This window comes from Mauremys mutica, chromosome 12 (genome assembly GCF_020497125.1).
Source record: "Mauremys mutica isolate MM-2020 ecotype Southern chromosome 12, ASM2049712v1, whole genome shotgun sequence".
Taxonomy (NCBI): Eukaryota; Metazoa; Chordata; order Testudines; family Geoemydidae; genus Mauremys; species Mauremys mutica.
In genome coordinates, this window is record NC_059083.1 from 34,072,332 (window position 1) to 34,214,580 (window position 142,249).

Below are 142,249 nucleotides of genomic sequence, written 5' to 3' on the forward strand. Positions count from 1 at the left end.
CAGCCTGGGGAACAGTGTTTCACAACGGAAGGGCTGGGAGCCCCATTGCTGAGACCTTTCCAAACACACTGGAGACGGCTCTGGAGAAGCCCCTGCCCAGTCTGAGAGTGAGGTGCTATTGGGAGCTGTTTGCAAATGAAATCCCCCTTTGGAGATGTTCTCTCCCCCTCTTTCTGCCTCTCCCCAGACAGACAGGGGAAGACACCGAGGAACCCTAATGCCACTCACTTGCTCTAGGTGATGGTATGATGGATGGCGGATGTTCAGGGTCAGCAGATGTCCCTCGCCCTCCTCCTCACTCCCCAAGCCCAAGGCAGGCTGGAGAGGGTGGTGACCTGAGGAGTTACCCTGCCCAGCCAGCAGGCAGGGTGATGACACAAGGGCGATCGACTGGCTGTGAAAACAAGAGTCTGTCTTATTGCCAGGGGATGGAGAAACTCAGCCAGCAGCAGGGGGTGCAAAACAAGAGCATCTCCTGTTTGTCACAGTGCATTAAACTGTCTCGTCGTACACAAAGAAGAGACACTGTGATCTAGAAAATTAGATGAGATGCTTCAGTCTGAGCTAAGTAGTTGCTGCTCTTAACAATTTCAAAAGAATAAAATACCAATCAAATAGAATATTATGTCATAATCTGATATGGCTCAATGTGATAGGACACCTCCTATTCTGCACTGCTACTAGTGACACTCTTTGGTGGATCCCCATCATCCACCCAGAGCAAGGTAGGTGGGAGAGGATTGTTATTCATACTTGACAGAAGGAAAAACTAAGGCTGAGAAAGGAGCAGTGACTTGTCTTAGCTGATGCAGCCAGTCAGTAGCAGAGTTGCTCTCAAATGATCTACAGACCAACAATTGTTCATAGTAATTATTCCGCAAGTATTTTAGAAGAATTTGAATGTTAGAGAGGCTCATGAACTGCCCCGAGACAATGAATGCAGAGCAGCATCAACATGGGTCAAACATATCACTGGTTGTGACTTATTTGCTTGGTCACAAAAGAGAGCAACAAAGACCAGCGTTTCCTCCCTGTCAATAGCCCCCTTCTCAGCCAATCAAGGTTGAGACTTTGAGGGGTGGAGGCTAAGAGTTCTCATCAAATAGCCCAAAGAATGGTAGAGGTTACCACCGAGAGGATCACTCTTGGAGCACTATTCCAGTTTCACCTCTCTGTGAGGGCCTCCCATAACCCCCTCTCCCCCCAGTGCACACACAGAGCTCCTGGTGGTGGGAGGAGAGCAGAGGAAAAGGACAAAGGAAGCAAGAAGAGAAAGGTAGGAGGGACAGAGGAAAAGGGAAAACAGAAAGGAGAAACCCCAATGTCCCCCGAAATTCTAAGGGACAAAGTCATAGGTCAGAAATAAAATGTTGCCCCCACAATCTAGTGTTTTCTTTTCCTAAAAATCAGCCAGCACCTGATGGATCAGACTGAACAGGTTCCAAACCTCTCCGAGGCTCTTACCTTCTATACAGCCCCTTAGAGAGAGAATCATGAATTGCTCAGAGACAATGAATGTAGAAAAGCATCAAGAGCAATCAAACACATGTTTGGTTATGGTTTATTTCCTTGGTCTTAAAAGCGAGTAACAAGGACCTGAGTCTCCTCCCTCACAATAGCCCCATGCTCGCCCAATCAGCACTGAGACTCTGAGAATCAGAAAGTTGAGAGTTCTCACCAGATGTCCCAGGTCACCACTGGAGGGAGTCACTCTTAGAGCACTATTCCAGCCACATGTCTTTGGGAGGGCCTCCCGCAATGAGAGTTGGATTGGAACCCCCCCTCCCTCCGCCCCCCACTCCACATGCACAGAAGAGGTCCTGGTGGTGAAAGGAGAGCAGGGGGAAAGGACAAAGATGCAAGAGAAGAAGAGAAAGGAGGAAGAGACAGGAAAAGGGAAAACAAAAAGGAGAAACTCCAATGTCCCCAATGATTCTAAGGGACAAAGTCCTAGGTTGGAAATAAAATGCTGCCCCCACAAACTAGTGTTTTCCTTTCCTAAAAATCAGCCGGTACCTGATGGATCAGACTGAACAGGTTCCAAACCTCTCGGAGGCTCTTACCTTCTATACAGGGACGTCTGTTTTCTAGCAAAATCAAGAAAAGAAAAGGAGAAAACTCCAAAGAGGGTACCTCCTTGCGCTCACGTACATGAAAGTTAATTCTCTCTCAGTCCTCAAGGAGAGACCTCGAGAAGGAGACATGCTGCAGCAAAGCCACAGGGATCTCCAAGGTTGCCCCTGTGCTGCACCCCAGTCCTGCCTGGCTGATGTCAAGATCTCTCTGTGAGATCATCGCCTCCCCACCACCTTTGTCCAATAGGCTGAGGTCCTGCCAAAGGCCCTTGTGATGTCACTGCCAATCCCACCCCTCCCCTGCAGTGCTGATGTCCTGCCCCTGTCCAGCCAGTGGTGAGCTGGAGCCGGTTCTCACCGGTTCCCAGGAACCAGTTGTTAAGTTTAGAAGCCTTTTTAGAACCGGTTGTTCCAGGACAACCAGTTCTAAAAAAGCTTTTAAACTTAACAAAAGCTCTGGCAGCTGTCCACCTCGCCCCTGTCCCAGCTCACGTCCCTCTCCTCCCCTGAACGCTCCGCCCTCCTTCTCCTCCCCCTCCCCTGCTTCCCACGAATCAAATGTTCGCGGGAAGCCTGAAACAAGCAGCAGGCAGGTAAGCTGGGGCGGAGAGGGGTGAGGAGGGCTCCAGAGAGGCACGGCGCGTGCGGCCCGGTCCAGCTCCACCTGAGCAGCTCCCCCTGTCCCTGGCCTGGCCCCATCTGAGCACCCCAGCTCGGTCCCAGCCAAGCACCCCTGGTTCGGGCTGGTCCCGGCCGAGCGTCTCCGACCCGTCCCAGCTCGGGCCCTGTCGCACCGGTCCCGGCCGAGCGGCTCCGGCCCAGCCCAACCCGAGGAGTTGGGACCCACGGTGCCAGTCCCAGTCCCGGCCGAACGGCCCCGGCCCCAGGCAGTGCAGTAAGGGGGCAGGGAGCAGGGAGGGGGTGTTGGAAAAGGGCAAGGGATTTTGGTGGGTTGTGGGGGGGCCAAGGGGCTAGATTAATGAGATTAATTCTCTGCTAGATTAATGAGCCCTTTAATACCTGATATTTTCTCTCCATGAAGTCACTTAAATACTTCAGTGACGTCACCTCCCGATCTTTTTGATAATCTAAACAGGCTGAGCTCTTTCAATAGCTTACTAGCAGGCATTTTACTCCAGCCCTCAAAACGTTTCATTGCTTTTTGCTGCCCCATCTCCAATATTTCAAAATCTTTTTCAAAGGTGGACGCCAAAACTGGATGCAGTATTCCAGGATCAGTCTTACTGATGGTGTGTCACCTCCCTGTTCTACTCACTGCTCTTTTCATACATCTAATGATGGTATTTGCCCTGGTCACCACAGCATCACACTGGTTGCTCATGTTGAATGGCTTGCCCAGCATGGCCCCTAAATCCTCTTCACAGTTAGTGCTTTCCTGGATACACGTCCCCATTCTGTAGGTGCAACCTGCATCCTTTGCTGCTAGGTATAGGACCTTTCATTTGGTTCTTTTCAAACTTGTTTTCTTTGAATGGGTCCAGCTTATCAAGGGATCCTATTGCTCTGTGTCACTGCCCTGTCCTCAGCATTAATTACCACTCTGCTAGTATTTTATCACCCACCAATGTTAGCAGCAGCGATTTTATATTGCGTTGCAGTTCATTGATATTTATTTTCAAGAATTAGTCCTTGAGAGACTCTTCATATCCCGAGTGCCCAGAACCTGCTCCGCACAGCCCAGCGAGAAAAGGCCGCCCAGCCCAGCTGTTCCATAGGGGCTAAGCACAGAACACACTTAGGAGCTTGTGTTATCCATAGGTTCTGAACAACATGTGGGGGGTCATCAGCTTACAAAGACACTCTAGACCGGTAGCGTAGACAGGCCCCAAATGTATCTAAGTTTCCCGCCTTGGTTGTCCTCCAGGTTTCAGCTCCATACAGTAAGACTGATTTCACGTTGGAGTTGAACAGTCGAATCTTTATTGCCAAAGACAGCTCTCTGGAGCTCCAGATGTTCTTGAGCTGTAAGAAGGCTGCTCTTGCCTTACCAATCCTTACTTTGATGTCTGCGTCTGTGCCACCCTGCTGGTCGATGATGCTACCTAGGTAGGTGAAGGACTGCACTTCTTCCAGGGGGCTTCCATTCAGTGTGACTGGGTAGTTGCTGATGGAATTGATCCTAAGGATCTTGGTCTTGTCCTTGTGGATGTTGAGGCCAACCTGTGATGACGTGGCTGCCACTACGTTGGTCTTCTCTTGCATCTGCTGTTTACTGTGCGAAAGGAGTGCAAGGTCGTCGGCAAAGTCCAGGTCATCAAGCTGGGTCCACAATGACCATTGGATTCCATTCCTACGCTTGTAAGTGGATGTCTTCATAATCCAATCGATGACGAGAAGAAAGAGAAGTGGTGACAACAAGCATCCTTGTCTGACTCCGGTTCGCACCTGGAAGCTGTTTGTGAGCTGCCCTCCATGGATCACTCTACAGTGTATGCCGTCGTATGAATTCTTGATCAGGTTGACCACCTTTGCTGGGATGCCATAGTGCCGAAGGAGCTTCCAGAGGGTCTCTCGATCCACGCTATCGAATGCTTTCTCATAGTCAACAAAGTTGATGTACAACGAGGAGTTCCACTCCATAGACTGCTCGACTATGATGCGGAGCGTTGCTATCTGGTCCGTGCATGATCTGTTCTGCCGGAAACCTGCCTGTTCATCTCGTAGCTGTGGATCGACGGCATCCTTCATTCTCTCTAAGAGGACTCGGTTGAAGACCTTCCCTGGCACCGACAGGAGTGTGATTCCTCTATAGTTGGCACAGTTGCTGAGGTCTCCTTTCTTGGGGATTTTGATGAGATATCCCTCTTTCCAGTCAGCCGGAATCACTTCTTCTTCCCATATTTTCTCAAAGAGGGGGTACAGCATTTCCACTGAGGCATCCAGGTCTGCTTTCAGGGCCTCTGCTGGGATATCGTCAGGTCCAGCCGCCTTCCTGTTCTTCATCATGGTGATGGCTTTTCTGATCTCGTCTCTGGTTGGTTTATCGCAATTGATTGGGAGGTCCTCGTTGGCTGGGTCGATGTCTGGTAGATTTGGTGGTGCTGGTCTGTTCAGGAGTTCCTCAAAGTGCTCCGCCCATCTGTTCATCTGTAGTTCTATTCCTGTTATAGACTTTCCCTGCTTGTCTTTAACGGGACGTTCTGGCTTGCTGAATTTTCCAGACAGTCGCTTAGTAGTATCGTACAGCTGTTTCATGTTACCGCTGTATGCTGCCTGCTCTGCTTCTGCTGCCAGTCCATCCACATAATCTCTCTTGTCCTTCCTAATATTCCTCTTCACTGCTCTGTGGGCTTCAGCATACTCTTTTTGAGCTTTGGCCTTTGCTGCTCTAGTCCTGCTGTTGTTGACTGCTGTCTTCTTCTTCTTTCTGTCTTCTATCTTTGTCAAGTACTCTGCTGTGATCCACTCTTTCTGCTGGTGTTTCTTAATTCCAAGCACTTCCTGGCATGCTGACCTAAGTGTGTCTCTCACTTTCTGCCATCTGTTGAGTACACTGTCTTCCTCTTCCTCAGACCGATCCTGTAGTACTGAAAACTTATTCTTCAGCGTCAATCCAAAATCTTCCTTGGTCTTATGGTCCTTCAGAAGGTTGACGTTGTACTTCGCTCTTCTGTCTGATGCATCTATCCAGTTCTTCTTCAGCTTCAGCTTCAATCTGGCCACCACTAAGTGATGGTCGGACGCCACGTCTGCTCCAGATCCGCTGGCCAGACACCATCAGTAACATCCACCTCTTGGAGAGGACCCATCAACTCCCAGCAGAGGAAGAAATTAGAAGGAGAAGGTGGGGCTGGATAGGACATACACTACGCAAGCAGCCAACCAACATCACCAGACAGGCACTGCAGTGGAACCCCCAAGGCAAGCGGAAAAGAGGCCGCCCAAGAAATACCTGGCGACGCGACCTTCATGTTGATAGCAAAAAAATGGGCTATACCTGGAACCAGCTAGAGCGAATGGCCCAGGATAGAAGACTATGGAGATCTGTTGTTGGCGGCCCATACCCCGGTTGGGGTGACGGGCATGAATGAATGAATGATGATTCCCGCTTTGCAAAATAGGAGAGAGAAAAAACAGAACCTTGATTAGCTTCATGTTATAGTTGTGGAAACTGAGGCACACAGAAGCAAAGAGATTAGCTCATGGTCAAAAAGCCAAGAATAGAAAATGGCAGATCTGCTGATAGTCAGTCCTGGGCCCTAGCCATGTTTGTCCTGGCCTCTCTGCTTCAGCTCCAGTAACAACCCGAGTAGAGGTTTTCTTCTTCTCCATGTTCTTTAACTTCACGTCACTGCAGAAGAAAGATTTTTTCTTACCGCCTGGCTCTAATGCATGGAGATGTCTTTCCAGAAGACGTGCTCTGGCTCAGGCACGTCATAGGTTTTCTGGAGGAAGCACTCGGTGACGTTCTAGGGCCTGTGTTATACACACGTTCTAGGGCCGCGCCGTCCCTCCCCGCTGCTCCTTCTACCAGCTCTGCAGATGCCCTTCCCCCAATCCCCAGGCATACGCCCAGGTGGCGGCAATCCCCCCACCTGCCACTACATCATCTCCTCTGACCACTGCATCCGCTCAGGAGGCGGTGGAGAAGGGCCTGGCGGTGGGGGCGTGTTCGGCCCCCTGGAGCCGTTGAAAGACCTGGGTGTCCAGTTAGTCCTGACCTCTGTCCCTCCCTTCCTGCCCAATGCTTCCCTGCTGCCTGCCCTTTCTACCCTGGGGCGACCAATCTCTGTTATCAGCCCTCTTCCATTGGGCTGCAAAGACCCCACCCTCCGTCACGTCCTCTTGTTCTGCTGGCAGGTGCAACTTCAACTGCCGCCAACAGCATGTGATGGAGAGGCGCTCGAGGGGTTCTGCCTCGTCTCCTACAATGGAGCCCACTACCGGGTGCATTATTCCATGGGGGAGGCTTTGTACTACCTCTGCTGGGAGATGGGACACGTCCGGAGGGACTGTCCCTTGGTCCAGCACGGAGGGTGTAAAGAAACCATGTTCCAGGGGAGTCAGAATGGTCTCATGATTATGGCACTGGACTAAGAATCAGGAGACCTGGGTTCTGTTTCTGCCTTGCTGGGGAAGTCAGAAATTCTTAGTGCACAGACTGTAGATTAAAATAGGGTTGACTTCTTCAGGGACAAGAAACTGTCCAGAGCTGTGGCATTTGAGGCCCTTTCAATTATCCTGTGCTGGTTCCATCAGGCAGTTTGTGTTTCCACTCCTTGGTCTGAGTCTCTCTTAGATCTCCAAGGAGACCTTTGAGTGCTCTGGGTAACGTTCTCTGGTTTCATTGGAAAGACAGCAGAGAACCCAGGGAGTTACAGCAGGTTCTGGTCACCCTGCTGTCTCTGTCACATGCTTTGCAGGAGTTCATACAGGATCTCATACCAGGCAAATGTCCTGCTTGGATTGGACTTAACTTTACAAGCCCTGCCATGAAGTGGACCTGAGCTGATGGCTCCAGGTTAAATAAAAAACTTTGCATCTTTCCCCATGTTAAATACATCTGAAGTGTTCTTAAACATTGGCCAAGCTGATTGTTTATCATGATCTGTATTTATTATGGCTGCACAATAAAGCCTCTAATCAGCTCTAACAAGTGCCCCTGTGAACTAATGGATGACATAGTGCAGCAATGACTTCTATTGTATTTATGCAAGTTTTCAGTTGCAGAAGTTTGGGCTGTATTTATTTATGTCTGAAAAATACCAAAAGTTAGATTCTGACTGTGTGGAAACATCAACTATTATAGAAACCACATTATAACATTTACTTTGCTTACTATGTATGGGATTATAATTAAAATGTCATAGGAAAGATCCAAATGAGAACTCCAGCCTGTGTTCTTGCACACAGGTTGTTAATCCCTGGGAATTGCGGGGAGAGATTTAATTGGACTCTATCCAGTACCACAGACACGATACCAGTTTGTACTGACAGCTACAGATGATTTTTCAAAAGAGGTAGAATTTCCATTTAGAACTATGACAGCACATGAGGGGGAGAAGAAGACATGTAACATTATATACCAACATGGCTGTGCAGAGCAGATACCGGCAGATCTAGGTTCTGAATTGAACAATGAGGTAACAGTTTACATCTGGTGTTATTTCCACTCTATGGTCAATTACACACTCATGGCCATGTGACACGGGCTTTTAGTAGCTACAGACTGAGCCCTTTGGAAGCTGGCACCCTGGTCACTGAGAACACCCAGGCTACCTGCAGGGCCGTCCCTAGACGTTGTGATGCCCTAAGCAGCTGCCCCCCCCATAGGAGGGGGACCCAAGGCCTCCATACAAGAGGTGTCCCCAGGCCTCTGCGGGGGGCGTGCCCAATGTCTGTGGGGCAGAAGCAAGCTTGGGGGGCAGAGAGGAAACCACCCCCCCGGCATGAGCCAGTGGAGTGGAGAAGATTGGGGCTGGGTCGCTCCACTTCCCACTGCCTGGTGATTGCAGGACAGGCCCAACCCTGCACTCATGGGGTGACAGGAAGTGGATTGACCTGGCCCCCAACCCCTCCTCTCTGCTCCCCTGACTCCCAGACTTGGGGGGCTGGGGAGAACCACCCCCAAGCACTCACTGGCGGTGCAGCTGGGAGCTGGCGGAGCGGAGCAGGCTGGGGCTGGGTCACTCCACTTCCTGCCGCTTGCTGAGTGCAGGACAGGTGTGATGTTATTGATATAATCTGGGACCATATAGAACACGGTTTGCAACCAAGGTCCTGTAGTGGCACCAAATCTTATGTAAAGGGGGGCATGTAAGGTGTCTAAGACCAGGTTATGGGTTGCTGGTTATGATTATGGTGTCTATATGTATGTATCATTTTGTAGTTGAAGTTATAAGTATTAGCTCTGTACTATCTGTATTTCAAATCTGTGCTGTGTTTCTGGTGGTGGTAGCTCTGCCTAGCCTGCTTAATGGCCTATTAAGGACCATCAGCTACACAATTGACCCATGGAGAGAAGGCAGATACCCCTTGTAACTCAGCAAAGTATGCGGGGACTTGCCCAAGTGACTCCAGACTTCATTTTGCTGTAAAGCCTATAAAAGGCTGATGCCTCATCTCCATCTGATCTTCAATCCTGCTTCTTACCTCTGGAGGAACTTTGCTACAAACTGAAGCTCTGCACAAAGGACTGATCCCTCAGTGGGGGATGTTCTCCAGAGACTTGACTTGAACCTGCAGTTTACTCCATCACTGCTACAAGCCTGAACTAAGAACTTTGCCATTACTGGATGTAATTGATTCCATTTAACCAATTCTAGCTCTCATCTCTACCTTTTTCCCTTTATGAATAAACCTTTAGATTTTAGATTCTAAAGGATTGGCAACAGTGTGATTTGTGGGTAAGATCTGATGTGTATATTGACCTGGGCCTGGGGCTTGATTCTTTGGAATCGAGAGAACCAGTTTTCTTTTACTGGGGTGTTGGTTTTCATAACCATTCATCCCCATAACGAGTCGCACTGGTGGTGATACTGGGAGACTGGAGTGTCTAAGGAAATTGCGTGTGTGACTTGTGGTTAGCCAGTGGGGTGAAACCAAAGTCCTTTTTGTCTGGCTGGTTTGGTTTGCCTTAGAGGTGGAAAAACCCCAGCCTAGGGCTGTAACTGCCCTATTTAAGCAATTGGTCCTGAACTGGCACTCTCAGTTGGGTCCCGCCAGAACCACATTGTCACAACAGGCCTGACCGCTGCTGCAGTGCCCTGGATGTAGCTCGGGGGATGGGGTGGAGTGAAGGTGGGGCTGGGGTGGAGCAGGGGTGGGAAGAGGCAGGGTGGGGTCAGGGGCTTTGTGGAAGAGGTGCGGTGGGGACAGAGTGGGGGTAGGGGCAGCTTTCCTGGTTGGCTCAGCTGGCTAGGAGATCAGGCTGGCTTCTGGAGCAGCACGCAGCTGCGTAGGTGTGACAAAATGGGGGATTTTCGTATATTTTCATGGTTTTCCAATGGTTTGCATGCAGAGGGAGTGGGACTCAGTGCCCCTGGGTGTTACTGGTTTAACGAGGTGAGGGGAGAGGAAGTTTGTCATTGCAGAGGACCACCGGAGAGGGAACTTGGGACCCCAGCCAATGGCCTGCAGGAGGGACACCCCAGAGACTGGTGACCTGACGACGCAGCCGGTTCTGGCCAGTGGTAGGACAATGGGCTGTGAAGAGAGGACTCCATGAGCTAACCAGCCGGTTCCAGCCAGAGGAGGGCGGAGAGGAGAGGAGGCCAGATGACCCTGTTTACCTGGAAAGAAGACAATGGACAGAGGCAGGGCCTGGGGCTGGTGATATCAGATGCCCAGCTGGGAAGCAGAGGGGCTCCAGGCTGGAGAGGGGGAGCAAGCAGAGTCCACCTGGATGCAGGGGAGACTGGGATGTGCTGTGCTGTGCTGAGGGAGGCCAGGCCTGAGGATCAGAGAGTTTCCTGTGCTGTGTTCAATGCTCAATAAACCCTCCTGTTTTATGTTGGCTGAGAGTCACTCTGGTCTAGAGAACAGGGTTGCAGCATAGCCTTTGGGGGGTGGAGGCCCTGGGGGGTCCAGAGCAAGTGGACTCCCCAAGGGGGCCCCCAGCAGAGACAGACATGCTAAGGCTCAGAGAGGTGCAGCTCCAGGACGTGGAGGGGCCAACCCTGAGAGTGGACCCCCGGGAAAAGGGCTGTCTCATTGGAAGGGGCACCCCCCCACACACACACGGACCGCACAGGGCCATGAGTGGGCACGATCTGTAGGTCCGTGACAGTCGGGCACCAGGAAATTTGGGGCAATTTGGTGCCCTACGCAGCTGAATAGTTTGCATATGGGTAAGGACGGCCCTGGCCACTGGGTGTAGTTAGAGTAGAAGGGACTGAGTAGTTTGGGTTTGGAAGGGCGGAGGGGATCATTTGCACCTGTACGGAGCCTGATGTGGTCACTAGCTCAGCGCTGAGAAGAAAGCTGCAGTATAAAAGGCTGAACCAGGGAGCTGGAAGGGGGCTCCTCGTAACTGCTGCTATGTTGTGATGCACCATAAAAAATCATAAAGACGCTTGGTGGAGGTGCCCTGGCAGACTGCCTGCTGCTTAATTCACAGAGAGGTCTGCCAGCCAGGGGTTGCAGGAACTGATGGGGGATTGTAGAAGAGATTTCTATCTATAGGAAGAGAGCATTTGTGTTTTGTTAATTGATGTGAGGAAAAAGAAAGGAAGGGTCACATCTTGATTAACAATTATATGTAGCTAGAAAGTTAAGTCACATGAATTAATGCTGACAGAAGTTCAAAGACTATTATATAATCATGTGTGAGTTAAGTTAAATATATTGCTTAATTCTATCATTTTTAACCTATTAATTTTCAAAGATGTACTGCAGGAGGTGGGTGTATGTGCCCTGCCTTCCAGGGAGAACCAGTCAAGACAATAAAGGGGGTGAGGGGGAAACAGAGAGAGCAGCTGCACATGTGTGGAGTTGTGATGTTTATAACACATGTACGTTGTAACTGAACAACCCAGTCTGAGAATTTAATACTTTATTTTAAGATAAATATTTTGCATTTCTTGTATTCTCCAGTTGAAATACAAATGACGTTATTTAGAGAAGTTAAACTTCAATATAGATTAGAGGGAAGAATCAAAAAATAAATGTAATGTAAATAATTCCATTTCTAAAAATGTTTACATGCTTATTTTTGAAGTACTGTTTAAATGTACATTAAAATATTCTTGTATTTACACCTTGTTACAATATTTTCTAAATAATCTTTTTTCTTTCATATTTTACATTGAGATCTCACTGTAGAAAATTCTGACAGGAGTGAATGATCCCATCCCCCACCACCTGCTACCCCTGGGGCAGGGGATGGGGAAGGTGGAGGCTGGGGGTTCCCAGGTGTCCGGTTTTCGACTGGAACCTCCAGTTGAAAAGGGAAACTGGCAGCATCCGGTCAACACAGAAAGTCCAGTTGCTGCAGTAACTGGCCCCTACCACTGGGAGCGGGAAGAGCAGCAGGGCTGGGAGGGGCCAGTCTGTGCCGTGGGGTCACTGTCAGGGACAGAGATTCCCTCTGGCCTGAGCTGGGACTGGGCAGATTATCAGGGGAGCCGCGTTTGTACCCCAAATGTTGGTACCAGGATTGAAATAAGGGCGGAGCTTCCCGGAGAAGGTGCCAGTGAAAGTGTAGAGATGGCACCTGTCAGTCACATTGTAAAATGAGACCTTGCCCGCCTCGTAGTCCAGGAAAATCCCCACCTGGCTGGGCCTGACCCTCACGGGAATGGCAGTCGGGGGGGAGGTGCCGGCCTTGTATCTCCCATCCCACAGCACCATGGCCCAGTATCCATCCTCAGGTGTGAGTGTGACTGGCCCCTTCCTGCTCACAGATTCCCTACAAACCCCCAGATCCCATCTCGTCTTGTCTCCCACCTCCACCTCCCAGTAATGCTTCCCGCCCGCGAACCCCTCAGTGCCCAGGACACAGGGACAAGGATCAAATCTCTCAGGGTTGTTGGGCAGATCCTGGCATTTGTCTCCGAGTCTCACACGTTTCCGATCCTCAGACAGGACGAGTCTGGGATTTGCCGTGTCTGGATCCAGAGTCACGTCCACTGGGGAGAGAGTCACAGAGTCAGGGCCGGGGGCAGGGGCTGGTCACTGGGATCAAAGGGAAATTAACCTGCAGCCCCGTTAATCACTGTGGGGGGAGGGGTTGTTGCCTGAGGGGAGTCAGGGCCCCTCTGCCTGTGAGGAGACAATGAGGGGAAAGGGCAGGAGGAGCGGGGGAGGGATGAGAAGGTGTCAGGGGAGGTGGGGGAGGGGAGGTGACAGGCTGATGCTGGGAGAGGAAAGGGGAGGGGGAGGTGACAGGAGGGGGGGAGGGAGGGACATAGGGGTGGGGCAGGCACAAGGGCTATGGGGTGATATGGGAAGGGAGGGGCACCAGGATGATAGGGGTGTGAAGGGAAGGGTGGGTTCCAGGGGGCCTCAGGGGGTGAGGGGAGGGGTGGGCACCAGAGCAGAAGAAGGGGAAGGACCCCAGGGGGCACAGGGAAGCACAGGAAGGGGCAGGCAGCAGGGGGCAGAGGGGTGTGAGGGAATGGGGAAGCTCCAGTGGGGCAAGGGAAATCAAGGGGCTGGTGAGCTGCCAGGGGGTGAGATGATGAGGAGTGGGGAGGTGGAACCATGGGGGGGAGGAAATGAACAGGCATTGGTGCCAAAGGGGCAGAATGGGGGGTGAGGGAGCAGGTGAGCAGAAAGGGGGCAGAGAGGGGTGTGGAGAAGGGCAGGCCCTATGGGGGCAGAGGCGTGTGAAGGGAGATGTGGGCACCAGGGGGGCAGGGACTAGGAGAGGGTGAGGGGAGGGGAAGGGCTGAGACCAGGGGTCCCAAAGGGGGGCGAGGGAAGGGACTTGCACCAGGCAGGCAGAGGAGGCAAAGGAAACAGCAGGCACCAGGGAAGCAGATGGGGCCAGGGTAGAGCTGGGACTTGGGGCAGAGGAGGAGCTGGCACCAGGGGACTGGAGGGGTGGTGAGGGATGCAGGTGTCACAGAGCCAGATGGGGAGAGGAGGGGCGGGGTGAGAAATAAGGAGAAGGTGGCATGGGTGATGGTGGGAGAGGGGCGAAAGGAGAGCAGGGTCAGTGGGGCAGAGGGTGGAGAGGGGATGGGCACCAGGAAGGAAGGGGACAAGGGGAGGGTCAGGTGTTGGGGGGCAGGAGGAGGGAAGGGGCAGGCAGCAGAAGGGTGCGGGGTGAAGGGAAATGGCAGGTGCCAGGGAATTTAGGGGGTTGAGCAGAAGGTCAGGCACAGGGAGGGCAGAGGAGGGGAGGGAGAAGCACCAGGGGGCAGATAGGGGTGAGAGGCAGGGCAGGTGGTTAGAGGGAGGAGTGAGGAGAAAGGATTGGGGAGAGGCAGGTGCCAGGGGGGCAGAGTGGGGTTAGAAGAGGGGTGGGCACAGGGGGACGAGGGTAGGGGTGGGTGCCAGGGGTCAGAGACGGTGAGAAGAGGGGCAGGTGTCAGGACAGCAGAGGAGGGTGGGGGGTGCGATGGCAGTTGTAGGCACCAGGGAAGCAGATGGGGGTGAGGGGAGGGCTGGGAGACATGGCAGCAGAGGAGGGAAAGGGGAGAGGTGGATGCCAGGACATAGCGGGGGTGTGAAGTGATGGGAGGGCTCCAGGGTGCAGAGGATGTTTGGGGGAGAGGGGCAGATGCCAGGAGGGCAGGGGGAGAAGGGATGGGCTGTCCCAGCGGGGCAGAGATGGGTGGAGGGCAGGGGCATGTGCCAGGGAGGCAAAGTGGGAGGAGAGGGGCAGGGGCCCAGGGGAGCAGAAAGGGAGTGAGAAGAGAGGGAGGGATGTTGGTGAGGGGTCAGAATAGACGCAGGGTCCAGAGTCCCTCACAGGGGTGGGGGAAGGGTAAGGGAGGGGTGGGAGCCAGAGAGGGGGGAGGGAGAGGCAGGCCCCAGGGAATCTCTGTTGCTGTCGGGCCATGTGTGGTTGGTTTCTCGCTCAGAGCAGGTCGGTGCTGTCCCCACACACACTGGGGGTGCAGCCCTGCCCCAGGGGGAGCAGCTGGGACTCTCCATGCTGGCAGGCCCTATGGGCCCCACCTTCCAGCCAGGAAAACCTCACAGCCCCTTCCCCTTGCCAGGCCGAGCCCCACCCCCACGGGGGCAGTTGTCTGGATTGGGCTCACTTGGGGGGCATTACAGTGGAAGATTCGGGGGGGGGGGTATAAATGGGCTGTTGCTAATGAGGCCAGAGCAGTGAGGAGGGGAGGGGGCATTTCCCCACTTACTGCTCCCTCCATCTGGGAGAAACTGCACCGGGACCAGTCCCAGTTCACACCTGCACAGTGTGTCTGCACTAGGGTTTTGCACCGGTGCAGCTACATCAGTGCAAGGAAACCCCGGCAGACATGGCTGAGACACTGCTGTGCCAGGGGCCGTAACCCCTCCCCTCACTGGGGTTATGGATCAATAATCCATCCCTCCAAGGTAGGGGCCTGACCCACTGGGCTGCAGAGTCATTCTCACTCCCATGCTCTGGCCCAGTGCCCATGGCAGTGTTTAGACACAGGGGGACGTCATCAGACACCTGGAGCCCAGCGGTTCGAGCTCTCATGGCATCACATAGGGGGATTGAACCTGGGGCTCCCAGCTGAGGGCCCAGCCCCTGGGCTAAAGGCTACATGGGAAGAGGCAGCACCTTTTTCTCTGAACTGAAACTAGTCAGCAAACCCGACACGGATTCACGAATAGTTTCTCTTGACCCGTAATGTAATTTTGCAGCAAATAAACTATTTGTCCAAAACATTTCACCCAGCTCCACTGAAAACCTTTCTGAGCAACTTAGGAGCCCCAATCCCAGTGACCTGCAAGGAGAGACTGTCAACATCCCCAGAAACGCAGTTACAGGAAGGCCAGGCTCAGGACATCAGTGATGAAACACTCCACAGCTGCTGTTTAATTTGCCCTTTGCAGACAAATGCCCCCTGGGCCCCTGATCTCACCCCACAAATCGGGCTGAAAATGGAGACTTGGCTCCAGTCTGAACTCTCTGCCCAGAGCCATTTGTCCCATGGATGATGCTAGCGGCACAGACCCTCTGTAGCTGCACCTGGGCATCTCCCAGAGCGGATAACAGTCACAGAGACCGTCTCAGAGCCCCAGGGGCTCAGGTGTTTCCATCTAACGACTGTGCCAGCCACCCCACTCACTCCCATTAACCAACCCTGGGACAGACATGCTGGGAACTTTCACACCCAGACTCTGGAGACACTTTGGGTCCTTCTACACAGCCTGCAGAAGCGAGTCTCGGAACAGGGTGGCTAGATTCAGGCTTACGGGATTCCCTCTTTGGAATTAAAAAGAGCCGCATAGACTTTCAGGCTCAGGCCGGAGCTCAGGCTCTGAAGCACAGGGTGGAGCCAGGTCTGTCCCTCACAGTGCAAGAAGGGACATTGTCTGTGTCCACATCCCCTTCACCCCCTTCCTGGGATGGGGAACAGCATCCCCAGGGCCCCTCCCTTCACCCCCAGGGCAGGGGAGTGAGAGCCCTCGGCCTCCTGGGCAGTGGGGCCTCCCAGCACAGGTTCCTGGGTGAGCATGAAAGAGTCTCCACCCTGAAAGCTCTGCGCACCCGGAAAATACAAAGATGTGCCTGTGGATCAGGATCTGGGATGGTGCTCTCCCCAGGAGTGATGGAAGCTCCCTAAAAGTAGAGGGGTCACCCACTCGTGCCAGCCCTTCTCCCTGAGCTCCTGTCCCTGCACCCCTGAACCCTCGCTCTCACACTGCCCCTTCTTCCTGAGCCCCTGCCTTCACACCACCTCTTCCCCCCAACACTCTGGTCGTTCCTCTCGGCCCCCTCCCCCCTCATCACTCATCCTTACAGCTGGTAAAAAGTGGGAGGGAATAGCCCTCCCATTGGTAAAAGTGACTGGCCATGGCCCCCTGGCCCCCCTCTTCCAATGCCCCTTACTCACCCCTCAGCCCCAGGGGGAGAGGAGCCTTGGGGCAGTCAGTCAGTTCAGTGCTGGGGGTACAAGTGGGGTTTACACCCCAGCTGCTGGAGCTCTGTGTATTGAGGGTACCAGGACATCACAGCAGCCATGTGAGCCCCACACTGTCCTGTCAACATGGCTCAGCCCTGACATCTGCCGGAGCCTCTCCCTGGGGAGGAATCGCCCCGGTGTCCATTCAGGTCTTGGCTTCCCTGCGGAGGTGGCCGGTGAGGTTGCCTTTAAAGTGAGTTATGATGTGAGCTCCTGTTCGCTGGGAACCAGACTCTCAGTGTGGGCTGAGATCAGTGAAAGGCCCCAGCTGCAGGACTGGCTCCAGGGTTTTTGCTGCCACAAGCAGCCAAAAAAAAAAAAAGCTGCGATCCTGATCTGTGGCACTTCCACTGCGACTCTACCACCGCCGCTTCTTCCGCGGCAATTCGGCGGCAGGTCCTTCCCACAAAGAGGGAGTGAGGGACTCGCTGCCGAATTGCCGGACATGCCGCCCCCTTTCATGCGCTGCCCCAAGCACCAGCTTGGTACGCTGGTGGCTGGAGCCAGCCCTGCCCAGCTGCCCTCACTGCCCACCTGAGCCAACCCAGCGCCGCCAGCCATTCAGTGCAATAACAGCGATGCAAAGCCAGTGACCCCAGCAGGCAGGGCGAGGGCCTTTCCAAGGAGCAATGGGCACAATCTGCAGCTAGGGAGGTTGAGGCTGGAGATGAGGAAACACTTTCTAATTCTCAGGGCAGTGAAGCTCTGGACCCGGCTCCAGGGGAGGTTGTGGTATCCCTGTCACTGGAGGTTTGTAAGAACAGGTTGGACAAATCCCTGCCAGGGATGCTCTAGGCCCTGCTCCAGCATGGGGCGGGGGCTGGACTAGGTGACCTCTCGAGGTCCCTTCCAGCCCTGCATTGCTCTGGTTTCAGGTTACAGCAGTTCCTGGGGCTGGGCCCTGGGGGCTCTAAGCCTGGTGAGTGGCACGTGACAGAGCTAACACTGTTAGTGACCATGGCAGCTGGCAGCTCAGGGTCCCTGCCAGGGGCCTGGGCTGGCATGTGGCTGCCTGTACCTGGCTCAGCAGGGTGTTATTGGGCCGTGTGGACAGGACCTAGAGTTGGCACCTGTCCATAGGGTTGTCAGGCATCCGGTTTTTGATTGGAACGCCTGGTCGAAAAGGGACCCTGGCGGCTCCGGTTGGCACCACTGACTGGGACATTAAAAGTCTGGTCAGTGGCGCAGCGGGGGCCTGGGGCTAAGGCAGGACCCCTGCCTCCCTAGGTCCGTGCAGCTCCTGGAAGTGGCCACCGATTTACTTCCCTGGAGTTTGAAACTTTTCTAGCAGAAAGGAACATTTTACACAGAAGGTCACCTCTATATTACCCTCAAGCCAATGGGGAAATCGAACAGTTTAACAGACGTTTGAAAGAGAGTTTGCAAACGGCTGATCTGGAAGGGCAATTGTGGATACCCTTCACTATCGATTTCTTGCCAGCATTCCGGGCTACCCGACATGCCACAACGCAAAGATCACCCGCAGAGTTACTACATGGGAAACAGATGAATACTAAACTGAACATTGCTGGATTGTTAAAGGCACGACCTGAGGCCCCTACCAAGGATGATGTGAGAAAAAGCAGTTGAACGGAATCAAGCAAAGTATCAGGTTTTCCCAGACAAGCGACGGGGTGCTAAGGAACTAAAGTTTGAGTGCGGTTCCTTTGTTAGAATACGAAAACCTGGAATTTTACGCAAAGGGGACCATAAATTCACAGCTTCTCTTAAAATCATAGAGAAGAAGGGATCTTACACCTATCGACTTTCTGATGGGCAGGTATGGGATGCTTATCTTGCACCTGCCTATGCACCAAGAGATTATGCCAACACCCAGTGTGCATTGGATGACTTCACCGTAGAACCAACACAACAAGACATTGCACTGGAACCGGGGCTCGAGAGATGGCCTATCAGACCCAGACGACCATCTGTCTGGACTAGAGACTACGTTATGTAGTATCTACAGTGTTTTCAATGTAATATTTCTGCCAACAGTATAGTGTCTTGTTTCATATTTGTTCCTGTGTTTAGAACAACAATGTTTATTTGTTCTAACCACATTCTTAAGAGAGGAGGGAATGTCGTGTTTAGATGTTTGCAATTATTAGAACTGGGAGCACTGGCTGTGGGGAGTCTGAAAGGGCAGGAAACAGGAGATGGGGGGAGGAGTTGAGGACGCTGAGTGAGAGCTACCGAGGGTGCAGCAGCAGCTTGGTAAAGAGGTTTCCACTTTAAAACTAAAGTCCTGTTGAAGTTTGTTAGTACTTTGCCTGGTCACTACAACACCGTGGTAAGAGCTGCCGGAACCCTGAACCCCCTCCCACATCTCCAACCCCCTGCCCCAGCCCGGAGCCCCCTCTTTTGCCCCAAACCCCTCATCCCTGGCCCCACCCCAGAGCCCGCACCCCAAGCTGGAGATCAACCCCCCCCTTCCACACTCCAAACCCCTGTCCCAGCCCAGTGAAAATGACTGAGGGTCGGGGAGAGCAAGCGATGGAGGGAGGGGGGATGGAGTGGGCCTCAGGGAAGAGGAAGGGCAGGGACAGGGCCTCAGGGCAGGGGCAGGGCAGGGATGTTTGGTTTTGGGAGATTAGAAAGTTGGCAACCCGACCTGTCCAGGTTTTCCCAGGATTGTCCCTTTGTTCATGCCACTCTCCTGGGAAATCTGTGAGTCTTTCCAGGACATGACAAGTCTCAGGTGTGTCAGTGGCTGTAGCGGGGGAGCTGTGGGGTGGTGGTACCTATGCAAGGGGAGCTCTGGATGCAGAGTGTCTGGGAGCTGCAGAGACGGGGCAGCTTGGAGCAGTGAGTGAGATCAGGAGCTCAGGGCCAGCAGGGGCCAGTCACCACTGTGCAGGTACCAGCTGTGGGGATCACCGCTGGGGGCAGCGGGGTAGATCTGGTGCCATGTCCTGCTGGGTGAGGTTGGTATTTGGGGCAGTCCAGGAGCAGGAGCCTCTGGGGGCTGGTGCCCTCTCCCGGGATTCGGAGAGGGAGACAGTGCCCGGGTGAGGGAACAGGGGGTGTACATGAAGCAGGCAGATTTCCTGTTTTGTTGCACCTCAGAGGTGGTGACCCTAACAGGACCCCCAGCGGTGTTTGTGTAACTGCCCTGGGTACCCCGCTCCCTCCCAGCTCTGTGTGGTAGGATACCCTGAGTGCATGGACCCCTGGGCCAGTGGTGCTGCAATGTGTGCGCATGGCCCGTGGGCTCTCTGATCCCTGCTGGAGCTGCCCAGACTCTCCCAGCATGCACCAGAGCACACACACGGTCAGGCTGCAGGCTGGGTACAAACACACACACTCCTCAGCCACGGCTGTGAGGCAGAAAAGTTGCTGCGGGGGCACAATTTGTTGCAACTGGGTCAGGGGAGCATCACAACCTGGTTATAAAAACCTATCTGCCCTTGCAGTGGGGAAAGTGCCTTCCTCACCCCAGATCCAGGGGGACACTGAACAGCTTCTGTCTGGTCCTGTTATGCTAGAAGGAAATTGTGGGCTAAAGCCCAGTCTGAGCATAGAAACCCTGCTGCTGGGAAGAGAGAGTCGAGCAGTTCAGTGTAAATGATGGACGGATAAGAATGTCCATCCTGCAGATCCCAGGTACTGCCCTGCAAAGGTGACACCAGGGGGCAGCATTTCATCACCAATCAGCCCTTTTCCAAAGGGGGCACGTCCCTGCTCTGCAATAAACCTGGGTTTTGTCTGCCCCTTTCCATCCACCCCCCAGTGACATTGCTGTTTCCAGCCTATTGAATGTCATAGGAAAATGCTCTGTGCAGGGAAAGGAGCAGAGAGCTCCCGGGGGGAGGTGGGTCTCACCATGGATAAAACACCAGTGGTATGTACAGTACCTGCGTAGAGCTGGGCGCGTCTCCACCCTGCAACCAAACACAGACAGAGGGGTGAGAATGCCCCTGAACACCAACACACTGAGCAGGAGACAATGTCACACAGGGTGATACTGGGGGGGAATGGAACTTACTGAGCTCAGCCTGGAGTTTATCTAAAAATAAAACAAAGAGAAATGAGTCAATATCACATAAAGTGAGCAGAAGTCCCCAGTCCTGATATTTGGGGCTTTGCCTTATATAGGCGCCTATTACCTGCCCCTATCCTGATTTTTCACACTTAGTATCTGGTCACCCTAATATCACATTATCTTGCAGAAGAGAAGTGAGTTAAAAAGACTTTAAAGCAAGGAAGTTAAAATCCTTAGATTCAGCCTGGAGGCTACATCAGCAACCGGAGCCTGGCACCTCCTGAGCAGCAAAGGAATTAGCAAGGGGAGAAATATTGTAACCCCACTGGGCCAGGTGCAGGCGGTTGTTAGAGCCAAGCAGGGATCCCTCAGCAAGTGGAAAATATTAACCCTGTGAAGACTGCAGAAAGGATCATACAGTACATCGGGTGAATTGCATGATGGGAATTTAGAGGCTAAAATGGAATTAACAGAGTGAACGTCCAGAGATATAAAACAAATACCAGGGAATTATTTCAGTCCATCAGTATCAGGAAGCCTGTGAGAGAATGGATGGGTCCCCTGGATCAGCAGGGAGGAAAGGGAGCAATCTGGGAGGGTAAGGACAATGCTGAGAGACTGACTGGTTTCTTTGCATCAGTTTCCACCACAGAGAATGTTGGGGAGAGACCTGCCCTGGAGCTGCTCTGTTCAGGAAATGAATATCAGGGATCGAGGTGTGAAGAGGAGATATTGGAACAACTGATAAGTTAAAGAGCCAGCAGCCACCAAGAGCAGCGTAGATCCCTGCTAGGTGGCAAACGCCCAAGAGTTCTGAAATTACATCAGACGATATGGCTGAGCTGCTAACAATAATATGCATCTCTCATTAAAATCAGCTACACTTCCAGAGATTCAGAGGACTGGGAATGTTGTACCCAGCTTTAAAAATTTGGCCGAAGTAATTCTGAGAATTACAGTCCAATGAGCCTTACCTCAGTGCCTGGCAAATTGGCTGAAACAAGAACTAAACCAGAATTCTAAATCAGCTGTATGAGAATGATGGGAAAAATTCCAACCAGCACAGCTGGAAAAGTAAACTGTGGGTATGTCCACAGTTAAACCTCTACAGCAGTGCAGCTGCACCACTGCTGCTGGGGGGCTTCAGCATAGACCAGGGGTAGGCAACCTATGGCACACGCGCCAAAGGTGGCCCCTGAGATGATTTTCAGTGGCACTCTCACTGCCCGGGTCCTGGCCTCCAGTCTGGGGGGCTCTGCATTTTAATTTAATTTTAAATGAATCTTCTTAAATATTTTTAAAAACCTTATTTACCTTACATACAACAATAGTTTAGTTACATATTATAGACTTCTAGAAAGAGACCTTCTAAAAACATTAAAATAGCACACGAAACCTTAAATTAGAGTGAATAAATTAAGACTTGGCACAGCTCCTTCTGAAAGGTTGCCGACCCCTGGCATAGACACTACCTATGCTGAGGGGAGGGATTCTCCCATTGTCATAGGTAACCCACCTCCCCGTAATCCACCTTGCATCGACCTAGCACTGTCTACACCAGGGGTTAGCTTGGTAAATATAAACTGCATCTCTCAGGGGTGTGGATTCACACTCCAGAAGAACGTAGCTATACCAGTATAAATTCCTAGAGTAGACTAGGTTTGTGTGTCACTAATCGATTAAATGTCAGTGAGTTTGTCAGTCCAGTATGGTACAAAGGAGAACCCAATAGCATAACTGATGTGGCCTTTCAAAAAGTTTTTTAAAAAGTTCCTTACAAAAAGTTGTTAAGGAAACAAAGGCTGTCTACACTACCACTTATGGCTCCAAAACTTAAGTCACTCAGAAGTGTGAATATTCCACCCCCTGAGCGACATAATTTACACCGGCAGAAGCGTTAGAGTGCACAGCGCTATGTCGGTGGGAGAAACTCTCCTGCCCACATAGCTACCACCGCCCACTGGATGTGAATCATTATGCCGATGGGAGAACTCTCTCCCGTCGGCACAGAGTGACTCCACTAGAGATCTTACAGTGACCCGGCCGCACTGGTACAGCTGTGGCATTAGAAGCTCAGTAGTGCAGACATAGCCTAAGTCATCATGGGGTGAGGGGTAAAGTATTGTCTGGAACAGAAACCAGCTAAATGACAGAAAACAAAGAGCAGGAATAAATGGTCAATTTTTCATATGGAAAAAGGTTAGCAGTGGGGAGCCTCAAAGTTGGGTATTAGGACGGGTGTTTAGTCTATTTCAGTGGTGCTCAAAGACCCCAAAGTGGGTTGCAACCCTCTTTTAATGGAGTCGCTGGGGGTGGCTTAGACTTGCTGAGGCCTGGGCCCGAAGCCTGAGTCTCACCACCTGGGGCTGAAGCTGAAGCCCGAGGGCACGGGGATTCAGGTTACAGGCCCCCTGTCTGGGATGGAAGCACTTGGGATTCAGCTTTGGCCCTGGCCTCCCCACCCAGAGAGCGGGACTTGGGCAGGCTCAAGCTTCGGTCTCCCATTCTGGGGTCGTGTAGTAATTTTTGTTGTCCGAAGGGGGTCGCGGTGCAATGAAGTTTGAGAGCCCCGGTCTATTTATCAGTGACTTGGAACAAAGGAAAAGCCCGAAAGTGGCAAAATTCGCAGCTAACACACAATGATTTAGGTTACCAAAGAAGTCTGAGTTATTTCAGAGGCACCAAGCTTGGATAACCTGATGGCTGATGAAATTCAGTGTTGATCACTGTGAGGTAACGCACATTACAAGGATAATCAGACCTGCGCATGCAGGTTATTGGCTTTAAAATACTCAGGAAAAAGACCTGGGCATCACTGTGGACCCCTCTGTGAAGAGCTTTGCTCAATGTGATCTAAACTCTCAGGGTGAGATTCTGTGCTCAGAACCTGCAGCCCAGGGGCACTTGAGGGCTCAGGCAGCTTTAAGCGCTGCCCCGTATCCTCCTGACGCTGGGTGCTCTGGATGCCAAAGCAGCCCCCGCTGTAGCTCAGGGCTTGTCTGCAGGGCAAAGTAACACCAGTGTAAGCAGAGTCAGGATGAGCTCTACCCTGACATCTGGTGGTGAACTATGGGAGTGTGGAAAAGAATTTCAGGGGCTGATCTTGTTTGCATAGGCACACCCATCCTGCCTAGCATGAGCCCATGGCAGCCCAAAATGGTCACTTTGACAGTTGTGGGATCCCCAATTTCTCTGTTATTGGGGCAGGAGGAATAAGGTGTTGTTACTCTGATTATGTGAATGAAGGACTATGAAACTGTTTCATGACAGAGGGTCTCACCATCAAATAAGTAGCACCTGTTAGGCAAGGGACATGGGTTCCAAAACCCAGTGAATTGAGAGAGGTTGGGGAATTGATATGGGTGTTCTGATAGGACCTGGAACCCTAATTGTGTTTCTTCTCTCAAATGCTGAATAGCAGAGCTCATTTTGATTCTATTAAGAGTTTAGCTAGCAACTGCTGAGCTGAATTTGCTTTGGGCTAATGGTGTACCAACACAGGGACTCCCCTACTACAAGCTGAAATGACAATATGATTGGAGTGGTCTGTGGAACAGTGAGCTGAGTGGTTTGTAGGGATGGCTGACGCGGCTCACGGCTCAGCTGGAGGAGCAGAGTGACTGGTGGAGTGGAGCCGTTTGTGGTGAGGGCTGCAGCAGAACTCTATGGAGAGGTGGGACAGTCAGCCTCAGACCATGTAAGGTGCCCCTTAATACCCTGTGTGCCCCCTCCATTTCCACCCAGGCTTGGGGGGTAAAATTCTGCAGATAAACTTTTGAACTCTGGGGTGGCACTGACCAGGGACAGAGATTTTTGGGTTGCTGGACTTTGGGGTGATTGGACTTAAGATCCTAAGTGGAAATGGACATTGCCAAAACTTACTTGGTGGGTCTTTTGCTCATGGTTTATGTTATGAATCCTGTTTGTGGTGTTTCCCTAACATGATGCTGCGTTGTTTCCCTCCTTTATTAAAAGGATTTTGCTACACTCAGACTCCATGCTTGCAAGAGGGGAAGTATTGTCTCTTAAATGCACCCAGGGGGATGGTTTGTAATTGTCCCAGGTCACTGGGTGGGGGCTCGAGCCGGTTTCGTATTGTGTTATTGAAATGGAACCCCTGGATATTGAACCCGGCCCTTGTTGCTGCCAACTCAGAGGGGCAGAAGGATTATACCAGTATAAAATAAGCTGGGCATTTAAACCACTCATGTTATACCAGCATAATGCTCCATATGATACACTTATTCCATAATAAGAGTGAGTTTTTCTGGCTTAGCTTGTGCCTTTAGTTACAGCAGTCTGTCCCTGGGCGCATATGGGCAGCAGCACAGCCCAGGATCTCTGCAGCACCGTGCGCTGTGGCCCTGCCCCGACACCCCCCTCTTGTTCCCAGCCCCATCTTCCCTACACCCCTACAGCAGGGCTTGTAAGTGGGTCCTCAGAGGGCAGCCTGCAGCTGTTCTCTGCACTGCTTGCACTGGAGGAATCCTCCCCTAGCTGGATCCAAGCCTTCTGGAGCCCAGTTATGCTGTTTTGGTCCTTTTACTGACCATAAAGGGGTTGAAGTGTGGGTGAAAATCTCACCCTCCATTTATTAAAATGTGTCCAGCCTTTCTGGGTTTGAAGATAGCATTGAATAAGTGACCTGGGTGTAAGCAAGCAAGCTGGGTGCACCAGCCCAGTGAGATCTGTCTGAGTCTGCAGGAAGTGCTGTCTGCTGCTCATACTTATCAAGTGGGGCTGGGATGCTGACATTAAAGCCTGGTGGGTGACAATGTAATTGTCACCATTTGCAATTATTTCACTGGTGATCATTTTAACAGAAACATCCAACTTCTGTGCTTCTCCCTCACAGCTGGATGCAAGGACTGATACTGAGGAGGGAGGGAGGCAGTGGGGCAATGGCAGATACTTGGGCAGAAGGCAGTGGGGCAGCTACCTGTCATCAAAGGTTGCTGGGGTGAGGAACAGTGAATTCAATTCGTCCATCCAAATACAGAGCGACCACTTTTATGCTAAACCAGGAAGGGAGAGAGGAGATACATTTCCCTTTCCCTCCCCTTCCCCAATACAAAATGCCTCCTGGATACGAGAGCAAACACATGCACATAAACACACAGCACATGGTCACTGAGGGTGAAATCCTGCCCCTTCCCTCTTTACATGGCTGTGGAAGGGGCGATCCCAAGTGAGAGATCCTGTTAAATACTGGACAAGTCTTATAGTCTCCAGCAGGGGTGAAAGTAACTTACAGGACTTACCGGTACTGCTGGAGTCCTGAGGGGGGCGTGGCCTCATCCGGAAGGGTCGTGGCCTCAAGATTTCAAGGCCCTGGGGCACCAGCTGTGGCTGGGAGACCCAAGGCCTTCAAATCAACCAGGGACTCCCAGCTGCAGAGGTGGCTGGGAGCCCCCCAGGGCTCAGGGGCAAATTAAAGGGCCCGGGGCTCTGGCCACCAGGGGGTACCCCGAGCTTTGCGGGGCTGGGGCAGGGATTTAAAGGGCCCAGAGCTCCTGCCGCTGAGGGAAGCCCCAAGCCCCTTAAATCCTGGCCCCAGCCCAGCCACCAGAGCCACGGCCGGGATTCAAAGGGCTCTGGGCTGCCCACAGCCGCGAGGAGCTTTGAGCCCTTTAAATCCCAGCTGAGGACCGGCTTGCTTTCACCTCTGGTCTTCAGCAATTAGCCTGGCCCATGTGGGCTCCTAGACAGAGCTGCTCAGCCCCTTCCCCTTCACAGCTCATCTGTGTCAGTGAGACACAGAGAGAGAAAAGGGCGAGAGTTTGGATTTCATTCCATCACATGAACATAAGAACATAAGAACGGCCGTACCGCGTCAGACCAAAGGTCCATCTAGCCCAGTATCTGTCTACCAACAGTGGCCAATGCCAGGTGTCGCAGAGGGAGTGAACCTAACAGGCAATGATCAAGTGATCTCTCTCCTGCCATCCATCTCCAGCCTCTGACGAACAGAGGCTAGGGACACTATTCTTACCCATCCTAGCTAATAGCCATTTATGGATTTAGCCACCATGAATTTATCCAGTCCCCTTTTAAACATTGTTATAGTCCTAGCCTTCACAACCTCCTCAGGTAAGGAGTTCCACAAGTTGACTGTGCGCTGTGTGAAGAAGAACTTCCTTTTATTTGTTTTAAACCTGCTGCCTATTAATTTCATTTGGTGACCCCTAGTTCTTGTATTATGGGAATAAGTAAATAACTTTCCTTTATTCACTTATTCAACATCACTCATGATTTTATATACCTCTATCATATCCCCCCTTAGTCTTCTCTTTTCCAAGCTGAAGAGTCCTAGCCTCTTTAATCTTTCCTCGTATGGGACCCTCTCTAAACCCCTAATCATTTCAGTTGCCCTTTTCTGAACCTTTTCTAGTGCTAGAATATCTTTTTTGAGGTGAGGAGACCACATCTGTACACAGTATTTGAGATGTGGGCATACCATGGATTTATATAAGGGCAATAATATATTCTCAGTCTTATTTTCTATCCCCTTTTTAATGATTCCTAACATCCTGTTTGCTTTTTTGACCGCCTCTGCACACTGCGTGGACATCTTCAGAGAACTATCCACGATGACTCCAAGATCTTTTTCCTGACTCGTTGTAGCTAAATTAGCCCCCATCATGTTGTATGTATAGTTGGGGTTATTTTTTCCAATGTGCATTACTTTACATTTATCCACATTAAATTTCATTTGCCATTTTGTTGTCCAATCACTTAGTTTTGTGAGATCTTTTTGAAGTTCTTCACAATCTGCTTTGGTCTTAACTATCTTGAGCAGTTTAGTATCATCTGCAAACTTTGCCACCTCACTGTTTACCCCTTTCTCCAGATCATTTATGAATAAATTGAATAGGATTGGTCCTAGGACTGACCCTTGGGGAACACCACTAGTTACCCCTCTCCATTCTGAGAATTTACCATTAATTCCTACCCTTTGTTCCCTGTCCTTTAACCAGTTCTCAATCCATGAAAGGACCTTCCCTTTTATCCCATGACAGCTTAATTTACGTAAGAGCCTTTGGTGAGGGAACTTGTCAAAGGCTTTCTGGAAATCTATGTACACTATGTCCACCGGATCCCGCTTGTCCACATGTTTGTTGACCCCTTCAAAGAACTCTAATAGATTAGTAAAACACGATTTCCCTTTACAGAAACCATGTTGACTATTGCTCAACAGTTTGTGTTGTTCTATGTGTCTGACAATTTTATTTTTAACTATTGTTTCGACTAATTTGCCCGGTACCGATGTTAGACTTACCGATCTATAATTGCCGGGATCACCTCTAGAGCCCTTTTTAAATATTGGCGTTACATTCGCTAACTTCCAGTCATTGGGTACCGATGCCGATTTAAAGGACAGGTTACAAACCTTAGTTAATAGTTCCACAACTTCTCATAGGAGTTCTTTCAGAACTCTTGGGTGAATGCCATCTGGTCCCGGTGACTTGTTAATGTTGAGTTTATCAATTAATTTCAAAACCTCCTCTAGTGACACTTCAATCTGTGACAGTTCCTCAGATTTGTCACCTACAAAAGCCAGCTCAGGTTTGGGAATCTCCCTAACATCCTCAGCCGTGAAGACTGAAGCAAAGAATCCATTTAGTTTCTCCGCAATGACTTTATCGTCTTTAAGCGCTCCTTTTGTATTTCAATCGTCAAGGGGCCCCACTGGTTGTTTAGCAGGCTTCCTGCTTCTGATGTACTTAAAAAACATTTTGTTATTACCTTTGGAGTTTTTGGCTAGCTGTTCTTCAAACTCCTCTTTCGCTTTTCTTATTACACTCTTGCACTTAAGTTGGCAGTGTTTGTGCTCCTTTCTATTTGCCTCACTAGGATTTGACTTCCACATTTTAAAGGAAGTGTTTTTATCTCTCACTGCTTCTTTTACATGGTTGTTAAGCCACAGTGGCTCTTTTTTAGTTCTTTTACTGTTTTTCTTAATTTGGGGTATACATTGAATTTGGGCCTCTATTATGGTGTCTTTAAGAAGGGCCCACGCAACTTGCAGGGATTTCACTTTAGTCACTGTACCTTTTAACTTTTGTCTAACTAACCCCCCCATTTTTGTATAGTTCCCCCTTTTGAAATTAAATGACACAGTGTTGGGCAGTTGAGGTGTTCTTCCCCTCACAGGGATGTTGAATGCTATTGTATTATGGTCACTATTTCCAAGTGGTCCTGCTATAGTTACCTCTTGGACCAGCTCCTGTGCTCCACTCAGGATTAAATCTAGAGTTGCCTCTCCCCTTGTGGGTTCCCGTACCAGCTGCTCCATGAAGCAGTCATTTAAAGTATTGAGAAATTTTATCTCTGCATTTCGTCCTGAAGTGAAATGTTCCCAGTCAATATGGGGATAATTGAAATCCCCCACTATTATTGGGTTCTTAATTTTGATAGCCTCTCTAAATTCCCTTAGCATTTCATCATCACTATTACTGTCCTGGTCAGGTGCTCGATAATAGATCCCTAATGTTATATTTTTATTAGAGCATGAAATTTCTATCCATTTATGGTGAAGTTCCTATTACTGTTTAATGCAGCTCCGCTGTAGTTATGAGACAGAGAAACAAAGAGCCGGACAAATGGGTCACACAGATAGGTCTGTCTGTGGAGACCTCTGCCCTCTGTGTCCCTGCTGCCTGGGACTGGACTGCAACAATGAGTGGTTCAGCCTGTCCCCACAGGCTGTGGCCTCTATGGGTCGTAGCAGCCGACCCTGCTGCTTGAGTCCTAGACCCACTCACATCAGATATGGCTGTTGTGGGAAGAAAGGTCTCTGTTTATTGAGTTCCCTGTCTGCTGTCCTCTGTGCCCATCCCTTGAATGGCCCCAGCTCCCGACTGTGGGGATGGGGGAGGGAAGAGAACGATGGGAATGGGACTTTGACCTGGGCTGGATAAGGAACAGGGTCTTGCTGGCTCCATCCTAGGCCAGATCCTGATCTTGTGGATGGTGTCTGCCCTTGGTCCTAGGAATAACAGGGAAGAGCTCCCCCTAGGGGGGATAGTGGTAGATAGTGGGTTTCCCAGCAAAGAATGGGTTGTCCCAGCAAAGCTGGATGCTCAGGTCACTATCACTGCTGAGCACAGCCTGAGCTAGAGCATCTTGTGCCCAGTGTGAGTAGCGTTTCAGACCAGCTGTGCAAATCCTGAGTGTGTTTGTGTTATTACAGAATCCTAGCCACAGCTCACCAGCGTAGCTAGTGCGGAGAATTCTCTGAAAGGCCCAGGGAACAAGACAGTCACAGTTAATTGTTCTGATTGTTTAGTGTTTGGAAATGCGCCCAGCATAGCTCTCTCCGGGCACATACACAAACTTTACATACAACTTAAAATTAGTTAATCCCTGTATCCTAAACATTACTCAACCCATATAACGTATCTGTTAAAGCAGGGCTGGGGATCCTTTTTCTATCAGGGGCCACTGACCCACAGAAAAAAATAGTCGGGGGCCACACAGCCCCACAGGCAGGGGGCAGAGCGCAGAGGCTCAGGGCTTCCCCTAGGCTCTGGAGTGGTGCAAGAAATGAGGGGTTCAGAGTGTGGGATGGGGCTCCAGGTTGGGGAGGGGGTTGAGGTGTGGGAGGACGTGAAGGTTCTGTCTGGCACTGTGGGATTGGGATGGGAGGTTTTGGGTGCAGGAGAGGGCTCCAGGCTGGGGCAAAGGGGTTTGGAGTGCAGGAGGCAGCTGAGGGCTGGGCAGGGAGTTGGGGTGTAGGCTCCAGCTGGAGATCTGGGCCCTGGGGTGGGGTCACGGATGGGACAGGGGGTTGGGGTGCAGGAGAAGGTTCCGGGTGCAGGCTCCAGGATGGAGTTTGGATGTCGGAGGGGGATCTTTGTTCATTTATTTATAAATGGACACAAATCTGACATCAGGAATTATAACATTAAAAAACCAATAGGAGAACACTTCGATCTCTCTGGTCACTCAATAACAGACCTAAAAGTGGCAATTCTACAACAAAAAAACCTTCAGAAACAGACTCCAAAGAGAAACTGCAGAACTGGAATTAATTTGCAAACTGGACACCATCAGATTAGGCCTGAATAAAGACTGAGAGTGGATGGGTCATTACAAAACCTAATTTCCCCCAACTGTTACTCACACCTTCTTGTCAACTGTTTGAAATGGGCCACTCTCATTACCACCACAAAAGTGATTTTTCCTCTCTTGGAATCCTACTGTTAATTGAATTGTCTCATTAGATTGACACCCCCACCTGGTAAGGCAACTCCCATCTTTTCATGTGCTGTGTATTTATACCTGCTCCTGTATTTTCACTCCATGCATCTGATGAAATGGGTTCTAGTCCACGAAAGCTTATGCTCAAATACATTTGTTAGTCTCTAAGATGCCACAAAGACTCCTCATTTTTTTTTAATCTCTGTCTCTCTCTCACCAAGTTCCCACCTCTTGTTACTTAACCTTTTGCTCTGTGCTACCTACAGCAGTAGTAACAGGCCAGGAGAATGAGAACAGCCAGGAGAGCCAGGATCACACTCAGAGCCACCATCCAGGGATTGACTCGTGGGAAAAACAGCTCTGCAAGAAAAAGTGCCATTGACTTAGGAGCAAACGCGCAGAATGAAGACAGGACACTGTGACAGTGATGACTCTGTGACTAGTTAAAAGAATCTCACAGGGGAATATGGCTGCTTTGCGCTTTATTATTAAACCAGTGAGAGCCCACTGAACATGGTTAATTACTGGGAGGGGGTATGTTGTGGGTAGGGTGCAGCTCCATTATGCTGCTCCTATCCCCCACTGACATACATTCAGGCATTCCCTAAGTTGCTCTAAGTGATCACCAAGCTGCAGCCAGTGCAGAGTAGCCCTTAGAATCAGAGAGTTGTGACCAGCTTCCTGACACCCCCGACTCTCCTCAGCCATATGAAAGAATCTGGCCCAAAATATGTTAATGCAGGATTTTAATAAAAACAAAAGTTGAGCCTGGAGATTCAGAGTCATAATTCCTCCAGAGTCCCCTTCCCTGGGCTAGGAGCAATGGCTGACTAGAGGGTTCTTGCTAAGTTATTAGTGCGGTGTATTGAAAACTGTAAAAATTACAAGCTGACACTTGAAATCCTGAGGGGATTCCTGGTCCTACTTGCAGGCTAGGGGGCTCTGTAGGGAGCGTACATCTGGGTCCTCTGCAGTCAGTCTGCAAAGAGCCAGCCTAGAGCAGGGTGGGTTCAGTTCTGCCTTAGGGAGCAGCCTGCTTTGTCTCTCTCTGTATTTGGCTGTGGCATGTTAGAGTTCTGGGTCCTTAGAAATAAAGCAGTGTGACATTGTAGCCTTTCAGGAACAGTTTTTATGTTTTGTTTCTAACTCTCCGTGTGTGCTGTGTACATAACAATCAGGTAATACTGGACATATCATAGACTAACCAGCAGTCTAGCACTATGAGACCTCAGACAAATAGTGCTTTACAAATACAACATTCTTACTATTATAGTTACAAATACAACGTTCTTACTATTATAGTGATGAAATATTCATTCTGCATATTCTGGCCCTGAACTTTTATTGCTGGTATTTTCAGATGTAATCTAAGTAGGAAAGCTCAGGCCATATTCAGGGCTCTCTTGTGCTAGTCAGGAAAAGTGACTTTATTACCCAGATTTTCATAAATATTTAGCACCCAAAACTCTCACTGAGAACAAAGGAGAATTCCCTCCCCCACCCCCACAGAGAATTGTGATGTTCACAGCGTGTGCGTGCACACACACACACACACACACACACACACACACACACACAGAGTGAGATATAAGCATAAATAGTCCTGCTGGAAGGCTGCAGTGCATCATGACTTTATCTCTTAAAATCCAGAATCTGAATACACAAGAACCCCAGAACAGAGAGGCAGGTGTCTCCCGAAGGCAGCAGGCACAACTCACCCACCTTGTTCTACGGTGGCTCATCTATAGGTACAGTTAGTGCGTGGCCGGCTGGGGTGTAAATCCACTGTGCACTGGCCTGCTGTGCACTAACTGGCTGTGTGCACCCTGCTGAACTGCACTAAAAGTTCCCTGACGCACTTTGATCTGTTCCCATTTTAAAGTGGGGTAGATCAAAGCACAGCATGGAATTTTTAGTGCATGTTGCAGGGTCCAGCCCAAGCTCAGACATCTATACCACAATTTAACAGGCCCTTAGTCTGAGGCCCTTAGCCTGAGCCAGCTGGCCTGGGTCACCAGAGGGTTTTGAATTGCAGTGTAGACATACCCAAGGAGAATTGAGGTTATTCAGAACTTTACAAGACGTGCTCAGCACATGGAAGGTTCAGGCCAATAAACAGGAGACACAATGATAAATACTCTCTGCTCATGTCTGCAGCATCTCAGTCTATCCATGTGCGGCTGGGACGGGCACTGACCTGCTATGGAAATCTCTGACTCTCTCTCCTGGTTGAGCCGGGGGTTCCTGACACAGCAGGACACTTTCTGGTTGGACTCTTCAGTTAGAACAATGGCAATCTCTGCTTGAAACAGGCCATTGGCCTCTGGGGATATTTTTTCAGAGGCTGATGGTAAGACCTGCCCCTGAGGATCTCTCCACAGAGCCTCGGGCTGTGGGTACCATCCGGCTGATCGACACACCACCCGAATCCCTCCGTCCTGATGTCCCTCCACAGAGATGGCAGGAGCAGAGCCCAAACCTACAGAAGAAATAAATGAACTTGTGATAATCCTACAGTGCCCAGTAATGAGTCAAATGTTTTATTACTCTGTTATCAAAAGCCATTTCCTATTAAACTGAGAACTGAATGTGAGTCCACAAGTGCAGCTGGTCAGTTAATCTGGTCAGATTCCAATTTGATAGAATTAATCTTAATGTCAGGGCTGTTCTATGCACAAACTTGCTCCAGTTTTGTTAAAGTGTTTTTTTTTTAAACCAGTGTGAACCCCTGTGTGGACACTCTTAAATCAAGAAGGAATCAACTCAAGCTACATTAATATAAGCCATTTCCAAATCATTTAAGAGTCTCCATATTAGGGCCGGCTCTAGGTTTTTTGCCGCCCCAAGCAAAAAAAATTTTGGCTGCCCGCCCCCAGACATGAGCCCCCCCAGCCCACCAGTGCCCCCCACTCACACCCCCTGTTGCCCCAGCACTGGGCTCCCCCCCAAATGTGGGATCCGCTACCAGCACACTGCAGCCGAGCCCTGGCCCAGCTGTGACTCTGTCCCCATGCGGGTGAAGCTGCTGGGCGGCGCGGAGCGGGAGTACTTCCAGGTGGCAGCGCGGCTACGGGGTGGCGCAAAGAACACAGCCCCCTCCCTGGGCTTCGCAGCACTGCTGGTGGCCAAGGTGGATCCGTTCGCGCTCACCGCCCTCACCCCCGACATGCTGGCGGCCGAGGACCTGGAGAGCCCCCTGGACCTGCTGCTCTTCAGCCTCATGGTGCCCTGGCCCAGCCCCGGCAGGAGGGAAGGCGAGGATCTCCGGCTGCGCGGCTACCTGCTCAGCACCGACGAACCCAGCCGGCCGCTCACCTCCTCACACACTCCAGGAGCCCCTCGCCACCATCGCAGCCCGGGCTCGGCTCCAGGAGACCCCGTTTCCCTCCCTCCCTGGCTCCTCACACACACTGAGTAGGGCTGCCCAGAGGGGCAAAGCAATTTTGGGGGCCCCTTCCATTAAAAAAGTTGCAATACTATAGTAACATGTATTTGGAAATGTAAAAAATAACTAGTGAAAATTAATTTGTAATAATTTGAAAATACACCAAATACATTATTTAAAAACATTAAATGCTTTACTGGTCTGTAAACATTTGCAATTACATAATGGGCTGTTGCTGGGTGATGGTGATGGTTGGTGCCAATGGGCTGTCACTGCCTGGAGGTGGTGCTGCTGTTGCCCAGGGCTGGGTGGGGAGCTGGGCTCTGGGGGGTGCCCGGCTCACAGGGGCTGGGCTCAGGACTGTGAGGAGATGGGGTCAGAGGTTGTCTGGCTCAGAGGGGCTTGCCTCAGAGCTGGGGGTCTGGGGTGGGGGGGATGGGGTTGGAGGGTGCCCAGCTCAAAGGGGCTGGGCTTGGAGATGAGGGTCAGGGCTGTGGGGGGTGGGGTCGGGGGGTGTCCAGATCAGATGGACTGGGCTCAGAGCTGGGGGTCAGGGCTGTGGGGGGAATGGGGTCAGGGGGGTGTCCAGCTCAGAGGAGCTGGGCTCAGAGCTGGGGGTCAGGGCTGTGGGGAGAATGGGGTCAGGGGGTGTCTGGATCAGAGGGGTTGGGCTTGGAGCTGGGGGTCAGGGCTGTGGGGGGAATAGGGTCAGGGGGGTGTCTGGATCAGAGGGGCTGGGCTCGGAGCTGGGGGTCAGGGCTGTGAGGGGGATGGGGCTGGGGGGGTGCCCACGTCAGAGGGGCTGGGCTTGGAGCTGGGGGTCAGGGCTGGGCCTGGGGGGTAATGGGGTTGGGAGGTGCCTGACAACCACCTCCCTGAGACCCCCCCAATCCAACCCCCCCTTCCCTGGCCCCTGACTGCCCCACCCACAGAACCTGTGCCCGCTCCGTGCCCCCTGAGTGTCCCCGGGACTCCCTGCCCCTTAGCCAACTCCGTGGCCCCAGCTGCTTACCCCCGGCTCACTGCGCGCCTCGAGAAGCGGCCCTGCACAGCGCTGCAGCCGCCTGGCTCTGGAGGGGACTGAGCTCTTCCCCGCTCAGAGCCGCGTGGTAAGGGGGGTGAGGGGGGTGTCCGGATCAGAGGGGCTGGGCTCGGAGCTGGGGGTCAGGGCTGTGGGGGGACTAGGGTCAGGGGGGTGTCCGGATCAGAGGGGCTGGGCTCAGAGCTGGGGGTCAGGGCTGGGCCTGGGGGGTAATGGGGTCAGGGGGTGCCTGACAACCACCTCCCTGAGACCCCCCCCATCCAACCCCTCCTTCCCTGGCCCCTGACCGCCCCCCCCCCACAGAACCCGTGCCCCCTCCCTGCCCCCTGAGTGTCTCCGGGACTCCCTGCCCCTTAGCCAACCCCCCGGCCCCGGCTGCTTACCCCCGGCTCACCGCGCCCCTCGAGAAGCGGCCCTGCACAGCGCTGCAGCTGCCTGGCTTCGGAGGGGGCTGAGCTCTTCCCCGCTCTGAGCCGCGTGGTAAGGGGAGGAGCCGCTCGGCCCGGAGCTCACAGCCCCTCCCCCTGACCACGCGGCTCTGAGCGGGGAAGAGCTCAGCCCTCCCGGAGCCAGGCGGCTGCAGCGCTGTTTAGGACCCGGGCGCGAACAAGTGGAGGAGGAGTGGCCCGTCTTCTGCAGCCAGGCGGGTCCACGCTACCGGTAAGGGGCCCCCCCTCTCCCCCAAGCGGAGCCGGTAGCGCGGCCCTGCCCCGGCTGCAGGAGACGGGCTGCTCCTCGGCTCGCAGCGGCGGGATGAGCTGGGGCCCCAGCCTTATGCCACCCCCTACATTTTGCTGCCCTAGGCACCAGCTTGTTTAGCTGGTGCCTAGAGCTGCCCCTGCTTGTACCCTTCCAGAGCACAGAAGCTGGCAGCAGAAAACTGGACTTCACTGAGAGCCAGGAAACACACCCACACTCACACCCACAAAATACAGACATTAGATACCAAAGAAATGCAGGGTTAAGGTATTGCCTTCTGCCCCAGATCACACTTTTACTGATGAGCTAAACTGAAATAAAATGATCTTAATCTGAATGATCTTAATCCGGCTGGTGGGAGCAGAGAGCAGGCGGCCGGCAGGAGTAGTGGGCAGGTGGGAGCAGGGAGCAGTTGGCCAACAGAAGCAGTGGGCAGGTGGTCCGCAGAGGTGGCCAATGGGAGCAGTAAGCAGGCGGACGGTGGGACCAGCAGGCAGGCGGCTGGTGGGGACGGCTGGTAGGAGCAGCAGCCAGGTGGCCCGCGGATGCATTTCCCCCACCACCGCTCTGCTCATGGCAAGAGCAGCATGCACAAAGATGTACCTATGAACTCTGAGTCTGTGCTGACCAGGCACAACAACTGTGAGTGGTGGTTAAATGAGGGGCACACTACAAGAACTTGGTTGTTGGATTCAAGAACCTGAAGCAAAGGACACTGCCCAGCACACTCTGCGGAGAGTGACTTGCTGATGCTTTTGAGTTAATGAATATCGCTTGTGCTGCTCTCTCAGATTAATGCTAGGTTACTTTTATTAAAGAAACTATTTCTATCTCAGACTTTGTGCTTGCGAGAGGGGAAGAATTGCCTCTTAGAAGCGCCAAGAGGGTAGAGTGAAATTTTCCCACATTACTGGGTGGGGGCTCAAGCCGGTTTTGTTTATATTGTCGAAAAGGAACCCCCTGGATATTGAACCCAGCCCTTCTTGCTGCCTACTCCAGCTGGCAGAAGGGCTACATTATAATGATGCTTTTTGATTGTCACGGTAACTTTTGTCAACAAAAGTTGGCAGTGTAGACAAGGCCTATTTCGAGGTGGGTGGGTTTTTTGTTTTGATTTTGTTTTTCCTTTTTGAGATAATTCAGAAGGTGCTGAAACTATATTTGAAAAGAAAATAAATTATACCTGCAAACACTCGCTGGGAGGGGTGATGGGGATGGAAGAGAAGATGGGAACAGCCGGGACCGGGCTGGGGCGGGGCGGGGCGGGGGGGGAGCGGGACCCGCCGGGACCGGGCTGGGGCGGGGTGGGGCGGGGGGGGGAGCGGGACCCGCCGGGACCGGGCTGGGCCGGGGGGGGGCGGGGCGGGGCGGGGGGGGGGGGGAGCGGGACCCGCCGGGGCCGGGCCAGGCCGGGCCGGGGGGGGCAGAGCGGGACCCGCCGGGGCCGGGCCCGGCCGGGCCGGGGCGGGGGGGGAGAGCGGGACCCGCCGGGGCCGGGCTGGGCTGGGCTGGGCCGGGGCGGGACCCGCAGGGGCCCCCAAGAAAAGAGCGGAGGCTCCCGCCTCCGCCCCTCTCCTGGAGCCTCGGCGCATCAAGCGCCAAGTCTCCTGCCGAGCCCCTGAGCCCCGCCCCGATCCGAGCCCTGTGGGGAGCGGGCGGGGCAGCTGCCTCCGCTCGGCGTGGAGCTCACAGCCCCGCCCCCTCACCACGCGGCTCTGAGCGGGACGAAGCTCAGGCCCCGCTGGAGACGCGCTCGGGTAAGAGGTCGGGCCGGGCCGCGGGGGGGAGCGGGACCCGCCCGGGCCGGGCCGGGCTGGGGCGGGGGGGAGCGGGACCCGCCGGGGCTGGGCCGGGGCGGGGGGGGAGCGGGACCCGCCCGGGCCGGGCCGGGCCGGGCCGGGCCGGGGCGGGGGCGGGGGGGGAGCGGGACCCACCGGGGCCGGGCCAGGGCGGGGGGGGGGAGCGGGACCCGCCGGGGCCGGGCCCGGGCCGGGGCGGGGGGGGAGGGGAAGCGGGACCCGCCGGCCCCGGGCCGGGCAGGGGGGGGAAGCGGGACCCGCCGGGGCCGGGCCCGGGCCAGGGCGGGGGGGGGGAGCGGGACCGGCCGGCGCCGGGGCCGGGGCGGGGGGGGAAGCGGGACCCGCCGCCGCCGAAGCGCAGCCCGGTCTTCGGCGGCGGGGGCCCCGTCGGTTCCGGGACCCACAGCCTAAGTGCCCCGAAGGCCCGCGGCGGGGACCCCCCCCCACCGCGGGTCTTCGGGGCACTTTGGCGGCGTGTCCCAGAACGGAAGGGGCCCCCCACCGCTTAAGACCCCGGGCCCCCGGAATCCTCTGGGCGGCCCTGCTGCAAACCTAGGTGAGAACTACAAGCACGTAAATGGCCACTAGCTCCTACAACAAACATTTCTCTTTCTGTTAAAAAAAACAAACAACACAACTAGAAAATTCACTGACAAAACTTTGGCTAGCACAGAGTTCAGGCTGCCTGGTGATACTATCTCCTGCCCTTCCATATCACAGTGGCAGCTCTGAGACCCTGTTCCCACTACTCTCTCCACTGGTCAGTACAGCTACACTGAACACAGGGAATGCAGCTGCACTGCAGGCAGATACATGCTGCAATTCAAATCAGTGGAGCACAGCACAAACAGTGGCACCTTCCTGTAATCCTTCCTCATGTCCATTCACTGACAAAAAAACTTAGGGTAGGTCTATACTATTGCGGTAAGTCGACTTTAGGTACGCAACTCCAGCTACATGAATAATATTTATTATTATTCAGTCTCCCACTGACTTACCTTTTCTCTTCTCATAGAGGGTAGAGTACATGAGTTGACTGGAGAGTGATCTGCGGTCAATTTGGCGTTTTCACTAGACCCGCTAAATCGACTGCCGATGCATCAATCTCCACTCTGTTGATCCTGGCTGTAGTATAGATGTAGCCTTAGTTACCTCCAGGCAACCTTTACTCTGTACTATCTCATGCACTTCCAGAACGCTGAGTTCAGCAATACTCAGACCTCTAAAATGAGGAAATCCATTGGGAAGGTAAACACCCAAACAACCTTAACTCTGTGCCTTTGGAGCTCATAATAACCACTGGGAATTGGTTGCATGCACTAAAGCTGCATCCACTATGTTCGGTGTAGCTGTAATGACCAGTGGAGGGATTATTTAGAGTTTACTGGCAGAGCTGTCACAGTGACATCAGGAGAGGTGCAGGTGTATCTTGAGGGATCAATCATGACTCATTTCAGAACTGAGCAGTGAGGGCTCTGTCAGTAGCAGGGCTCAGACTCATTGCTGTGGGGATTGTCAGCAGCCTGGTGTCAGATATGCCAGTGATCACCAGCTCTTGGTGAGGGGTAAGTGAAGGCAATGTCCCAGAAGAAATCCACACCCACAGGGCAAGGGTGACAAGGCGATAACATTTTGCAAGTTGGGGGTGGTTTGTGTGGAGTAGGCTCAGTGTTTGAATGTAGACCCAGGTGTTCACTACACCTGGCCTAAACCTCATGTCATCGTTACAGAACTAGCTGCACCTCTGTCCCCTCGCTGGTCTCTCTGACAGCAACTTCAGGGGTCAGGCCTCCTGCCTCTACCAGTCCTGGGGGCAGGGAATTCCTCAGTTCTCCCACTCTTAGACCAGGCTCTGGACTACAGGGCCCTGTGTATCAACCACTGTAACCCTGAAGGGGCCAGACATGAGCGGAGATCAGTCCCAGCTGATGGCATCAGTTTGGGGAGGATCAGCCATTGTTTCCCCTTGTGTGCACAAAATAATTGTAATAACCACAACATGTTAATGTCACTTGACTGTTTAAGGGAGTTAGTGTGTCTCATTAACCCCTTGCTCCAATGCCCTCAAATTTGGGCCACTAGCCCCACCCCAGAGACCAATGAATTACAGCAATTTTCAAGACAATCTGAGTATGGGTTTTGGAGAACTTACAAAAAATTGATATTAAACAGCAAACTAGAATCAACCTTATCCAGAGCAGTGCTGCTGACCCACGATAATGAAAAAAATTGTGTAATCTCACAATGAACCTTCTGACTCCACTTATTACCCTGTTGAAGACGTTAAACATCAGAACAAGTTACTGACCTGCCACCTGCAGTTCTAATAAAGCTTCTTCATAAGACATGTTGGATTTAAAAAAACACGTATACTGTCCATCATCGGAGGGCCGGATATCATGTATTCTCAGGGAAACTCTCCCATTGGTGATGTCGTCTTTCAAGAGCTCAGTTCTTCCTCGATATTCCGGCATCTGCTGTCCATACTGATCCTGCCCATAACGGTACAGGTGCACGATTGCAGAGAACTGGGATCGGAACCATCTCACCTCCATGTTCTCAGCGCTTATCCTGGGGGAGAGGTGGCAGGACAGGACGGCCTCCCCATCTAGGGAGGCAGCGATTGGATGGTTAGGTCCAGTCACTGTGAATTGTGCTGTGAAATGTACAATGAAAAAAGGAAATTAAATTGGCGAGGGGCTGAGGTTTGGCATTAATTCAGCAGTAAGACACACAGTAAGAGAGCACCCTGCGTTAGAAGTGAAAGACCATTTAAAGACAAAAGCTTGACAGAGCATAAACCAATAAAAGGTCTGAACATGTTACACTTGTCCCAAAAAATTCTCATCTGGCACATGGGACTCTCTGGTAGGTTCCAAAGTCTTTCCAAACCTTTCTCTAAGGGTTTGTCCTCTTGGTTAACAGGTCCTGTCACTTTGCAGCCCAAGATCTCGGGCCTCTGGTCCTTCAAATCCAGCTTTTATACCAAACATCTTTGTTCTCTTGGGGTTCTGGGACTTGGTCTAACCCAGTTTATGCAACTCTCCCGAGGAGTGGTACTTCTCTGGAGCTGTTACCTGTCCCTCAAATAATTACCCGTCATCGTTTCCAAATTCTGAAGGAGATGGGGTAACCCTCCCCTATAGCATAGATTACAATCCCGAACCCACAAAGATACATATAACATGTATAGATACCATTGATAAAGGGGTACACAAATAAACAGAACATGCATAAAGTGAATTCGATAGTCCCCAAAATGCTGCACGTGGCTGCAATATCTGTCACACAGAGTTCACATGTGAGTGTCATACACTGTCCCTATTATCTCTGAATAAAGCTCTAACTTCTCATAGGCACCCTGGGGCCTGGGTCTCTGATACACCAAGGCCTTTTCATGCTGCTTCAGGACAGGGGCCTCCTCATCTGCAGGAGGGGTGGTGTAAAGGCTGTCAAGGTGTAAAGATATGAAAACAGACCATCGCTATGCAGGCAATGGCTTTAAAGGTAAAGTCAGGGGTCAGATAATGGAGAGAGGGAGGAGGCAGTTAGAAAAGTGCAGAAAACAAAGAATTGGTCACAATGAAACTGCACAGGATGTGGGGGGCTCGGTGCAGAGACTCAACATCAGGAGAGACCGAGAGAGCTGGTTAAATTAACAGGATGGAAACCACAGCGGGGGGAACCAAAATGCCCAGGTAGCTGTGGAGCCAGCCCTGGGGTGGGTGGGACAATGCAAGGGATTCACTGAGGGCACAGACGGAAGAAGCCAGCAAATATCATCACATCCTCACTGTGAGATGAGGTCTAGCTCTGAGCCCTAGTCAGAGGTGCCTAGTGCAGCATGAATGACTTGTGGGTTGTTACGTCTAAACTGGAGAGTCTAGGATTCAGGACTCCTTTGTGGCTGAAGAGTCTGATATGTGACGTATATGATCGGTCAGTGCAGCGTATAGGAACTGGGTAGTGTCCTTTTAAATAGTTTGCGAGCCCTGTAGTGGTGCTCACTGTGTTCTGTGTTTTAGAAGCTGCCAGAAATCAGCCAGAGCAGTAGGATGGATGTATTGTCTAGGCCTGACATGATGGTGTATGATAGTAACCATGGTCACTGGGGACCCAGGTGTAGCCTGTGAGTTCTCCATGTTGCTGGTTGTGGGCAGGTTGAGCAGACGTGGTTTACAAGACAAGGCAGTGATGCGAGGTGGATGGTGATGACCAGCAATAGCAACAGCAGCAAACCCAGCAAGGAGGCCGGAGCTCCTACCTGACACCAGCCTGGGAACCTGTAGAGCGAGGCAGAGAGCGACGTAGCCGGGCAGAGCAGAGCTCACTGTGCAGCCAGGGGAGAACAAGGGAACCTTCCCCGTCATCGTAGCTGGGTCTGGGGAACAGGAGAAATAACAAACCAGACAGTGAGTGAGTGGGATGCAGTGATAGTGCCAGGTTGTCTGACTTTCATAGCCCTGGTCCATTGGTCAGTTATGTTTACATTGGCCCACCTCCCAATATAGATTAGATCATCTAGTCTGATCTGTGCCACAGGCCAAACACTCTCACCCATTTACCCCTGTACTGAGCCCAAACTTGTGTTTGATTGAAGCATCTTCCAGAAAGTCACCAAGTCTTTATCTGAAGACAGCAAGAGATGGACAATTCACCACTTCCCTGGGTAGTTTGTTCCAGTGATTAATCACCCTCATGGTTACAATTCTGTGCCTTATTTCTAATTAGAATTTGTCCAGTTTTAACTTCCAGCCATTGGTTCTTTTTATGCCTTTCTCCACTGTATTAAAGAGCCCTTTAGTACCCTGTGTTTTCTCCATGAAGATGTGACAGGTGGGGAATTTTACTGAAATATTTTTATGAACTATCGGTAGGACTCTGTACCGATCCCCTGGGCATCACTGCTGCTTCGGGGGAAAGAATTGCTTCTCTCGCTGGGACATGGCCGAACAGGCTAGATGTAGAGCCACCCGGACTGTCTGGGCTGGAATCAACCCATATCAATGGAGGATCTTGGAAAGACAGTGGGAAGCCTCAACGATTAAGCATCAACTCCTACACCAAGTTTCTTCCCCCCACCTCTCTGCAGGGAAGAGGAGCCATAGCCCAGAGCTGGAGCCAGGGCCGGCTCTAGGCACCAGCGCTCCAAGCATATGCTTGGGGCAGCACTTTCCAAGGGGCGGCACTCCAGCCCCCTCCCCCCCCCCTTTTTTTTTTTTTTTTGCTTGGGGCACAAAAAGCCAGGAGCCGGCCCTGAACCAAGATGTTCAGCTGAACCTTTCAGGCTGAGCTGGAGCTGACACTGCAGTTCTGAATTCAGTCGCTAGATGGCGCCCATGGCAGCCTGTGTTGCCCAGGCTGGGCTGCAGTTCAGGCTGCCCTGAGCATCATCCCTGGAGCTGAGCCCGGGCTGCGGCAGCGAGAGGGGCTCAGCTCCGGGGGACGATGCTCGGGCTCCCCAGCGGCAGGGCAGCCTGAACTGCAGCCCAGCCTGTGGGTAAGGAGCAGGGGAGGGAGGGAAGCAGGGCCCAGGATGCAGGGAGGGGGGAGGGTCCTGCTGCCGCTGCTGCTCTGAGTTTCCCCAGGGCGGCGCGGTGTTTCCCCACCCGAGTGGGCTGTGCAGGGCGCCCGCCGGGCTGTGCAGGGGGTGCAGATCCCAGCTCGCGCTGACAGGGCGAGTGGCTGGGCAGCCCGAGCTGCCGGGGAGCTGCCACCTCCTGCCCCCGGACCCAGCCCGCCGTGCACCTCCCCCGCCTCAGTCCTGCACTGCCTGCCCTAGGTGGGGAGAGGCAAAGCCCGGCTCCGAGCAGGGCAGCGGATACTGCCCCACCAGGGGACTCCCCTGGCTTGGGCACCTGAGGTCAGCGTCCGTCCTCTTAGCTCTGCCTGCACGGGGCTGGGGAAGCAGCTGTCAGCGCCTGCCCCTCTCAGCCCTTGCACCCCCCATCCCACTCCCAGCCCCTCCACTTGTACCTCCCCCCATCACTCCTTCGCTGCACCCCTTCCTCTTGTACTCTCTCTTTCCCTGTACCTCTCCCCTTGTACCTTCCCCCCAGCCCTCTTCTCCTGCAACCCTCCCGATACCCTCTCTCCTCCACCCTCCTCTGTGAGTACATCACACGCCACTTCTCTGCCAGTGTAGAGCCCCCAGCACCCCCACACCTGCTCCTCTGCCTGAACCCTCTTTACTAGATCCCCATCTGTCATAAACAGACAGTTATGGGTTAATGCCTCTTTTACCTGCAAAGGGTTAAGAAGTTCACCTAGCCTAGCTCACACTTGACCAGAGGAACCAATGGGGGAACAAGATGTTTCAAAAGGAAGGAGGGTTTTTTCCTTTGTTTAGTTTTCAGTTTCAGCGGGAGTGAAAAAGATCAAGGAACCAGCCTCTTATCAGAGTAGTAAGTTTTAGAAAGGGATAAATAGGTTTATGTTTATTTCTTTGTAACCTGTCTTGTGCAATTAGAGGTAGAATCAAACTGGTATTTGGGTATTTTCATTGGTGTACTAAGTTTTTGCCCAGGGGAACATCCTCTGTTTTGAATCTGTTGCCTGTGAGAGTACCTGGTATGCTAATCTCTCCCAGGGGGTTTTCTTTTACCTTTCTTTTCTTTAATTAAAAGCCTTTTTCTTAAAACCTGATTGATTTTTTCCCTGTTTTTAGATCCAAGTGGGTTGGATCTGGATCCACCAGGAGTTGGTGGGAAAAAGGAAGGAGGATGGTTAATTTCTCCTTGTTTTAAGATCCAAGGGGTTTGGATCTGTGTTCACCAGGAAATTGGTGAAGTTTCTCAAGGCTACCCAAGGAAGGGAGTGCTTGTGAATGGTGGCAGCCAGACCAGATCTAAGCTGGTAATTGAGCTTAGAGCTCCTCATGCAGGTCCCCCACATCTGTACCCTAAAGTTCAGAGTGGGGAAGGAACCTTGACACCATTCCTTTCCGGGTACAAGGTTTGAGGGTTAGTCCCTATGCCTTCCATGTGCATGTGGAGCACTAAAGATGGGGTTGCAGGGGACGAGGGGATGAGATTTATAGTAAAGTGAAATAAAAATAGGAGAAACGGTTTGATCCCCACTGCAAGTGTAAACGGGGATTGCCGTGGTGAATGAGGAGGTCACGTTTTTTGGGGGGGGGGCAGGGCTGGGGCAGCAGGGTGTGCAGGTGTGTGGGGGGGGAGAAAGAACCAAGGGCTGGGGTAGCAGGGGGGGAGAGGTAGGGGGCAGCCAAAATCTTTTTTGCTTGGGGCAGCAAAAAACCTAGAGCCGGCCCTGGCTGGAGCACAAAGGGAGAAGGTGTCAGGTGTCTGTGTTAAAGGGCTGGGCTGACAGAGACACAGGAACTCACTTGGGACTGAGAGACAAAAAGGGACAGGGAGAGAGTGAGCCAAGCTGGGCCCTCCAGCAGCACGGCTCGGCAGAGCCCCAGCTCAGGCCAGGCTGAACCCTCTCTTAAACTTTGCTTCCCTGTACTGACCTAAGGACTTTCAGACTCTATAGACCAGGGGACTAACACATTGTTATTTGGTGTGGAAAAGGCTGCCTGGTGTCACTGCAGATACTCACTGAGAACATTGAGCCCTGAAGGGGTAGAACAAGTCTCCTGCGGGAGTCTGGCTTGGTTAGATTTGCTGCAGGGAGCCATGGAGAAAGCCAGGGATCGCTGGTGCTCAAAGGCCCAGTTTCTGAGTCACTGAAGCCATGGCCTTGCCTCTGTGGAATTGTGTGGGTCGTGGGGTCCAGCACAATCAAGGGGTCACTCCTGAGGGGCTGGCTGAAGGCCAAGGCACAGACCAGACCTTGTGAATCCATGACAGAAACTCACCTCTCACTCTTCTCTTTGCTAAACTGAACAGATCGATCTCCTTCCGTCTCCTTCTGTGAGGTGTTTGCTCCAGCCCCCAAGTCATCTTTGTGACCCTTTTCTGCAGTGTCGGTGATATTTTGGGTGCAATCCAGTCCTGCCCTCCTGAGTGTTGCTGCTCAGAGCCCCCGGAAACCTGCCCACATCACACAGGCACCTGCCTGGGAGCAGTTCAGAGCTGAGCTCTTTTGGAAACGTGGTCCTAGGCCCCTATGGCCGCTGGCGCCTGTAAGAGGCTGTGTGGCTGTGGGGGGCTTCCGACGAGGGCTGACTTCACTCTGGGCTCACACCACATAGCACTGATGGAAGCTCTGGCTGGGTCTGGGCTGTGGCAGGGTGAAGTGGCTGTAACCTGCCTCAGGCCAGGACAGCAGCAGGTGCCAGCACAGCCCAAAGAGCAGCCGCACTGGGGAGAAAGTAGGTGAGCGCTGGGCTGACAGATGCATTTGGTGGCGGCTGCTGAGACCCTGCCAGTGAGAGGTAAAGCTCCCCCCTCCCTGCCAGAAACCCCCCTGAGGGAAACAGCTGCTTCATCCCGTCCTCCCTTGGGGTGAGTCTCCTCCCCCCGGGAATGCAAAGGGCCTTGAGGGCACAGGCAGGTGCAATTCACACTCGGAGGGGAAGATTTTCACAAATGCAGGAGAGTTAGGATCAATGGGGCTTGTGCTCCTGAATCCCTTAGGAGCTTTAGAAATTCTCCCCCTCTCTGCATCAGCTGCACCCAATCTGGCGCCAGGTGTTTCCCTTCCATCTTTCACCCTCTCACTCTGGAAGCTCACAGTGGTGAGCTGATGATGAAAACACCTGCACACTCCCAACAGCGCCCCACAGGAAAATTACAACTGACAATCGGTTCCTACGACTGTCAGTAAATAGAGGAGAACAGCAAACAAACATGAACCTGGCAGTGGAGAAGTGACTGAGCAGGTCTCTGAATCTGTGTGAGCATCTCTACAGCCACAGCTGAGTTTCCCATGGGAAAGTGACACTTTATCCCCCAAATCCCAGGAGCGAGGCCCTTTGATAGCTGCAGCTCCTCTGACTAATCAGCGCCAGGATCCAGGAAATACCAAGGATGCAGTTCAGCTGGGGTTGCAGTGAGTGAACCCCCTACCTGCGGAGTCCTTTGGAGTTGTTTCTGAGCCGTTCCAATCTCCCAGCTTCACTAGCCCCCAGAGCCATTCTCTCTAGGCAGAGCTCCTGCTCCCAGTGACTGCACCACTTTCCCAGGCTGTAACATCCATCCTGCTGGAGGCCTCAGGGAGCAACAGGGATTAACTCCAGCCTGCCCCTGAGCTTTTCATTAAGTTAATACATTTTATATTTCATGGAAGCACTGTCCTCTCTTGGCACATCCACCAGCTTCAAAACGGAAAGAGGTTGGAATGTGACTGTCACTGGCTCCTCCTCAGGATGGTTCTGGCACAAAGATCAAACTCATCTGACACACCCACAACATTAGTGTGAGGGCAGCTTTGGTGCCAGCAGCCTCAGCTCTCAACTTCGACTGGTGACACAGTCAGTTCTGCAGGCTGTTTTCTTGTGCTCCAGGAGTCACTGTAATTACCTCAGCCCTGTGTAAAGAATGGGACCAAAGTCTGCTTCAGCAGCTGCTAGACTCAGTGGCCAGGTTAATTTACTCTAGTGCCCTGGAATATTCCTCATTCCCAGCCCCACCCTACAAATACATGCAGGACTCGTGGCTGAAAATACTCATCGATGCAAAATTAACCCATGACTATTTGGGGGACAGGGTTTGTTGCTATACTCTCCAGGTGGCCCAGCCCCACCCTTTGGGCCTCAACTCCTGCAATGTTGTTCAGACAGCCTGGCTCAGACACTCCTCTCCTGGGCCCCAGCTGCTCTGCTCTTCTCCAAGACGCAGGTGCCAGCAAGGCAGGGAAACAAAAAAGCAAGTTGGTGCCTGGCTGCATGCAACAAACCTGCTGAATTCTCTGGGATCTTGGAAAAATGCTAAATTCCATCACCAGGGAATGTTGGGATGTTCGGGGTAAAAATGTCCCTGGATGGTGAGCTGAGCTGTGAGAAGTGAGCAAACATTAATCAAATATCACAATAGCCAGTAACAATAAATGCTGATAGGAAGAGCTGCAAACAAAGCTGGAGCTACCCCATTGGGTGCCCTAAGCAGGAATAGTGTGTGTGTGGGGGGGGGGGGTGGCCCTGCCCACCCCTGAGAATTCTAACTGCATTATTTCCACAAATCATGGACCCTGAGCTGCTCGGGGCCCTAAGCTACTGCTTAGTCTGCTTATGCCTAGTGCCAGCTCTGGTGGGTGACAGGCCGACTGAATCAATCCCAACAAACAGGCTCCTGGTTTAATTCCAGGACTGTGTTAAGATCATGCCTGGTAAACATGAGAAGTGTGGGATGGGAAATCAATGGACCACAATGGGTGTGTCTGAAATTAGGCCAAGCTGGTGAACATAATACTGAGAGGATGGGCTATTCCACTCACCGCTCTCCCTTGGCGACCTCTAAAAGAGAATCTGGGGGGGGGGGGCGGGGGAATTAACTGCTGGCTGCCTGGGAGCCAGGTGAGCCAGAAAGAGCGAGCTTCACCGTCATGGCTGCCACCCCCACCATCTCTTGGGACTTCAGAATCCACCATTACATGATTGGGCCTTCATAGTCCTGATCCAGATGGATGCGCTGACCAGACTGAGCCAGGGAGGGACCCAGGTGGCATCACCACCTCCACCAACTCTGGCTAAATCCCAGACACCACCTGGGATAAGAGACTTTATCACATACACACACCCCGTGTGTCCATTTCCTTCCCTGCCTACCTTTCTCTGTCCTATCCCTCTCTTTTTGCCTTCTGTATATTTTGCAACTCAGCTTTAAGCCTGTGGCCAGAAAGAGGCAGCTACAAGCAATGCCCTAAGCAGCCCACTGCTGGTAAAAGTTTGCTCTGTCCTGACAGTGGCTGATCAGACCTTGTGCTGTGATTCTCCAGCAGCGAGGCTACAAGTCAAAGTCAGGGCTTGGCTACACTGGAGAGTTGCAGTGCTGGTGGTGGGTTTACTGCGCTGCAACTTACACACCGTCCACACTTGCAAGACACATACAGGGCTGCATCTCCCTGGCTGCAGCGCTGGCTGTACTCCTGCTCTCCCTCGGGTATAACTATTGCAGCGCTGGTGATGCAGTGCTGCTCCGCCAGTGTGGCCACCAAAAGTGCTGTTATTGGCCTCCAGAGGTATTTGGAGGTATCCCAGAATGCCTGTTCAGCCACTCTGCTCATCAGTTCGAACTCTACTGCCCCGGCCTCAGGTGACCCGCCCTTTAAATGCCCCGGGAATTTTAAAAATCCCCTTCCTGTTCGCTCAGCCAGGTGTGGAGTGCAATCAATGAATCTTTACAGGTGACCATGCCTCCACACGCCAAACGAGCCCCAGCATGGAGCAATGGCGAGTTGCTGGACCTCATCAATGTTTGTGGGGAGGAAGCTGTGCAGTCCCAGCTGCGCTCCAGCCATAAGAATTACAATACCTTTGGCCAGGTATCAAAGGCCATGCTGGAAAGGGGCCATGACCGGGACGCGCTGCAGTGCAGGGTTAAAGTGAAGGAGCTGCGGAGTGCCTATTGCAAAGCCCGCGAGGGAAACCGCCGCTCCGGCGCTGCCCCCACGACCTGCTGTTTTTACAAGGAGCTGGACACGATACTTGGGGGTGACCCCACTGCCAATCCGACGACCACAATGGACACTTCAGAGCGCGGGGAGGGTGGAAAGTGAGGGTACTGGGGTGGGGGGAGACACACCGGAGTCCCAGGAGGCATGCAGCCAGGAGCTCTTCTCAAGCCAGGAGGAAGGTAGACAGTTGCAGCAGCCGGTACTTGGTGAAGGAGAAGCAGAGGAGCGGGTTACCAGTAAGCGGCTTTTATTTTCAGGATGGAAATGTTTCGGGAGAGGAGTGGGGGTTAGGGCTGCATGCATGCATGCCTAGGTGTGGAATAGCCCATTGATGTGGTCTATCATGTCGCAGTAATCAGCCTCAGTAATCTCCTCAAAAGTTTCAGCCAGAGCATGGGCAATGCGCTTGCGCAAGTTTATAGGGAAAGCCACTGTGGTCCTTGTCCGTCAGGCTAACACGTCCGCGCCACTGTGCCGCGAGGGGTGGGGGGGGGACCATTGCTGCACACAGGCAAGCTGCATAGGGGCCAGGGCATAATCCGCATTGCTGTAGAAGACCCTCCCGCTCTTCCCAGGTGACCCACAGCAGAGAGAGATCTTCCAGAATTAACTCCTGTGGAAAATGTTGGGAGACTGTTCAGTGCAGATCCCCCCTGTAGCTGTTTGCTGTCCCCAACGCACAGAAACCCCTGCACAGTCCTGAAGCAATCAGTCCCCCTTACTCACCATTTTGTGGCTCCTGTGGGTTATGTGCGCTCTGTTTGGTATGGGAAAAGTATGCTAAAGTGAAGACTGTAAACTCCTTCAGTGTGTGGGAATTACTGTCTGGATGAGATTATAAACAATGCTCCCCCTGTTAACTGTTCCCATTTTTGCCTTTCGAAAAGTGTCCTTGACTACTGGACTGCCCGTATCATCGACTGCTCAGAGGCTACAAAACCTCAGGAAGAAGCCGCAAAAAAGCAAAGAAGACATGCTGAAAGCAGTTATGGATCAGTCTGCAAGAGAGAGTAAGAAAGAGCAGGACTGGAGGAAAAAACTGCAGGACTAGAGGGAAAGGGAAAGCAGGATCCGCCAGAGAAACGCAGCGGCTAAGAAAAAAAGCACAAAGCAGCTGATAAGCATCCTGGCATGCCAAGCGGACTCTATCCAGTCACTCATAGCCATGCAGGCAGAGCACTACCGTGCCGCCCCACCCGCCCCCGTCCCGAAGCTCTTTCCCTTGTGCCCCAATGTCAGCTCAAAACCCCCTTCCCCAGCATCCATGTTCTTACCAGCACCCGCTACCCCCAACATCTGTACATTCACCAACCAGCCCTGAGAACTACGACCCTTACCCTCTGCACTCAACCCACATCACCATGCAGTATAGGCATCCTGAAGTGCAGCACTCACTGCACAGCACTCCAGACAGGACATATTCAAACCTGTGACTGTACAGTCCACCACCCCATCCCCTGCCCTTTTAGGTTCCCAAAATGTTGTGTGTCTGTCAATAAAGTTATTTTCTTTTCAATAAATGAATTCTTGGCTTTGAAAACAGTCTTTATTATTGCAAGTATCAGAGGGGTAGCTGTGTTAGTCTGGATCTGTAAAAGCAGCAAAGAATCCTGTGGCACCTTATAGACTAACAGACGTTTTGCAGCATGAGCTTTCGTGGGTGAATACCTACTTCTTCAGATGCATCCGAAGAAGTGGGTATTCACCCACGAAAGCTCATGCTGCAAAACGTCTGTTAGTCAATAAGGTGCCACAGGATTCTTTGCTGCTTTTATTATTGCAGAAATTGAAAGATACCGTAGCCCAGGAAGAAATAGGCACTGCAAATCATTTTAGGAAAAACAGATTCCTACTAACATTGTAACCACTGCACTTCACTCCCGTGCAAGGCAACAAACATTACTGTTGGCTTTCAGCCTCAAATTCCTCCCTCAAGGCATCCCTAATCCTTGTAGCCCTGTGCTGGGCCTCTCTAGTAGCCCTGCTCTCTGGCTGTGCAAATTCAGCCTCCAGGACTTGAACCTCGGCAGTCCATGCCTGACTGAATGTTTCACCCTTCCCTTCACAAATATTATGGAGGGTACAGAACGCGGGTATAACCGCAGGGACGCTGCTTTCCCCCAAGTCTAGCTTCCCATACAGATATCGCCAGCGCCCTTTTAAACGGCCAAAAGCACACTCCACAGTCATTCAGCACCAGCTCAGCCTGTAGTTGAACCGGTCCTTGCTCCTGTCAAGCTTCCCTGTATACGGTTTCATGAGCCAAGGCATTAACGGGTAAGCGGGGTCTCCAAGGATCACAATGGGCATTTTGACATCCCCTACTGTGATCTTCCGCTCTGCGAAAAAAGTCCCGACCTGCATCTTCCTGAACAGGCCACTGTTCTGAAAGATACATGCATCATGCACCTTTCCAGGCCAGCCTGCATTAATGTCAATGAAACGCCCATGGTGATTCACAAGCGCCTGGAGAACCATAGAGAAATACCCCTTCTGATTAACGTACTCGGATGCTAGGTGGGATGGTGCCACAATAGGAATATGCATCCCATTTCTCGCCCCTCCACAGTTAGGGAAATTTGTGCAAAGCCATCCACAATGTCCTGCATGTTCCCCACAGTCATGGTTCTTCTTAGCAGGATGCGATTAATGGCCCTGCAAACTTGCATCAACACGATTCCAACGGTCGACTTTCACACTCCAAACTGGTTCCTGACCAATTGGTAGCTGTCTGGAGTTGCCAGCTTCCAGATTGCAATAGCCACCCTGTCATAAGCAGATAGTTAAGGGTTAAGGTTCTGTTCTGCCTGTAAAGGGTTAACAAGCTGTACCTGGTGAACACCTGACCAGAGGACCAATCAGGGGGCAAGACAATTTCAAACCCCTGTGTTCTCTGTTTGTTTCTTTGTCTCTTTTTGGAACTAAGAGAGTCCAGTCACATTCCTCAAGTATTCCAAGGTTTTGCAGTATTTGTCTTTATTTAGTCAAATTGGTGGTCTCTCTTTGGAGCTAAGAGAGTCCGGACATTCATCAAGTTCTCCAAGGGTTTTGGAGTATTTTCCTGTATTCAGTCTAATTGGAGTCTCTCTTTGGCACTAAGAGAGTCCAGTCACATTCTCAAGTTTTCCAAGGTTTACTTCAATAGTTTCTTCTATTCAAGCTAGTGAGTATTAGAAAAGCAACTTGTATTCTTATTGGTATTTTTGTGTGTGCAATTGTGTGGTTTGTTATAGAAATTCTTTACTTTTGTACTGTATTGCTTTTACTGAGAAAGAAAGAAAGGAGGGAGGATTTCCTCCAAAGATATAAGGTTCAGACCCTGTGAATGTCCATCTTGGCATCACAGAGATAGTGTATTTCTTTTTATTCTTTATTAAATCTATTTCTGTTAAGGACTTGATTGATCTTTCCTTGGGTGAATTCTCAGGGAAAGGGGAGGAGGAAGGCATCCCTCTGTATTTTAAATCATGGTATCTCCCCTAGGAGAAGGGAAGGGGGAGGAAGCGGGCTGTTTCTCCCTCTGTGATTTGAATTTGTGTTCCCCAGGGAGAGTCTTGGAGGGAGGGGGGAACAGAGGTGTCCCAGTCCACGTATATTGACTGGGTGGTGGCAGCCAGAAGGATATCTACCCTAAGATTTTAGGGTGGGGGAATATATGCAGGTCCTCATCTTGGAACCCCCCAGCTCCAAGTGAGGGTGAGATCCATGACACACCCGCTTCTCCACTGGCAGGGCAGCTCTCAATCTCGTGTCCTTGCGCCGCAGGGTGGGGGTGAGCTCAGCACACAGTCCCATGAAAGTGGCTTTTCTCATCCGAAAGTTCTGCAGCCACTGCTCATCATCCCAGACTTCCATGACGATGTGATCCCACCACTCAGTGCTTGTTTCCCGAGCCCAAAAGCGGCGTTCCATGGTGCTGAGCATTTCCGTGAATGCCACAAGCAATTTAGTGTCATACGCATCAGGCGCCTCGATATCATCATCATCGGACTCCTCACTGTCACTTTGGAGCTAAAGAAATAGCTCAACTGCCAAACGTGATGCGCTGGCGAGACTCATCAGCATATTCCTCAGCAGCTCGAGCTCCATTTCCCACAGAAATCACGCTGCACAGAAACCACTGGGGAGAGTCACAATGGCGCCAAATGTGGACTGAAAAACAGTGACTGCTGGGACGTGAAGCGATGCATCATGGGGCGTTGGGACAGGAAGCGGAATGACCCGCACCCTTCCATCCCCTTCCCACAACCCACAGCGCCAAAATGGGACGAGGTGCTCTGTGGGATAGCTGCCCATAATGCACCACTCCCAACAGCGCTGCAAATGCGGCCACACTGCAGCGCTGGTAGCTGTCAGTGTGGCCACATTCCAGCGCTTTCCCTATGAATACAGCTGTAACTCCCAGCTGTACGAAGACAGCTGTAACTCCCAGCGCTGCACATCTGCAAGTGTAGCCAAGCCCTCAGACTCACAGACAGAAAGTGCATTTCCTCTCTTTGCTGTTTTTTTTTCTCCCCTCGTGGGCTTGTCTTGTTTGGTCGTCTAGGAAATGGGATTGGACTTTCACAGAAGTAATGGCAGCTCCCGCCCATCTCAACTAACTTCTTCCCTTTTACTCAAAAGAACAGCTATTACCATTTGTAATTTTCTCTCCTTTGATATTCACCCCTTCTTGTCAACTTCTGAGGGTATGTCTACACTACAAGAGTAGTTCGATTTAACTTAGGTCGAATTTGTGGATTCGACCTTATGAATTCAAATTTGTGTATCCACACTAAGGACACTAATTCGACTTTGTGAGTCCACACTAACGGGGCAAGCGTCGACATTGGAAGCGGTGCATTCTGGGCAGCTATCCCACAGTTCCCGCAGTCCCCGCTTCCCATTGGAATGCTGGGTAGAGCTCCCAATGCCTGCTGGGGGAAAAATGTGTCGAGGGTGATTTTGGGTAACTGTCGTCATTCAACCGTCACTCCCGCACTCTCTCCCTGAAAGCGCCGGTGGGAAATCTGTTACCGCACTTTTCTGGTCAGTGACAGCGCGGACGCCACAGCACTGCGAGCATGGAGCCCACTGCGATCATCGCTGCACTTATGGCCGTTGTCAACTCCTCGCACCTTATCGTCCACCTCTTCCACAGTCAGCTGCTGAGAAATCGGGCGAGGAGGCTCCGGCAGCGCGGTGAGGACATGAAGTGTCAGAGTGGCACAGACCTCTCACAAAGCACGGGATCCCACGCCGTGGAGATCATGGTGGCAATGGGTCACGTTCATGCTCTGGAACGGCGATTCTGGGCCCGGGAAACAAGCACGGACTGGTGGGACCGCATAGTGCTGCAGGTCTGGGATGAATCACAGTGGCTGCGAAACTTCAGGATGCGTAAGGGCACTTTCCTTGAACTGTGTGACTTGCTGGCCCCTGCCCTGAAGCGCCAGGACACCCGGATGCGAGCAGCCCTGACTGTGCAGAAGCGAGTGGCCATAGCCCTCTGGAAACTTGCTACACCAGACAGCTACCGGTCAGTAGCGAACCACTTTGGCGTGGGCAAATCTACCGTGGGGGTTGCTGTGATGTAAGTAGCCCACGCAATCGTTGACCTACTGCTCTCAAAGGTAGTGACCCTGGGAAACGTCCAGGTTGTCATAGATGGCTTCGCCGCGATGGGATTCCCAAACTGCGGTGGGGCTATAGATGGCACTCACATCCCTATCCTGGGACCGGCCCACCAGGCCAGCCAGTATATTAACCGAAAGGGCTACTTTTCAATGGTGCTGCAAGCACTGGTGGACCATAGGGGACGTTTTACCAACATCTACATCAGGTGGCCGGGCAAGGTTCATGACGCGTGTGTTTTCAGGAACTCTGGTCTGTTTAGACGCCTGCAGGAAGGTAGTTTCTTCCCGGACCACAAAATAAGTGTTGGGGATGTGGAGATACCTACAGTGATCCTCGGGGACCCAGCCTACCCGCTAATGCTCTGGCTCATGAAGCCCTATACAGGCGCCCTGGACAGTGACAAGGAGCTCTTCAACTACCGGCTGAGCAAGTGCAGAATGGTGGTGGAGTGTGCTTTCGGACGTCTCAAGGGGAGATGGAGGAGCTTACTGACTCGCTCGGATCTCAGCGAAACCAATATCCCCATTGTTATTGCAGCTTGCTGTGTGCTCCACAATCTCTGTGAGAGCAAGGGGGAGACCTTTATGGCAGGATGGGAGGTTGAGGCAAATCGCCTGGCTGCTGATTACACTCAGCCAGACACCCGTGCGATTAGAAGAGCCCAGCGGGAAGCGCTGTGCATCCGGGAGGCTTTGAAAGCTAGGTTCCTCAGAGAGCAGGGTAACCTATGACTGTCCAGTCTCTTTACAGAGAAGCTGAACCTGCCCTTGTTTCAGTTACTATTCACTTTTTTCAGCGGTTACATACCCCGTTCACCAGGTTTCCCCCCTTCCAACAGACGTTTAAAAATAAAGTTATTGGAACATTTTTAATTAACAAAGTTTTCTTTACTAACAAATTCGCATTAAAGGATTCAAACAGGGATGCAGACTGTGGTGGGTACGGTGTGCAGTGATGTACAGACCGCTTCTACACTCGAGGACTGACAGGCTCCTGCTCCTACAGCGGTCTCTGGGGGGAGGACGGTTACAGGAGGGTGTGCAGGAAGGGGTGGGTTTGCAGGAAGGGGTGAGGGATGTGTGGGAAGGGTGAGTAGGTGTAGGGGGATGATGGCTCTGGCTGGGGCTCAGGGCGTCGGAGAGGTTCATGGCTAGGGTGGAAGGGCATGGTAAGGGCAGCCTGCCTTGCCATTTGTGGATGTCAGGCGCTCGGAGCCTGGGGCTGCATACACCTCCCAGACTGACCTGGGGCAGCAGACACCTCCCAGAGTGACCTGGGTGCCTAGTGACTGCACTCTGTGTGTGACCTGCTGTTGATCCTGCCCCCATGTCTGTACCCTGGTAATGGTGGCTGTCCTATGCAATTAACAAACCCCTATCTCCCCTTCACACAAAGTCTTCTGCAAAGAAACATGACGGAAACAGTAATGAACAGCAAACTATTTTTAATACTCAACTACACAGTTGGGGGATGAAACTGGGATTTGGGATTGGGTGAGCCAGGAAGGGAAGCAATTCTCATACTTTAGGGAATGAGAGCTGTTTGGTACATGAGCGCTCTGCTGGGGTGGAGTGACAGTTTTCACGGCCCCTAGCGCCCCTCCTTCTTGTGATTTTGGGTGAGGGGGGGACAGGACTTTGTGGCGGGGGAGGGCGGTTGCAGATACAGTTCAGGGGGGCTCTCTGCTCCTGCCTGCGGTCCTGCAGAACATCCACAAGGCGCCGGAGCGTATCCGTTTGCTCCCTCATTAGTCCAAGCAGCGTTTGAGTCGCCTGCTGGTCTTTCTGCCACCACCTGTCCTCCCGTTCGCTGTGTGAGCGCTGCTGCTGAGAGAGGGTCTCCCTCCACTGGCTCTGCTGGGCCGCCTCGGCTCTGGAGCAGGCCATCAGTTCAGCGAACATCTCGTCCCGAGTCTTTTTCTTTCGCCGCCTAATGTGCGCCAGCCTCTGTGAGGGGGATGCCGGGGCAGTTCGGGAAAGAGCCGCAGCTGTGTGATGGGAAAAAGGAAGTGATTTCCTTGCAAAGATACATGTTTGCGAACAGTGAACACAGTCTAGTCTGTTTCTGTGAACAAGACCATACAGGGCACCTATCTCATGTGCTCTCAGGACAAGTTCGAATTTTCAACATTCGCTTTCATTGCCTGGGGTCTTGCACTGGAGATCAGACAAGTGGGGCAGGACAGCAGAATCCGTGTAGCAGCCAGGCCTGGTAAGCCGTAAACTTTAGGCTGCTTAACAGTTAATGGATAGCAGTGCCCTCCTGCTGCAGGCAATCTGGAAAGCATAAAGTTTGACCCTGTTCCAGCCCCTCGCGGCTGTCCCCGGGAAAGATCCCTGTATGCTTTTCCTCTGCAGCCTCCACCACGTGGCTGTTAAACGACGGTCATTGTTATGCAAAGGAAAAGTCAAGCATTCACAATAGTAACATTACAGTAATTCCCCTAATTAGATGCAGCAGTCGCCGAGCGAGATCACCCTGAGGCGGGTCACTAGGAGAGACAGAGAGCGCATGCTGCGTGAATCCCTGCACAGACCAGGGCCCTATGCTGCCATGCTGGTCGAGGCAATGATCCCACTTTACCTCAGGAAGGCCTGGCGCGGAAGAGTGTGTTTCCACAGAGCACCCAATAAGGCACCTCTCCCCAGGAACCTCCTGAGGAGGCTTTTCGAGTACCTCTATGAGAGCTTCGTGGAACTGTCCCAAGAGGATTTCTGTTCGATCCCTATATGTATTGACCTTCTTTTCATATAGTTTTTATTCCTGTTTTTAAAAAAATAAATGTTTACATGTTTATAGAACTTACCGACTGATCCTTCCCCTGATTCGGAGTCCGGGTTAACGGCCGGGGAGGGTTGGTAGGGGATCTCTGTGAGGCTGATGAAGAGATCCTGGCTGTCGGGGAAAGCGGTATTGTAAGCGCTGTCGCCTGCCTCGTCCTCCACAAACCCTTCCTCATCTTCCCCATCGACGAACATCGCCGAGAAACTGCCCGTCGACACTATCCCATCCTCAGAGTCCACGGTCACTGGTGGGGCAGTGGTGGCAGACCCACCGAGAATGGCATGCAGTGCCTCGTAGAAGCGGCATGTCTGGGGCTGGGCTCCGGAGCGTCCGTTTGCCGCTTTGATTTTTTGGTAGCCTTGTCTCAGGTCCTTGATTTTCACGCGGCACTGCATTGCATCCCGGCTGTATCCTCTGAGTGCCATGACTTTGGAGACCTTCTCGTAGGTCTTTGCATTCCGTTTTTTGGAGCGCAGCTCCGAAAGCACAGACTCATCGCCCCACACAGCGATCAGATCCAAGACTTCCCGGTCAGTCCATGCTGGGGCCCTCTTTCTACTCTGAGATTGCATGGACTCCTCTTCTGGAGAGCTCTGCATCGCTGCCAGTGCTGCTGAGCTCGCCCCGATGTCCAACCAGGAATTGAGATTCAAACTGGCCAGACAGGAAAAGGAATTCAAATTTTCCCGGGGCTTTTCCTGTATGGCTGATCAGAACATCTGAGCTCGGACTGCTGTCCAGAGCGTCAACACAGTGGTGCACTGTGGGATAGCTCCCGGAGCTACTAAGTTTGATTTGCATCCACACCTAGCCTAATTCGACATAGCCATGTCGAATTTAGCGCTACTCCCCTCATCGGGGTGGAGTACCGAATTCGAACTAAAGAGCCCTCTAGATCGAACTAATTAGCATCCTGGTGTGGACGGTTGCACAGTTAAATCGAATTAACGCTGCTAAATTCGACATAAACTCCTAGTGTAGACCAGGCCTGAGAATAGGCCACTTCCACCTTAATTGAATTGGCTTCTTTAGCGCTGTCCCCTCACTTGGTAAGGCAACTCCCATCTTTTCATGTGCTGTAAACTGCTTACTCTATTTTTCACTCCATGCATCTGAGAAGTAGGTTTTAGCCCACAAAAGCTTATGCCCAAATACATTTGTTAGTCTCTAAAGGTGCCACAAGGACTCCTTGGTGCTTTTGCTGATACAGACTAACACGGCCACCACTCTGAAACCATAAAGACTGCCATACAGGGGGTGCTCCCTTCTAAAATCTCTCTGCAGCTAACGGAAACAAGGCATGTTATTAAAATGAGAGCTTGACTCAATACTTTAAATTTCAGATGTTTTAACTGTTTGTCCTTCTTTTCTGTATCTTTTATTAAAGGTTAAAAGGATTGTAACTTTAGCGCCCTCGTGGCCAAGATGGAGTCTGCTCTGCAGGCAGCTCTGGCCAAGAGACAGCGCGCGCAGGAAGGCAGCAGGAGAAATCCCTTCCACCCCAGGGGCACCTGTTCCAAACCCCCCAGAGTGAACACACACCCACAGGAAAAGTACAATGGACATAACAAAGGGTGATATTTATTTACAGAGGGAGAGGAGAAAAACAACAAGGGGAAATATAGGGGGAGCAGTAAAACAGGGCTGCATTCAAACCAAGGCCCCACGGGCCCAGTGGTAGCACAGTCTGGAAGGGCAGACGCTGAGCAATGTGTCTGCACACGGAGTTCAGGAGGCCTGAACAAAGTTCCAGTCCGGTGGTGAGTCTTGGGTGCTCCTGGTCGTCTTCGGCGCCAGTGAACTCTCCCCAGCAAACCCCTCCGGTGCCCTCTTCTGCTGCTCTCTGCAAAGCCACACAGAGCGACCCCCTCCCCACTTAACTATCTAGCAGCCTCCCCCCCGCACTTCTTCCCAGTGCAGAGTCACAAGCCCCAGTACTCACAGCCCCACGCAGCTCTGGCCTGTCCTTCTCGGGGGATTCCCCCCAGCACAGTGCTTCTCCTGGCTCCTGTCCTGGGCTGTCCCCGATCGGGCCTGTCCTCCTCAGGCAGGTTCCCTCTGCTTCCTTCTGCAGGGCCAGCTGTGCTGCTCCCCTCTCTCTCCCTGGAGCTCCAGTGCCGCCCCCTGGAGTTTCCCTCCTTTTTCTTCCTCTCCCCCTCCCCCCGGGAAAAAGATTTAAAGGGGCCGTGCTCTCTAAACCCGAAAGGGGTTACAGGATGTTTCATGGTGTGTTTGCCATGGGACTCAGCAGCCTGAGGTCTCTGAAAACCAAACCCCAAACCTTGTTTAAAAGTGCTTAATATTAGAAAGTGACAGGGTCATGTTAACACCTTTGGTTCTTTGGACCCATTGATTCCAGCCACATTAATACAACATATAATATACCATATCATCATAAGCTCCATGGGGCCTTGACTCAGATGCCTGGTGCAGTTCTCTCTTTTCAGAGCTGCTGTTTTAGGCTGTCTGCAGACTCAGGCAGTCATTGCCTGTTCCCATTTTCCAAGTCATCTCTGCAACCATAAAGATAGAAACTTAGGCTGAGGTTTCACAGCCACCTAGGGGATGGTATGATGACATTGCCTACAGTGCCATATGCCCCATCTGTGACTGTAGCAAATATCTCCAATGGCCATAGATGGGATATGAGATGGGGAGGGCTCTGAGTTGCTACAGAGAATTCTTTCCCAGGTGTCTGATTGGTGGGTCTTGCTGACATGCTCAGAGTCAAAGTGATCACCATTTTGGGGGTCAGGAAGGAATGTTAGGACAGATTGGCAGAGACCCTGTTTGTTTGTTTGTTTTTGTCTTCCTCTGCACATTGGGGCACGGGTCACTTTCTGATTTAAACTAGAGTAAATAGTGGATTCTCTATTGTTTAAAGTCTTTAAGTCATGACTTGAGAACTTCAGTAACTCAGCCAGAGGCTAGGGGTCTATTACAGGAGTGGGTGGGTGAGGTTCTGCGACCTTCAATGTGCAGGAAGTCAGACTAGATGATCATGATGACCCCTTCTGCCCTTGAAGTCTATATGAATTGGGTGCCCAATTCCCATTAATTTCAAATGGGAACTGGGCATCCAAATGTTTTATGGGGTTTTGAAAATCCCCCCTGTGATTTCTGAAGATGCAGATGGAGATTCTGGAGCCCAATATCTGCAGCAAGAGGTGAATTCTGCAGCCTAAGAACAGAGGAATACGCTGGGCCCAGCTGTAATAAGGAAAATAATGTTTATTGAACACCCACCTGCCCAGGCTTCCCACCACACTAGAGACAAACCCCTACAAAGTTTTGGTTGTGAGGAGTGTGACAAGGGCAGGCAGCTGGCAGAAGCTCAGCAGCAGCCCAAGATCAGCAGAGAAAACCCTCTTCACAGTGTCAGTTTCCTTCATAAGTTTCCTGGTACAAGTAAAATAAAACAACTTAGCAGAGTCTGTGGCCACGTTCACTTCATGCACAGACTGAGACCCCAAGGGCAGGGGCCCCTCTAGAGATCTGAATCAGTCACTCTGTGTCCAGTGGATGTTTCACCTCTGTGCTGAGATGCCAAACAGCATCTGCATCAGTGCCGATTGTGATGGTGGATGGGGTGATGTGGGCTCCAGTTCCCTATGAAATAAATGAAGACCCAACAGCTCACTTCACCCAAATCACCAGACATTGTCCTTGTATCATTGTCCTGTGCTATTACTGACCAACTGTACCAGTGTCCCAGCAGTGAAAATAACAGAACACCACTGGCCATCATGTACAGCCCCTAGCTAAGACCTCTCCAGCACATCATCAACGATCTACAACCTATCCTGGAAAATGATCCCTCACCCCCACAGACCTTGGGAGGCAGGCCAGTCCTCTCTTACAGACAGCTCCCCAACCTGAAGCAAATACTCACCAGCAACTACACACCACACCACAGAAACACTAACCCAGGAACCAATCCCTGTAACAATCCTCGTTGCCTACTCTGTCCCATATCTAGTCTAGCAATTCCATCATAGGACCCAACCACATGAGCCACCTCATCAGGGACTCATTTACCTGCACATCTACTAATGCGATATATTCCATCATGTGACAGCAATGCCTCTCTGCCAGGTACATTGGCCAAACCGGACAGTCTCTACATAAAAGAATAAAGTGGACACAAATTGAACATCAGGAACGGTAACATACAAAAGCCAGTAGGAGAACATTTCAATCTCCCTGGACATTCTATAACAGATTTAAAAGTAGCCATACTTGAACAAAAAAAACCTTGAAAAACAGACTTCAAAGAGAAACTGAAGAACTAAAATTCATTTGCAAATTTAACACCATTAATTTGGGCTTGAATAGCGACTGGGAGTGGCTGGCTCACTACAAAAGCAACTTTCCCGCTCTTGGTATTGACACCTCCACATCAATTATTGGGAGTGGATGACATCCATCCTGATTGAAATGGCCCTGTCAACACTGGTTCTCCACTTGTGAAGTAACTCCCTTCTCTTCATGTGTCAATATAGTAATGCCTGCATCTGTAATTTTCACTCCACACATCTGAAGAAGTGGGTTTTTTACCCATGGAAGCTTATGCTCAAATAAATCTGTTAGTCTTCAAGGTGCCACCGGACTCCTCTTTTTTTGTGTGGATACAGACTAACACGGCTACCCCCGATACCTGATTCAGTGTATAGCTTTTTAAATGCCTTTTGAAGATTCTGCAGCTCATTCTAGTGCTAGTTGGAGTATAAGGCCTCTGCAGTGTGTATTAGAGAGATTAGCGTTACACTTTTCTCTGAGCAAAGCTTGTACTCCACTATGTCTTCCAGAGAAGTCTGCAGCTCCACCAAATGCACAAGCAGCCATCTGTTTGGGGTTCAATTGACAAGCATTTAACTCTTCTAAGTTGTGTGGTGTCAGAGATGCAGCCAACATAGGCGGCGAGTTATATGGGCCCGTGGTTCCCATGCTCCACCAATACTTCACCAATACTCCAGATCCATCAATGTTTGGGCCCCAGGCCCCATGCTTTGGGGGTCCCAGTGCCATGGGTCAGCAACGTGGGGCGCTCTCACTTCAGGGGCAGCTCGGAGTCGCTGTGTGCTGAGGGGAGGCCCCAGCACTGACCTGACTCACAGCCCATTGGCCGGGAACCCCAGCCAATGGGAGCTGCAGTGGGCGGTGCCAGGGCTGCCTGGCCGCGCTGACACAGCAGGGAGTGGGAGTGAGCCACAGGCAGAGTGAGCAGCAGGAGCGTGTCACTGTCAGACAGACACAGCCAGTGAGCCAGGGGTGTTGTGGGGACAGATGGAGCCATGGGCAGGGGAAAGGAGCAGCGATGGACATCCCAGGGCTGGCATAAAATACAGAGGGGGCTTCCTGACGGGGCTATAGCAACACCCCCTCTGCAGAGCAGACCTGGGCTGTGGTTGGCTCCATCCATCATTCCCCCCCGCCCCACAGAGACCCACACAACCCTCTGACTCCCCGAGACACCCCCAATGACCCTGTGCCCCTGTCACCACTCTCCAGAGAGCCCCCCCTTTGTGCCAAACAAAGCCCCTCCCCCACTCCAGAGCTCCCTACAATCTCCCCCTTTGCCTTTGCCCCCAGCCCAGCCCAGCCCATTCCATTGGCCAGGAGGCTCCCACTCTATTGGCTAACAGGGCCCATGGGAGCTGCACCTGTGGCAGTGCCTGCTTGCAGATGCAGACCTGCCTGGCCGTGCCGCCACAGCACGGTGTGTGGGGGGAGCCACAGGTGAGCAAGCCCTGGTTATCATCATCACAGGCCCAGCAATTCTCTGGGTATTTAATTTCACTGAGGCAAATAATTCAGTCTACTCTTCCTTTCCAGATTGTAAGTTTTCTTACAGGAGAAGTCACAAACTAAGTCTTTGCCAAGAAGTCCAGTTATAGTTTTTTCACTTGAGAAGTAGATTTTCTGATTGTTCATAAGCTCATTTATTTTGTTAACTCGGTTTCATAGGCAATTTTAAAAGTCACTTGAATTGTACCTGGTTTTTTCCATTGGTCCAAAACCACATGGAAGATGTGCAGATTTTTATTTCTGTGGGCAAAACCACGCTGTGTAGAAATGTAAAGGTTGGAGCCAGAAAAGCTCTGCAAGGGTAAGGGTCCCTCAGGAAATTGTCCTCAAGTCATTCATTCTTCTGGGCATTCCATTCTACTGGTCCCTCCTATAGTGATAGTGATCAGTGTTTCCACCCACAGGGGAGAGGCAGAAGACTGGGTCAACCCTGCAGTGACTCTGCCTCTACCATTGTTCTCTGTCTGTTTCCTCCACCAGCCCCTTTGATCTCCCTAGGATTGCCCCTCCCATTACTCCCTCTGGGTCTTCTCTCTCTGGACCTTCTCATGAAGTAAAGTCTGTCATGACAGGCTCTTATCTCTGTAATGTATTTAATTTTGATGTATTTATTAAGTGTTAGTTAATGCACTATGGGAGTCTCCTTCAGCTCTCTGTATAAGTTGATCCTGTTCTTTCCATATGTTTTGCCCATAGGGTTTTCTGCAGCCCTAGGGCAGCCAGCAATAACCCCTGTGCCTTTGCAATGGGTGAGGGAAGGGGACCATGAGATCCCTATTTATGTGATTTGCAAGAAGTGTTATCATTATTCAAGGTACCAAATGTGTTTAAATGATATAAGTGCCTTGTAAAATCCCAAAGCAAGCTCATTTTCATTTCTCATATCATCTCATATACAGTATACACACATTTTTCATTATATGAGTTGAAATTATTTTATATTATTATTAGCTAGGTTACTGTTGGGGGGGGGGGTTCAGTGTGGCAAAATGTGTGCTATTTTATGGGTTGAATGATTGAATGACATAATACCCCCCTGGCCCCATTGTCCCTCACTAAGTCTGGGGTGGAGGCGGGGGGCTGTAGGGAAGGCCTGGTCTCACTGAATAAAGTCTCCTGCTGCAGCAGCTCAGTAGGTTACATCAAAGAGAAGCTGCAGTGACTAGGCATTGGGATGCCTGTGCCTTTAAGAACCCAGCCCTGGGAAGCCAATGGTGTGAAGTTTTTGTCTGTGAGAGGGGAAATAAAAAATCCCCTCTGGTGCACCCACCCCTCTGCCCATGGGCGGCAGGTTATATATGTGTGCGGTGCCCGGGCTCCAGGAATAGTCAGGGCTGGGGGCCCTGCTCCAGCAGTATTTGGAGCTGGGTCTCTCCCCTGGCCCTGCCTGGATCGGGACCCGAACACTGCGGGCCTCCACTCTCCCCCCACCCCGCCCCGCCGCACTGCGTCCCTGCCTGGAGCAGGTCCCAGCCCCCGCCTGCCACCCCTCTTCCCGCGTGTCCCCCCTGAGCCACACCGCATCCCTGCCTGACAAAAAGCAGCGCGCACCTCTCCCCTGCCTGCTCTGTGCTGTCGGAGATCGGCTCCCTGCAGAACTGCTGTCTGCTGCCCCATAATCCTAGTGCCTGCCCTCCACTAATGGCAAGGCAGGCTGCACCCTAATCCTCAGCCCCAGCCTGAGTCCCCCCACATCATGAGCCCCATAGTCCTCACCCCAGGCCCCAAACCTCTGCCCTAGCCCTGAGCCCCCTCCTGCATCATGAAGCCCTCATCCCCCAGCCCCAGCCAGAGCCCTCATCCCCCCGCACCCCAATCCTCTGCCCCAGCCCTGAGCCCCCCCACATCATGAACCCCTCAGCCCCAACCCTCATCCCCCTGCACCCTGGTCCTCTGCCCCAGCCCTGAGCCCCCCCCACAGCATGAACCGCTCATCCTTAGCCCCACAGCCCTCACCCCACCCCTCTGCCCTAGCCCTGAGCCCCCCCACAGCATGAACCCCTCATCCTCAGCCCCACAGCCCTCACCCTGCACTCCCTCCTATCCAGTGATGAGCTGCCAAAATATTAACAACCGGTTCCCTCCTCCTCACCCCATGAGGGGTCATGCCCCCCCCACTCCTGTCCCATCCAACCCCCTCCATGTTCCTTGACAGCCCTCTGCTACCCATGCCCTATCCACCCCCCTTCCCTGTCCCCTGACTGCCCCTTGCCACCCCATCCAACCCCTTCTCTCATTCCTGATGGCAACCCGGGACCCCTACCCCATCCAACCACCCCTTCTCTCTGTCCCCTGACTGTCCCTGGAATCCTTACCCGTAACTGCCCCAGACTGCCCCATCCAACCCCTGCTCCTTTCTGACTGCCCGCTGACCCTTGCCCCCGTTCAATCCCCCTGTTCCCTGCCCTCTGACTGCTCCAATACTAATCCACCCTCCCCAACTCCCCTGCCCTCTATCCAACACGCCCTCCCTGCTCCCTTACCTTGCTGCCTGGAGATGGGGGCCCAGCTGGGCTGGGGCTGGAGCCCGGACGCCGGGGCAGGAGCTGAGCCGCGCCGCTCGGCCGGACCCGGACGCGGACTCCGGGGCAGCAGGAGCCGAGCCCCCGCCGCGCCGCCCGGACCCCAGGGTGGCAGGAGCCCAGCCCCCACCGCGCCGCCCGGCCGGACCCAGAGCCCGGGGCAGGAGCCCAGCCGCACCTCCCCTCCCCCCTGCCCCAGCTTACCTGCCTGCCTGCTGCTTGTTCAGGCTTCCCGTGAACATCTGATTCACGGGAAGCAGGGGAGGGGGAGGAGAAAGGGGGCGGGGCAGGAGAGGAGGGGGAAGTGAGCTTGGGCCGGAGCTTTTGTTAAATTTAGCAGCCCTTATAGAACTGGTTGTCCTATCCCCAAACTCCCTCCCAGAGTGTGCACCACCTCCCCCTTCCTATGCCCCACCCCCAGCCCAGAGCCTGCACCCAAACTCCATCCCAAAGCCTGCACCCCTCACCCCCTGCCCCAGCCCAGAGCCTGCACCCAGCACCCAAACTCCCTCCCAGAGCCTGCACCCCTCACCCCTTCCTACACCCCCACCCCCAGCCCAGAGCCTGCACCCAAACTCCATCCCAAAGCCTGCACCCCTCCTGCACCCTAATCCCCAGCCCAGGACCTGCACCCCATACCTCCCCCCGAAACCCCACCCAGAGCCTTAGGCAGGTGGAGGCAGAGTTTGGGGGGGCAGAGTTGGGGCAGGCGGGTTCTGGGCACCACCAAAATTTCTACAAACTTGCCACCCACCCCTCTGCCCCTGCCTGTGCCAGGGTTTTACCCTCTGGCACCCCCTCACCCCTGGGCTTAGCTCCCACTCCTTCCACCCCCATCCCTGATTTTGCCCTTCAGCCCCTTCCTAACCCTGCTTTTAGCTGTTTCACCCCCCTGACTAGTCAATTTTCGTCCCCTGCTCAGACCCTGGCCACCCCTTGCTCCAATTCGCCCCCTTTGCCCCTTTTTAACCCTTGTAAAAAGCCACAAGCAGAATCTCACCCCTAGCGAGGACCAGGTGAAGGGCGGTGGCTTAAGCAGATGTTACTGAGCATGCTCAGTTTCTGTGCGACTGCAGAGCGCATCCTAAGTAGCAAATTCCTGCAGAGCGCAGGAAAACCTGGAACATTTCACTTCACACGTTCGATTTTTCCTTTTACCGCTAACAACAAACAGCCCCCGAGCCCGGCGCCCCCCAGCCTGGCACCCAGGCAGTCGCCTCGGTTACCTGCCCCTAAATCCAGCCCTGGTCCCCATGTCACTCACCGAGGCTGCAGCCCCAGTTCCGCACACGGGTCACGGAGCCGGAGGGTTTGGGACCGGATCCGTCAGCGTTACCGGTGTGACATCTGTAGCTGAATTGACGGGCCCGAGCCCCCACGCCTGGGGCTTATACACGCTTCAAAAGTGAAAGTAACGGTCCGCGTCCCTGGCTGGTTGGGGCGGAGCAAATTCCTCTTAAAGTACCAGCCCCCCCCCGCAGGGCCTAGAGCTGGCCTGGCAGGGGCAGTTTGCTGGGTGAGCCAGTGCAGGGGTGTCAGTGCCGCCCCACCCCGAGCTGCTGTTCCTGCCCCCAGGGATCGCTGGGTTCTCAGTAATTCCCCTGCCCAGCACCGCCCGCCACAGACCTGCCCGGCTGGGGACATAACGCAACAGCAGCAAAAAGCACCAGCCAGTTCCCACCCCCCACTCTCTCATGCCACCGTCCTGGATGGAGGCAGAATGAGGAAGGGGAGGGGGGAGGCTGCCGGGGGGAGGGGAGCTGAAATCCCGAGTGACTCAGGGCTTGGCTACACTTGGAAATTTGCAGCGCTGCAGCAGGGTGTGAAAACACACCCTCTGCAGCGCTGCAAAGCGCCAGTGTAGTCAAAGCCCCGAGGCAGGCTGGAGCAGGCTGGACTCCCGCAGGCGCTGAGGGGAGCAAAGCCAGGGAGGGTCAGGGCGGGCAGCAGCTCTAGGACTCGCAGACCCCCCCGCCGCCCGACAGCAGAGCTGGGACAAGAAGGGGCTGTTGGTGCAGAGTCACTTTCCTGCCTCTCCCCAGAGGCGGCAGGTTTGGATAATTTTTGGTGGTGCTCAGAACGGCACCAAGTCCCCCCACCCGCACCTGCCTAAGGCTCTGGGAGGGAGTTTGGGTGCAGGAGGGGGTTCGGGCTCTGGGAGGGAGTTTGGGTGCAGGCTCTGGGATGGGGCAGGGGGATGGGGTGCAGGAGGAGTCAGTGGGTGGGTGCTTAACTCGGGCAGCGCCAGCTCCTGAAAGCGACCCGCACACCCCTCTGGCAGTGGCTCAGTGCTCAGGGTGGGGGCAACGTGTGCCCCCCCCACCCCTCCGAGGCCACAGGGATGTGCTGGCCACTTCCCAGAGAGGTGCAGAGCAGGCAGGAAGCCACCTTAGGCTGTGCCTACACTGCCACTTTCAGCGCTAATCTTTAGTCTTTCAGGGGAGTGAAAAAACACATCCCTGAGCGACAAAAGTTTTAGCACTGAAAAGCGCCAGTATAGGCAGCGCTTTATCACCAGGTGGTTATTTTTTATCGCCGGGAAAGCTCTGTAACATGGACAGTCCCACTGTGCTGCCGGTGGTGGTGGTGGCGGCAGCAGCTGGGGGCCCCCAGGCCCTTTTAAATCACCGAGGGGCAGCAGGAGGGGCTGGGAGGCGTGTGGGGGCAGCAGGTCGGGCCGGAGGAGAGACCCAGCCCTGAACATTGGTGGAGCCGAGCCCACAGGCCCTGAATATTCATGGAGCCCGGCACTACGGGCCCATACAACTCGCCACCCTGCTCCCCTCAGCTGCAGGCTCAGGAGCTGGTGTCGGCAGAGCCTGGGGCTGGCCCAGGGGCTGGTTCCAGCCATCAGAGAAAGTCCCCCCACCCCCGACCCCGGAGGGAGTTTTAATGGCAAAATCTGAATGTCAGTAACGTCTCTGGGGGGCTCCTGGCTGGTGCTGAAGGCAGCAGGGTCCTGTCACCGCTGTAATCAGCAGGAAGCTGGAGCGAAAGAGTCCCTGGGCGCTGAGCCAAAGGGCTGGAGTCTTGTGAATCCCATGAGTTCCCCTCCCCCCAACCCCGCTCCTTCCCAAACAGGGAACAGGAGCAGGCGGGGAGCAGAGCCCAGATCTGGTGTTGTGTCCTTGCTGCTCAGCACAGATGCTCCCAGCCACCGACACCCCCTGAAAGTCCCCCATCTCCCCAGCAGCCCTTAGTCACAGCTATAGGCGCCAACTTTCTCTGGCGCCAATGGGTGCCTGCGCCCCCCCGGCCCTGCCCTAACTCCACTCTTTCCCCACCCCTGGACCCGCCCCCATCCCCAAAGTCCCCGTCCTAACTCCACCCCCTCCCTGCCTCTGTTGGATCCCATCCCCAAATCCCCACCTCTTTCCGCAGCGTGCCGCATTCCCCCTCCTGCCCCGTGAATCAGCTGGTTTGCGGTGCAAGGACTGGGAGGGAGGAGAAGCAGGATGCTGCAGCATGCTCACGGAGGAGGTGGAGGTAAGCAGGGGTGGGTGGGTCACAGCAGCACCCCCTCAGACCAACGTGATGTGTGAAACGGGAGGGTTTGCAGGATCAGGCCCTTGCGGGCTCTCTCATATATTATTGCTCCATATTTCATACAGGGGGAGGCAGGATTCATGAAAGAGGGTCTGAGTCAGGGAGAAGGGGGGAACGCGAGCACTGGAGCAGCATGAGAAGGGGCTGAGCTCCAGGCAGGTGAAGCTGGTCAGCCTGTCAGGAGCTGCTTCCCATCAGAATCTGTTACTAGTAGCTAAAACTCACTTGGAGCCTAAGTGTTTGCAGTAGCAGTCCCCTAAGTGCCTGTTTCTGCCTCTAGTCACGTGCATTGCTGCCACCCACTAGGAACCCACATGCCTGTTTCCTACCCAATCCAAATGCAAGACCTGGTAGTAATGGGAGACTTTAGCTGCCCCAGATACCTGTTGGAAAAGCAATACAGCAAAACAGAAAAGGTTCCAGTAAGTTTTTGAAATGGATCAGGGATGACCTTTTGTTTCAGAAGGTGGATGAAGTAACCAGGGGAAAAGTCATTTTTAGACGTGATTCTGACTAATGGGATGGAAGGAATTGGTTGTGAATCTGAAGGTTGAAGCCAGGCCTGGCTCTGGCATTATTGCCACCCCAAGCAAAAAAAAAAAAAAAAAAGTCGGGGCCACCAGAGCAGCAAAGCAGAGAGGAGTGGGGGGGACAGGGCGCGGCTGGAGCAGCAAAGCGGGGAGGAGTGGGGGGACAGGGCGCGGCTGGAGCAGCAAAGCGGGGAGGAGTGGGGGGACAGGGCGCGGCTGGAGCAGCAAAGCGGGGTGGAGGGGGGAGAGAAACAATGGCGTGGCAGGCAAAACAGGGAAAAACAAAAGAAAAAATGCTACAGGGCGGCTGGAGCCAGGGGACTCCCTGTGCTGCAGAGTGTGCACCCGGTCTAATGGGGGGAAGGGGAGGAAGCAGGAGGAGATGGGAGATCCCAAAATTATTCTGAACATTTCTGCAGGGACTGTGACCCAAGCTTCTGTGTAATTAGTTTTAATTGGCTTGCCAGGGCTTGGAATCTTAGGTAAAAGATCACTGGATCCCAACAAATGCTCTGCTCTGGACGGAAGGGAGGGAAGGACGCGGGCTGCTCTGCTGAGTTTGCTGCAGGGCGCTCCCCTCTTCCGCCCCCTACAGGGCGGCCGGAGCACTGAACCAAGAAAAAAAAAAGCGGGGCCGTGCTGCCCTAGGATTGGGTGGAATGCCGCCCTGTAGAATCTGGGGCCCCAAGCACGAGCTTGCTTAGCTGGTGCCTGGAGCCAGCCCTGGTTGAAGCCAGTTTGGGTGAAAGTGACCATGAAATGATAGATTTCATGATTCTGTGGAAAGGAAGGAGTGAGAGCAGCAGAACAAGGAAAATGGACTTCAACAAACTCTGAGAACCGGCAGCTCAGGCCACATGGGAAGAAAATCTACAGGAAAAAGGAGTTCAGGAGAGCTGGCAGTTTGTCAAAGAGACACTACTAAAGGTGCAACAGCAAGCTGTCCTGATGCTAAGGAAAGATCGGGAGAACAGTAAGAGACCAATATGGCTCCATCAGGAGCTTTTTAATGACCTGAAAACCAAACGGGAATCCTACACAAAGTGGAAACATGGACAAGTTGCTAAGAACGAGCACAGGAGACCAGCAGAAGCACATAGGGACAAAATGAGAAAGGCCAAGTCAGAAAACTAGCTAGGCACAAAAAGGCAATAAGAAGAGATTCTATAAATATGTTATGAGCAAGACAAAGACAGGGCCGCCCAGAGGGGGGGGCAAAGGGGGCAATTGGCCCCGGGCCCTGGGCTCCGCAGGGGCCCCCAAGAGAAGAGCGGAGGCTCCCGCCTCCGCCCCTCTCCTGGAGCCTCAGCGTCTCCGGCGGGGCCCCTGAGCCCCGCCCCGCTCAGAGACGGTCCCGCCCCGTCCCCAGCCCCAGCCTCTTACCGAGCACGTCTCTGGCGGGGCCTGAGCTCCGTCCCGCTCAGAGCCGCATGGTGAGCGGGGCGGGGCTGGGAGCTCCAACGGGGCCTGAGCCCCGCCCCGCTCAGAGCGCCGTGGGGAGGGGGCGGGGCAGCTGCCTCCGCTTGGCGTGGAGCTCACAGCCCCGCCCCCTCACCACGCGGCTCTGAGCGGGACGGAGCTCAGGCCCCGCCGGAGACGTGCTCGGTAAGAGGCTGGGGCCGGGACCGGGGCGGGGGGGAGGAGCGGGACCCGCCGCCGCCGAAGCGCAGCCCGGTCTTCGGCGGCGGGGCGCCCCTTCTGTTCCGGGACCCGCCGCCTAAGTGCCCGGAAGGCCCGCGGCGGGGACCCCCCCGCCACCGAATTACCGCCGAAGACCGGGCTGCGCTTCGGCGGCGGGTCCTGCTTCAGCGGTAATTCGGCGGCGGGAGGCTCCCGCCGCGGGTCTTCGGGGCACTTTGGCGGCGGGTCCCGGAACGGAAGGGCCCCCCCGCCGCCGAAGACCCCGGGCCCCCGGAATCCTCTGGGCGGCCCTGGACAAAGATGAAGGAAAGTGCAGGCCCCCTACTTAGCAAAGAAGGAAGCTAATAACTGACAACCTCAAGAAGACTGAGTGTCAGGAATCAAGGCCTGCAGCAGAACCAGTCTCTGGGGATCCTAATGTGTGCAGCTGGCCTGTACTAGGCTGTTTGGCTACAGCACCTGATTGATCAGCAGAGCAGCTCTTAAACCCAGCAGCAAGCTGCTGCTCAGACCATTGCTCATAGCTTTGATAAGGTCTGCACCTGCCTTGTTCCAGTGCTGTGCCTTCTCTCTTGGCCCTAGCCTTGTCCCTGATATGCCTCATTCTGGTTAACCCAATTCTGATTCTTGACTCAGATTCCTGACATCAGCTCTGACCCCTGGCTACTGACTCCTGCTCTGACCACTGGGCATGATCACCCATGTCCCAGTCACTGACACTGAGGTGTTTAATGCCTATTTTGCTTCAGTCTTCACTGAAAAGGTTCATTGTGACCAGATACTCAACACAATTAATATTAACAGCAAGGGGGGAGGAATGCCAGCCAAAATAGAGGAAAGAACAGGTTAAAGAATATTTAGATAAGTTAGATGTATTCAAGTTGGTGGTGCCTGATGAAATTCATCTGAGGGCACTTAAGGAACTGGCTGAAGCCATCTCAGAGCTATTAATGATTATCTTTGAGAACTCCTGGAAGAGGGATGAGGACCCAGGACTGGAGAAGGGCACATTGTTCCACTTTTTTAAGATAGGTACAAAGACAACCCAGAGAATTATAGACCAGCCAGCCTAACTTCAGTTGCTGGAACATGTATCTCAAGCACTCTCCTCTGAAGGGTGGGAGACCCCAGTTCAAGTCCTTCCTCTCCCTCAGAGGGAGGGGAAGTGAACCTGGGTCCCTTCGTATTGCAGGTGAGTGCTTTAATCATTGGGCTGAAAGCGATGAGAGGCAGGCACCTCCTTCTCTGGCCAGATTCTGACTGGGACCTGAACTGAGGGTCTGCCTCTGAGCAGAGCTGCTGAATTGGGCCCAGAAGGTAAGATAAGCAGAGGGGCACCTATTTTCCCCGGGTTCTTGATTCGTGCTAGGGATTGGGCAGGAGATAGGTTCCTAGTGGGTGGCAGCAGTGCCTTAAAATGGTTTAAGATAAAAGGGGAAAAAATAGAGGCTATGTCATGAGGGGATCTACTATAGACCACCAAATCAGGAGGAGGAGGTAGGTGTGGCATTTCTAGAACAAATAACAGAAATATCCAGATTGAGGGAGCCCCACATCAGCTGCCCAGAGCCCAGCAGTTCCAGCCCTCACCTGAGGAGGAGACCCACATTCCAATTCCTGCCCCATATCACTCGGGAGATTGAACCTGGGGCTCCCAGCTGAGGGCCCAGCCACTGAACTAAAGGCTAGGAGGGAAGCAGTGGCACCTTTTTCTGTTCATTGAAACTATTCAGCAAACTTGACATGGATTCATGAATAATTTAAATCAACCTGAAATGTAATTTTTTGGCAAATAAACTGTTTCTCCAAAACAATTTGCCCAGCTCCACTTCAAACCTGTTTGAGCATCTTAGGAGCCCAAATCCCAGTGATTTGCAGTGAGTGACTGTAAAATTCCCAGAAATGCACAGGTGGAGGGGCCTGAGCTCCCTGGCCCAGCTCTGGATTCCAGCTTGGCCTGGGGGTTGGGCCTTGTGGCCCTCCACTTTTAGGCAGAGTTGGTCGCCCCTGCTCATCATGTGTCTCCAGCTAATGACTGTTCCAGCCACCTCCCTCACTGTCATTAACCAGCCGTGGGTCAGAGATGGGAACTTTCACACCAAAGCTCTGGAGACACTTTGTATGTCTCTTCACCCGCAGCAGCGAGTCTCAGAACCAGGTCGACGGGGGCTGTCAACCTGGCTCTAAAAATAGCCATGTAGATGTTTGGGCTCAGGCTGGAGTCAGGCACTGGAGCCTGGGGAGCAGGGGGGGATTCTCCAGACACAATGTCTACACAGACACAATGTCTAATGCTATAGCACAAACCCCATGAGCCCATGTCTGGTGGCCTGGCTCTGGGACTCGCTGCTGTGGGCTATGTAGACAAAACCTTCATGCTTAAAATATGAGACTTTTCACAAAGCCAGAGACTCGATTTTTCTCCCTGTGCCCAGCCAGATTTGCCACAAATGTCCCAAGTAGAGCGGCCAATCAATTGCAGTTAATTCCTGTGATTTACTGAAAACAAAATTAACGCATTAATTTTTTAAACAAGTTAGTTGCATACTTGTGGGCAGGCTGGGAGGCTGAAGAAGCCCCAGCCTGCAACTCTGTAGGCAGCGGGACAGCTGAAGCCCCAGAGCAGAGCTGCTGAGGTGCGTGTGGGGGGTTTGAAGCCACAGCTCTGCAGGCACCCCAAGCCCCGCACCCTGAGGGAGGCTGAAGCTCTGAGACCCCAGCCCTGAGGCTATATTTGAAAATATAGAACCCCCCCCCAATGTAAATAAATGGTATTATAATATAGTTTAATAGTGTGATTAAAACTGCAATGAATCGTGGTTAATTTTTTTTTAATCGCTTGACAGCCTAGTCCTGAGTTTTCTCCCCAGGCTGGAGAGTGCTAAAGGGCTATTGTAGGGGGGAAGCAATTTAATGTCACACAGAGATGGGGGATGATCAGGGTTAACATGGGAAATGTATCCTGGCTTTAGCTCTGGAGTCCCAACCAGTCTCAATAATAACAAACCCCTGTGATCAAGTGGGAATTGTCATAATATTTTTTGAATACTGTATGTTCCTCAGTTTCCCCTATATAGGGAAGGGTTAAAAAGGTGGTGGGGAAAAGGGTATTTTCTTTGCAGGAGAATCCAGCTGGGGCTGACAAATACCTGACTGGGGCCTGGACCCAGAGAATGGCCCAGAGATTTGTTATCTGACAACTGATGACCCTGTCCAGGACAGGAAATCAGCCCGTTCTGACCAGCTGGAGAACAAAGAACTGAGCTGGGGTGCCTACAGTGTGGGACAGAGAGACACAAACAGAGGCAGTTGGACTGGGTCTCGGGGTCTGAGAGCCCTGGGCTCTGGTCTGACCCAGATGGACTAAGCTGTAACTTTCTGTTTTCTATGCTAATCTAAGGACTTTCTACACTGTGTTCCAGACAACTAATAAACCCTTCTGTTTTACGCTAGCTGAGAGCCACTCTGGTCTATGGATGGTGGAGGTGCACTGCTCCCTTGGGTCTGCAAGTTCTTCTCCGATTCAGGTGGACTCACGGCCCCAAAGTCCGGTTCTAGGAGGTGATGAAGCCAATGGGCTTAGCCCAGAGAGAGTGACACCAGAGGGGGTTCACATTCTGATGCGGTTCCTCCCAAGGGGACTGTGCCAGAGCTGTTCAAGAGCTGTGGATCTGTGACACCCCCTTGCTCCTCCCTTGGGATCTAGCCGCCCCGGCTTTGCCAGAACAGCGTGCGAGTCCCCTCCAGGGAGATCTCTGGCCCGGGGCACTGATGCGCTTCCCAGTGAGTCTGCAGGGCTTGTGCACTCCTCAGACAGCTGCTCCAGGCTGGGGCTGCCCAGCTGCTCCCCACAGAGTTTACAGGCTCCAGAGGCCCCAACAGGAAGAGGTTTCTCTGGGACCCTGAGCTCTGACACCGTTTCTGTTCCTGGCCCGGCTCTCCCTGCCCCTGCGGTGCTGACAGGCTGCACCCATTGGAAGAGCTGGGTCTGCCCCTCACAGCACACGCAGGGACATTGTCTGTGTCCACATCCCCTTCCCCCCATTCCTGGGACAGGGAACAGAAGCCCCAGGGCCCCTCCCTTCACCCTCTGAGCTGTCAGAGCTGGGACAGGAGCATTGTGGGATAGCGCTGGGGATTACGTGCACTGCTGGGATAATTGTGCCAGTGATCTCAGTGCAAACTGGCTTGATGCCGGGCGGGCCCCACAGCGATCAGCCTTGCTCCAGTCCAGTCTGACCTACATGGTGGCTGACACATCTCTGCGCTACTGAGACCATGTGGGTGTGGGCGAGTGTGGGGTGGGACTGGTCAGATTTCCCTGCTGCAGACAAACAGGGCAAGGAGCCCAGGGGCCCTGCAGAGCCTGCTCCACTTCTGAGAGCCCCAGGGCGTGTTCCCCAGGAAAGCTGCACTGGGTTAACTCAAATTGCTCCAAAAATTATTTAGAGACCCTGGTGCAGACCCCTGTGTGACTCTCGCAGCTCTGTGTGGACAGGGCTGATCGGGTTTAGCTTCATGGTGGTCAGGAACTGACCTGAGCTGAACCGAGCTCAGCCAAGAGTCTGGGCACAAACTGGAACCCGTCCAACCGACCTGCTCCTGGCAATTCCCTCGAACCAGGCAGAGGGGACAGGCTCAGGGAGGATCAGAACTCCTTTCTCCAGGGCTCGGGTGGAGTCATGCTGCTGTTCTCACCTCTCCTTGTGTTGTGCCTGCACAGGGATGGGCCCTATGATCTGTTGTTTTTTCTCCTACTCCCCCAATGGGGGTTTATCCCCCCCCCTGCAACTGTGCCATCTCCCAGCTCTGGGGTACTGGGCATGATGCCAGGAGGGGTTGCAGGGAGCAAATCTCTCCCTGGTAAGGGAGCTGGAGTCATCCAATACAAGATTAACTTCAGTTACCTGCGAATCCTCGGGCTCTTCTGAGTCCTGGAACAACTGGCACAGAGAGAGTGTGGTGAGTTCACACAGCAGAGTCACCAGGAGCGAGGATCAGGTACGTACACGGGCTGCTCCCCACAGCACCCAGCTCTGCACCGTCTCACAACAAACCAGGGTTCAACAGGCTCCGACTCCCCCTCGTCTTTTCTGTCCCATGTTTTCTAGCTGGGTTTCTCTCCTGTGCAGATCCCGTCACATCTGCCCAGCCCAGGGGCTGCTCCGTACAGGGGAACAGGCTCCCAGCAGCTGTTCCCTGCCCTAGAACAGTGACCAGGATTCTCACCTCTCTCTGCAGCCAGCCCCTCTGGAAGAAGAGAGAGGAAAAGCCCATCACTGGCGTGGGTCAGTGTCCCCAGGGCTAGAAGTCACAGCTCTGTCAGATGATGCAATAGGGACCGTGGGGACTAAGGACAAGGACTCGGCTTCTCATAGGCATTTCAGCACCATCAGGACCTGGAGGGACTGAGAGAGGGGTCCATTCCCCAGGCCCAACTGCTCCTCAGCTTCTCCTCTCAGCTCCAAGGGGCCTGGTCACTCTCCATGGGGTGGGGGGTTCTGGGATGTGGACACTGCCCCACTAGGGCCTGGGCTGGGACACTCGGCCCTTTCCCCACAGGCCCCTGAGCCCCCCTCACACAGGACAGACTTTGGGCCATGACAGAGCTGGGGCCACGTTGCCAAGCCCCCAGCCCCATTAATGATCCCCTGAGCCAGCCTGACCCCAGGGAGGGGTTTCCAGCCCAGTGCTGTGGGGCAATCCCCTCCCCAGGGTGGGTCACCCAGCCACAGTGGCTGCAGCCCCTGGCAATGGGGACAGAGGGGGGCTGGATCCAGAGGTTGAGACTGTCCCAGGTCAGGGCACTGGGTTCGTAGCCTGATCTCCGAGCCTCTTCCCAGCACAACAGGGCATGAGGAAGCCCAGATGTACCTGCTCACGGTGCTTCTGACACCCTAGAGGGGAAGGAGAAACGGAGCAGAGTCAGTGCCCTTGGTCCTGGACACCTGGACCCCTGCCCTAGACGGGTCACTCTGCTCTCCCAGCCCCAGCGGCTGCTCTCCCCAGGGCGATGGAGGTACTAAAGGGCTGTGCTAGGGGGAGCAGAGCCCCTTTCACACCAGCTGCTCTGCAGGGGTGGCCGGGCCCCCTGAACTGAGTCCCAGGGTTAGAATAGCCGCCTCCAGCCTCCCCCGGCTCCCCACCGGCCCCAGCTCCCATCTCTTTGCAGCCCCGGGGCCCCTGACCCTGCAGACACACCGGGCGGGCGGCACCCTCTGCACTGAGTTACCCTGGGAGCCCCCAGTGGCTATGGGGCTGTCCCCTCCCTGCACTGGCCTCTGGGCACGTCTGACACAATCTCAGCTGCAGCAATTCAGGTACCCGCTGCTGACACTTCCCCCACCCCCCAGCTCTGTGATCAGGACATTGAGCCAGGAAATCTCTCACAGGTGGGTGGCATTTTCCTCCCTCCTCCTCCCAATCTCCTGGTCCAGCTCTCCCAGCCGGGCCAGCAGGAGGCTCTTGTTCAGCTGGGACCTGGCGCATCCACTCGCACTCGGACACCACCAGCTGCCTCTCCACTTCCATCTGCCTCTGGGGTGCACAGAGAGACAGCGACAGGGCAGAGCAGGGATGTCCAGGCTGCACAGAGCGTTTCATTCAATATCTTTGCCAATAGAACTGTGTCTGCACTAGGGCTTTTGCTAGTATAAAAATGTCACCAAAAATCACCAGCCCCCAACCCCAGTCCCCATCACTGCACCAGCAACAGATTAAAGTGTAGCTCAGGGCTTGGCAAATGATGCTGCCCAAACCACCCAATGGCATCACTGGAAATGTCTGACATTCAAACCCTGGGATCAGCACAAATCTCCCCTTGCTCCACCCTGACCCCTGCCACATCTGTGCGTGTTCAGCAGTGTTACTGGCCTCTCCCCCTGCCCCCAGTGCTAGAGAGGCAGAGCCAGAGGCTGCTCCCAGCTACCCTGGTGTGAACCCATTGACTTCACCGGGCAGCAGCCCAGCAGGCTCTCAAGTGCCAGGCGCTTCAGGTGTCCAGGGCCGGCGCAACCACTAGGTGATCTAGGTGGTCACCTAGGGCACCAGGGTTTGGGGCGGGGGGCAGCATTTCGGCGGCAGCTTCTCCGTCTTCCATCCTTGGCGCTGCCTGAGGCAGCAAAAAAGCTGGCACCACTCCTGCAGGTGTCCCTGCCCCCACTGCTCTGCTGCTCCTGCCCTCTGCCTTGGAGCTGCTCTTGGGAGCCTCCTGCTTTCTTTGCAGAGGGGGGTAGGCAGGTACTGATGTCAGGGTGTCCCCCTCCCTGTACCCCAGCTCCCCAGAGTGGGGTGGGGGATCACAAGACAGGGCTCAGGACAGACAGAGCTTGCTGGTAGCTGCTGTTGTGTCTGAACATGCGGATCTACTTAAAAGGGTAGCTTTTAGGGGTACTTAAGTGGAGTCAGTGCATTTAAAGGGACAATGTGCAGCTCTGTCACACACACATAGTGTGGGTCTCTGTCACATACACACACACTGTCTTTCAGACTCACCTCCCAACACAAACTTGTATTATTGTTGTTGTTACTTCTTGATACTTTTTTCAAAGTGTGTTATTTTAGTTTTTTGACCAGTCTTATGCATTTCATAATTTTTATTTCTCTTACGCTTAAATTTAATTCTTTGAATAGTGAGTTCTAAAATGCCTAACCTGGCTGGAGTAATGATCCCTATGGTAACTTTTTAAAAATATATATTATATCTAGGTTTTTGGTTTCTATTGGTGGTGCACAGCTGCACATTACCTCAATATAGTGCACATAACAAAATTCATTCCGCACATGGATGGAAAAAATTGTAGGGAACATTGACCCCAACCCCACTGACATCAGTGTTGTCACTCCTGATTTACGCGAGGTACCTCAGAGCAGAGTCTGTCCCGCCCTGTTGAAAATGACCCTGAACCACCAACCAGGGCAGACATCCCCCTGCTGCTGTTGCTGACGCCCCGGTGCAAACCTGCTGGACAGGGCAGGGGCACTTCCCAGGACCCTCTCAATCTCCTTGTCCACCTTGGATTTCAGTCCCAGGGGCTCTTCTCTCTCCTCCTGCAGATGGCTCAGAATTTGCTCCTGCAGATGGCTCAGAATTTGCTCCTGCAAACAGAGACAATGGCTCTGGGGGCTGGTTTGGGTGTATTGGTTTGTGCCCAGCCATAGTGTCCTCACTCAGCAGAGGGAGGCTGTGGGAGCAGGTGTTAGGCCCCCCTTCTCCAACCCACTGAAAAATTGACCCAGCTCCAAGGTAACTGTGGGCAAAGCGGCCTGTCCCAGTCCCTTCTCTGCACCATCATCTCCAGGAACGTGGGTGTTTGCCTGTCACAGTCTGGTGCTTTTGAACAGCTCTGGAATAGTCCCTGGGACTGGAGGACCCCTTTATTGTGGCAGCCCCCTTAGGGTCACAGTCTTTCACATGGCTTCTTCACCTCCTGGGTCCGAACCTAAGAGCGTTCAGCACCCCTGCCTCACGCAGTGAGCTGCCTTTGGCAAGTCCACCTGGGCTGGACGCCTGAGGGAGACTTGTACCCCCAAAGGGAGCCATGCACCCCAATTCCTTACTCTTACACTGTAAAAGCAGAAGGGTTTATTAGATGTCTGGAACACAGCACAGACAGTGCTTAAGTTAACACAGACAACGGAAAGATGCAGCATGGTCCATCTGGGTCAGTCCCAGAGCCCTCTGACCCATCTGTAATCCCAGTTTAGAAACTTCTCTCCTGCCTCCAGCAGCCCACATTTAGCAACCCCACCTGGCCCCACCCTGTTCCAGCTGGTCACACCCAGCTTTCTTCCTAAGGAGGGTGGGGACCATCCATGGTCATTTGTTGTTTGGTGCCAAATGTCCAAGCAATTGGAGTGGCCATTGTCTTCTGGGACTGCCCATGGGCATGGAGCCCCCAGGCAGCTAGGAGTGGGTCTGGGCTGTATCTCTGGGTCTCTGCAAGAAGTAAACATCTTTTGCCCCCCCACCTCTTCCCCTCCCCAGGCCAGAAAGCTGCAGCCTGGCTTGGGAGGGGCAGCGGCAGCAGCAGCCTGTTCCCTGCCCAGGCTCAGCTTCTGGGCACAGGAGCCCCTCTGAGCATGCCGGAGGGAACAGGGGAAGCTCTGGCTCACATGGCCACTGTCCCCAGAAGCTGAGCTTGGGCAGGGGGCAGCCTGTTGCTGTTCTCCCAGTCTGGCCCTGCCCCTTCCTCTCCCCTCCTGGGCCTGTGGCTGTCTAGTGTAAGAAACTGCTCAGACCTCACTCCTTTCGGTGAGATAGTCACTTAAAATGTCAATTATTTCAGTTTAGCAAGTTGCACAGCTAATTCTGTCTATGAAATAGCTGCAGACAGGGCCGGCTCCAGACCCCAGCGGACCCTCCGCAGGCACGTCTGCAGGAGGTCCACCGGAGCCGTGGGACCAGCGACCGCCAGAGCGCCCCCCGCGGCATGACGCCGTGCTTGGGGCAGCGCAAATCCTAGAGTCGCCCCTGGCTGCAGAGTTTTCTCCTTGCTTCTCCTCGCACTGTTTAAAAGAAAACTTTGTGTTCCCAAAGTATCAATGTGCTTCCTTCTTGCACCTTTGCCAAGATGGAAAGCAAAAATAATGCTGTAACTGGATAAATTGGAGTCAATTCACCAGTTGTGTAGGGAGATTAGAGTCTTCTCCTAAAGGAACAGCTACAGCCCTGCCGAGCTGGAAGAGTCTGTCCCAGCAGACTCAAGCATTCAGGTGTCCCAAGTGATCTGAAGCCAGAATGATACTGAAGTGAGTGTTCTTCCTGCTTTTCTGTGGACTAGAGTAAACTGAATGGCCAAACAAACTAACGAACAAAGGCAGAGACAGCACAGCCGCTTCTGGCACCTGGAACCCACCGGGCTCTGTCTGCTGCTGGCTTGTGCGCTGCAAGGGGGGCTGCTGAGCTTAGTTCTCCGGAGGGGTGGGGGACAGGGTCCTGCCACGGTGGAAGAGATAAAGCAGCCCCCTCCCTAGCCAGCTTCGGCAGAGGATTGCAGAGAACGGCCCTGGGGCTGGGTGTCTTGGGCCGCCTGGGTGCTGGAGTCAGCTGGCTTGTCATGGACCCCTCCAGCATATCAGGGCTGTGACTGTTTCTTTAAGAGAAAACGCCAATCTGGTCACATGACCGCCTGTGTGACTTTACTTTCGCTTTCCATCTCGGCTAAGGCTGCAAGAGGAGAGTCCCGGTCTCTGTTTGCAATATAAATATTGCATTTTCCAAAGGGCGAGGAAAAGCTGAGAGCTGCAGCTAGTTGGTAGCCAGGGAATTAGCCCTGCAACGGGATAAACTGAAAGAGTCACAATGTAAATCATCGCGACAAAGCGTGTGGAGTTTGATCACACCCTGAGATTGGTCCTTCTGAGCCGTTTTACAATGAGGTAGGTTAATTTTGCTTCAAAATGTCGCCTTACATCCCCTTATCTATACCGCTTATTGCTTCGCCAGATTGTAAATAACACAAAGATTCAATAATCCTGTCTCATTTGTTTAATCGTTATGGAAACACCGCATTACAAGGACATTCCCAATGATTTACATTCCAGTGCTTGTCAGATTATCCCAGCAGAGTGATTTTGAGTTTTGTGCGGCATGTTGAATTAGTCATTTGTTTCTCTTGCGGGAATGTTTCATTCAAGAATACTGGGCCCGATCTTGTTCTCAGTGAGGTCCCAGGGAGATTTGTCACAAATAATTTCCTGTATCGAGAATACTGGGCGAGATTTACTGTGCCACTCCTGGCCGTTCGGTCTTTCTGCCTGTTAACGTTACAGTTTTCCACCTGTGACTGTGGGGCTGAATCCTTTTGTTTCTGATATTTTCAAGGGAAAAAAGGAAAATTTCCACAATCAGTCAAAACAGAAAATTGCATCCTGTTCTCCTTCTGAAATGAGGGGGAATTAAGCATGTGCCTAAAGCAGATCATGAGCTCAAGTGCACTGCTGATTAGGGATTTCATGACATAATTTTAAAAAAGGCATATTTATACATTGGTTGACAGGTCATCTCCTACTGTGTGAACAGTCACTGGAGGGGAGATTTCCTCAGGAAATCTCTAGGACTAAAGGTAGTAAATTAATTTTAAAACACATTTAAACAAAACAAAAGTGAATTATTGTAATATTTTATAGACTTTCATTTTTAATCAATATTTTTGAAACAAAATTTTCTTTTTCTCAATCATTCTTCTTTTAGCAAGAATAGGGGAGAGGTCAATAAAATGTTTTGATTCAATTTGATTAAAATTCCTATTTTGAATCAATTTGAAATATATATTCTCATTTAGCATCATTTCATTGAAAAATGAGAAACATTCCAATAATAGGAAAATTCATTCTTAATTTTTTTTCTAAAAATCATTTTCTAATGAAAAAATAATTTTGTTTAAACATTTTTTAACTGTAGCCACTGGGAGCTGCGGGTCGCCGTGTAAATGTAAACAAACTGTGTGGCGGCCCCTCCAGTGGATTCCCCTGATGGGCCATGTGTGGTCCGCATGTTTCCCACCATTGGTCTCACCTGTTCTTAAAAATTTCCAGTGATGGAGATTCCACAACCTCCATAGGCAATTTATTCCAGTTCCTAACCACCCTGGCAATTAGGACGTTTTTCCCAACATCCAACGTAAACAGCCCTTGCTGCAATTTAAGCCCATTGCTTCTTGGACAATTCTTCTCCCTTCTCCTTGTAACAACCTTTTATGTACTTGAAAACTGTTATCGTATCCCCTCTCAGGCTTCTTTTTTCCAGACTAAACAACCCCAATTTTTACAATCTTCCTCATAGGTCATGTTTTCTAGACCTTTAATCATTTTTGTTGCTCTTTTCTGGACTTTCTCCTATTTGTTCACATCCTTCCTGAAATGTGGCACCCAGAACTGAACACAAAACTCCAGTTGAGGCCTAATCAGCGTGTAGTAGAGCAGAAGAATTACTTTTGTCTTGCTTACAACATGCCTGCTAATATGTTCCAGAATGATGTTTGCTTTTTTTGGAATGGTGTTACACTGTTGACTCATGTTTAGTTTGTGATCCACAATGACCCCCAGATCCCTTTCCATAGTACTTCTTCCTAAGCAGTCACGTTTCCCATTTTGTATGTGTGCAACTGATTGTTCCTTCCTAAATGGAGCACTTTGCATTTGTCATTATTGAATTTCATCCTATTTATTTCAGACCATTTCTCCAGTTTGTCCAGATCATATTGAATTTTAATCCTATCCTCCAAAGCACTTGCAACCCCTCCCAGCTTGGTATCACCCACAAACTTTATAAGCGTACTCTCTATGCCATTATCTAAATCATTGATGAAGATATTGAACAGAACCAGGCCCAGAACTGATTTCTGCAGGACCCCACTCATTATGCCCTTCCAACATGACTGTGAACCATTGATAACTACTCTCTGGGAATGGTTTTCTAACCAGTTTACACCCACCTTATAGTAGCTCCATGTAGGTTGCATTTCCCTAGTTTGTTTATGAGAAGGTCATGCGAGATGGTATCAAAAGCCTTACTAAAGTCAAGATATACCGTTTCAACCACTTCCCCCCATCCACAAGGCTTGTTACTCTGTCAAAGAAAGCTATCAGTTTGGTTTGACATGATTTGTTTTTGACAAATCCATGCTGACTGTTACTTATCACCTTCCTATCTTCTAGATGTTTGTAAACTGATTGCTTAATTATTTGCTCCATTATCTTTCCTGGTAAAGAAGTTAAGATGACTGGTCTGTAATTCCCCAGGTTGTCCTTATTTCCCTTTTTACAGATTGGCACTATATTTCCCCTTTTCCAGTCTTCTGGAATCTCTCCCGTCTTCCATGACTTTTCAGAGATAATTGCTAATGGCTCAGTCAGCTCCTTGTGTATTCTAGAATGCATTTTATCAGGTCCTGGTGACTTGAAGACATCTAATTTGTCTATAATAATAATAATTGGTATATCTCCTATAACTGGAAGGGACCTTGAAAGGTCATCAAGTCCAGCCCCCTGCCTTCACTAGCAGGACCAATTTTTGCCCTAAATCCCTAAGTGGCCCTCTCAAGGATTGAACTCACAACCATGGGTTTTAGCAGGCCAATGCTCAAACCACTGAGCTATCCCTCCTCCTAAGTAATTTGTAACTTGTTCTTTCCCTATTTTGCTTCTGATCATTTTGATCATTTCTATTTTGCTACCTCATTTTCACTGGCATTCACTATGTTGGACATTCAGTCTACACCAACCTTCTTGGTGAAAACCAAAACAAAGAAGTCATTAAGCACCTCTGCCATTTCCACATTTTCTGTAATTGTCTTCCCCCCCCCCCCCAATTGAGTAATGGGCCTACCCTGTTCTTGGTCTTCCTCTTGCTTTTAATGTATTTGTAGAATGTTTTCTTGTTATCCTTGATGTCTCTAGCTAGTTTGATCTCGTTTTGTGCCTTGGCCTTTCTAATTTTGTCCCTTCATTCTTGTGTTATTTGTTTATATTCATCCTTTGTAATTTGACCTAGTTTCTACTTTTTGTAGGGCTCTTTTTTTTTTTGGAGTTTTAGGTCATTGAAGATCTCCTGGTTAGGCCAGGGTGGTCTCTTGCCATACATCCTATCTTTCCTATGCAGTGGGATAGTTTGCTCTTGTGCCCTTAATAATGACTCTTTGAAAAATTTCCAATTTGTCTTAAATTGTTTTTCCCCTTAGACTGGCTTCCCATGGGATCTTACCTACCAACTCCCTGAGTTTGCTAAAGTCTGCCTTCTTGAAATCCATTGTCTTTATTTTGTTCTCCCTCCTACCATTCCTTAGAATTATTAACTCTACCATTTCGCGATCACTTCCACCCAAGCTGCCTTCCACTTTCAAATTCTTAACCAGTTCCTCCCTATTTGTCAAAATCAAATCTAAAACAGCCTCTCCCCTAGTAGCTTTCTCCACCTTCTGAAATAAAAAATTGTCTCCAATACATTCCAAGAACTTGTTGGATAATCTGTGCCCTGCTGTGTTATTTTCCCAACAGATGTCTGAGTAGTTGAAGTCCCCTATCACCACCAAGTCCTGTGCTTTGGATGATTTTGTTGTTTAATAAAAGCCTTATCCACCTCTTCTTCGTCATGGTTAGGTGGTCTGTAGTAGACCCCTACCATGACATGACCCTTGTTTTTTTACCTCTTTTATGCTTACCCAGAGACTTTCAACAACTCGGTCTCCTATTTCCATCTCAACCTCAGTCCAAGTGTGTACATTTTTAATATATAAAGTAACACCTCCCTTTTTCCTCCCCCCGTCTGTCCTTCCTGAGCAAGCTGTTCCCTTCTATATCAATATTCCAGTCATGCATATTATCCCACTAAGTCTCTGTGATGCCAACTATGTCATAGTTTTGTTTATTTACTAGCATTTCAAGTTCTTCCTGCTTATTCTCCATACTTCTTGCATTAGTATACAGACATCTAAGATATTGATTTGATTCCCCCCCTCCATTAGTTCTGTCTTGTCTGTCACTTAACCCTCCTTTAACCCCCCAAATACCAACCTTTCTCCCAGGTCTCCATAAGTTTGACTTACCTGTGGGCTTTGGTTACCTGCCCCCTTTGAACCTAGCTTAACCCCCCCCCCCACTAGGTTAGCCAGTCTGTATCCAAATATGCTCTTCCCCTTCCTTGATAGGTGAACCCCATCTCTGTTTAGCAGTCCTTCTTCTTGGAACAGCATCCCATGGTCAAGGAAGTCAAAGCCCTCCTAGCGACACCATCTTTGCAGCCAGGCATTCACCTCCACGATGCATCTGTCTCTGCCTGGGCCCCTACCCTTGACTGGAAGGATCTAAGAGAACAGCACCTACGCTCCCAACTCCTTCAGCCTTACTCCAAGAGCTCTGTCGTCACTTCTGATCTGCTGAGGGTCATACCTCGCAGTATCATTAGTGCCCACATGGATGAGTAGCATGGGGTAGTAGTCAGTAGTAGGCCATATGATCCTTGACAATCCCTCCATAAGGTCTAGGATATGGGCCCCTGGCAGGCAGCATACCTTCTGGATGCCATGTCAGGGTGACAGATAGGTGCCTTCATTTCCCTCAGAAAAGAGTCACCAACCACATTTCCTCTTGTGAGTGGTAGCTACGATTCTCCCAGCCTTGGGGGTACATGGCTTCTCCTCCTCCATCTTTGGGGTGATTCCTCATCGCTCGTTGCCAGGGCAGTATATCGGTTTTCTATCTCCATGATGTGTGGGTTGGGAGTAGGGGTGGAGCACTGCCTGCTGCCAGAAGTAACCAGCAGCCAGTGTCCTCCCTGTATCAGAGCCATATCCTCCTCCCTGAGTGGTGTGACAGCAGTCCTCTGTAGCTGGGTAGCTTCCTCAGCCTTCGATGTCTCCATATGAATACTCTTGAGGAATTCCTTGTGAGCGCAGATGATCCTCAGCCTAGCCACCTCCTCCTGTAGCTCTCCCACCTACTTTCTAAGGGCTTGGCTACACTTACAGTTTGCAGCGCTGGTAGTTTGCAGCGCTGGTCATCCAGCTGTGTAGGAGCAGCGCTGGTGTGTGGCCACACTCACAGCTACCAGCGCTGGTGTGTGGCCACATTTGCAGCATTTCCAGCGCTGTTGGGAGTGATGCATTATGGGCAGCTATCCCAGCATTCAAGTGGCCGCAACGTGCTTTTCAAAAGAGGGGGGTGGAGTGGGGTCTAGTGTGACAGGGAGCGGGGGGAAAGAGAGAGTGGATTTTTGGAGCCAACACTGTGTGTTAGCTTCCTGACTTGAAAAATCAGAACATTTTTCCGACCCCTTAGTCTTAACTCTTAATTGCAAACAGCATGTAGGCAACACGACTCCCCGCTGTTTCCCTGCCTGCCTCTCATTTGATTGTTTACAGCCAGGTACAGATGATCACAGCAAACAGGAGCTGTGTTTGTTTTTTAGATAGCAGCAGCAACGGAGGAGATCCACAGAGCTCGTTCACAACAGGGAGGAGGATCTCATTTGATTGTTCACAGATTGATCACAGCAAACAGGAGCTGATAAGCAGCTCCGGTAGAAACGGAGCGAAACGGAGCTCCTCTGGAGGTTCACAACAAAACAAAGAGAGGCTGCATAACAAAACAAAGGGAGTAATTTAGTTTAAAGCATTCTGGGATATCTCCTTATTCCCTGGAGGCCAATAAAAGCGCTGGTGTGTGTCCACACTTGATGAGCAGCGCTGGATCACCAGCGCTGCAATCGCTACACCCCAACCTGGCCAGGTGTACAGCCAGCGCTGCAGCCAGGGAGTTGCAGCGCTGGATGTGCCTTGCAGGTGTGGACAGTTACTAATTGCAGCGCTGGAAAGCCTCTACCAGCGCTGCAACTTGCAAGTGTAGCCAAGCCCTAAGAGATTCCACCAGTAGGCACCTTTCACACTGGATGGTCCCTCTCAGCTTGGCTTTCTGTGAGTGGGAAATGCAGGCCACAGTCTCTGGAAATCCACACCAGGATCTGGATAGAGGCATCCATGGTTGTCTGTCTGGGTGCAGGTGGAGGAGACAGGAGCGGCACTGGCACTGGCGATGTGGCCCTTCCTAACCATAGTGATTATATTATGTCTCCCTTCCAGAAACTCCCTCTCAACTCCCTTGTTCACTAGTTCCCCTGGGTCGCTTAGCCTCTGGCTTTTAAGGCCTTCTCTCCTAGGTCAGCCCTACCCCCTCGTTAATCATACAGGGAGAGGTTGATCACACGGTTGATTGAGGCTGATCAGAGATGATCCAGGGAACAAAGGTTCAAACAATCCCCAGACACAATCCCAACTGACCCAGTAACCTGTGAGAAAGGAAAACTCAAAAAGCCAAACAAACTCACGCCAAAGATAGTACTCACACCTTGTTCATTCAGCGGCGGGATTTCCTTCTCCCCCTCTCAAAATCCCCTGTTTGCAGTTCCCTCTTCACTAGTATCAGAGGGGTAGCCGTGTTAGTCTGTGTAAACGGGTTGACTCACCGCCGCGGCGCCTCCTGCTGGTTTTCCTGGGGAATTGGCTCTTTTCAGCGCGGAGCGCCCTCTGCAGGCCGGTGATCCCCCTTTTTACTATCGGCGCCGTGTCCCTCCCAGGACCCGGTGCCCCTTTTACTATAATAGGGTCTTCCCCTCCCAGGGAAACCACCACCCTACTATCCCCACTTTGCCTCAGTAGTGGCCACTGACAGTCATGGTCTAGCCCCACACCCTGGGGCAGACTGCAGTATCAGCCCACTCATCACAGACAATAGGGGTTTGGACCTGCTGCTTTGTCCTACCCCTGGGCTGCCCTCTGCAACTCCCAGTACCTTTGGCCCTTTGCTAGGCCGCAGCCTGGGGCTTTCCAGGCTGGAGCTTCCCTAGCTCCTCAGCCTGTCCCCCAGCCCTGCTTCACTCAGGTATCTAGTCTCAAGCCCTAAGCAGCCAGGCCCATCTCCCTCTAGCAACAGAGAGAGACTGACTGCTCCTGGCTTCCCTGCCTTCTTATAATCCCTGTTCAGTTTGGGGCGTGGCCTCCAGCTGCAGCCACTTCCCTAGTCAGCTCAGCCAAAGGCCCATTCCCAGGGCTGTTTTAAAGCCCCACCAGGCGGGAGCGGATAGCCACTCCGCTACACACCTCCCCCCTTAAAACCCCCACCCTTGGGGATAGGGAGGTTTCTTGGCCTGGCTCAGGCGCCCATGTGCCTCCAGTGCCACTCGCTTCTTCTCCGAGTCCTGCAGCAGCTTCCTCAGGCGGACCTCCTCGTCCACAACAGCCGCATATTCCTTAGCGAGCTCCACGCCACTCGCTTCCGATTTGCGGAGGGCCCGCTCTGCAGCTTCGAGCCGTGCCCGTAGATTTGAGTCCCCCAGGCCCTCTTCCCTCAGGGTCTGGGTTCCAGTGGTGGTCTGTCCCAGCACCACCTGTGTCCATTTTATCCCCTGGACACGTTGCTCCTGGGCCCCAGCCTCTTGCTGGGCCCACTCCATCTGGGTCTCTCTGTTTATGACAGGCGGGGTGATGGTCTGGGTCCCAGCCTCCTGCGGGGTCCCCACGATTGCCCCCTCCGCGGGTGTCACCTTCTCTACATTCAGCAGGGCCCCTTCTGGACCTCCAGGCACCTCCCTTGGCCAATCCTCAACTTTCTTGAGGGGGCAGTGCCTCCTAATGTGGCCCAGCTTCTGACAGCCCCAGCAGATTCCTTGCCTCCTCGCTGCTTTGGGCCCGTTCTGACCCTTCATGGGCCTAGCCTTCCCTGGGCTGCTCGACACCATGTTCTCTGGGCCTGGACAATCCCTGCAAACGTGGCCCATCTGCCCACAGGCCCAACATACAGGCAGCTGCCTGGGTTCCCTCACCCGGCGGACTGCCCAAGGGATTCGGCACCGTCCCGCTCTGGGGTGAGGCACCCTGCCCCCAGCCCCATAGGGACAGTCCCGTTTTATGTGCCCTCTCCTGGCATAGAGGAAACAAGTCCTTTGTTCTTCCCTGGGCCTCCTGGCCCTAGAGCTGGGTTTCCCCCTCAGCCCTTTTCGATTCCTCCCGACCATCTGTCGTAGGAGCTTCCTCAAGGCCCGCTGTTCCTCCACCAGCGGGGCCATCTGTCTTTGGAGGGCCCATTGTACCTCCTGCAGTCCCTGTGGGTCTCCAGCCCCCTTCCACTGGGGCGCTGCCTCAAAACCCCACCCTGGGACAACACCTGGAGTCTCTGCCAAGAAGACCCCGGTGTAACAGGGATCCATTTCCCCCTGCCTCAGTTTCTGCACTTTCTTTTTGACTCTCTACTTCTGGGCAACTGTCCCACAGTCCTTGCCCTGGCCCTTTGCATCAGGGGCGGTTCTTGTCCCATCTGGGGTGCCACTGTAAACGGGTTGACTCACCGCCGCAGCGCCTCCTGCTGGTTTTCCTGGGGAATTGGCTCTTTTCAGCGCGGAGCGCCCTCTGCAGGCCGGTGATCCCCCTTTTTACTATCGGCGCCGTGTCCCTCCCAGGACCTGGTGCCCCTTTTACTATAATAGGGTCTTCCCCTCCCAGGGGAACCCCCACCCTACTATCCCCACTTTGCCTCAGTAGTGGCCACTGACAGTCATGGTCTAGCCCCACACCCTGGGGCAGACTGCAGTATCAGCCCACTCATCACAGACAATAGGGGTTTGGACCTGCTGCTTTGTCCTACCCATGGGCTGCCCTCTGCAACTCCCAGTACCTTTGGCCCTTTGCTAGGCCGCAGCCTGGGGCTTTCCAGGCTGGAGCTTCCCTAGCTCCTCAGCCTGTCCCCCAGCCCTGCTTCACTCAGGTATCTAGTCTCAAGCCCTAAGCAGCCAGGCCCATCTCCCTCTAGCAACAGAGAGAGACTGACTGCTCCTGGCTTCCCTGCCTTCTTATAATCCCTGTTCAGTTTGGGGCGGGGCCTCCAGCTGCAGCCACTTCCCTAGTCAGCTCAGCCAAAGGCCCCTTCCCAGGGCTGTTTTAAAGCCCCACCAGGCGGGAGCGGATAGCCACTCCGCTACAGTCTGGTTCTGTAAAAGCAGCAAAGAATCCTGTGGCACCTTATAGACTAATAGACGTTTTGCAGCATGAGCTTTCGTGGGTGAATACCCACTTCGTCGGATGCAAACTGTTTGCAAATGTTTGCATCCATGAAAGCTCATGCTGCAAAACGTCTATTAGTCTATAAGGTGCCACAGGATTCTTTGCTGCTCTTCACTAGCTCCTCTTGGTTGCTTAGCCTCTGGCTTTTAAGGCCTTCTCCCCTAGGTCAATCCTACTCCCTCGTTAATCACAAGATGGGCTGGTGAGTTTTTGGTAAGGAGGAAGGTGTGAATGGCAGCAATCAGCTGGTTCTTTATCTATAGACAATTGGAGACCTGATTAAAACTGGTAGCTCTTGTAAACAGATGCCAGGGGCCCATGTATGCCCCATTTCTCCTGTCTGGTTTTCTGATTTTTTCCTAAAATTTAAAGGTGTCTAGAGTGTTCCATGAAATGCTGGAATTCATCAGCTGCAGCATTCAGAAGTTATTGTGTGACACAGAAATGCAATTAAGTTGTGTAAAAGGCCTTCTTTTGCTTCGCCAATAATGTATCCTGTTCATAAATTTCCATTTTCTCTGTATCCAGGTTGTCTTAAATCATTGCAATTATGTTACATTCAATACACTGTTTGTTTTCTCTCATTTCTTCTGTCATCTGGATCAAGTAACAGTGAGATGAAAGTTCTCTCGATCTGCCACAGCTCCAGAGCCAGATCCCTTCTACCTGATTTTATCATTTTCTTCATTACATTTTATGTTCACAAGCTGGAATCAGGTAGGAATGTCCGTGGCTTCTGCTGCTTCTTACAGGATTGATTGATTTGTTTTGATTTATAAAATGTCCCTGTTTCACTAGCTTATTCAAAAGTGTACAAAAATTAGCACAAATCCCCAAGCGTATCAACACCGGCAAAATATAAATAACAATTGTTATGAGCTGGGTGAAAGTTTGTTATGGGTTGAGTTAAAGTCTCATTCAAACTGATGTGTGACTGCACCTTTCACTTAAGATAATTGTAAGAGGCAATAAAAGGGGCCACACCTAAAACAAGACATAATAGAGTCTTCCCAGAGACTAGCACCATCGGTGTGAAAGGACATGGGCAGGGAGGAATTCTCTGGGTATTGTGACCAGGTGGGGGTGTGAGAGTGAACACACAGAACTGAGAACTGACAAGAAGAGAGAGAGAGCAAGGAGGAGATAAACAAGCAAGGAAGCCATGCAGGAGCCTGTGAGCACAGTGGGACCCTGGGAAAAGCTAGAAAAAGAGAACTTCTGGGTCTGTTGGTTAGGGAGGGTACTACAGGAGGTGAGGGCCGCTTTGCAGCCCGCTGCTCTGGCCTACCTCGACTGGGTCCTGCACAAGGGCACGCCCCGCCCACCCTCCACCCCGAGCCCTCCGGACCTTTTCATCAGGCCCCTGCCCTGTGGACCCAACTGCCCCCACCCCGCCCCTTCTCCGTAAGCCAGCTGCACAATCTGCAGCTGGTCCGCTTCAAAACTGCACCAAGGAAACATCTCTACGTGCTTGTGCTCCACACCCTTCACTTCCTCACCCTCGTGTCCCGCCCTGACACCAAGTGGCGGGACCTCCTGCCACATCTGGAGGGTGAGGAGCCCCGGTGGGCCAGCCTCTACTCTACCCTGGTCCCGAGGCCTGCCGGGGATATCAGTTGGCAGCTCCTTCGTGGGGCTGTGAGCATGGGCATGTATTTGGCGCAGTATACCCCGTCCCAGACACCTTCTGCGGCATGAGGGAGACTCTGGTGCACATTTACTTAGAGTGTGCCAGGTTGCAGCCCCTAAACCGGCTCCTCACGAATATACTGTTGCGTTTCTGGCTGCACTTTCCCCCTCACCTCCTTCTCCATGCACTCCCTATCCGTGGCCCCACGAAGTCACGGGACCTCCTGGTCACCCTCCTCCTCGCCCTGGCTAAAATGGCCATCTACACAACCAGAGAGAGGAGGTTGGCCAATGGAGACTCCTGTGACTGTGGGGCTTGTTTCCAGTCCTTAGTCCGTTCACGTCTCCGGGCGGAGTTCCTCTGGGCAGCGTCCACTGGCTCCCTTGACACCTTCGAGGAGCAGTGGGCGCTGTCCGGGGCTCTCTGCTCGGTGTCCCCGTCAGGCTCCCTCCTTTTGACCCTCTGACCGCACTCCTGTCCCTGTTCTTTTATTAGTTGTCGCCCGAAATCAGTTGGGTTTTGAGGTCTTGTAGATCCTCCCCTTAGGCTGGGAGGGGGATGTCCTTTAGCAGTGGGCGGGCTTCTGCCCTCCCACTTCCTGGAACCCAATAGGTACACTATGCAAGTTAATTCTGTCAGGAGCTGCTTGTAAGGGTAATGGCAAAACATATTTCAGCTTCCATTTAAACTAATATAAATTACGGATATACAAATTATGGTTATCCAAATGCATTATTTCTTGTAATATTCATATATAAATTCGGGACATATCCCAGTCAATAACAGAGCACTGCAATAGATGCACAGAAAATGTAATATATTTTATCTTTTCTGTACCCTGGTGCATTTTACAGCCCGGTTCACCGTGACTGGACCTGATCATCCTATCACTGCCATCATGGGGGAAGACATTATTTTACCCTGTCACCTGTCCCCCAAGATGAGTGCTGAGAACATGGAAGTGAGATGGTTCCGATCTGAGTTCACTTCATTTGTGCACCTCTATCAGCATGGAAAGGATGAGTATGGGCAGCAGATGCCAGAATATCATGGAAGGACAGAGCTTTTGAAAGCTGGCATCGTGGATGGGAATGTTGCCTTGGGAATTGTCAATATCAGACTTTCTGATGAGGGACAGTACCGCTGTTTTGTTCAAGATGGTGTCTTTCATGAAGAAGCTGTATTGGAATTGAAGGTAGCAGGTCAGTAACACGTGTCTGTTGTCTCTTTTTAGATGGCTCTTAGACCCAGACCCAAAAAAGCACTTGGGCACCTAATGCCCTACTTCAGTCCAAAATTTAGGTGCCCCTGAGAGCCTCAAAATAGTCATTAAATTAAACAGTCATTAGGCCAGAGAGAGAGAGAGAGACTCTGTAGTCCAGTGGTTAAGGTACCCACCTGGTAGGCGGGAGACCCAAGGGCCAGTCCTCCTGCTAATTAATCTTTGATTATTTATCCAATCTGGATAAACAGCCAATGGAGGAGGGGGGCTGAACTGGGGTTTTCCCACCTCCCATGGGTGTACCTAACCACTGGACTGCAGTCTTTCTCCCTCTGGCCCAATGACTATTTAAATATTTATAAAGAGTAGAAAAGTTATTGGGTCAGAGAGAGAGGGGCAAGATTTTTCTAGGTCATGATCCTTAACTTTAATTGAAAATGTTTTAGTATGAACAGATAAACAGTTCATGTTGTTGGATTGAGATTCACTTACTCAGCAGGTGGGGCTAACAAATCTTTACGGCAAAATACTCAGCAAGTAGCGATCAGTTATTCACAGGCGGGAAGCTCGTTGGGATGATCTCATTGGTCACCTCCAACAATGGACAATACAGCTTCAACCTCCCTTTATTAACCAAGCTTGTTTATAACTTTTTGTTATATTATATGCATGTATTAGTCTGATAAATGGGTGGCGGGGGTGGGGGAGGAGTAGCTCCCTTTTATGGACACCCAGACAGTAGCTATAAAATCCCTTCCTGAGTTCTGCTTATGCTGTTAAACGTTATTAGAACAAATTCTGAAAATCTACAGCAGGCTTCTGTCAGGCCTAAAGATGACTTTGCTCCCAAAACATGCCACTCTTTGCTGCAGGTATCAGTTGATCTACAATTGGTCTCGGCTGGGACAGTAGTGAAAAGAGCACTTACCTCACCTCAATTGCATTAAAAACAAAATAATCTTTGTTTAGTGACTGTTAACATTTGCATCAAGACACACTGCACCAGCTCTTGTACCTGTGGTTATAAAAAGTGCTCTAGCTGAATCACAGCTTTTGGACTTGAAAAACAATTAGAACACAAGAATGGCCAGACTGGGTCAGACCAGAGGTCCATCTAGCCCAGTATCCTGTCTTCTGACAGTGGCCAATGCCAGGTGCCCCAGAGGGAATGAACAGAACCGGTAATCATCAAGTGATCTATCCCCTGTTGCCCATTCCTAGCTTCTGGCAAACAGAATTAATTCATGGAAGCCCTATGGTCTGTGTTAGATAGAACATCAGACCAGATGATCACAGTGGTCTCGTCTGGCCTTAACATCTATGACTCTCTGAAAGCAAAAGCTTTCAAGTGTAGAAGTCCGGAGTATATGGAGACCCAAACCAGATTAGAACTGAAAGAGGAGTTTTCTTATTCTGCAACAGCTTCACATAGACAACCAAGAAGCCTCCATCTTGAAAAAAATCTTCACACCGCAGCCTTTGGAGCATGCTCAGTACCATAGGTGCCGACTCTGTGGGTGCTCCAGGTCTTAAAGCTTTTACAGGTTTTATGCTCCTGGGGGAATAGACTGAGAATGGGAACGGTTAACTAACAGTAGGAACATTAACAGTGTTACTGTGCAGGCAGGCTGCTACATTTCTGCCTCAGAGAATGAGATCAATTAACTATCAATAGCACCATTAACAATGTGGGGTTTTTTTGTTTTGTTTTTTTACATCAAGAACAGTGTTTTATTTCAAGCATTGAAACAGTTTTTCAGGAATGCACAGAGCAAACTCTTATTCTGTCATACCTTATCCCGTCTCAAGCAAAAACTGACTGAATTTTGTTTCAGTCCAACTCCTGTTGTCTGCTGTAAAATGAGCATACAGGCAATTTAAGGGATAGCACTGGCTAATTGCATTTCCAACCCTGGCAAAACAGCTGATTGGTTCATTGCAATGAAGGAACATAGACAGAAAAGCTGCTACATTTCTGCCTCAGGGGACAGAGCCTGCCTCATGCCTAACAACCCAAAGCCTTATCCCTCCACACTGGGCAAGCCACAGTAACAAGCGAGAGGGGCAGAGTCTCTTTCATTTGTTGGCACTCATGCATGCCCAGCAATCACCCCCTGATAGTGATTACTGTCTCCCATGCAGGCACGCACGTCCAGCCCCCCCTCACCCCACTGTGGTTATAATGACACATGACAACTTTAACCAGTTCATCAAAAGATTTGGCACTGGGCTTTTCCAGGGCCACCAAACTATAGGGTTTTGCTCCACAAATGCTCAATAAAATGGCGTGTTTCTTTTTATCATCGTCTGTATCATTTGTGATGAAGTACTGAGAGAGTCTGTCTCTGAGTACTGAATCCAGTCCTCCTGGTATACATTATACTCTTTCATTTTTTCCATATGCAACTATTTTTCCTATACAATTAAAAAAAAAAGGTTTTCACTTACTCACGCAGTGTGTAGAACTTGCTGCCTCTTGTTTTGATTTTATCTTAATCGCCTATATAGGATTCAGAATCATACAAATGTGGGGCTGGAAGGGGTCTCAAGAAGTCATCAAGTCCAGCCCCCTTATGCTGACACAGGACCAAGTAAACCTAGATTGTCCCCGATGGGTTCGTCTAAAAAAAACCCTCCACTGACAGAGATTCCACAGATTCCCTTGGAAGCCTGTTCCGGAGTTTAACTATCCTTGCAGTTAGAAAGCTTTTCCTAATATCGAACCTCAGTCTCCCTTGCTGCAGATTAAGCCCCATTACTCCTTGTCCTGCCTTCAGTGGACATGGAAACCCAAAAGAGATTAGAACTGGGAAAGGAGATCTTTTGACAACTAACCGAGCCTCCATCTTGAGAAACTTCTTCACATGCCCCACAACTCCCTGGAGCACCCTTAAGGTGTCTCACAGTAAATCGCTACCTCACGTTGGCCACCCGGAGGTAATAAGCATAACAAACATGCCTCCAACATTATAAAATCAGAAATCAAGGGGAAAATCTCTTGCATTCCTTGCCCCCTTCACCATCACCTATAACACAGCTGATAACACACTCCAACATTCTGTAAGGCTTTCACTTCCATCGCTGAGGGCCCAGTGCTGCAGCACAGCTAAGCAAAGGTTTAACAAGTGCTGAAATCCCGTTGAAGACACGTTTCCATGAATATCAGCCATAAAGAAAGTGTATTCAATCATTTTATTGAAAATATAAACTTTTATATGCTGGGCTGTATATTTATCTCATTTAACACGGATTCCTTTTAGCTTCAGGCTCTGCACCTCACATCTCTGTTGAGGGTCACCAGGATGGAGGGATCCGAGTTGTGTGTCAGTCGACTGGATGGTACCCGGAGCCTGAGGTGCTGTGGAGAAATCTCAAAGGGCAGCCTTTGTCTTCATCAACTAAAACCAAATCTGAAGAGGAACATGGTCTCTTTGAAATAAAAAATTCTATCATTATAACAGAAAATTCAAACAAGAATTTGTCCTGTGCTATAAGGAACACACACCTGAACCAAGAAAAAGAATCAATAACATTTTATATATCAGGTCAGTTACCACCAAAACCACACACTGTAATATCCAAACGGAAGAAATCAGATTGTTCAATAATACAAAAGTTAAAATATTTCCTCACAAAAAGCTACATTAAGATAAAGTTTAGGTTGAGAGCACACTTTAGGATAAAATGCATTCCAGGGATATTGTTATGATCTAAAAACAAGCATTTTAAACCCAGTAGAGTCAGGGTTAAGGTTAAATGTAAAAGAAATCCAAACGTGTTAATGCATGGAAGTGCCCTGTAGTAACACTATATATGTATATTATTGTGATTCAAACAGGATGGTTAGTGTTTGTAGTCTCATATTACAATCAATGGATATTTAAAGTCACATTAGATTTTCGTTTTATACAGTCACCACAGGGCAGTGGTAAGGTATATTGGGGGCCCTACTGATTGGTTGGACTTTCTGCCTCCTAGTGGACTGGTGGATCAAGGACTAGGCTTCTTGCCCCAGTGAATATGGAGAGGGAGGTGTGATATGCTTTGATCTCTTCAACACAGAGGAAATTTGTTGAGTCTCTGCTCATGGCAGGTCAGAAGCAAGGCAGGGCCACGAAAGTCTGGAGCCCCAGGAACAGTCATTTGAGTGTCACTCACTAGAAGCTCCACGTTTTAATGTGGAGTTTGATTTCTCACCCTTCAGCAGACTTCACAAGGACGGGATTTCCATAACAACAGACCCTGTGGGCCTGATCCAAAGCCCGTTAAAGACGTCAATAGGATTTGGATCAGTTCTTCTGCCCCCATTTAGCGGGTCAGTTCCTATGCCAAGAATCCCTGTGCTGAAGTGAAGAGTATTTGGATATTTATCTGCTCTCCCTTAATTATTGATTTCCACTCTTAAAGCCTCAGATTTTCTTTTCCTATGAAATTCCCAGGTGTTACAAAAGTTTAAATTTTACTTATGTGTAAGTTTTCTGTTGGGAAATTTAATGATTAACTATTGTTTCTCTTCCTACTTGTTTTAATTATAGTATTAATTTCATACAAAGAAGGAAGCACTTTTCCCTGAATTGGCTCCTGGGTTGGGTGATGGGGTCGGAAGCCCTGGTTATCCAACAAAATTAAGAACTTGTGTGAGGGAAGCAGAATTATATATAAACAAACCCACTACTAATTATATATATATATATAATTATTCACACACATAGCCGCGTGCGCACACACACTGATTTTTCTTTTTTTAAGTATCTGAACAATGTGTTATTCCTTAACCTCATTCTTAGAAATCATGGAGTCATTTTGTCTGAAACTTTTCAAAAAAGGTTCAGCCTGCGGCAGAGAACCAGCATGGAAATTTTCTCCTCAAATGGTAAAGTTTGGCAAAGTAATGAGCAAATGAAAAGAAGGCCTTATAATGGGATGTGTCGAGCAACTTTAATAACAAGTGATGTGACTAGCTCTGCCTAAAGAGAGAGGGAGGAGGGGATGAGGTGTAGGGTGATAGTACTTTTGATAGTATTTAATACATCATTTGGTACTTCCAAAAGAGTGGCAGCTGAACCTCTCTTTTCTGCCAGTTTTTATATTGCAGGGAGGAAATTTTTCCACACGTATTTCACACAAATCCTAATATGACACATTTTCCTACAATAAAAGTGTACTGTTTGTTGTTACTGTTTCGGAACTAATGTGGGCTTTGTGTTTCAGATTTTTTTTTCCCAAGAGTATCTCCCTGGATGGTGGGTTGGAGCGTGACTTTGGTGATTTTGTTGGTGTTCATCGGCCTTACTCTTTTTCTGTTCAAATTAAAAGGTAAATCTCCAAAGGGGAAAATACAGTGTAATCAGACTGAGGTTTTCTCCTTAGAAAAGACAGTTTAGACTTTTCTACATGAGAAAATTACACCAGATTAAGGTGTGAATTTAAATTGATTCTTTTAAGCCAGAGCAAGCTCCTGTGTGGACACATATCAGTTTAAGAAGAGCTTACTTCAGTTTAGTTTAAAACTGTTCCTATTCATCTTAAGATAAGCCTAAAACTAGGTTTCCACTAGTTTAACTAGATTTTCAGTGGGGCCTGAGGGAGTTAGGTTCCCAACTCCCATTGGAATTCAATATGCTTTGGCTCTTAACTCCCCTAGGCTCCTATGAAAATCCCTGCCTTATGGAGTTTTTGATTGCCTGTGTGCTTTTTGTGGCCATCTCTGTTCTAGGACAGGTCTAGGCATGTAAATAATCAAATTACACTTAGAAGGTACCCAGACTCAGTGTCACTGATTTCTCTTCCACTGGGAACCCAACCTGCAAGTCCCTGGAGAGCTGCAATGGCTTGGTAGACGGGCAACATTATTATTACTTGAGGACTCATAATGAAAAGATCCTTTTAAATCTGTAGTCACTGAAAAAGTCTCTAAATAATTGTATTTATGTTTTTCTTTTTTTAGGGAAACATCTCAACATTATCAGTAAGTTCCGTTTTTGCTCCTGGTAGAACCAATGTTATGTTATGAAAGATTTTTGAATGACTGTGACCATGTCAACTTGAAAATCATAAGCAATACAACCAATACCAATTGCATTACTTGTTATGTCAGTAACGAGTGGAAGCCACTACTGCACATGTGTTTTGAGTGAGGCATTTTCTTTCTGTTTATTATTTAGGTAAACTTCAAACAGAGCTAGGTAAGGGCATTTTTTTGTTTTTAGTTTCTCTATCTGATGCAGTCCTTTCTATGATAATGAATCCTATTGATACTGCATTTGTCTGGCTTAATTCTCATCCCCATCTATGTGTTTGCTTCCAGAGTGGAGGAGATCCCTGGGTGATGCAGGTAATTAAAAATCGTATTTAATCAATGGGGGATCCTGCTCCCTTTTGCTGTGCAAATAAACAAGGAGAAAACTATTATATTTCCCAGGTGGAAGAAGGGAGGGTGCTGAGGTTCAAAGGAGGATGAGGAATGGACCATCCTCGCATGTCCTCCTTACATATTGCTCCCATAACTCTGGAAACGTCCCTGCTCCGAGTGACTGAGCAGTTATTGTTTCTTAGGATCCCTGCCCTAGTGTCAGGTAGAGGAACAAGAGCACTGACCAGATACACGAGTTCAAACCAAGGAGTCCCTGTGATCAGTGCTCAGCTTGTGCTTCTTTTCTGTTCTCTCCATCCATAGTGATCTCCCCTTTCTGCTCTCTCCATCAGATCCCAACTTTCTGCTGTTTTTAACCATCTTATCCATGTTCTCCTCCATGCATTCATTTATCTCAAACCCTCTTTCTTTTCTCTCCACCACGAACCTTCTTCTCTTGTAGAAGCCCCTTGCTCATAAATAAACATCTTTGTTAGAAATGAAATCTAGAGTGATAATTCTCTTTGCTTGGCCCTGATGACTAGCTACAGAATTTTAATTAGGGAATCTATTGAATCATGTCATTATCAACAGATCTCAGATATGTGGCAGGATGGAGCAGGTGCCAGAGTGACATCAACAAGAGACATCCAAGCTCCAGGACTTTAAATACAAGGGAGGGAGGGCACATCAGAGAAAAGATAGTTGTGACCATGTGAATGATGTGAGGGGAAATCTCCTAGGGCTTCCCTGTGATTCCAGGGTCTCTAATGCCCACTCTGGGGATAGATAAGTGCACAAAGGGAAAGATTCTGAGTCTCAGGACTGGGTCAGTAAATCTTTGTTCTGTTACTGACCTGTCTCTGACTGGGGAGTGAAACTCAGGAGTGAATGCTGAGATCTCAGAGCTGCTCCTCATTCAGAGCCAGGTAAATCCTGGAGGAAGGAGATTTCCTGGTTCGCTCTCCAGCTGGGACAGATTCTGTTACTGATATGATAAAACACTCCCCAAAGGTGGAGTTGTGCCCCTAACGCTCTGATTTTCTCTCCCCAGCGAATGTGACTCTGGATCCAGACACAGCTCATCCAGAACTTGTCCTGTCTGAGGATCGGAAAAGTGTGAGCTGGGCAGACACACGGCAGGATCTGCCCAACACTCCTGAGAAATTTGACATTGAGCGCTGTGTGCTGGGCTGTGAGGGATTCACCTCAGGGAGACATTACTGGGAGGTGGAGGTGGGAGTTGGGCAACTCTGGGCCATAGGGGTGGCCAGAGAGTCTGTGAGGAGGAAGGGAGGAATCAGCCTTAGCCCTGAGGAGGGGATCTGGGCTGTGGATCAGAGGCAGGGCCAGTACCAGGCTCTCACCGCCCCTGTGACTCCCCTGCTCCTGAGCTGGGCCCCCGGCAGGATCCGGGTTTGTCTGGACTGTGAACGGGGGCAGGTGACATTTATCAATGCCGGTGACGAGGCCCCGATCTTCACTTTCCCACCAGGCTCCATCCCTGGGGAGAGAATCCGCCCTTGGCTCTGGCTGGGGATGGAAAGCCAGCTCAAACTGTGTCCCTGAGAGATGGGGGATATATCCCACTGGGGACCCTGAAATCAGCCGGTCTAGTCCCATACACCGCAGTCTCTATGATCTTGGCATCATCCAGTCCACCCAGTCCTATGGCCTCTTAATTCTATGTCCCCTGGAAACTCCTCCCACATCCCTCCCTGCAGCACAGAGATTTATAAAATGTCACTGAAGGTGAGACTGTCACTCATTCATTTCATATGTTACTTCCTTGACTTTGTTGCCATTTCAGTGTCATTAAAAAAATTGTTCCCCAAAACTGTGGGTCTGTTTTCCATTGGTGTGAGTATTGAAGCTGTTTCATGGCTCCTTTTCGCTCTGATGGATATTCGTGGTAAATAAAGCATGAAAGACAATTCTGATTTGTCCCTTTATAGTTTTCCAGATGCAATTGTTGGGGTCAGGATCGTGGGATTTGCTTCCCTACTTGGTTGTGTCCCCCCAGCACCAGCAGGGAATACACTAGTATGTCCCTCTGATGACAGCTGAGGTTTTACTGTGACATGTTGCTATCCAACCTGTGCTCTGTCCCTTGTGCTGTCTACACCCATGTCAATCAGGAATTCCTCAGCTGGGCTCTGTGGAGAGGGGGCTGAACACATGGTGTTGACTCTTCTCTTTGTTTCCAGTGGTGTTGAATTTATTTAAAGGTGGCTAAAGAGATATGAACTATGTTGTTCACATTTCTGCCCATCAGCAATTGTTGTGGTGTCCAGGGCGATGCTCATGGGATGGGACCTGCTCCAAGAGACAGTCTCCAGGGGGTTGTCTACAGTAGGGTGCAGGTTTCTCTCTCTCACTGTACAGTCTGTGTGTAGACAAGGCAAGTGGTGGTTTCACCTCAGGGTCACTAGTCAAGAAGAATTCTGTGGGTTGGGGGATGTTTGGGAGGGTTATCGGTAACCTTGATTAGCTAAACTGAGGTGAAAGCATCACTTGCCTCATCTCCAGTAGGACTGTATAATGAGATCACTGCCTCGTGTTTGCTATTGCTTTGAAAAAAAAACCACTCCTTCTCCTAGGGTGGCCATGAGCTAAAAGATGGGGCCTAAAGGGAGACACCCCACTCTCGGGCAGGGCTGTGACTTTGTTTTCTGTGAGTTTCTAATGTAAATGACTGGGGGTGGGATCCATGAAGAGACTTAGGCGTTGCAAGGCTGAGCATCACCGCATGTCATTTTTAGGTACCTAGACCATCACAAGAAGAACAATGCGACCCACACAGCCTGACTTAGGTGCGTAGTCTCCCTATCCAATGAACGGAGACAGACAGGGGCCTTAAAATGCCACCCACAAGAGCCAGCATGCTAGGTGGGGAGCCCTCTAAACTAGCCAATGAGAGAGGCTAACAACAGGGATGTGTCCTAAGATAAGTGCCTAAGACTTCATTGCTGGGGGGCACCTACCTTTTCTCAGCAATCCACGAATGTGAACCCACCTCCTGAGACATTTCTTCTGGGAATGAGTTAGGCACCGGCTGTGTTTCACACAACATATGGGTAGGGGAGAGGTGGTAGTTGTTTTGATGCTGCTAGGCACTTCATAACTTTAAGCCAATGCTAGCACACTTGCCTGGGATGTGGGCGACCCAGGTTCAGAAAGGATTTAAACTAGGGTTACTCAGTTTCTAGGTGGGTGCTGCAACCACTGAGCTATGGTACAGTCTGAAGATGGGATTATTCAGTCTCCCCTATTGCAGCTGATTCACTGTGGGTAAATAATGAAGGAGCGACTGGAGCTGGGGGACTAGCCCCAGGAGCTCCCACCCCTCAGACGGGCTCCCTGACCACAGGACCCCAGAGTCATTCTCACTTTCCATTTAAGTGTTTATCTACAGTGGAACAGTCACGGCCAGAGAGAGAAAGAGAATGTCTCTGTAGTCCAATGGTTCAGGGACCCACCTGAGCAGGGGGAGACCCTGGATCCACCCACTCTGTTCACATCACTCTGTCAATATTTATCCCAAGTGGAACATCTTTAACAGGAGAGGCTGAAGGATCCTAACACTTGGCTTTTCTCTCCCCCTTCTTCCCCCAAACTCAACACCAGGAGGAACGTCTGAAGGGCAAAGACTTTGAATGGGGGAAGAGGGTCCCGGGCTGGAAGTCAATTCCAGCCTGTGTAGTGAGGATCTGTAGCCTGCTTCTACTATCTGTCAGGGTGAGACACTGCTTGACTGAAATCCTATTTAGTTTGTGAACTCAGACTGCAAATTTATTTTTATTTCTTGATGTAAGCAGAGTCGGGATGAGCTCTATCCTGACATCTGGTGGTGAATTAGGCACGTGTGGAAAAGAATTTCAGGGGCTGATCGTGTTTGCATAGGTACACCCACGCTACCTGACATAGCCCACAGCAGCCTGGGATGGTTGCTTTGGCAGCTGTGGGATCCCCAGTTTCTTTGTGGTTGGGGCAGGAGGAGTGGAGTGTTGTCACCCTGCAGATAAACTCTTGAACTCTGGGGCTGCACTGACCCAGGACAGAGATTTTTGGGTTGCGGGACTTTGGGACTGTGGGTGATTTTTGGGTTGCTGGACTCTTGGGACATTTGAGGTATTGGACTTTGGAGTCTTGGGGTGGGTTTGGGGTTGCTGGACTCAAGAGCCCAGGGAAAAGTACATGGCCTAGTTGAGGTGTTTTCCCAATTTAATGCTATGTTGTTTGTCTCATGTTATTAAACATTTTCTGCTACACCGAGACTCTGTGCTTGTGAGAGGGGAAATATTGCCTCTTCGAGGCACCCAGGTGTGTGTTTAAGATTTTCCCAGGTCACCGGGTGGGGGCTCGAGCTGGTTTGCATTACGTTGTAGGGAAGGGACTCCTATGTATTAAACCCGGCCCTTGCTGCTATCCGGCCTGGCAGAAGGGTTACATTGAGAAACCAGCTTTGATCTCTATGTTTACTACTTATAATCCCTTAAAAATGATCTTTCAGTAGCTAATAAATCACTTTTATATTTTCCCTAAAACCGTGTGTTTTGGTTGAAGTGCTTTGGAAATCTCAGCTCAGTTTGCAAAGGCTGGTGTGTGTCCTCTCTGCATCGAGGGAGGGGCAGACTGGGTGAAATGAACTGACATGGCCCAGGCTTCTGTGGAAGACGGTAAAGTTCTGGGGTGCACGGCTGAGGAGCTGGGGGGAATCGGCTGGAGCCTCTCTATTGTCGGTTCATGAGTGGCTGGGGGATCATTCATGTAACTCAGTTTGGGGGGTCCCTGCCTGTGGGTGGCTGAGTAAGGGCAGCACCTGCCAGAGGTTTGTAGCTTGTCATCAGCATCACAGTGTGAGGGGCAGCTCAGGTTGGTGGGACAGAGGGCTCAGCAGTCCCACAGTCTGGGGATCCTGTCACAGTGATTAACACGCCTGTCTGAGCAGTGGGGGAGACACACAGTTCAAATCCTTCCTGGTAGAGAGGTGGGACTGAACTTGGGTTCCCCACTTTCCAGCTCAGTGCTTTAACCACTGGGCTAGAAGTTATAAGGTGGGCACCACCTCTTCCGTTGGACAGCTGTTTGAATGGACCCAATCTGGGAGGCATGCTGGGAGGATCAGGCCCCACATGCAAGATCAGCAGCTGAATGCCGATTTTCCCCTGGACTTACTTTGGGGCTTAGGTGGGAGATAGGCACCTCACACTCCTAGCATGGGGCAGCGGTGCACACCATCAGAAGCAGAAACATAGGTGCCAAGGAATTTGTACCCTGAAAACAGGACGTGCATCTTCCCCTTTCTGAACCCCAGCACCTGCACCCTGTCCCCGATTTTGCCCATCAGCCCTCTCCTTCTCCTCCCCCCACCCCCCGTTTCACTCTCCTCTGGACAGCTTTTGGCTCCTGCACAAATTCTGCCCATCCCACTCTTCCCACTCTCCTGTGTTAGCCCCCTTGTATTGCAGGAAGCAGATTGTTGTCTCAAATGAGGGCAGCGGCTTCAGGGGATGATTTTTTCTTATTCAAAGAATTTTATTCAATTAATCTTCAAAAGACTTCGGATTCTTAAAGGTTCAGTCATGATAACAGGTGCTTCTCAGCCTCTAGGACAGTGATGGAGTCATAACAGAGGATTCCTCTTGTGGTGTGCGTGGGGGGGCTGCTCCCTGGACAATGACAGACCACATATAGCAAGGGGGAGAGAGAGAGCCTGTATCTGCACTGCCAGATTCTGTTTCCTGATGGTCCCTTGATGTTCAAACCCCCACTATCTTGAGGTCCCACATTCTTACAAGTAACCCCTTGTGGCAAGATGTTGACAGATGTTTTGCTGCATGTGTGTTCCCTCTGTGTGCCGCCCCAGCCCTGCACAATGGATGCAGCTCAGTGGTGGGACTTTCCACTGCTACCTAGGCCGGCCAAAGATAATCCCTCTGAGACACATCTTTATATGGTATCGGATTTACCATAGCGCCAGGCCCAAGCTCACAAGGGGCCTCATAACACTCACTTCCTCCCCTCTCGCAACACTGCAGAAGCAGGGCCTCAGAGCAGCAGGGATCCATGGGAACTGAGAACCCACAGGGCCCTGGGAGCTGAAGTTGCTTGGCCAGGTCCCTGCCTATAGAGTGGGCCCGGGAGCAGGGAAGGAACTACATTTCCCAGCGTTCCTTTGGCCGCTATCAACAGGAAAGGGATTAGGAGGAAGCTGAGACCCCACATGCTGCAGCTTGCTGTGAATGGAGAGCTTGTTGTACAGACAACTACACAGGATCTTTTCAGGGGGCAAGACAAAGATGCCACATTTATTATGATAGCAATTTGATTTATGATTAATAACTAATATCTTTCTCCTTATACACACATTATACCTATAAACACACACACACACACACCCATCAGATGTTCTGCAGCTGCTGCATAGTTACAAATCTCGGACATAGCTTGAGTTCTTTGGCTTGATTTTGCAGCTTGGGTTCGTAGCTTGTGGCTGCTAACTGGCCAGGAAAGCCGGGCACAAGGACGAGCTGGGTCTCTGCTGGGCATGCACTGATGCCCTTCCACGTTGGCAGCAGAATGTTACCCTCCAAAGTCTTCCATCTCACCCATCCTTTTTGTAGGCTTTAGTTTGAATCCAGAGTCTATAGGTCTTGCTGTGTCACGCTGCCTCTGGGTTTGGTGATTGATCACCCGTCAATTGCAGGCCTGACTTTCAGCCTGGGACCTGGCTTTGATCTTCCTTCTATTGTACCTTTTCTTTTTAGGGTGGACTCTTCTTACTTTGTTAGGGCTCTTGTCTGTATCTTCAGCCAGTGGGGTCTGAACTCTGTTTCATCAGGACAGACTGGGGCTGGAGGTTGATTCCATCATCCATACATACCTTAGTCACACATCTAAATTAAACTAAAAGAGTACAGCAGGGTTTGCAAAAATGAAGCCTGAAGGGAGCTTTTACAAAATGGAGTGAGCGTTTTAAAATGGGATTTGAATTATAATATGGCAAACAGTGACCAGAAGTTACAATATAGACAAGTGTAGTGGATGGCAAACAGTGAATAGAAGTTACATTGATAAAGTGAACAATTAAAAACAATTTCATTTATCAGTTCTACAAGCTGGCTGCTAGAAGGGGGTGGCACTGTGAATGCAGAACAAGTGTGCCCAAGGAGTAGAAGACATTGAAGTGCTTGTTGTAGGAAACTGGTGTGACTTTTATGTAACTATACATTAAATTCTTGTCTGTTGCTGAATGATACCTGTATATTAAAGAAAAAAATCGATACCTTAAGCAGCAACAAACTCTAGTTGGCCTAGCTACCTCAGCTCCTCTCTAAAATAGAGACAATAATACATACTTGTCTGCATAGTGCATCTGCTAAACGCACGGGTATTTATGCATACACTTACCTCTGGGGGTTGGACTAGATGACCTGAGGTCCCTTCCAACCCTGATATTCTATGACTAATTCTATTACTTTGGCCCAGATATCCCCTTCAGCAGACTTCCCCAGACTGCATTAGGGATACTGCTGTGACCTCACCTTGCAGCCCCCAAAGAAGGAATTGGGTGGACTAAATGGACAGTGCACCTCTCTATCAGAAGCCTAGAAGGGAGGTATGTGTACCCCACCAGGAGAAGTTAAAACAAAAAGTACGGGAGGGGAGGCTCTACTAGAAGACCTGGGCAGCTTTAGATACAGTACAGGAGGATTTCCACTTCTGAGCCATGGAAGCAGAAATGGATTTTTCCTTTCCAGATTTATCTAATATTCATAAAGGGAATCTAACACCTGCTTTCCAGATCTGAACACCCTCAAAATTCAGGAGTGCTCAAGCTCAGTTTTGCAGCTGTTACTTCATTTCTCCCAAATCAAATATGCGGATCCACTGTAATTTGCTGTAGAAAAAGTGGGATATAGTTGAGCAACAAATGCTGGGGTCTTCCCAGTGCTAACTAGGACTGGAATTGCTATTTTCAACAGCCATTGCCTTTTTTTTTTTTTTTTAGTTTTGTTTGTTTAAAAAGAAGACCGTGATATTGCATTGGCAAATTCCCCACAGAAATGAAGAGTGGAAGAAAAAAATTACCAAGGCACCTGAACTTTTCCTAATTTATGTAGAACAGTATAAGGATCAGATATTCTCCAATCACAGAAGTTGAAAATTGTTCCACTTTATTGCAGTTCTGTAACCATGCGGGACCAGTCCTGTCTGTGTTCTGTGCACATCCAAAGTTCCTGCTGAGTTCAGAAGTGCCTTGTTTTTGTGACCATCCCACCTGATATGTCCATCCATTGTAAGCAAAGGAAGGTTTACATTTAGTAATTTGGCAGGAGGCCTCTCAGAAAAAGTTAGGTGCTGTAGGAGGTGTTGCTTATTCACTAGGTAATGTGAGACCTTCCTGTTACAATAGCAAACCAGTGCAGCACAGAATGCACTTTGCTCCTAAAGTCTAGAATGGGGTCCTTTGCTTTTCTACACAGCCCATTAAAGACAATGAAACGATTCCTACTCACTTCAACAGTGACTTTGGACAGACCTGGTTATACACAGGGTAACTCCACTGTCTTCACAGGGTCCTGGTCCCACAGCGGAGAGGGGTCATGTAAGCTTGTTGCAGAGCTGCTGCTCAGGGATGGGAACCCCCTGGCACCCCAGCCTCCAAAATCATTCAGGCTGCACTTTCTGCACGACTAAGTGCTGGCTGAGGGGGGCGTGGGAATTGGTGGCCTCTGCTGCAGGTGATGGGCATCTCAGGTACTTAAAGCCATGGCCTAGAGGAGGGAAGCGCCTAACTCAAGTGTCTGCTGCTGCCTAGGGCCAGCACTGAGGATTTAGAGTCCCTAGTGCCGCCATTGCAAGGTTCAAGCATGCTCAGCCTTGGCATTGCCACCCCTCCCTTGCTGCAGCTGCAGCTATCTCAGGCTGGCCTCTGGCAGTTGGCCCCATGGCTATAGCCAGAGAAGCTGCAGGTGGTTCTGTGACTACTGGGGGCCATTAACTAGGAGCAGATAAAGACACTGGAGTTAACCTCAAGGAGCAGAGGTCACCTGCAGGAAAGGAATGTCAAGGGGAGCAGGGAAAGAGGAAGCAGGTCAGGCTTGCAGGGGAGAATGGCCCCAGCTGTCTGGGGAGCACGTCCAAAGTAGAAAGGAAACAAGCGTGGGGAGAGGTGGTGGTGACCAGGTAGTAGACTAGCCTGTAGATGGGAGCAGAGGGAGAAAGGCTGGTGACTTCGGGTTCCCAGGGGCTAAGTCCTCACTTTGGGGAAATGGTGTTTGCAAGTGGTTTGCTCAAGTGGCAGGATGGGCGCTGAGGGAGGGATTCGATAGAACTGATCGGGTATCTGCTGGCTGTGAAACTTTATTGAGCTGAGACCAGAACCACATACAGTGACTGGTGACATAGGGTGGTACTGGAGACGTGGCTATAGAAGGTTTGAATGAGGAAGGAGATAAATCTGTGGGGAGTTTCCCCTGGACGGTCAGGGCCTGGGAAGGTAACAGAAAATCTTTCCCATAGATAGATTTCTTAAGTGGGCTGTGAGGTTTAGTGGCTGTTGATTCAGCAACTTTGAGACGCCTAAACGAAAGAGGAAATAGAAGTGCAAGGTTCAGATTAATTTTTGTCAGACCTCTTTAGAAAGATCTGAGTGCATGTATCCCTGTGTAATAATTAGAACATTAACATAGAACAGATAATGGTGGTGATATCGTTACAAATGTCATAGAATGAAATCTTATTGATCCTTTTATTCCCTCCACTCTGCCATGTGAAGTGGAGAAGAACAGTGGGAGATCTCTGGCATCTCACACAAAGGGTGAGATTTCAGCGGGTGTTTGTTTATATTTAAATGAAGAGAAAATTCCCATGGAAACATCTTCACTAAAGAAACATGAACAAAAACTCAGACACTAAATAATCAGAAACATTTTCACTGACCAGCACCCAAACACCTTATCTCAGCCCATACGAGTCCCAGATTCTTATTAAAGTTCTCCGTCTGTCTGTCTCTCTCATAAATAAAACACCATTACATCAGTTAAAAATTCAAGGATATTTAAAGCTGAATCCAATAATCAGCTCCATCAGCACTGGTTCGGCTTTGGTGCCTTTCTTATTATGGATATATTATTAGGCTGGAAGACCAAGGAATTCCCAAGCATGTTTACCACATGTTTGCCAAAAGCTTTGGCTCACCACTGATGGACACAAACTGAATATCCAGCTGGGCTACGTTAAAGACTTAGCTAGAGATTGATTTGGGGATGTTTAGTCTGCAATTTGGCCACATCTCTTTGGGATTTGCCATGACTATATGCCCATTAAGAGTGGGGATGTCATTACAAACACAACAGCATGAAATCTCATCTTCCTCCTCCTCCTTCTCACCTCCCAGATGTCCCACCATCCGAACTGGAGAGAAAAAGGGGGAACCCATCAGATCACGGAGACATGGTGAGACTCCAGGGGGAGATTTCCTTTCTAGGAAGAGAAAATCCCCATTGAAACATTGTAATGAACATGCAGATAAAGTAACAAGTCAAACATACCCCTCTAACAATAAACACACCATGAAGATCCGAAGCCCAAGTCACACAAACAATCCTGAAACCAGCTTCATTGTTCAGTTCATGCTCTTGATGAGGAACAGAAATATTTTCACTGTCCACATCCAGACACCCTTAACTCTGCCCTGGGGTTCTGTGAGGCTTTCACGTGCCTGTTTCATATTAAATCCAGAGGAACAAGTGAAATGACGGAGCCTGCCCCATGGATCTTCTCCAGCATCAGTCCTTTCCCTTGGGCTGGGCTTTTTCTGATCTTTCCCTTCATACTGCTCACTTCTTCATGGGTTGGGGAATAGCTTTCCCAGCGGTAGTGCCATGAATGTGACACTGGATCCAGAACAGCTCATCCCATCCTCACTGTGTCTGAGTATCACAAAAGTGTGAAAAGAGCAGATGTGTTGCAGGATCTGCCTGAAAATCCAGAGAGATTTGATGCACATCACTGTGTGCTGGGCTGTGAGAAATTCGTGTTGGGGAGACATTACTGGGAGGTGGAGTGGGGGAGGGGATCCTGGTCTGTGGGGTCACCAGAGAGTCTGTGAGGAGGAAGGGCCAGAACAACCCTAACCCTGCAGAGGTGATCTGGGCTGTGGGGCAGTGCAGGGTCAGTTCTAGTGTCATCATGTTACCCTGGATCTGAGAGGGGGGTGTACTTCAGATGTTGATCTAGCTACGTGCAACCATTTTATGTGCATTCAGTCACCAGGAATTAATAAAATAGAACACTGCATAGTTACGGGTTAATTTGAAAAACAGGCTTTTAGAGTCAAGGTCAAAACTAGTGGGCAGTTTCTGCTAATCAGAATGGGAGGAAGGGAAAGAAAAGTCAACAACCTCGACTTCAGGAACCTTTGATATAGAAGTATTATTATGATTAAGATTGTTAGGCATTCTTGTTGATATTTTATTGAAAGATTATTAAAAGTTAGAAAAAGTGATGATTTAGTTGGGGTCACTATGACCTATGTGTTTTGTAAAAGTTAGTTATAAAAAATTAGCTAATACAGCGTATTTTGGAGTGGTCCTCTGTAGCCATCTTGAGAGATGTTGTTTCTGTCACCTTTTCTCCCCAGAGGGTGAGTACCTGGCCATTGCGAACTCGCTGTTAAGTACTCAGTGCCATTCCAGATGTTAGGTGAATATTTGGGATGTTCTAAACCTACTGCTTGTGTCTCTGTGTGCTTAAATCTAATAAGCTGCAGTTTTAGATAGAGCACACTTACCTGCATTGATCCTTTATCAGACAGAATTGTTGTGTTCCCATTGATTTATTCCTGACACTCCCTTGAGTGAAACAGTTGTTACCCCTGCTGTGGGCTCTGAAAACCCTGGGTAACAATCATAGACTTTCTTACACAGCTTCTACCTCTCCCATAGTTTGGCTTCCTCAGTAACTTGCGTTCTTCTCTAGGCTTACCCAAAGCCTGTCTCTAAGAACTGTGTGTTGGGGAGAGCGGCTGTGAGACTGGAGGGCACAGAGGGAAGGCAAGTACTAGAATGTTTGTTTGTTTCTCTGTGGGAAATTTAAAAAAAATATTATTACTATTATTCTAAAACCTGACAGACAGCCTTTTAAATTAAATCTGCCACCTCCTCCTTCCCCCTCCCCCCAGATGTTCTACCATCTGAAGTGGAGTGGCTCTTTTCCAATGCCATGTCTTCCCCTTGTCTTGTCGACATTCCCTCGAGGTCGAGGATGATCTCTTTCACACGTTTTATTTTTATGGGTCCTTTGGTGACTGAGGAGTTTGATCCTTGAGCCACAAGCTCATTGGCAGACGTCGCAGGTGGTGTTGGAAGTCAGGGTTGGGCCATTGTTGCTGCATGAGAGTTGTCTGTCCTTTCTTTTCTGGTGTTTTTCTTAGACCAGAGCAAAGCGATTTTCCTCAGAAATGGACATTCCTTCTCCGACAAGTCTTTGCCAGTTATCCCTGTCCTGGGCTACTGTCATCCAGTGTGTGGTGTCAATGCCACATCTCTTGATGTTTGTCTTGAGAACGTCTTTAAAGCGTTTCTTTCAGCCTCCGTGTTTCCCTTCTCCTTTGGTGAGTTGGCCATACAGCAGTTGTTTTGGTTAGTGTACGTAATCAGGGCCTCAGTACTGAAGATGTTGGCCTCTGTGAGGACACTGACATTAGTGCAGCAATCCTCCCACTTTATGTGAGGATCTTCTGAAGAAAGTGCTGGTGCTGGTGTTCCAGGTTTTTCAGCTGTTTTATATGAGTCACCCAGTCTCACAGCCATAGAGGAAAGTTGGGATTACCAGCTCTTTATAAACTAAAAATCTGGTGTGTGTTCTGACATTGTGATTGTTGAACCCCCTGAGAGACAGTCTGCCAAAGGCCAGGCTAACACAGCGGATTCGGTACTGAATCTTGACGTCTATATCTGCCCTCTGTGAGAGATGGCTGCCTAGATAGGCAAAGTATTCTATATTTTTCCAGTTCTTCTCTATCAAAGCAGATCTTCCTTGTTGGGTCTGAGGATTGACCAAGAGCTGGCTGGTGGAGAACTTTTGTTTTGCCGAAGTCAGAGTTAGCCCTAGGCCTTTGTAAGCTTCAGAGAAGCAATTCAGGGCTGTTTGTAGATCCTCCTGAGAGTGTGCAACTACAGCACAAGGAAGGGAGCACCAGCTGGGGGAGGGGGAACTCCCCAGGAGGGGTTAAATGTGTTATATTTTAATCTACTTTTTTATCATTGAAAGGTGAACACATCATCAGAATATTGTCAGCTCCTAATTTTTAGCTGTTCTCCCTCAGTGTCCTGGGATAACATATTGTGTGACCTATACTAAACACTTTTCTTTCTCTTTTCAGTTGTTCTTGCACTGCAGAAATGAGACGTGACTCAGCATAGGGTTTTTTGATTCATCTTTTCTCCTGGATCCTTCCTTCTCCTCCAAAGATGAGTTGGAACCCAAATTCAGGATGGAATCACCTAAAATAATTTATGAGGGGGTTAGAAGTCTAAACCTGGGTATTTAGTCAATACCAGACCTTCCCCTCCCTTTTCTTTAGGGAATTGGAAGCCCATGCCCACAACTATATGATTTTCTTCAGGAGCAATTTGTACTTTGCTGCATCCACCACTCTGCCCTCCTAATGCTGCTCTAATAGTTTTTCCTCCTCTCTATCTCTGCTCTAGCATCCATTTTTCTTGCTCATATTGGGCCAGATTGTGGCCTTACAGAGTTCTGCTTGTTTACGTATCCTGAGACAGCCCCACATTATAACTTCTGAATGATCTTTATCTGGAGGTATTATGACTGTGATGTTGTTTAGTAAATATCACCATTTCCTACTTGTTCCAGGATAGCACCGTTGTTTGGTATCCAGTCAGAATTCTGGATTCCTAATGCTAGTCTGTAATTTCTCTGTAAAGTTGTAGTCTGAGCCCGGGTCTACACTACAAAATTACTTTGGTAAAATTTACATGGCTACGGGGCATGACTAATTCACACCCTGAGCAATGTAGTGATACTAAACTACGCTTCTCTCACCAACATAGCAACTGCCTCTTGTGGAGGTGGAGTTATCAAGCTGATTGGAGAGCTCTTTTCTGTCAGCTTACAGCATCTTCACCAGAAGCACTACGGAGGCGCCACTGTAAATTTGTAGTGTAGACCTGCCCTCAGTCTTTTCAGCACAGACAGTCGAGGCCTCAATTTTCAGATGATACCGGCATTTAAAAAATGATGTTTGCTCTAAACTCCATGTTAGCAATGCAAAGGCATTAGTATTACTATTCCTAGCTATCCATGGGAAAAAAAAATATTCTGATGATAAGATGTAAATAGTTATTATTAATTATTTATTTTTATTATTATTTTATTATTCTATATCTCTCATATTTAGTATAGTTCACAAAAAAATGAAGAAAAAAGACCCTTCAAAATTGCTACTGTATTCAGGTAATTTAAGCACTTGAATATTTTAAATCTGCTGATAATTATACTTCTAGGGAAGCAGGATTGTGGCTGTTTCTTTCAGAGAATACTAATTTGCCCACATGACAGTGCTTGCAATGATTTCAACTTCCCAATTCCTCTAGTACTTCTACTTTCAAAGGCAGCAGCCAAAAGAGAAAATCACATTTACCAGTATGAAAAACTGTAAAGAGAGACTACAATAAACCTCTGCAGCTATTTTATAGCTAGAAGTAACTGTGCAAATTGATACAATGGAACGGTCTTTAGAATATAAACTATCAGTAACCAAATGAGGATTCTGGAAGGCCAGGTTACACCCTAATGGTTATAGAACTTCTCAGATCAGGTAGGTGAACTTTGACTGCTTGAAAACCATTGAACTAAATGGCTCTATTTATATAATCCTTAACAGCCATTGATTTTTGTGCATGGATTGTTAATACAAAGATTTGATAATCCCAAGAGAATTTGTTTTACTCTTTATGGAGATACTATGTTACATGTGCAATGTAAAATGATATATGTTCAAAATGCATTTCAGATCACTTTCCTAGCACTACAACACCATTTTTACTGCACTTTGACTTAGCAATTCATTTATATTGTTGTTGTGCTTTATTCAAGAACACTGGGCCAGACCCTGCACCCAGTGAAGGCAAAGGAAGATTTGTAACAAAATAAATTCCTGTAATCAGAATACTGAAAGAAACATAGAGCTGCAAACCCAGCTGCCATCACTATCATTTTCTGCCTATTGTCACTAATTTTCTTGCTTTTCTTGGGGTGGAGGTGGGTGCACTGAATCCTCTTGTTCTGATACTTTCAATGGGAAAAATGTCCAATTATATCCAGAATGAAACAGAAAAGTGTATCCTTTACTCATTTTAAAATCAGTGTGAATTAAGAATGTGCCTTAAGTTAAGCAACTGTTTTTAGTGTGTTCTTGAATAGGGGTGGACTTCATTGCTGAATTGGGACCAGAATCTTCAATGTGATTACACAGTGAGGGGATGTCTACATGTTTAACTTGATATTGAACAGAACCTGACCCAGAACTGATCCCTGTGGGATCTCACTCATTATGTCCTTCCAGTATGACTGTGAACCATTGATAACTAAGTTTTTTTGCCTCCTGCTAAGGATAGCTCATCTCAATTGATTAGACTCTGCCTGTTGGTATGCATACTTCCACCTTTTCATGTTCTCTGTATGTATAAATATCTCCTGTCTGTGTGTTCCATTCTATGCATCCGAAGAAGTGAGCTTTAGCTCACGAAAGCTCATGCTAAAATAAATTTGTTAGTCTTTAAGGTGCCACAAGTACTCCTGTTTTTTTTGCGGATACAGACTAACACGGCTGCTACTCTGAAACCTGATCTCTGGGAATGGTTTTTCAACCAGTTTTGCACCCATCTTATAGTAGCTCCATCTAGGTTGCATTTTCCCTAGTTTGTTTATGAGAACGTGATGTGAGACACTATCAAAAACTTTACTAAAGTCAAGATATACCACATCGACCACTTCCCTCCTAGCCACAAGGCTTGTTACTCTGTCAAAGAAAGCTGTCAGGTTGGTTTGACTTCATTTGTTCTTGACAAATCCATGCTAACTGTTACTTATCACCTCATTATCTTCCAGATGTTTACAAACTGATTGCTTAATTATTTGCTCCATTATCTTTCCTGGTACAGAAGTTAAGCTGACTGATCTGTAATTCCCTGGGTTGTCCTTATTTCCCTTTTTATAGATTGGCACTTTTTTGCCCTTTTTCAGTCTTCTGGAATCTCTGCTGTCTTCCATGAGTTTTCGAGGATAATTGCTAATGGCTCAGATATCTCCTCAGTCAGCTCCTTGAGTATTCTGGGATGCAGTTCATCAGGTCCTGGTGACTTGTAGACATCTAATTTGTCTCAGTAATTTTTAACTTGTTCTTTCCCTATTTTGCCTCTGATCCTACCTCATTTTCATTGGCATTCACTGTGTTAGACGTGCAGTCACCACCAACTTTCTTGGTGAAAATCGGAACAAAGACATCATTTAGTACCTCTGCTATTCCCACACTTTCTGTTATTATTTCTCCCCATTGAATAACAGGCCTACCCTGTCCTTGGTTTTCTTCTTGCTTCTAAAGTATTTGTAGAATGTTACTCTTTATGTCTCTAGCTAGTTTGATTTCATTTTGTGTCTTGGCCTCTCTAATTTTGCCCCTACATAATTGTGTTATTTGTTGATATTCATCCTTTGTGATTTGACCTAGTTTCCACTTTTTGTAGGACTCTTTTTTGATTTTTAGGTCATTGAAGATCTCCTGGTTAAGTCAGGGTGGCCTCTTACCATACTTCCTATCTTTCCTACGCAGTGATATTGTTTGCTCTTGGGCCTGTAATAATGTCTCTTTGAAAAACTACCAACTCAATTGAATTGTTTTTCCCCTTAGACTTGCTTCCCATGGGATCTTACCACCAACTCCCTGAATTTGCTAAAGTCTGCCTGTCAAGGCTGATTCCCCACTCTGGCACTTTGAGTGCAGAAGGTGGGGGCCCGCAAGGATTCTAAAGATGAAACTATAATAAAGAACAATATCATCAAACATATAGATGACCATAATTTGTTGAGGAAGATTCAACATGGTTTTAGTAAAGGGAAATCATGCCTCACCAATCTACTAGAATTCTTTGAGGGGATCAACAATCATGTGGACTGAGAGGATCCAGTGGATATAGTGTTCTTAGATTTTCAGAAACCCTTTGACAAGGTCCTTACCAAAGGCTCTTATGCAAAGTAAACTAACACGGGATAAGAAGGAAGGTGCTCTCATGGATTGTTAACTGGTTAAAAGATAGGAAACAAAGAGTAGGTATAAATGGTCAGTTTTCAGAAAGGAGAGAGGTAAATAGTGGAGTCCCCCAGGGGTCTGTTGTGGGACCAGTCCTATTCAACATATTCATAAATGATCTGGAAAAAGAGGTAAACAACAAGGTGGCAAAATTTGCAGCTGATATAAAATTACTAAAGATAGTTAAGACCCAGGCAGACTGCGAAGAATTACAAAAAGATCTCTCAAAACTGGGTGACTGGGCAACAAAATGGCAGATGAAATTTAATGTTAATAAATGCAAAGTAATACACACTGGAAAGCATAATCCCAACTATGTACTCAATGTTCAGCGGCAGTCAAAAAACAGACAGAATGCTGGGAATAATTAAGACAGGATAGATAATAGGACAGAAAATATAATGTTGCCTCTATATAAATCCATGGTACTCCCACATCTTGAATACTGCATGCAGATGTGTTCGCCCCATCTCAACAAAAGATATATTGGAATTGGAAAAGGTTCCGAAAAGAGCAACAAAAATTATTAGGGGTATGGAACAGCTGCCATATGAGGAGAGACTAATAAGACTGGGACTTGTCAGCTTGGAAAAGAGATGGCTAAGGGGAGATATGATTGAGGTCTATAAAATCATGACTGGTGTAGAGAAAGTAGATAAGGAAGTGTTGTTTACTATTTTTCATAACACAAGAACTAGGGGTCACCGAATGAAATTAATAGGCAGCAGGTTTAAAACACATAAAAGGAAGTATTTCTTCACACAATGCAGAGTCAACCTGTGAAACTCCTTGCCAGAGGATGTTGTGAAGGCCAAGACCGTAACAAGGTTAAAAAAAAAACTAGATAAATTCATGGAGGATAGATCCATCAATGGCTATTAGCCAGGATGGACAGGAATGGTGTCCTTAGCTCTGTTTGCCAGAAGCTGGGAATGAGTGACCGGGGATGGATCATTTGATGTTTACCTGTTCTGTTCATTCCCTCTGGGGCACCTGGCACTGGCCATTGTCGGAAGACAGGATACTGGGCTAGATGGACCTTTGGTCTGACCCAGTAGGGCCATTCTTATGTTTTTATTAATACTGGCCCTCCAGGCTTGTATTAAACTCCCAAGGTTACAGCTTTTCTCTGACCTTGGATGGGTAGATGCTGCCATCACCCAACTGCAAAAACCCCTTTGAGAACCCAGGGAAGGCGCACTTTGGAATTCCTTCCTGTGGGGCACCCTCAAGCCCTTTCACCCTCCCTCTAGGGAAGAGCTGAAAAAGAAAACAAAGGAAATCATCTGTTGCCACCAGCTAATTAAACAACATGTGTACAAACCTCTTAGGACACAAAATCCAATCCTGTTCTTAAAAAAAGTAAATTTTATTAAAAACAACAAGAAAGAAAATACATTTGAGACTCAAGCTATTGATAGATTTAAAAAAAACATGTACAAAAATTCAGCATAAAAATAACCTTCTTGAGGTCCAGCTTAAAGGTTACAAGCAAAACAAAAGCATTTGGGGCTAGCACAGAGGAGTCAACAAGTCATAAAGAAATAAACAGAGATCAGCCTAATTGTGTCTTCCTAGACATTTCCTGATCTACTGGGGTGTTAAATGAGTAGTTTCTAGGTATGATTTGATGATTTTTCGTATCTGGCCCAAAGCTTTTTATAGCAGAGTTCCAGCCCTGTCTCTGCTCTCTGGGAGAACAACACAGACAGACAAAGGGGAAGATTTTTTCCCAATTTTAAAAAGTTCTAGCCTGCCCATTGGCTCTTTTGGTCAAGTGCCCACTCCCTTCCTTTTACCTATGAACTTTTTAACCCTTTACAGGTAAAGCAAGTTGAGAACAGCTACTAACAGTGGTTTTATAGCTAACTTGCTGGCTGGGTGTTACATAAAAGGGAGGCCCCTCCCCCGGGCCACAACATTTTGGCACCTGAGGCAGGGAGCTCAAATAATGCCCCCAAAACTTTGAAATTCTGACATCTTCCTGTTCTACTCCTCTCATGGTGCTGCTCTGCTACCTACCCCAATAAAGGAGAACTAACAACTTAAAATCCCTTGTTCAAAAATTTAAAGTAACATTTGACTTTCAAATGCCCGAAGAGCAAATGTAACTTTTCTTGTCTGCATAGTAAACACTGGCATTTTTATCTGTTTGAATAATCAAAGTGGTGCTTTTTGTGCCTTTGTGGTTGCAAAGATTTGAACTGCTTCCTGCAGAAAAACCACAGTCTGGGCCAGCTCATGCTCTGTTGAGATGGTTGCAAGGCTGACCAGCCTCTCCTGTGTCATTGTGGAGTGTAGATGGGTTTTTATTAACTTCGGCTTGGAGAAGCTGCATTCTCCACTGGCAGCTGTTACAGGAAGTGTTAGAAGTATGTGCAGAGCAACAAAAGCATTTGGAAAGAGGGTGGTCATCTTATTTGTGCACATTTATTCCAGAACAGCCTTTGGAGTTGATCCTTCTGAAATGTATCTTGAAAGGGCTTTCAGTTCATCACCTAAATCACTCGCATCAATATCACCAGGGGCAGCTCTAGAAATTACGCCGCCCCAAGCAGGGCGGCGTGGTGCGCCGCCCGGTCCCGCGGCCGGGGCAGAAGGGTCTGCGGCGGGTGTGGTGGTCCCGCGGCTCCCTCCGAGCCGCGGGACCAGCGCACCCGCCGCAGTCATACCTGCGGGAGCTCAAGCGGAGCCGCGGGAAGAGGGGACCCTCCGCAGTCATGCCTGCGGCAGGTCCGCCCCTCCCGGGGCTCCGGTGGACCTCCCGCAGGCATGACTGCGGAAGGTCCGCCGGAGCCAAATGCCACCCTGACCCGACAATGCCGCCCCACGCGCCTGCTTGGCGCGCTGGTGTCTGGAGCCGGCCCTGAATATCACACATGTCATCATGTGTCAACACTGTCTCTAGTGCCCTGCATTGCTGGTGTAGGTCTTCTTCAGGTATAGTGAGGAGTTTTGGAATATCATACAACATCCCAAATGCACTGCTGTGTTCCTTGAGCTGCATGAAACGTTCTTCAACTGACTGTATTGCACAATCTAGCACCTGGTTAAAGAATTCAACTTTGAATTGTTGTTTGGGGTCTCTTATGGGATTAGCCGATGCCTCATAATCAAAATATCTTCTTCAGTGACTCTTGTATTCTTGAATGGATGGGAAAATAGCTACAATGTGAAATTGCTCTGCCAACTTCTGTGTACTCTTCAGAATGTTTTGAAATCCCTCATCTGACCTGTAAGACTGCAGGTATGACTTTGCTTTGTCCAGTTGTTCCATTGCTCCAGATATATCAAGGTCAACACCATGGAGTCTCTTGCTTACTACATTTATTTCAAACAGTACGTCATGCCACAACACTAAGCCACATAGAAATTTGAAGTTATGTCTGTTTCTGGTGATTCCATTTCCCTCCGCCACTGCTCTCCCATGAACAGTTCCTGTCATAGCATTATCCTCCAGAATGGCAACTATGGCATCATCTATCTTCTCAATTTGCTGTTTGATAGGCTTTATCGCCTCCACTCGACTTTCCCATCGTGTGGTTTCAATGTCAGAGAGGCTGTTCCCAGATGTTGCTTCATTGCAATTGATGAGTAGATGCAGAGAAAAATACATAGATGCTTTGAATTACATTACAAAATTCAGCAGCCTCTCTAGAAGCTGATGCTGCATCACTGACTACCAAGTTCAATGAATGAGAACTGCATGGGACAAAAAAAGCTCAAAGGTTTAACTCTCGGATCCATGTGCGCACTCCTCTGTTCTTTCCTCTCATGTTGGCACCATTATCGTAGCCCTGATCTCTCCTGTCAGCTATTGCAATTCCCCTATCTTCCAACTTTTTAAGAAGCACATTTGTCATACCAGCTCCTGTAGTATCATCAATGTCAATAAATTCTAGACAATGTTCTCTGACAGTCACCATTGCAGGGACTTTTTCACTAGGTTCTGTTGTTACAAAATGCACCATTAAAGTCATTTGTTCCATATGGCTGATGTCAGGTGTGCAGTCCGGAAGAACAGAGTAATATCTTGCTGACTTCAGATCTGCCACAATCTTCTGTTAGACTGTTGTTGCCAGTAACTGTATGATCTCATTTTGAATGGTTTTTCCAAGGTAGTGGAATTTTAAGGAAGTTTCCATTGTTTGGCACATACAGCTGATCTGAAGTGCCACACACTGCTAGGTTTTGGGTAGCAAGCATTCTCACAATGGCATGAGCCTTTTCAGAACATTTTGCCAGTGAAGAGACTCTGATACAATCTTCTCTTGATGCTGATCATCTATGGTGGCCTTTAACCTTAGTCTCATCTCAAGCTCTTTCCACCTGTGGAATGCTCTCTGGTGATTTGCTGCCTTCTCATGGCATGCCAGATTTCTAGCCAGATTTTTCCAGTCCTTTGTTCCTGTAGACCCCAATGTGGCTGGAACATTAGACTGGAAGAGTTTGCAACAAAAACAGCATGCAGCATTCTGGGGTTTTGAGTACATAAGCCATGGCCTCTCTACTTTGTCACCATTGGGGATTTCACACCAGGAATGTGTTGGTGGAACCTTTTATTTTCATTGTCTTTGGGAAACATGACATTTTTCACTTGCTGTGGTCCATGCAGTACAAGGAAGTCCCTCAGGCTACTGCTCAAGTGGGTCCACAGTCCTGGATCATCTAGACTTAAGGAACTAAACTCAGCAGCAGCTGTTTCTTGCGCCTCCACCACACTCTCCTCTTTTCTTCAGGAATGTGCATGTTTACATCCATTTGAGATGGAGATATGGATGCTGCAGTAGCTGCCAGATCACCTGCACTCTGACTAACTGGAAGATCAGGCATCTCCTCACCACTCACATCCTCACTGGGGCCGGAAGGCTCACTGTGAACATTTGTGTCTATGTATCTCAGGAGAGCTCCTTCCTGCTTAGATAGAAAAGCTTCCTTTGCTTGCTTTCTTTTTCTGAATGCTGCCCCAGAGGGGTGTATTCTTTCACTCATGACTGCTGTTCTGTGCCAGCTATAGTGGCTCTCAACACTTAATTGAAGGGGACAAATAAGCAAGCTGGTAGCAGGGCCTGAGTGAGGGAAAATATCATCATCTTAAGGGCCTAACTGGCTCCTACTACTTCAGTTGATGGCCTCTACTCCTCAGGTGTGTCCAGGGAAGCAGCAGGAAACAGGAAGCTCCCTGAGAAGCTGGTGTTAATCAGTCCAGGCTCCTGGGGGTGCTAGAAAGGTACATAAGAGGCTTTTCCTCCTCTCTCTCCCTGAAGCTCTTGCTGCTTTCTGTTATTCCCTCTCACCTTTTCTCCTTCCTGCCTGTTATGTCTCTTATGCCCTCCTTCCTCCAGCACAGCACTCCACCATCTCTGTGCATCTAGAGCAGAGAGAATACATATGCACCAGCAGCCAACACAATTTTCTACACTCTGGGTGCTAGTGGCGCCCCCTCCCCTTCTCTCCCTTCTTCCCCCCCACAGTCTGGCACCTGAGGCGGCTGCCTCAGTTCACCTCATGGTAAGGCCAGCCCTGCCCCTCCCCCCTGCCTTCATTTATCACATTGCCTTCTTGAAATCCATTATTGTTATTGTGCTGCTCTCCCTCCTACCATTCCTTAGAATCATGAACTCTATCATTTCATGATCACTTTCACCAAATCTGCCTTCCACTTTCAAATTCTCAACCAGTTTCTCCCTATTTGTCAAAATCAAATCTAGAACAGCCTCCCCCTTAGTAGCTTTCTCCACCTTCTGAAATAAAAAAATGTCTCTAATACATTCCAAGAACTTGTTAGATAATCTGTGCCCTGCTGTGTTATTTTCCCAACAGATGTCTGGGTAGTTGAAGTCCCATATCACCACCAAATCCTGTGCTTAAGATGATTTTGTTAGTTGTTTAAAAAAATGTTTGATTTTAATGTTTGACTTTAATAATTTAATGTTAATCAGTGTTATGCTCACTGTGATAAGATTTTTCCTCCTTCTTCCTGTTGTCTAGACCAAGTTACAGTGAAGATGAAGATTCTCTCATTCTGCAACAGCTCCAGAGCCAGCTTCCCTCTCCCCGGTTTCATTGTTTTCTTCTTTACTTGTTATGTTCACAAGATGGAATCAGGTAGGAATCCACCCCGTGTCTGCTGTTTCTTAGAGGATTTATTTAGGCCCCTGTAGTGTCTTGACAACATGCTTCACTCAAAGTCAATGTAACTACTCAGTGTGTAAACTTAACCACATAGCAAGATCAGCACCTTCTTCATTCAATTTTTGCCCTTGTAAGCAGAGTCAGAACAGGCTCTACCCTGACATCTGGTGGTGAGCTGTGGAAAAGGACTTCTGGGTCTGATCTTATTTGCATGGGCACACCCACCCTTCCTAGCATGATGGGACTGCTGGGCCAAATGGTCACTTTGGCTGCTGTTGTTATCCTGGTTCTGTGAATCAAGGACAGTAGAACTGTACTTGGCATTTTATGACTGAGGGACTCACCCTCACCTAAGTAGCACTCGCTAGGCAAGGGACATGAGGCCGGTAGTTATATGTGGAAGTGTGGGAATAGTTGGGGTCTAGTCTGCTTGGTGGTGGGTTTTTGGCTGTATGCTTTGTGTTTAAGAACTCTAGTTGTGCTGTTTTCCCAATTTAATGTTGTGCCATTTACCTTATGTTATTAAAGATTTTTGCTATGATAATACTCTGTGATTGCAAGAGAGGAAGTATGTTTTTTTTTGAGGGGCCACAGGGTCTGTGTGTAATTTTCCTAGGTCATTGGGTGGGGGCTCAAGCTAGTTTTGCATTGTATTGTTGAAAGGGAACCTCTATGTACTGAACCCAAACCTTGCTGCTGTCAGCTTGGCCTGGCAGAAGGGTTATACCCTGATTGTGTTGCTGCTGGGTTATTTTATTTGCACCTGGGATAGTGCCCAGGTCTGTTTCTTCACACAAGTATTTTTAAAAGATTGTGAAAGATGCCCAAGCATTGGGTGGACACTTATTGAAGAGTTTAATAATAACAATAATAAAATCCAATAACTTAGTGGGTTTCAGATGTAAAAAAGATCAGAGCCATAGTTTGAGACTAATGTGCACAAAAACATAAGAAGAACCAGAATATATTGATGTCATGTGACTTTTTAAATTGGGCCTGTTCGCTAATACATATATGTTAGGTGTACTATACACCATATTATTAGGCATTATGTGCACGGTAGTCCTATAATATACATGAGAGAGAGAGAGAGAGTGTTGGGAAGTTAACTGAATGTATTATGCTCTTCCCACAATTCTGTTCCCCAATATCAAATATCCCACAACTCTATAAATCTGTTAGTGTTCACAATAGGAAATAGGAAGCCTATGAAAGCCATGAAAGGTGTGTCCTAGCACTGGTTGGGATGTACCTCAACACCCACCTGGTTTGGAATGTGGTATCCAAAACAGGGTCAAGGAAGGTACAGAACAACAAGTTCAGAAACTGGTGGGTTGGATCTTAGGGGATGTATAAAGTGCTTTCTCACTTGTAAACTGCCATGCGATAAGTGGGTTTGCGGTGTATTTTTCAAGCACACCTTCTGTGTAAGGTGAGCACGCTGCAAGATAAGAATTGCTTCCCAGGAGGAGGGTACGGATGTCTCCTTTTCGTAGTGCACTGTTTTGTCTTTAGACAATAATTTTTGCTATGTTTGGTTATTTGGTCTCTTGAGCATGTGAAGTGTTGAACCATAATAGTCCAACAATTGGCTCTAGCAATAGGACTGTCTCAAGAGAACCTTGGTAAAAGAACACCAAATATGGCTGACCAACCCTACCCTTATTCCTGGTGAGGCCCAGCAAATTTGATGGCAATGTCAGTAAGTGTGTCAATTTGAGAGCACTTAGAAAAACAACCTGTTGAATGGTGAGCTTGTCTCAGCTATACAACAAGCATGTCCATTCCCAGCTCTCTGCCCCAGTTTCTCTGATGTGTGACTCTGCCATGGACTGAACACATCCATCTTCAGCTTCCCACCCTGTGTCAGCACTGTGTGCCAGGGCTGCCCAGAAGTTTAAGAGGGCCTGGGGTCTTCGGCAGCAGGGGACCCCACCGCCGAATTGTCACCGAAGACCTGGCACTTCGGCGGCAGGTACCGGGGCGGAAGGACCCTCCTGCTGCTGAATTGCCACTGAAGACCCGGAAGGGAGGAAACTCTGGGGGCCCAGGCCCTGCGAGAGTTTTCCGGGGCCCCCAGAGAGAGTGAAGGACCCCACTCCAGGGGCCCTGAAAAATTCTCATGGGGGCCCCTGTGGGGCCCCGAGCCTGGGGCAAATTGCTCCACTTGCCACCTCCCTCTGGGCAGCCCTGCTGTGTACCTATGTCATGCACTGAATCTACCAATTCTCAGCTCCCAACAGTGTCCATGTTCTGTGCCCGGGCCATGCACCAATCTTGTCTTTTATCAGCTCCATGCCCCATCTCAGTGCTCTGTGCCTGTGCCATGCACCGAGGCTGAGTGTTCTTATAACAAAGCCCCCGTCCTGCTGCTCTCTCTTAAATATTCATGCTGAAATGGTCCATGTTGAGTGTCTGCCTCTGGCTGAACTTTTTGGAAAGTTTGTCTGAAATGGAACCTGTTGGCCATGTCCTTCATATCAAATTCCTTCTTTCCTCTGAGCTGCTTTTCTTGTTTTTGTACTGGTGCATTTTCCAGCAAAGTTCACAGTGATTGGACCCCGTGACCCTGTCACTGCCATCCTGGGTCAGGAGACTGTGTTAACCTGTCACCTGTCCCCCCGGATGAGCGCTGCAAACATGGAGGTGAGATGGTACCGATCTCAGTTGTCATCCTTTGTGCATCTGTATCGTGGTGGGAAGGATCAGTATGAAGGGCAGATTCCAGAGTATCGGGGAAGAACAGAGCTTTTAAAAGCAGGACTCACAGATGGAAACATTCCCTTGAGGATTCTTAATATCAGACATTCTGATGAAGGACAATACCTGTGTTTTGTTCAAGACGATACTTTTTATGAAGAAACCATATTGGAACTGCAGGTAGCAGGTCAGTAGCTTGTATCAGTCTTAACTGTGTGTGGGCTCCAGGCTTTATTCCTTCCTGTTACAACAACTGTGATTCCCTACCTGTGATATATTTTACAATAATGCAGTGTATCTAAATTTCATCAAACAGCCACTTTCACACTAGAGAAAATATGCTGGAAACTTTCCCAACTTGTTATTAAAAACATTTTCAGGATGTCCAAGGTCCTTTCTTGCCCAATCTTGATTAACTCCCAAAGGGGTCTTTCGTGAAGAGGGAAAGGACTTCTGGACACATATGGCCTTCCAGTTGCACTGCAGTCATTTCTAGGATGTGTGGCTAAGGTGGGACTGACAGATGTTTATGGCCTTCTTATGCGTTCACTTTTGGCTGTTACTTAGGGGTGTCGTTAAAATCAAATGCAGCCTTCTTATTTGCTGAGACTGTAGAATGCTTTTGGTAGTGGTGAGGAGTTACATATTTGCCACCCTTAGTCAATATTCATAACTCCAAATACAAAAATAATACATGCATACAAATGGGATAACCATTCTCAGCAAATCATACCTTTTTCATTGACACCTTACATGACACATCTTGTATAAGATGAAACATAATTATATCATAATCACACCATAATCATATTATGTGAATGTGGAGTGCAGAATGCCACAGTGGGGAGGGAAAATTATGTATTTACCACTCTTAGACAAAACTCAGCATTTCTCCCCTGCTGCTTTGACACTGTAACCATGACACAAGTTAGGGTTTTTTTAAAAGAAACATATTTATCTAATGCACTAATGATCATATGTTGAAAAAGTTCAGATCCAATTCAGGTACCTAAATGAAGTGGTCATATCTTCAAAGGTGCTCAGCACTCAGTTGCACCTGTGTTGAGATGAAAATATCTCCTACTGACTCAGTGAAATTATTGTAAATATTTGTTCACATTTTTATGTGTCCATGAGCACTGGGATTTCAGAGATTCCAGTATTAATTTATGCTTTCTACTGACTACCCTGCATGAATTAGTGCTTTCTAGTGTGAGTAAGGGTTCCACAAACTGTCCCTTCTGCTTTATTGACATATGGTATTGACACCTTTATGTATTTCCCCTTAGGTCTGGGCTCTGCTCCTCTCATCTCTGTTGAAGGTCACCAGGATGGAGGGATCCGAGTGATTTGTCAATCAGCTGGCTGGTACCCAGAGCCTGAGATGCTGTGGAGAGATCTCAATGGACGACATTTACCATCACTCTCTGAAACAACATCCCGAGGCGATAACAACCTGTTTGGAATAGAAACTGCTCTCATTGTGAAAAAACATTCAAACCAAAACTTGTCCTGTTGCATCAGGAACACCGTTCTCAATCAAGAAAAGGAATCAGCAGTTTATATAGCAGGTGAGTAACCATCCAAATCCCACACTGAGCTCATCACCACCAGAACAAAACAAAACAAAACAGGAAAACAAGAACTGAAACGTGTGTGGTGGATATTTCATAATCCACATACAAACACAGAAGATGGGAGGCTGGTGTCTTTATGGGATCACAGTTTAGGTAATTTGATTTCCTTAATTGTGATTATTCAGAAAATGAAAGTTTTGGATTCCATGTAAATTTAATGTTAAATCTGACTTTCCTGATATTTTAGCATGCAAACACACATGCATATACAAACACACACACACACACAAATCTTCCAGCATTTTTTAGAAGAAATTTTCACTTAATCCACTGACACAATATGTTCCTGCAAACTTAACTTCACCTTAATGATTTTTTGAGTGTGGTAAATTTTGTACTGTGGCTTCTTTATGATCTTGTCACTGCACCACCTCATTGTTCATTACTTGTTGTATGAAATGTCACCTAAGTCATGTTATGTTGTTTCTACTGATGTTCAATGGGACTTGTGCTCCTTACCACTTCAATCCAGATCCACAAAGGGACTTATTTTACTCTAGTGTAGTGGTGTGGCAGTCGTCCCTCCCCCTCTGGATTGGAGGGAGGCCACATCATCACACTCTACTGTCGAGATTGCTGCCTAGTGTCAGGAGAAATTAGCAAACAGACATTCACGTCTCAACCAATCTAACATGGCTGAACCCCAAATAGTCAACAGGTTCCAGCCCTTAGGCAGGAACAGAGCCTCCCTGGAGTCCATATGCTCTGGCCCTTAGGCAGGAGTAGAGCAGACACCATAGTCAGTCAGCTCTGGGCCCTCAAGTGGGGACAGAGCAGACCCAGTAGTCGGGCATCCCAGTTCTAGTACAAGCCACTTGACCCTGAGAGCGTAGGCTGCCACCGCACGGGTGGATGACAGGGGGTGGCCAGGCCCAACTGACTCCACCAGGTCCCAACCAAGGGCCTTAACAGTGGTGGAGTATTCTGTCACTGGGGAATCCATCTGCAACACACCGACCATGCGTCAGGCAGTACTACAGCCAGGCTGAATTTGGTTGTCCCTGGCCCACTTCCTACCCTCCCTTCAGGATGTACCTGGACCATCTCCTCCAGCGGCGAGCAGGATGTCTTTGGGCTCAGCAGTAGAGTCAGCAGCCTGGAGTGAGCAGGAAATGTCTGTCTCCCTCCACAAGCACCAACTTTTACTGGTGCCGGTGGGTGCTCGCAACCCCAGCCTCACCCCAACTCTGCCCCCTCCCTGCCCCTATTGATCCCCTCCTCAAATCCCTGCCCTGGCCCAACCTCCTTACCCAAGCATGTCACATTCCTTCTTCTCCCCCTTCCCTCCCAGGTTTGCCGCACGAATCAGCTGTTTCATAGAAGCGCTGGGAGGGAGCGGGGAAAAGCAGGAGTTGGCGGTGTGTTCATGGGAGGAGGCGGAAGAGGAGGTGAGCTGGGGTGGGGGGGGGGTCGGGGAGCTGCCGATGGGTGAAGAGCACCCACCGATTTTTCCCCTATGTCTCCCTCAGTGTCTTGGCCCCAACTGAGCTAGAGGCTCTGTCTTTTGTATGTCCTGTTATGCTTATGCACTTCCAATGGAAGGAGTAAGGCAGGTCTAGTTCCACCCAGCTGGGCACAGAGGGTGGTTCCTCCCACTCTGGGTTCGAGAGAGGCCACACCCCCTCACTATATCTTGTCTACACACAAAAGTTGCACTGATTGAAACTTATATGAGTGTTCACCGAAGTGAGTAGCACTGATTAACTAAGTTGTCAGAGTGCCATATATAGATTTAGCTTCAGTCAGTTCCTTACCAACTGAAGCTAAACAGAGATAGGGCACTATTAAGCTGATTTATGATTTAAGGTTTTGTGCATTAATTTATTGAAATAGGTGCAACCCTCATATGCTGTCAACTCTTGAACCAATTTAAGAATGGCCACATGAGAGGGTCTGACAAGGTCCCTTACCAAAGGCTCTTATGTCATGGGATAAGAGGGAAGATCCTCACATGGTTTGAGAACTGGTTAAAAGACAGGGAACAAAGGGTAGGAATAAATGGTAAATTTTCAAAATGGAGAGGGGTAACCAGTGGTGTTCCCCAAGGGTCAGTCCTAGGCCCAATCCTATTCAATTTATTTATAAATGATCTGGAGAAAGGGGTAAAAAGTGAGGTGGCAAAGTTTGCAGATGATTCTAAACCGCTCAAGATAGTTAAGACCAAAGCAGACCGTGAAGAACTTCAAAAAGATCTCACAAAACTAAGTGATTGGGCAACAAAATGACAAATGAAATTTAATGTGGATAAATGTGAAGTAATGTACACTGGAAAAAATAACACCAATGATACATACAATATGATGGGGGCTAATTTAGCTACAACGAATCAGGAAAGAGATCTTGGAGTCATCATGGATAGTTCTCTGAAGATGTCCATGCAGTGTGCAGTGGCGGTCAAAAAAGCAAACAGGATATTAGGAATCATTTAAAAAGGGATAGAGGGTAAGATGGATAATATTTTATTGCCTTTATATAAATCCACGGTATGCCCACATCTCAAATACTGAGTACAGATGTGGTCTCCTCATCTCAAAAATGATATACTGGCACTAGAAAAGGTTCAGAGAAGGGCAACTAAAATGATTAGGGGTTTGTAACAGGTCCAATATAAGGAGAGATTAAAGAGGCTAGGACTTTTCCGCTTGGAAAAGAGGAGACTAAGGGGAGATATGATCAGAGGTGAAAGTAAGCTGGTACAGTCTGGTGCGGCATACTGGCAAGAGCCAGTACGCCGTGCCGGACTGCATCGGCTTCTGTGGCGGGGATTTAAAGGGCTTGGGTCGGAGAGACCCAAGCCCTTTAAATCCTGGCTCGCAGCTCCGGCAGCTGGGCTGGGGCCAGGATTTAAAGAGCTTCTCCGAGCTCCCCACCATGGCAGGGAGCCCGGAGGAGCCCTTAAAATCCTGCCCGCAGCTTTGACGGGCGGGCTGGGGCCAGCATTTAAAGGGCCCGGAGCTCCACAGCGGCTGGAGCCTCAGGCCCTTTAGTTCGCCCCATGGGCTACCAGCCACTTCTGAAGCTGGGAGCCCCCTGGGTGATTTAAAGGCCCTGGGACTCCCAGCCACAGCTGGTGCCAAGCCTCTTCCGGATGAGGCCACCTCCCCAACCCCACCCCAGGACTCCGGCCTTACTGGTAAATCCTGTGAGTTACTTTCATCCCTGGATATGATAGAGGTATATAAAATTGTGAGTGACATGGAGGAAGTGGATAAGGAAAAGTTATTTACTTGTTCCCATAATATAAGAACTGGGGGCCACCAAATGAAATTAATGAGCAGCAGGTTTAAAACAAATTAAAGACGTTCTCCTTCACACAGCGCACAGTAAACCTGTGGGAATCCCTGCCTGAGGAGGCTGTGAAGGCTAGGACTATAACAGAGTTTAAAAGAGAACTAGATAAATTCATGGAGGTTAAGTTCATTAATGACTATTAGCCAGGATAGGTAAGGAATGGTGTCCCTAGCCTCTGTTTGTCAGAGGGTGGAGATGGAGAGAGATCACTTGATCATTGCCTGTTAGGTTGACTCCCTTTGGGGCTCCTGGCATTGGCCACAGTCAGTAGACAGGATACTGGGCTGGATGGACCTTTGGTCTGACCCAGTATGGCCATTCTTATGTTCTTAGGCACAAACCATATGTGCAGAAGGCTTTAGGTGCATTTGAAAATTCTATCCTGGGTAGATGACTGTATCACTGTGAACAAAAGAACAGCCAATGAAAATTAATTAGTTTCCTGCACAAATGTTCAGAAAAACTCTGATTATGATTTCTCCAAATATTTTGGGGCAATAGTGGATTTTTCAAAAATATGCTAAATTAATCTGGCAATTTCTGAATGTTGCTGAACACTGGGGGCCAAATTCTTTGCTGGAGTAACTCTATTGAAGTCAACGGGGTTTTATGAGTAGAGAATTTTCCCCTGAACTCTCTGGCCCTCTGAATAATAATGAATCAAATCAGGTCTGTTTTTTGAAGGATATATTGGTATTGGTTGGAGCCATTTTTAAAATCAGTTTCTGGTATTTTGTGTAGTGTAGACATAGTCATTCTTTCACTCTTGTCTCACACGAATCATGCTGGGCACCATTTACGAAGTTGTATGGAATAAAAATATTTGACTGTAGTCAGCAATTCCAAATGAAGACAGGTTTTGGGTGTTTTGTTTTTCAGATTCCTTTTTCCTGAGGGTGACTCCCTGGAAGGTGGCTCTGAGTGTGATCCTGGTGGGTCTTTTTGGTTTCATTGGCCTCGCTGCTTATCTCTTTAAAATGAAAGGTAAATATTAGAGGGAGAAATATACTGTAAATAAAGGCTTTATTCTAATAAATAAATGAATAAAGAGCAATTTAATAATTTTATATTAAAAGAACATATGATCTGCGGACCTTGTTCTTTTATAAAGAAGAAGAATGCATGTGAATTTATTGATAGAGGGTGGCAGCAGAGGTGTGGGGGTGTGGGGTGAAAAGGAGGAGGAGGGTTTGGGGCAATAGAACTGAACCAGAGAATCCGATCATAGCAGACACATCTGTGTTCTGCTAAATCCTTCGTCTCCCCCTCCTGCTAGTTCTTCGGGGATTACTACTGTCTTCTCTCGGGTCCCACTTGAGACAAGGTTCTGCAAAGCCTAGTCTCTCATATCTGGACTTCAAATCTCTTTTTTGCTAATAAAGTGTAGTGCACCTTGACATTATAGTAATGGGCTGTGTAGAAATGTCCCAGTGATAAATCAGTAAATAAACACATTTGTTCCTCAGTTAGGGAAAAAATCATAACAACTTTCACATAACTCAGGCTCAGCTGTCCATGCCCAGGTGAACTTCATCTACAAAGAAAGTCTGTCCAATTTCCAAATAAATCAGATGTGCATCCATCCTAATGAATTTTGTACCTAGAGGATGTTGTCTTTTAGCACTGTTTCATGAAGCAAGGGGATGAGAATAATTTATATTTATTTCTGTATTTTTAAGGGAAACTTACAGAAGAAGTCGGTAAGTTTCAGTTTCCCTTTTCCCACTCATAGAAGTTTTGACCACAGATACACCATTGTATATGGGATTGTTTGTTTCATTGATTTATTTTTATGTCTGTATATATATTGGCGGTGGGGATGGGGGTGGGGGAGCGGAAGGGGTGTGTGATAGGCTGGACCTTTTGGATGTTTCCAGAGACCTTTCCCCTCAAAAGTCCTTCCAGTGAGGGGGTTAGGTCAGCTTAGCAATGTGTCTCAGGAGTGTAAGTTTTCAGCATAGACCAGCTTTTGGTCTCAGAGTTTTCAAAAGAGTCTGTAGAAGTCTGGTTTGTTAATGAAGGTGTGATGAAGTGGGAATTTTCTGTAATATTTTTTTAATCTTATGTGTGCCTTGGTTTCCGTTTCTGACCAGGGTTGCTGGAGGGGCTACACTGAAATTGCTCAATCAGGGCAAATCAAGGTTTATTCTATAATTAGATCTCACCAAGCCAGTAACCAAACAGTTTCTGTAATACCTTCCTGGTTATCAAGAAGCCAAAATACAGGTCCCTTTAAGCAATCGAGACTTGGGCTCCCACCCAGACAGCCAACTCTAATATAGCAAAGGTTACTTAAAATCTTATTTACCATATATAATGTTCTACCAGTCCCAAGAGATCGGACACGTTACCTACAAGGCCAATTAATATTTCAGATCTTACCCAAATACATGCTTACAGCCAATCCTTATTAATTAATCTAAGATGTATTAATAAAAAGAAAAAAGAAAGACAGTTACTATGGTTAACAGATCAAGATGCATACAGATATGAGTTAAGTTAATTGGTCAGTTTCATAGCAGAGGTGGTAAATTTGCTGATTTACAAAAACTCTTCTAGACTCAGTTCAATAGCTTGTAGTCCAATAGGCAGTCCGGGTGCAGAGTTTGTTTTAATTTTTCCATGAGCATTTGCAGGGATAATCCAGGGTAGACTTGAAGATCTCAGTCTTGCAACTCAGACTTTCCCTGACAAAGTTTAAGCAGGTCGGAGATACCAAGGATCAGGCCTGAGATCATCTTTATAGCTGAAGTTCAGCAGATAAGCCTCTTGGCAGCAAATGATCACAGCAGGCTTTCTTTGAATGAAGAATAGGTAATGTACAATGTTGCTTCAATGCTAATCTGTTTCCGAGGCATACACTGGTAACTAGTTGCATTCATTAGCATAAGGCAACTAACCATTCAGACAGTTCACAGGAAGTTTTATTACAAATTTCAAAGAGAAATGAAGCTAATAATATTATTACACCACATGTTCCATCTAAATGATAATATCTCCATATGATTTCTGAATCAATAGAATACAGTAATGAAACATCATAGACAGGAAGAGAAGTTTGGCATCTACAAGCTAATTAGATCACATTACTAAACTACTAACAAGATATAGGTAAACCCAGACAAATACAAAAAGTATCTATTCCTGATTCTCTAACAATATGGGCCTACGTTTCAAGGACTCTAGTCTATTTAACATGGCTTTGATAGCTAGCTATAAGGAATGGCCCTATTTACCATTTCAATACTTTTTGAATATGTCCTTAAGGGTTGCTTTTTGGATCACTCAGCCTGCTGGTGGCTTAACCTCACCGGCCCAGCCTCACACCACTATATGTGGCATTGTTACCCAGTAGCGGGGAAAGGACTGTTTGATCTAAGGGCAGGCCAAGAGACATAAATGTGGGTGTTGCCTAGCTGTCTAAGCATGTGTCCCCATATCGATGTAGTATGTGAAAAAACAATGGCAAATCCAGTCACCAGGACATCTGGAATCTGACCAAGGAGATCAGACAGTGAGACAGACAGAGCTTGAACAATGGGGTTCACTGCAGCTTGGCTGGGCTCTGGGCTAAGCAGAATGGTTCATGCAGGGGTCGGGCAACCTGCGGCACGTGTGCCAAACACAGCACGCAAGCCGATTTTGAGCGGCATGCAGCCACCTGCCGCAGTCCTGGCCCCCAGCCCCACTCAGCCCCCCTGTCCACTGCTCTCCTCTGTGGGTGCGGGAGGCAGAAGCTTGGTTCTGCAGCAACCAAGCTTCCCCCTCCCCCGCTTCTTCCCCCAGCGTGGTGCTTTCCTGCCCTGCCCCCTCTCCGTCCCTGCGCAGATCAGCTGATGGCCCTTGCGAGGGGTGGGGAAAGAGCGGCAGCGTGCAGGCAGTCCCCTAGAGGAGACAGAGAGAGGTAGGGGTCGAGCCTGAGAGAAAGGGGTGGAACAGGGCATATCTCTTCCAGCCCCCTACCCTGAGCCATGGAAGCACCCCTACGGACCAAGCACCCCAGCCCTCTGCCCTGACCCCCCCCCACTGTCTTCTGTCCTACACTCCCCACACCCCCCAGCCCTCTGCCCTGACCCCCCCACACACTCAGCATTCTGCCTGGCAGCCCCCATGCCCCTCAGCCCTCTGCCCTGACCCTTGAACCACCTCACACACAGCCTTCTTCCCTGCACCCTCAAACCCCCCAGACCTCTGCCCTGAACCCCTCCCAGCCCAACACACACCCAGCCTTCTTCTCTGCATCCCCACAGCCCCATCCCTCTGCCCTGACCCCCCACACACACTCAGCCTTCTGCCCTGCATCCCCCACACCCCACCAGTCCTCTGCCCTGACCCTTGACCCCCCCACACACCCAGCCTTCTGCCCTACTCCCCACACACACCCCAGCCCTCATCCCTGAACCCCCACCCCCACCCCAGCCCTCTGCCCTGACCCCTGAAAACTCCATGCCCAAGTCTGGGGTCCCAGCCGCAGGCCCTGCTCAGCCCGCTGCCAGCCTAGGTGAACAGAACCCCAGGCTGGCAGCGAGTTGAGCAGGTTGGCGGCATAAGATCAGCATTTTAATTTAATTTTAAATGGCGCTTCTTAAACATTTTGAAAACATTGTTTACTTTACATACAAGAGTTTAGTTATATAATATAGACTTATAGAAAGAGACCTTCTAAAAATGTTACAATGTATTACTGGCACGCGAAACCTTAAATTAGAGTGAATAAATGAAGACTTGGCACAGCACTTCTGAAAGGTTGCCGACCCCTGCAATAGAGTCATACAGTCACAGAGTTTAAGACCAGAAGGAATGACCGGATCCTCTAGTCCAGTGTTCCCCAGACTGTGGAACACACGCCCCTAGGGGTGTGTGGAGGAATGTTCAGGGGGTGCGCAGCAGGACCCAGGCCAGCCCCCACAAGGGGGGTAGAGAGGGAGTGCCACTCAGCCCTGCTCTGCCCTCAGCCCAGCTCCGATCCTAGCAGCAGCTCCACTCGGTCTTCTGCTCCACCCGCAGCTGCAGCTCCACCCCACCCGCTGCTCCGCCCTCAGCCCAGCTCTGCCCTCATTCCCTCTCTGCCCCCAGGCCAGCTCCACCTCTATTCCCAGCTCTGCTCTTATCCCCAGTTCTTTGCCCAGCTCCGCTTTCAGCCCAAGCTCCTCTGCTGAGCCAACTATGCAGTAATGGGGGTGGGGTCACACAGAGATTCCATTACTGGAAATGGGGGTGCGACAGGAAAAGTTTGGGGACCACTGGTCTAGTCTGATCTCCTGATGAGGTGATTGAATAGAAATAATCTCTCCATCTTGACGGTCATAGTGATGATAAAGGGAAATAAAACATTAGAAACATTAGAAAAAGGAAACAAACGTGTATTTCTATTTAATTTTTAGGCAAACTACATATAGAAATTGGTAAGTGTCAATATCTTTCCTCTGACAGGAAATATTTTGTAGCTAATGGGATCCTCATGTGGGAGCTGGTTTAATTGTTGTGGGGTTGTTCGCTTTTAAATTGATTTTTACAATTTTCTTGCAATATGAAACCTTTTTTTATTTGTTTTCTTGTTTTTTATTACTATTCTTTTTTGGAAGGGTTAGTGTAATTCTGTTAAATGTGGGGAAGTGCTAAACTGGAGAGATTTCACACCAAAAGCTAATTTGTAAAACTGATAAGCAATAGAGTCATGGAGTCACAGAATTTAAGATCAAAAGGTGCCACTGGAACCTCTCATCTGATGTCCTGAAAAGGAGGTTGATTTCTCTCAGCCCTCACTGTCATATAGATGATAAAGAGAAATAAAACATAAGAAAAGGGAAATGCCTAACAAAGTATATATTTATTTCTCTATTTTTTAGACAAACGAGATAACGAAATAAGTAAGTGTCATTATCCTTCATCAGAAAAGAACTTTTTGTACCAATTTGGAATCTCATGTGGCCATTTGTTTAATTGTGGTGGAGTTGTTTGCATTTAAATATAATTTTTAAAATCATTCCAATAGGAAAGCATTTTTTGTTGATTTGCTTTTTATTATTATTATCATCATTTTTTTGGAGGGTGGTGGTGGTGTTTTTTAAAGTAAAGGCCAAACTGGATGAATTTCACACCAACAGCTAGTTCGAAAAACTGATAAGCAGTACAGTAATAAAGTAGACAGTGGCCAAGAAAATATGGCCCGGGAGGAATTGTGGGAAGGCACTGAAGGACTATCAGCCCCTGAGATGGTTAACCTCCCTCCACATTGCAAAGTGGGCATGTAACCAAACTGAATTAAAGTGGTACCTGGCTACAGCCTCTACCCAAAGTCTTGTCAGCCAACCTGGGTGTAAAGTACCAACAAACTTGAGTCAGAGTTTTATGTTTGCACAATAAACAGACTGGGGCAATAACCAGGTAAGATCCTGGTCTAACTCTGCAGTGAAGATCCACCCTGGGAAAGAGACACATGCAACCCAGTGGAGTTCTGATGAACTTAGAACTTTCTTTTCCCTTCAGTGTTTGTACAATATTGACTCATGCAATACTTGTTCAGATCATCTCCCATCTCTAATTATTTGGTTGTTTTTAGGGTGGAGAAGATCTGTGGCACCTATAGAAGAAGGTAACTAAAGATCATATTTTATCAATGTACAAATACCAGTCATTATGAGGCAATGTGCCTCTTTTTCTTTGAATGTGGGAGTGGATGTGATAGTTCAAGGCAGAGCTCCCCAGCATCCTCATTTCACGGTACAGATCCAGTGGGACATGTACCTCCACAACCACTTCTCCAGGGGGAGTTTGTTTTATCTCCCTGAGCTGATGGCTGATCTCCAATTTCTCTCTGTTTCTTCCTTCATCTTTTCCCCTCTGAAGAAGGCCAGGAGCTCTGCAATGACCCCACACTGATGGGATGAGCAGAGACTGTGCCTGTGTGCGACCCTTGCTCCAGTCTCCAGCAGGGGAACAGAGCCTTGATCACAAACAGATGCTCTTCTGGCTCCATTATACACATCTGGGGAGCTCCTGTGATCAGAGCTGTGAGCTTGTCTCTTTTCTCCTGTCTCCATCCACCATGATCAGAGCTGGCTCTAGGCATCAGCATTCCTCTTTTTAAGGGGCGGCACTCTAGGGCAGCCGGCTCTTTGCGGGCAGCACTTTTCAAGGGGCAGCACTCTGTTTTTTTTCTTTTTCTTTTTTTTTATTTGGGGCAGCAAAAAGCCTGAAGCCGCCCCTGACCATGATCTCAGCATTCTCCTGTCTCTGGTAAATGGGACATCACTTTAGCCTCCCATCACTAGCATGACTCTCTCCCTCTTTTCACCAGCCACCTATTCTACACATCCCCTCAGGGGCAGATTAGCCATTAGGCCAATTGGGTTTGTGCCCAGGGGCCCTGCCCAATTGAGGCACTCATGAAAAATGGGTGTCTCTGCACCCCGAACCACTCTGCCTGCCCAGCACTCCTGCCAGAGAATGGGATCAGGGCTCAGGGGCTTACCAGGCTTGCCCTGCTCCACCCACCCAGCACTCCAGCCGGGAAATGGGGTCGGGGCGTGGGGGCTTGCCCCACTCTCCGACTGGAGCTCCAGGCAGGCAGAGCAGGGCAAGCCCCTGTCCCCCAACCCCATTTCCCCAGCAGAAGGGACTTCAGACAGAAGGGGTGGGGAGGGGTCCCCACATACTCTGGCCCAGGGTCCCACAAAACCCTAATCTGCCCCTGCTCCCCCCACACTTGTAGCTTCTGCCTCATTCCACCATGAACCCCCTTCCCTTGTGTTGACCTCTCACTCCCTGCCTCATGCTAATGTACTTTTGTGTTGTCACTGCTGCTGAGCAGTGAAATTCTTGGCATGTTCAATCCTGGTACCATGTGGCATGTTACTGTCTGAGCTGTGACATTTCAGAGCAGGCTGGGTACAGTGGGGAGGCCCCATAGCAAAGTCCAGCACAGGGGCAGCTGGGACACAGTGAGATTTAAGATGGGGAGGGGGAGGGGAGCTCTGTCACTATTCAGTGAGTTGTACCATCTGTGGGAGCTCCCAGAGTCTCTAGTCCCCTCCCTGGGGAGAAGTGGGGGCAGGAGGGGAAAGAGTCTCAGGCCTGGCCCAATCAATACTTTCACCCTGTCACTGACCCATCTCTGCCAGGGGAGTGACACTCCCCAGCACTCTGCTGAGACCTCAGAGCTGATGGGTAAATCCTGGAGGAAGGAGATTCCCTGAATCACTCTCCAGCTGGGGCAGATTCTGTCACTGACACTATCAAACCCTCCCCGAAGCTGAGCTCTGCCCCTGACGCTCTGATTCTCCCTCCCCAGCGAATGTGACTCTGGATCCAGACACGGCTCATCCCAACCTCTTCCTGTCTGAGGATCGGAAAAGTGTGAGATGGGAATACAACTGGCAGGATCTGCCCAACAACCCTGAGAGATTTGACTATTGGTCCTGTGTGCTGGGCTGTGAGGGATTCACCTCGGGGAGACATTGCTGGAAGGTGGAGGTGGGGGGTAGGGGACTCTGGGCTATGGGGGTGGCCAGAGAGTCTGTGGGGAGGAAGGGGGAGATCAGCCTTAGCCCTGAGCGGGGGATCTGGGCTGTGCAGTGGTGGGGTCAGTTCCGGGCTCTCACCTCCCCTGTGACCCCCCTGCCCCTGAGCCGGTTCCCCAGCAGGATCCGGGTTTGTCTGGACTGTGACCAGGGGCAGGTGACATTTATCGATGCTGGTGACGAGGCCCCGATCTTCACTTTCCCGCCCGGCTCCGTCCCAGGGGGGAGAATCCGACCCTGGTTCCGGGTGGGGCTGGGATCCCGGTTCAGACTGTGTCCCTGAGACTGGGGACCCTGAAATCAGCCTCTCTAGCTTCTCATACCCCAGTCTCTATGACTCTGGAAGACTCCCATCTACACAGCCCCTGGCGTTTCATCTCTATGGCCCCCATAGGGCTGCAGGAGGGGGGGATGGGCTCTGAGGGGCAGAGGTGGGGGCTGGGCAGGGGGCAGAACTAACAGCTGGGCTGGGGACAGGCGCAGGTAGGGGTGGCAGGGACACAGCATGAATCAATCTCATTGGGGTCTCTCAGCCTGAGCTCCTGCCACAGGGGCCCAATCACCTTCCCTTGTAACTACGGGAGACCCGGTAACACTGTAATTGTCACACACATGCGGGATGGGCAGGGAGAGTTCAAAAATCAGAAGATGAAGCAGGATACGCTATATATTGTTTTGAGCCCTCATGTTTTGCAGTGTCAATTTCATGATTTTTGGTTCTGACTCATGATTATTAAGTTCTGGAGTTGGTAACACTGGGTTGTGGGCAGGGGTGGGTGGGGCTGAACCAGAGGGAACAGAGAACCCAAAAGTAAAAGATAAAGTAAAACAAAATAAACTGAGACTCCTGGAGAAAGGGGTGAAAATTAAATGTCAAAACAAGGACAGGAAAACACTCTGAAGAGGGGAAACAGCAAGAGGCAGTGAGAGGGAAAGGGATAAACTCCGGGGAATGATGGAGAACATGAGGGGGATGAACTGTGAAGGGATCAGAGGAGAGGGGAAGACACAGAGAAATAAACAGGGATGGGAAATGAGGGCTAGAAAAATGGTGACTACAAATGAACCATATGACAGAGAAGGGAGAAGAAAAGGGACAGAGATTTATAAAACATCACTGAAGGTGCGACTGTCACTCATTAATTTCATATGTTACTTCCTTGACTTTGTTTCCATTTTAGTTTCATTAAAAATAACTGTTCCCAAAACCCGTGGGTCTGTTTTCCATCGTTGTTGGTATTAAAGCTACTTCTCAGCGCCTTTGCACTCTGATGAGTATTTATAGTAAATAAAGCATGAAAGACAATTCTGGTTTGTTCCTTTTGAATTTTCCAGCTGCAGTTGTTAGGAGCGGAGTCGTGGGATTTGCTTCCCTATTTGGTTGTGTCCCCGCAGCACCAACAGGGAATACACCAGCATGTCCCTCTGATATGAGCTGGGGTTTACTGTGTTATGTTGCTATCCAGCCTGCGCTCTGTCCTTGTGCTCTCTGCAGCCATGTCAAGCAGGAATTACTCAGCTGGGCTCTGTGGGAGGGGGCTGAACACATGGTGCTGACTCTCTTCTTTGTTTCCAGAGGTGTTGATTTTATTCAAGGGTGGCTAAAGAGATATGAACTGTGCTGTTCACATTTCTTCTGCCCATCAGCAATTGCTGTGGTGTCCACAGGGGGGGGTTTCATGGGATGGGACCTGCTCTGAGAGACAGTCTCTGAGGGTTTGTCTACACTAGGATGCAGGTTTCTCTCTCTCATTGTACAATCCATGTGTAGACAAGGCAAGTGGTGGTTTCACCTCACTGTAACTGGTCAAGAAGAATTCTGTGGGTTGGGGGTGTTTAGGAGGGTTAACGATCAGCTTGATTAGCTACACTGAGGTGAAAGCATCACTTGCTTCATCTCCACTGGGACTGTATAATGAGATCACTGCCTCGTGTTTGCAATTGCATTGAAAAAAAACCCACCCTTCTCCTAGGGTGGCCATGAGCTAAAAGATGGTGTCAAGGTTCCCTCCCCACTCTGAACATTAGGGTACAGATGAGGGGACCTGCATGAAAGACCCCCTAAGCTTATTTACCAGCTTAGGTTAACAGTAAGTTGTCACCACGAAGCATGTTCCAAATATTAGGGGAGAGCCACTTGAAACTCTACCTTTCCCCAAATATTTCCCAAATCTCTA

The 142,249-nt window shown here is 49.9% G+C and overlaps 3 protein-coding genes across 4 annotated transcripts; 2 read left to right on the top strand and 1 right to left on the bottom strand.

Moving 5' to 3' along the window:
• Positions 1 to 12,104: 12,104 nt before the first annotated feature.
• On the bottom strand, positions 12,105 to 45,583 carry LOC123345263 (butyrophilin subfamily 1 member A1-like). Its single transcript, XM_044982012.1, has 8 exons — positions 45,548 to 45,583; positions 41,987 to 42,103; positions 40,031 to 40,378; positions 32,995 to 33,276; positions 31,062 to 31,157; positions 20,598 to 20,618; positions 20,467 to 20,493; positions 12,105 to 12,664 (listed from the first exon to the last, which is right to left on the bottom strand). The coding sequence occupies exons 2-8, from the start codon at positions 42,090 to 42,092 to the stop codon at positions 12,105 to 12,107; spliced, it is 1,440 nt and encodes a 479-aa protein (XP_044837947.1). The 5' UTR covers positions 42,093 to 42,103; positions 45,548 to 45,583.
• Positions 45,584 to 81,853: 36,270 nt separating this feature from the next.
• On the top strand, positions 81,854 to 102,278 carry LOC123345257 (butyrophilin subfamily 1 member A1-like). Of its 2 annotated transcripts, XM_044982005.1 has the most exons (9): positions 81,854 to 82,072; positions 91,850 to 91,959; positions 93,727 to 94,074; positions 97,355 to 97,639; positions 99,306 to 99,410; positions 100,042 to 100,062; positions 100,259 to 100,279; positions 100,402 to 100,428; positions 101,501 to 102,278. In XM_044982005.1, exons 1-9 carry the CDS (start codon positions 82,068 to 82,070, stop codon positions 102,013 to 102,015), a joined length of 1,437 nt encoding a protein of 478 aa, XP_044837940.1. In that variant the 5' UTR covers positions 81,854 to 82,067; the 3' UTR covers positions 102,016 to 102,278. The 2 variants fall into 2 exon arrangements, with proteins under 2 accessions (XP_044837940.1, XP_044837941.1); XM_044982006.1 differs by lacking the exon at positions 91,850 to 91,959.
• A 21,607-nt stretch (positions 102,279 to 123,885) lies between these two features.
• LOC123346692 (butyrophilin subfamily 2 member A2-like) lies at positions 123,886 to 140,355 on the top strand. The gene is made up of 4 exons (XM_044984165.1): positions 123,886 to 123,895; positions 126,462 to 126,809; positions 127,912 to 128,193; positions 139,844 to 140,355. Exons 1-4 carry the CDS (start codon positions 123,886 to 123,888, stop codon positions 140,353 to 140,355), a joined length of 1,152 nt encoding a protein of 383 aa, XP_044840100.1.
• The last annotated feature ends 1,894 nt before the right edge of the window (positions 140,356 to 142,249 follow it).

What these genes read in the sequence shown, in the direction of transcription:
- LOC123345257 (XM_044982005.1), top strand. An exon ending in GAAACATCTCAACATTATCA is followed by an intron (nt 100,063 to 100,258) that starts GTAAGTTCCGTT and finishes TTTATTATTTAG; the next exon opens with GTAAACTTCAAACAGAGCTA. An exon ending in GAGATCCCTGGGTGATGCAG is followed by an intron (nt 100,429 to 101,500) that starts GTAATTAAAAAT and finishes TTCTCTCCCCAG; the next exon opens with CGAATGTGACTCTGGATCCA.
- LOC123346692 (XM_044984165.1), top strand. An exon ending in ATTGGAACTGCAGGTAGCAG is followed by an intron (nt 126,810 to 127,911) that starts GTCAGTAGCTTG and finishes ATTTCCCCTTAG; the next exon opens with GTCTGGGCTCTGCTCCTCTC. An exon ending in ATCAGCAGTTTATATAGCAG is followed by an intron (nt 128,194 to 139,843) that starts GTGAGTAACCAT and finishes CTCCCTCCCCAG; the next exon opens with CGAATGTGACTCTGGATCCA.
- LOC123345263 (XM_044982012.1), bottom strand. Translation starts at nt 42,092, where the DNA reads ATGACGGGGAAGGTTCCCTTGTTCTCCCCTGGCTGCACAGTGAGCTCT. An exon ending in GGTTCCCAGGCTGGTGTCAG is followed by an intron (nt 40,379 to 41,986) that starts GTAGGAGCTCCG and finishes TACATTTCACAG; the next exon opens with CACAATTCACAGTGACTGGA. An exon ending in ACGCGCCCAGCTCTACGCAG is followed by an intron (nt 12,665 to 20,466) that starts GTACTGTACATA and finishes CTCTCTCCCCAG; the next exon opens with TGGACGTGACTCTGGATCCA.